Genomic DNA, 127,711 nt, shown 5'->3' with positions numbered 1-127,711 from the left:
AGGGCGATGCTTCCGAAAACTGATGGTTTTATCACAGAGTGGTTTGGGTTGGAAAGGACCTTAAAGCCCACCCAGTGCCAACCCCCCTGCCCCAGGCAGGGACACCTCCCACCAGAGCAGGTTGCTGGTCCACCGTCCAACCTGGCCTTGAACCCCTCCAGGGATGGGGCAGCCACAGCTTCTCTGGGCAACCTGGGCCAGGCTCTCACCACCCTCACAGCAAAGAATTTCTTCCTAATATCTCATCTAAATCTCCCCTTTTTCAGTTTAAAACCATCCCCCCTCATCCTATGGCTCCCCTCCCTGATCCAGAGTCCCTCCCCATCTCTCCTGGAGCCCCTTTAGGGACTGGAAGGGGCTCTAAGGTCTCCCCGGAGCCTTCTCTTCTCCAGGCTGAACCCCCCCAACTCTCTCAGCCTGTCCTCACAGCAGAGGGGCTCCAGCTCTCGCAGCATCTCCTTGGCTTCCTCGGAGCCCTTGTCGTCCCCCCCCCGCCCAGCACATCCGTCCAGCATTCTCAAGGACCAACAGATTATATGAAACAAGACTTCGCTCAAGTGTAAATTCTGCCTAAACAAAGTGCCTCCCGCAAAGCTGCTCTGGTTGCAGATCAGAATCGGGGTCTCCGCCGTCATCTAGTGCTGCAAAACCACAAAGAAAAAGGACATTCGAGAGGATTTCAATCAGCCACCGTGGCTGGGCTCTCACTCTGGCCAATGTTTGCCGATGGCGACGTCTCTCCCCACGCCAGATTCACCCGGAGAGCACCCTGGCTCCTGCGGCCGCTGGCTGAGGCACCCCCTGTGCCGTCCATCCCCCAGGGCTCCCACTCAAGAATGTTAATCAGACTGGGCTTTATCCCTAAACAAGATTTAATGACGAAATGCTAAGTTAAATTGAGAGACTAAAGACGAGGGTTCAGAGGTCTATTTGCTGTACAGACACAAAAGAGGACCGTAAGACAGGATAATGCAATTCTGGATTATACCTGTCAATCCACGGTCCCCTCGGCTCCTTTAGTGTCTCAGATAGATTAGGAGGACGGCAACCCAACCTTCCCACCCGGCGGGCATGTCCCCGGAGAGTTCCCAGCTGCACCCCCCAGTGCGACGGCCACATCCCTCCTCTGGGGGCTGCAGGATGGAGAGAGAAGTGAGAAATCCCATGTTCTCTTGCCTGTCCCTGGCCAGGCAGGGCTTTCCCACTCCCCGTTCCCCCCACGGCTGCAGCTGGGGGTCAGGCACCGGGACATCACCATGTTGGGGACATCTCAGCCATTTCCTCCTCCTCCCCAAAGTATTTGGAGTTATCTATTCTTTTGACGTGCGCTGGCTTTTTGACGAGCCACACCTCCCATAGCACCGTGTTTTCTGAAGTCCCTGTCTGTACAAATCCCTGGGGAGACCTGTCACCCTCCGCACATCGGGAGTGACACGCAGACACCAAACACAACATAAGAGCCCGTGAAGGCCCAATTAAGAGCGTTTGGCCGAGGAGACCCTTCCCACGACACCATCCGCTCTGGGACCCTCCTTTCCAGGACCAGCATTTTCCAAGGAGCCGGTGGGGATTTTGCACACTCCGTAAAAGCGCCTCAGTCCACATTCATCCAGCAGGAATGTAACTGAGCAGCTTCCATGCATGTGTGCAGCTTCTCTGGCACGTTATTATTAAAAGCTGCAGAAAATTTCCTACTGAATTAGCTTGTTTTGAGAGCACTGCTGCTGTAAGGGCAGCGACAGCTTTTGCTGGAACCTTTTATTTTAAACTTTCGCTGCCAAACAAAAGGCAAATCTTTTCCCCATCAATGGCCTCGATTTTCTTGGGTGTCAGAAGCGACAGCGTGATGCTGATGTCTTCAGCGGTCCCTTCCAACCTAGACGATTCTATGATTCTATGATTCATGTATCAGCTTTACATCAATTCATGAAAAATGTTGCGCAGAAGTGAATTGTTCCCATCACACTGGCTGCGGCGTGAGCATCTCGTAAAATAACCCCGAACTACAAACTAGAGTTTACAAACTAATTAAACCAGGCGGCTTGAAGAAAGGAAATAAGACCCTGAGAGATGTACGGCTTCTCCAAAACCTGCTCGGCAGGTTAACACAGAGCTGAGAGCTAAGGTTTGGGTGCCTGGGCCACCTCAAACCCAAACCCCCATCAGGAGGGTATTTGGAACCTCCTTCCTGGTATTTGCAAAGCGGATTTTGGGATGATGCGAGGAGATCTTTTGTGCTTTGGCTACGAAGTCAAACAGCAAACAATTCCAAAGCGTTTCTCTGCTGTGAGATCAAATACATGGCACCGCCGGGCTCTCGGTGGCGTGAAGGGTGATGCCCGGACACGTTCCTGTGCAACCTGCTCTGGGTGGACCTGCTCTGGCAGGGGGTTGGAGTAGATGATCTCCAAGAGGTCCCTTCCAACCCCGTATCATTCTGTGATTCTGTGATACAAACCAAGCAGCGACGAGACGCAGGAGGAATCGCTTTCTAGTTTCCCTCGGCGTACTGGTAAAGCTCTGCCAGCTGGGCCAGACTGGTAATTGTGGAGAGAATTACAGAGAGGACACTTGCAGGCCATGCGTGAATCACGGCTGCGGGCAGCCATCGCTCCGCAGGTGACACAGGCTGCCTCTCCCGCACCCACATTTACTCACCTCTTCACTCGGTGTTTTTCTACCATTCCAACCAGAAAACCTGCTCCTCGAGCGCAGAGGTTGCTCCGTGGCACATTCCTACGCTCATGAGGTAAGAGGAAAACCCTTCAGATGGAATAATTCTCCTTGTTCCTTATGTCCACCAGCACCAGCCAGGATAACATCAACAAAATGTCACAGAAAGTTTGGTTTAAGCCCTTAATATATGTCAGCTGTAGCTTGTAAAAGTTGGATGGGCTTTTTAAAGAAAAATAGCCCCAAGACAGGTTTTACTGTAATTGTATCTTCAAGAGTTGGACGTCAGGAGGCTTTTCCCTCAGAACGCCAAATGGGATCAGAAACAGCATCCGAGCAAAGGTGGGTCAGGAGGACGGCTGAGACCTCTTAGTCTGAGCCCTCCCTGGAGCAGGGGGGGCAGGTTTTGACAAGGGGGTTGGGAACCACTGGTGGCTCCATCCTCCAGAACGACCCACTGGCCTCCAGCTGGAGCCTGCATGTCTGCTTGGTGGGACACAGGTCTCCTCCATACCTGTGGCCACCTCGAGAGCAGGGCTCTCGCAAGGCTCGCTCTTGGCTCCTGCAATTTGTGTGATGTTCCACAAGCAGCAGATGTGGCAGGAGCACGTGTGTCGTGCCCCACTGATGAGGTCCACAGGGCAACAGGGGCTACATCGTGAAGAAACCAGCCAAGAAATGGGCGCAAAGAGAAATCCAAGACAGGGCTTGCTCCGTGCTGTTGCTGCCGAGCCCTTTAATCCTAACAGCTGCTGTCTTGCTGGCTGGTTAATCAATAAACTAATGGAGCTGCATCAATACGGTCCCTGGATCCTGTTTCTTGATGACTGATTTATTACAGAGCTGGCACTGGGAAGGTGCAGCTCCTGACAAGGGGTCCTGGTGGCACTTAGTGGAGCACCGCTGAGATGGGCTGGAGGGTGCCCAGCTCTGCAAAACACCCTTGTTAAAGCAGGACAGACAGCAGAGGACCCAGCACACCTTCAAGCCAAGATGATCAAACTCCCCAGCAGGGACAGAGGAAGAGTTGGGGCTGTGGGCTCACCTTGCTGGCATCCACCCCGGATGGCCCTTCCTGGGCCATGTGTCCTGCAGCTGCAGCCACGTGCTTTCCAGCATCTTCTCTGAGTCTTATGCAATTTAGCATCTCCCAATGCTGATCCTACCCTTTTGGCCTTCTGCTGAGTTTCACCTCATTGCTTTATCTCTTCCCAACTAGAAAATCCGCACATCCTTTTAGCACACGTTATTTTCCTGCCACTGAACAGGCCAGATCTGAAATGCTCAGCATCTTCTTTCTTTTTTTCTGAAGTATTAAGACTCGTGTGTTGGTGACAGGGCACACACAGCTTTTCAAACATCTGCAGGGGCCAGTCCTGCTGTGGCGATAGAGAGGAGCAGGGACCCAAAATCAAGCCAGGGTGCTCTTGGTCCCAATCCAGATAGGAAGCTGTTTTCCTGATGTGGTGGTTGTTCTGTTTGGAGAAAAGTCATTTACCATTTCATGATGGTAATTAAGTGCATGTTCATGGGAAAAGAAGGCATTCTGGCCAGAGAGGAGGTGACCAGCCAACACCACCTCCTTTTTGGGAACATACAGCACCTACCGCACTGAGATGTAGGGCTTTGGTTTGGGGCTTTTGCACTCTAACACGTGTCCTCCTCCGTACATATGTGTCTGTAATGGCTTTTTGTCTTTAACGGTCTTTTTGCAGTGCTCTGAGATGTTCCTCAGTCATGGGTCCAGCCCTTGCCCTCCCGTAGGGTCCCAGGAAGAGCGATCTTGTTCTACTTCTACCCTAAGAAGTCCTCAGTGCTGTCCCCTTTCTTCCTCTCTGCCACACGTGTCCTTCGCTGTGGGCTGGTGGCCCGTGGTTATTTCAGAGCAGAGGGGAGATGAGGATCGTCAATGTCTAAACTTTGTGAGTCAGTCAGCAGCCTCCGCTCCTCTGGAACCGCAGCAGCTCCATCACCGCTCACATCTGCTGGACTCCTACTGATGTCACGATAGCGAGGTAAAAGCTGGGGAAAGGGCCCGGGGCATTGGGGATTTTGTCCCGAAAAATGAATGTGTTGGTATTAACCTGCAGAGGCACAGCTTGTGGTGGGTCAGGATGGCTGGACCAGCAGTGGCCAAATGGTGGGGCTGGACCACCCTGGGGGTGACAAAGAGCAGGGTGACCACGTGTAGCATCACCAGGACTCAAATCAGGTCAGCCACTGGCAAGGAAAGTGCCCAGGGCTCCATGCCATCCTTCTGCACACAAGCCCAAGTGCCACGTGGTGCCCTCGCGCCTTCAGATGTGGCTTCGTAACCAGCACTTGGGGACACCCCAGGGACATCGTCGCCTCTCGCAGCAATTTGCTGCCGAGTCCCGGGCGCGCTCCCGCCGGGGCAGCACCGCTCTGCAGATGTAAGAGGAGATCTTATTTCTCTCAACCTGAAACCATTTCCTTTCCCCCACTGCCCTCCCCTCCCCTCGCCCCCTAATTCGTCCCCGGGGTTTTAATATCTATTTCTCCAAGAGCCACGGGCCAAATTTACTGCTCGCATAACTCCACCGACTTCAATGGAGAAGAGCGTTTAGGGTGCTCCAAGGAGGCGTAAGTAGGAGTGATGTGATGGAATTGAGTAAAGGAAAATATAGTCTGACTGTCAAGAAGAGTTTCCTACCAGGGAAATCTATAGACTGTGGAAGTTTCCCATGGGAACAAGCAGAAACCAAGTTGCTGAAGTCATTTTAAAACAGCACAAGAGAATAGGAAATCAGCCCAGCGACTGGCCAGAAGGAAAGGCGAGATGACATAATGCTACTTCTTCTTCTCTAATTTCTGCGGCTGCATTGCTTTGTCCATGGAATTATTTTCACGCGACTGGATTTCTCCTTGGTTTTTGAGGGATGCGACGGCCCTTGCTGCTTCTGAAGAGGTTTCAATTCCTCCACTAAATTCTGTCCTGGATTACAGCAATTCCCGCTGCAGCCCCCGTTCGTCCTCCTGTTACTCCCGCTGCTTGCAAACCTCTTCTGAGGTCTTTTCAAGCTTCTTCCCTGACTTACCTGAGTCTTTGGCTCCAGTTGTGTACTGATGGAGCTGTACGGAATGAGTCAGCTTGATTTGGGAACAGCAGCAGGGCTCATCCCGGCCAACACAGAGGCGCGATGGGCTACGGGAGCTCTCAGACATGGATCACCTTACTGGCAAGCAGGAGATGGAAATCTTCCTGTCTTCAGGGATCCTTCAGGTGGACTCCTGGTGGATCATCTGCCGGAAGATCATAAAGGCACTTAGCACATGGTGAAACACGTCTTGCCTCGGTGACCTTTGCTTCTGACAACGACGTCCTGCCTGTTCCGGGCTCGGTGTGTGACACCAGCTCTGCCCAGGCTGTGGGCTTGCCCGGCCACCACCGGTGCCTTGTGCAACCTCCTGCCCGTGGAACTTCCGAATGTGTTTATGAATGACTTAACATTCGCTCACCGTCTCAACGTTAGCGACTTAAAGCTCCACTGCTAGCAACCTCCTACCTCGCACAGTTCCCAGATAATTACAGATTAGAACCGGCTAATTTTTATTTTTGTAAAGCTGTCAGAGATCTATGTTTGTTATTATTGTCTCCTAGGTTTCCAGTTGCATAAATACATATGTAAAACCCCCTTTGATCTCTAAGTATAATGACACAGATTTATCAAATGTTTGCCTTTTTCTGTCTCTTTGAAAAGGCTGATTTATGGAGTGCAGTCCCTACCTCCCTTCCTCTCTTGAAATATGAAGTGTTTGTGAGCAGCCAAGGTAATATTTAATATCCTGCCAAGAATCCTTTGCACTTCCTAACAAATGAACTACAACCTAACCAAATGGTTCACATCTGTTTAGCCTCTTCTCCTTTTTAACTAAACAAATTAGCATTAGAATACCTGGGAGGCACACAAAGTCCCTTTCTAGATGACAGAACACAGACAATTATTAGCAAGGGGAGTAACTGTACTGAAAGGAGCAGGCATGGACCCAGCAGATGTTTTCGCATCTCCTGTAGTGTCCGTGAATGACCCGCACCGCAGCGGACACGCTGCCACGGCCTTTTGAAGTGGCCGAGGAGTCCATTCACAGTCCCCTTCCGAATGAAATTAAAGGCAGCGGCCTCAGCTAGCAAAATGTTTCATTTAAACCCCTTCCAGACAAGTTTGGCTGGGGTTTTTTGCTCCCCCCCCCCCATAAATGGCTAGAATAAAGAGCATCGTCCCACTCCTCCCCACGCTTGGAGATAGAGTTCTGCTCAGGAGGCAAGGGGCAGCTCTGGTTTTATTCCTGGTTTCAGCAGTGGGTTCTCACCCCAAGAGCATCAAACCACCCAGTCTCATCGCCCTTTCCCCCTGCGAAATGAGGTGTAACGGGTTATTTGGGGTTTAGGAGAATCACGAGGCACAAATGAACATCTGCGAAGTGTAGTTTGGATTATTACAGACGTCTACAGTCTACACACGGGCAATCACAGACTCACACCCCTCCAGCCACGCAGGGCCTTTCAAGCACCCCCCTGTTCCCGCTGGAGTCCCAAACACCTTTTAATCAGAGGTTCAGGTTTTGGGGCTGAGGCGGGACGGGACGGGGTGAGACGGGCTCTCTGCTGAGCACCCACTTAATTGGACTCATGGCTGGAGGAGGGAACCAAACGAACCACACGTTTTATTAGGGCTAACACTTTGCTTTTGTTGCAACTGTTTTGAAAAAAGAAAACACTCAAAAGCCTCACAGAGATACTGCTATTAATATATCATCCGAATAACAAGTGATTAAAACCAACAACAGCCACTACAGAAACGCGTCTTTGTAGCGCTGGACCGCATGGGACGCAGCAGGGAAAATCATTATGAACACACCAGCGGGGTGCAATTATAAATAAAAACAGCTCTGTAAAGGCTACAAAAGCAGCAATAATCAGTCGGGGCTGCGGTTTAGTACGAGCGAGAGACATTTACGGAAGGTGCTATTTATTACCAGAGACGGGGACGTCGCTGGATTAAGGGGTGCAACTTCAGGATAAGTCAACAGAGGGAGTTCAGTGCCATCGCGGCCGAGCGAGTCACAGCCTGCACATCCCTGACAGCGGCCCGGACCGCCGCCTGTCCGTCCATCTGTCCGTCCAGCATGGCCCTCCTGCAGTCCCCACTATAAGCAAGGCATAGGAAGGGCTGGTGGAGCTGGAGCAGGGTCGTTGGCTCTGAGCTGCGGCGTCAGACAGTGGCTTTGGGCTGTAAGGACAGTCCCCAGCAAGGCTGAGCCCGGCAGGTGATTCCTACAGTTCTGCTCCTTCCAGCGTGACGGATCCTCACCTCCTCACCCAGGGGCAGCTCGTGGATGTCCTCATGGAGCCATCCTCGCAGAAAGCCCAGCCAGGCTGCTCCTGAGAGGGGACCGTGGGATGCAGCACAAGATGCTGGGTGACGCCTGGGGACCAGAGACCTGCCGGGCAGCAGAGCAGCAGCACAGAGGACAGTCCCCTTCCCATCCCCAAATGGAAGCATTTGTCCCCTTCTCCTCTGCCCTGGTGAGACCACAGCTGGAGCAGCATGTCCAGTTCTGGGGTCCCCAGTTCAAGAAGGACAGGGAACTGCTGGAGAGGGTACAGCAAAGGCTACGAAGATGATCAAGGGACTGAAGCATCTCTCTGCTGAGGAAAGGCTGAGAGACCTGGGGCTGTTCAGCCTGGAGAAGAGCAGACTGAGAGGGGACCTCATCGATGCTGAGCAATATCTAAAGGGCGGGTAACAAGAAGATGGGGCCAGACTCTTCTCAGAGGTGCCCAGTGAGAGGACAAGGAGCAACGGGCACAAGCTGGAACAAGAGAAATTCCATCTCAACATGAGGAAAAACGTCTTACTCTCACCCCCAACATATCACCAGCTCCTGCCGGTCCCCATCTGAAAGCCAAGTGCAGGTGACAAGCAGACAGTGGCCCTAAACAGCACAGTAGGAGCATCAGACGGGGGAGAGGAGATGTAAACAATATTCCCCTTTCTGCCGCTGGGTAACTATGTGGCCCCAGCACCCTGCTTCCCCTCAGCGTGCCTCGGTTTCCCTCCTGTGCTGTATGGGAGGGGACAGCCAGGGACAGGGACAGCCAAGGGACAGCGTGTGGGTCACCCAGCCCTTCGGCTGCTCTGCGGCGCGAGCATCGGTACGAACCTCCGAGATCAGCTGATAAACCCAGGCTGTTCCCTTCCCCGGTTTGGACGCCGTCCAGCAGCTCCCCTGGAAGCACGGCGGAAACGCCTTAATCACCTCGTTTGCATCTCCGTTTCAAGTTTAATTTGATACAGTGCCTCCTCTCCCCGGCAAAAAAAAAAAAAAAAAAGAAAAAAAAGAAAACAATCCCAAACATCTCCCAGCTTTTCTCGGCGGCACCAATCTTCATCTTTCTCGTCGCTCAGAAAACAAAAGACAAGTCTCGGTGCCAGCGAACGAGCTTCGACTGCCCTGTGCCCATCGGCATCCGGGCAGCCCGTCCCCGTGCATCGGGAGGAGAGGGTTGGCAGAGCCCCTCCTGCCCGGCTGGGAGCTCCATCCTCCCCCAGCACCACGGTCTGGTCTCTACCCTGCAGGGATCCCTCCTTCCCTCTTCCCCCTTCTTGCTTTTCGGAGGAGGAAGATGGGCAAGATGTCCCTACTGGTCCCAGCCAGGGACAGTTTGGTCAGACTGGGAGATCGGAGCCCTTCTGTTTCCAATCACGCAGGGCAATTCCCCAAATCTGTGTTTCTGATTAAGAAAAGACAGTCCGGCTACAGCTGCAGTTTAGACGATACAAGCAGTGTATTTTATAGCACATACTTCAGAAAAAAAATGTATCAAAAGGAAGCTGTAGTTAGGATAGAAGGGGTTAAAAAGGGGAGCAGGGGACAGAAAGGACCTTGCCATGTGTCTCGGACAGCAAAACTAGGGGAAGAAGACCTCGACCACCAAACTGCCCCAGCCTCTGGGGCAACACACACTCTGAGACATGTGAAAACCTCCCCTTGGGCATCGCACGCTCATGGGCAGGACTGAAGCCGGGCTCCTAGAAAAACGGTCATACAGGTAAGAATCTAGGGCAACTTTTCCTTCCTTCCTCTTGTAGTGAGGGGCCCAGAACTCCCCAGGGAGGTGGTGGAGTCGCCATCCCTGGAGGTATTTAAGAAACGTGTAGACATGGCACTTCAGGGCATGCTCTAGTGCCCGAGATTGTTGGGGGGTTTTTTTGGTTTTTTTTTGGGGGGGTGTGTGTGTATGTATTGGACTTGATGATCTCAAAGGTCCCTTCCAATCATGAAGATTCCATGATTCTGTGATTCCAGCTCTAGGGGGGAGAGCGAGGCATCCTCCTTTCCAGGTACCTCTTTTTAGCCCTTATGCCCCCCTTTAGGGACCGTGGCAGCATCTCCCCAGTACGGTCTGTGCCTGCCACGCTCAGAGCATCTCTTCGGAGGTGTCAGCAGCGATGCTCAAACAAGAATGGGAAGCAGTAACCTTGCAGGGACTGGGAAAAACGCGCGGTACCTTCCCAGAGGGGATGAATGCACCAAGCTGAACCCGCGGGAGCCCACTGCCAAACCCTCCGTTCTCGCTCCAAGGCCTGGAGGTGCCAGGACTGGTTAGGGAGCGGTAGGAACAACGTCTCCGCTTTGTGGGAAAGCAGCTTGTTTTGCCAACCTTGCTCTGTGAAACAGTCAAACTGTGCCTTTTTGAAACACTGGAAACTAAACCCCAGCCCGAGGCACTGACCCGGGCTGGAAAATCTTCAGCATAAACGGTGAAAGTCTGGGAGCAGAAAAGCGGAGGTGACGGGAAGTGCACGAGGGAGAGCTGATGGGAGAGATTCCTGCTAGCTCCTTTAAACACATGGACTTCTGATGGCAGTCTAAACGGCTTTGGGACACACGCCGTGCTCCAAAGACCTCCTTTTCTTTGGGTTAAGGTGAATTTGACCCCTCTGGGCCTGATAACAGCCTTTCGGGGAAGTGGGTGTCCTTGCGACATGGGAATTCAGGGCAACGCAAGCTCTAACAGAGCACAGGAACCCTCTCATGTTCAGGAAACACTGCAAGCTCCATTGGCGGAAGGGTTCGGAAGGCAGCTCCAAACCTTGCTGAACTTTGTGTCGAAGCCCTAGAAGTCTGTAGTACCTTTATTTCCAAGTGGACTAAAAAGCATCGATGGAACCACCCATTAAGTCACAGCCTGAGGGACTCTCCCAGAGGAGGGTCCTCACCAATGGCACTTCTGACCTCAACTTGCCATCTTTGGCACCTGACCACAACTCACCGGTCATCTTTGTTGACTCCAAATTAACAACACGCCGTTTGGGAGATGATGAACATCGGAACCGAACTCTGACTTGCCTTTGGCAGGGCCAAAGGACACAGACCTAGGGGCGAGAAGCCCTGCCCTGCAGGACTGACCTTCTCCATGACTGGGAGGGGAAAGAGCAGCACCAAGAGGCAAACAACCGAGCCAAGGCCACCCCACCAGCGCGGTGGCATCCTGCATCCCTGGAGCCCTCGCTGGGGCCAGCTCTTTGCCTGATTAAGAAATACCACGACCAGAAATACCATCAGGGACAGCTTGCAACGGAGCTTCTAGTATTACCACCCCCAGCAGAGCTGCTTGGTAGGAAAAACAACGCTGATAATTCTGTTTTAACAGCAAAGTGTTCTGTAGACAGCCTGTATTTCCAAGGAAAGGGGAATATCTAATCACCTCTGGAGAGCAACCAGGACAACACGCTCTCTATCTGTAATGATAATGACTTCTAATAGTATCACTCTGTTTCCATTCCGACTCCCGTGGGATCGTCAGAGCTGAAAAGGACGTGTGTGTTTTGTGTAAGAAACACCGTGGCCCGGCGGAGTGGGAAACGCTGCTGGAGCCAGGAGAGTGTGAATGTGTGACTCTGCTGGGGCAGATTATATCCCAGATTGATACAGGAAGCAAGAAAAAAAACCCCACAACCCAGTGGGGGAAAGGAGAGGGGAAAGAGCCGTGTGGGAAGGGGCTGGGTTTCCTCCTTCACGCTGGGACACGGCGCACAGACCCACCGGCTGGTGGGCTTGGGGGGACGCCTGTCACGCCGAGGGACCGCAGGGGGGTTCATGCAGGACCCAGGGGCTTCTCACCAACACAAGAGCTCAGGGAGATTCCCAGTAGCTCAGCCGGGCAGGCATCCTGCGAGGAAAGCCTTGTGCCGAGATGAAACGATTCACTGAAGGTCAAAGAAAAGACGCAGGGTGGAACCTAATCGTTAGCCGTCGTTCTCTTTCCAAGGCCACACAGAATATCGGGTACGGGATTGACGAAAACACGAGCTGCTCACTCGTCCAACAAGGCGAAATATCATCATCCCCGTTTTACAGATGGAGTGCATTTCTGCAACGCAGATCTGGAAAGAATGAAGATCCCCTGAGCCTCAGGGCTACTGTTTTATCCACAAAACCACACAAAAGGTTTAAAGTCCAAACAGACTAAAACCAGCTTCATCCTTCTGAGACACTGGCTCCGATTCCTCTGTGAGCTTCAGCACAGGCTTCTGGTGGTGCCTAGTTGCCCACTGTAACAGCAACACTGAGATGGGACCCTCTCAGCTGCCAGCAGACTCAGGGGTGGGGGGACATGGCACGTTGCTGCTACTTTTTTCACTACCAAATAAATATCAGGTGTTCTCCAGGAGGGTCAGTTCATGGGGAGAACCAGAGTAACCAGGAAACCGGATAACAAGAGAGTTGGGGGGGGTTCAGTCTGGAGAAGAAAAGGCTCCAGGGAGACCTTAGAGCCCCTTCCACTCCCTAAAGGGGCTCCAGGAAAGATGGGGAGGGACTCTTGATCAGGGAGGGGAGCCATAGGATGAGGGGGAACAGTTTTAAACTGAAAGAGGGGAGATTGAGATGAGATCTCAGGAAGAAGTTCTTTGCTGTGAGGGTGGTGAGACCCTGGCCCAGGTTGCCCAGAGAAGCTGTGGCTGCCCCATCCCTGGAGGGGTCCAAGGCCCAGGTTGGACGGGGCTTGGAGCAACCTGGTCTGGTGGGAGGTGTCCCTGCCCAGGGCCAGGGGGGTTGGAACGAGATGATCTTCAAGGTCCCTTTCATCCCAAACCATTCTATGATTCCACGACAAACAAGCTATATCCAAATTTTCCAAATGGGACAAGGAAAAAAACATTGCAATTCTACACAGGAGCCACCGTTTCAGGTTGTAGGAGCCATCAGAGGCAAGGCCTGATGCTGGCACAGCCCAGGACTGAGATGCAGGAACTCCCGGCTCTGCCCCGGCCGTGCAAAGCAGACGCCGCCAGACACTCTGATGCACCCCCCCTGCCTCCTTCCCTGCAGAATTTAGGCAGCAATAAATACCAGCAGTGCTGGGGCAGGGATGGCTGACATTAACGCTCCATGTAGGGTCACAGGGACCACAAATACCTGCAGAGGAGGGCAGACGGTTCAGTATTTTTTTCATTTCCACAGTGGAACCAGAAATGTTGAAAAGGGCACCGGAGAGCACCCACTGTATTATCTGTCTGTAACCAAGATTGGCAATGTTTTTATTTTTAAAGCACATGCAACAGCAAAAATTCCTAAAGGCAGTAAAATGACAGTAGATGACTTCATCTGTACCTGATACACGGTAATTTTGGAGCACAACAGAGAACACCTTCTAGGTGAAAAAAAGATTTTTTTTTTTTTTTTTAATAAAAAAGTTATGGTATTTCTTACCTTTAAATCCCAGATCCACTCATTCTAAAACCATGCTCTCTCTCCCAGACCGACTGGGTGTGGAGATGTTGGCGCAACTCTCTGACCTGCATTTTACAGACACCCAGCGATGATTACAAAGCTCCCGTCTGGCCCGAAAACCCGTGGATGTTACACATTTTGGCCCCAGAAATGAAGACGACTGCTCTTCAGAACTGAACCACAGGCATCTCCTGGGGACCTTTAATCAACGCTGCGTTTGTCGGGACAGCACCCCGTACTTGTGGGCCATCCTGAAGCCTTCGGAGAAAACCACAACCCTCCCGCTTCAGCACCGCTTTCTGCCTCCGGGAGCAAAACCCGTGGTTTGTTGTGAGCCATCTGCTCTTTTCAGGTTCCTCTCCCAGCTAAAGGTTGACCAAATTCTTTACTTTTGCATAAACCCTTTCCGCTCACACGCAACTTACTCTCAGTGTGCTTTTTGCACAATAAACCCGTATTTCGTAAGCTGTCCTTGCTCTTGCAGGGACCAAGAAGAATATTGTTGCTGTGAGAAACGCAGCAAAATTATCACATACCTTTGCAATTCACTGAGCTGTGCCAGAGTTTCAATCCTAAGTGAATTGTTTCAAACAGATTTTGAGCCTTCATCACTTTTTTTTTGTACAGTATGCACTTTATTGCAGAGAAGACTGGGTGCATTTTTAAAACAAATTGAGGAGTTGCAGAGTTTCCAGACATTTCTACGCGGTGTTGCCCACAGAAACTTGAGTACAAGGGAGTCCGTCAGACAAAGAGTCAGAGGGAACTCAATCCTGTCATCTGCAATCACTTGAGAAGACCCAGAAAATCTTGCAACCCGTTATTTAAGAGCCGTGTAAAGCAGGTGGCTCTGCTCCGGCGAGCCCCTCCGCCCGCCGAACAGAGGTTAACCGTGTCCCTCCTGATTTACACCGGCGTAACCGAGACCAGAGGTTGGGTTTGTCTCATGAAAGCAGCCGGTGAAGATTTGATGTCAGCGCGATACGCACGTGGTGGCAGATTTGTGACGTTTCCTGAAAGGCTTTATCCGGGGTGGGAAGCAGAGACAGCGTCGCCCGTTTCAGGTGTGACCGTGTCTTTGGATTGTGCTGCCCAGTCCCTCTCCACGTGGGAAAGAAATCTCGGCGTGAGAACACATCAAGTCATAACAGGCACTAACTACCACAATAAACTGTAACACAGTCTTTGTCTGTCCTGGCTGCTGCCCTGTTGGGAAGCATCCCAGTGCGTCCCAGTCAGCCCCAGTTAGGCTGAGGGTCAGCCACAGCCCCGTGGTGGGATCACAAACACGTTAGACCGTGGCTAGAAATGTTCTTCATCACATCAGTGAACAGAGATAAAGCATTTTCCTAGTGAGACCATCCACAATAATTGCTCTTGAGAGACACTGGCTGCATCAGGAATTCGAATGATATAATATTAGATACCAATCCCAACCTTTTCTTTCTTCTGTAAAATGTGTTTCCTTACCAATAGCACAACCCCCAAAGTGAGACCTTCTCTCTGAGCCACCGCAGTGTGATATTAAATATTATTCAAACTCTTGATGCAAGACCAGAGCTCGTCCGAGGACACTGAGACTGATCGGGCCGGCACAAGACACATTAGCACAGAAAAGCCTTAAAACTACCAGACTCCGGGGTCTGGTTCTCACCTCCTACACCTTTTCCAAGCTTCGCTGACACTAACGGGAACAGCGATTTTTCCCAGCTGAAGCTCTGACACGCAGGGTTCAAACTCCAGTGACGTTCAAACCATGCGGGAGTCAGAAACTCTCCGTGAGGGACGTAGAGCGGAGCGTGTTCAAGGTGTACAGCACACAAGAGCTGGTCATCTGGAGGTTGTTTAAATGCTGATGCGTAGTGTGCTGAAAGACAGTTTGCTTTATTCCTTTAGCATTGTGCCAGCTGTATGAAAGCTAAAAAAAAAAAAATCTACCGAGGTGAATGGGAACCTTGGGAAAAGTATAACTGATTGAAAAAAGCCTCAGAAATTGAATGCTGCTGGGTAATAACAGAGCAGGGAGGGCACGGATCGAGATGAGAGTTCACCCAACCCACCGTGTGCCTCAAAGCTTAATTTGGAAAGGATGCTCGGGGAGCAGGGGTGATAGATCATTCATCTGTCGCTTCCCGACGCCTTGGCCAAGGCTGCCAGTGCCGGCGGTCGGTAAGTGTGCGCATGTGAACTGAAAACCTACCCACGAGGTGAGAGCCCATGACTCACGAAGACTTTAGAAGGCCACCCCAAAAGTGATGTGCTTCTGACAGGCTAAATTTAAATCCGTGATGAGCGAGCGAGCTGGAGGCCCACGGATGCTTTAAGCTCTCACATCTATTCCCTTTCAGAAGAAAATAGAAAATTATCGCATGAAGTGGTCGCTAGGCACAAATGATTCTTCTTCAAACACATCCCCACAGGTTTCCCCCTTGCGATTACTAAAATATACTACCTGATGTGTCACAAGGACGACCAGTAATTGACATTTAAGGCAATCTAATTTCCATAGCCCTCCCGTGATCTCCACCCAGCAGATCGCCTTTGTCTTCCTTCTCTAGGAACGATTTCTTGCACGTGAACATGACGAGCAGCAGCATCGGCAGATGCCACAGGCTGCAGAAGAAGAGCTTCCTGGAGCTGCTGCGGTCTGCGTCCCTGTAGAAGCGAAAGGCGAGGTAGGAGATGTAGAGGTTGAGAGGGAGCGAAATGACGGGGAACGTCCAGGTGGTGATGTCGAGAACAGGAGCCACCGTGGAGAGTCCGATTAAGGCCAAGCAGTGACGCAGGGCCACCCGCCGGCACAGCCCGGGGTGGGTGACGGACATCATGCAGTAGCCTCCTCGGGAGTAGTCCTCCCGCAGACCCCAGCTCAGGGCGTTGAAGTGAGGGAACTGCCAGGAATAGAGGATTCCTCCCAACAGTAACGCACCTGCAGCAGGAGAGAGAAGGAAACATGCATTAGAGGGGCCACCACAAGAAGTGCCACGTTAAGACCGCAGCAGATTCGGGCTGTATTTGCAAAAGAGCAGCGCTACGAACCTGTTCCACCGCACCACGCAGGAGCCAAGGCGTGCTCTGCAAGAGAAGGCACGCTCTTTGGGTCTTTTTAGTCTGGAGAAGAGAAGACTGAGGGGGGATCTCATCAATGCTTATCAATACTTAAAGGGTGGGTGTCAGGAGGATGGGGCCGGTCTTTTTTTCAGTGGTGCCCAGTGACAGGACAAGAAGTAACGGCTGCAAACTTGAACATGAAATTCCATCTAAACATGAGGAGGAACTTCTTTGCTGTGAGGGCGGCAGAGCCCTGGAAGAGGCTGCCCAGAGAGGTGGTGGAGTCTCCATTGCTGGAGACATTCAAAACCCTCCTGGACACGTTCCTGTGCAACCTGCTCTGGGTGACCCTGCTCTGGCAGGGGGTTGGACTGGATGATCTCCAGAGGTCCCTTCCAACCCCAAATCATTCTGTGATTCTCTGCTTTTAATGGCATCGACATGGGACTGCGCATGGTGGTTCTTCTGTTTTCCCAAGCACTTAATTTAAAAAACATTTCAAGTTGCTTCCTCCTAACGAACCATCGCTAATTGGTTTCTACACCACTTTCAGTCTCTACCTGAGGGAAGATTGATGGAAATGAAGCAAAGTTGGGCAAGAAGCTGTTTATCTGGGAACCTCTCATTTCTACTCCTGGGTTGGTACATCCAGAGAAGAAAAAAGCTGGTGGGCAGAGCAGTGTCATGCTGAGCAGGAACAGGGAGCCCCAGAAAAGGAGGAGAACCTCCTTCCTCCTGAGAACTGGGGAAATACCAGCACCCGGCAGCCTGGAGCACAGCTGAGCTTTCTGTTTGCCCACTGTGTGAGGGAAGGAACGGCTCCCGGTGCGGGAACCCCTCCATCACGGACCTCGGGTAAGCGGCAGAACCGGCAGAAGCTGCTAATGAGGTGACAGAAGATGGAGAACTTAATACTCCTTCAAATCAATTGTAGGAACTTCTAAGCAATTTGATCAAGTAACTCTATTCACACCAATTAGCTACTTTTACACTCAAAAAGGAGCTCTGGCAGCACCACATTTTTCACAGCTCTCCTCAGGACACAGTACAGGGCTTATCAAGGCACAAGCAGCTTCTATGCTGATTTCAGCCAGCTTCAAGGAGGCCCTCAGACTAAACTCCCTTCACTAATTTTGTCTGAAGACACAAAAAAATCCCCCAAGGCTGTTGCACATTATGAGCATTCCTGGATTTTCCTTTTGTTTCCCCAGCTCCCAAACACTCCGCTCTGGCATTAACACTTTCTTTGCATTTCCATGAGCTCATTCTCTATGGAAACTACTTCTCAAGCTGCGAGTCTATCATTTTCTTAACCACTTGATAGAAACAGAAGGAGTAATAAATCTGCATACACGTTAATATATTTAAATTCTTCCCCAAATGCTCCCTTTTGACTGCTTGAACTCTACCGAAAACCAAGTCACTCTCTCCAGATGGCTTCATGGTTCACGTCTTCTCTCCATCGTTCTGGTTGTATGTTCCTGGGGCTGTCCATGTCTAGTTCTTCTCTTAAACAACCACCAAACACTGGTGGTGTCATGCAAATAATAAGAAAAATAATCAAAGTTTGCAAAAGAGTCCTTTTTTTGCTCTACCTTATCAACCAGTGAAGGAACAGCCCATCAGACTTAATGTGGGTTTCCAGTTGCTTATAAGGTCCAGCGGTGGTATAAAAGACGCGTCTCACTGTTTTTTAAAATGAGTAACAAATAGCCCATTAGGTGAGTATGTGCCTCTGAAAGTTGATGACATTAAGGATGGAGATAGACATTCATCTATTGGACATGAAGCTTTCAGAACTACATTGCGGGCTACGAATTGCAGGTGTTTTCCTGGACTACGGCCCAAAACGCTTGCCAATCCTGCCATTCGATCCTCCTAAAATCGACTTTAAGGGTGCGGATGCTCAGCACCTTCTCCAAGTTGGAACCTTTTAAGACCATTGGAAATGGTGCACCCCCAAATTACCATTAATTTCAGAAAATCGTGACAACAAGAGTAATTTTGGCCCTAACAAAACAGGACTTGGTTCAGTTCTGCTGAAACCCAAGGGAGTAGCTCTACTGAAATAAACTGAAATAAAAGTTAATCAAGGAGCAGTACTCCCTGCACCAGGACAAACAATGGGGAAAATGCTTTTGTGATATGTCATTCTTTAGTTTTTTCCTATTCTTGTAAAACATATCACCGGAGGCAAGATCCTGGATGTGTTAAACCTCAGATAGGAATATTTTTCACGTTCCCCATCTGAAGCACTTTAGAGACAGGAGCTTGTCGTTTTTCGGAACTTAGGGGAAGGGAAGCTGCAATTATCCATCAGCGGAGGAGAGTGAAGGAGCTGGAGCCGGGGCCAGGACTCGGAGGCAGAGACTGTCCCTGCTTCCCATGGCTCTTCCTCCCGGTGTTTCGGCTCTAACACGGGCTTTGCTTATTCAATTGTTCAAACGTTGTGTGCAGCCGAGCTCAAAACACACCCTAAACCTCAAACACACACAAACCTTTAACAGTACTCTCTAACTATAACACCATTTAAAAACAAAACAAAAAAAAAGTCATCTGGAGAAACTTTTAAACACAAACAGACCAACTAAACTACTGGAGGCTGGATTCCCATTTACAAAGCTCCGGTTTTTACATGCAAGCCTTTGGAATTTAATTACTTTGATTGCATTACAACCATTGAGATAATTGATACTTTACAGACAAGCTGAACAGTAAAACAATTTAATAGCCCATTATGAGGATTTTAACCGACCCTATCTTTTTGTTAGTTTCCCATGTGCCTCGGACATCCCGTAATTTCCTCGGCTCGGGCTGAGACCGTCGGGTTGTCAGAGATTTTGAAGTGTCCCGTAAGACTGATGACTTGCAAAGCCCAGCCCATGGTACAGTACAATCCAGCATCAAATGAGCCCACAGTAGGAATCCTGTCAAGCCCAGAGCAGACACTGTAATACTCATTAATTACTAGATGAATGCTAACTATGTCATAAATAGGTCGGCAATGTTTTTAAGCAATATTACAGTGAGACTAACTCCGGAGAATTACCTGGTTCAAAATAGTGCAGAGTCTACTCTGCTGCTTCTCTGCAGTTCCCGACAGTTTGGGAACCCAGTTTAATCAATGCAAATCTCCTTTTTCTCCGCAGAGTTTATAATTGAGCAAAGACCAGGTGAGGTCGTTCACAACCGTAACGCGTGGAGCTGGCAGGGAGTCTGGAAAAGCCCAGGCTGTCGCCGGAGCAGAGCCCTGGTGGTGCCCTGGCAGCGGGGGACAGCCCCCAGGACACCCCAGCCCTTGGGATCCACCACTGCGTGGGGAAAACCCAAGCACAGGCAGCCCAATATGGAATCCATATCGGATCTCTCAGCTTTTCATAGAATCATAGAATGGTTTGGGTTGGAAGAGACCTTAAAAGATCACCCAGTTCCAACCCCTGCCCCAGGCAGCAACACCTCCCACCAGGCCAGGTTGCTCAAGGCCCCATCCAACCTGGTCTTGAACCCCTCCAGGGATGGGGCAGCCACAGCTCCTCTGGGCAACCTGAGTGTTCCACAAGCGTTTATACACTGCAAGACCACGAGCACCTGGGTCCTGGATATCCCAAACTCTTTGGATTATTTTGGGCCAAATTTAGCTGCAAGTTTAGCCCATTTGGGACCACTTCCAAACTCTTCACTTCTCCAAGGTAGAGCCTGGGACACCTGCGAACACACGCTTATAAATCCTGATAACTCGGCAGACGAGTCCTGTTTGATTTTGGAAAAATAATGACATCTATTTAGGCAAACAGCTCCCAGGTCCCCAATATTCTTTCACTCTTGTGTGTAAAATAGGTATAAAATGTTTTCTTTTTGAGTTCCCATTGTTCAACCACTTTGTACAAGCTTAAATCATCTCAAAAGTTACAGGATTGCAGAGAATCAGGTAGGTGTCCACACAGTTAGAGATAAATAACAGATTTTGCCATTCAGCATGAATTTTAAGGTTAAGCTATTATTTCTTTTTTAAAATTCTTTTAGAAGTATTTAAATAGTGATAATATATCTTCTTTTTAATAAACAAGAACAAGCTGAGATTTTTATTTTAATATCGAAGATAAAGTCAAAATGTCAACCGGCATTGAAGACGGTAGAAAACAGTTCTTTCTTTCTGTAAATATATTTTTATCTAGTGAGATACTGAAGCTTTATAAATTGCCCTTTCTAAAACAAACAAGACACTAAATTCCACAGTCATTCGGAAACTGCTTGGTAAGACATTTTAAGGTTCAAGAAATTTGGGCAAGACTTGGAAATACTGTGAGATGAGGCTTCCAAACCAACTAGTGACTCTGGGCTTGCAAACTGCAGTAGCTGACAGTCCAATTTTCAGAATTACAAGACCAAGAAGCATCCCCCCGTGAAGTTATGTTCTTCATGGCGTCAAGCAGTCCATGTGAGACCTCTGAACTTTGATTAAAATTTCATGCTTTATTCTTTTTAAAGCAATTTATGATGATCTCATTTGCTGGATGGTCCAAATCTCTGGCGAGGGAGCAATGTCAGCGCCTGAGCCCATTGAGTCCTTGGCCCCTCTGCTAAGAAGCACCTAAGAGCAGGGAAGCGGGAGATGGTTTTCAGAGAGCGAGCCCTTGCAGGGCATGAACTGGCCACTGGCCACCACAGGGAGAGCAGAGCAGTTGGGCAGCAACAGCTTCTTGTCCTGTCCACCCGGGGCTTGCACCAGGATCAGTGACCCAGGGGCTCCCTCGTGTGAGTCCCCAAAACTACTCATGTCCTGTAAAGGATACGGAGCCTGTTCAAGTCCATACATTGTCTACTCAAGGAAGAGTGGGTACATTCAGCCACTGAGCAGGGCCAACAGAAACTGGAACAGGTTGCCCAGAGAAGCTGTGGCTGCCCCATCCCTGGAGGAGTTCAAGGCCAGGTTGGATGGGGCTTTGAGCAACCTGGTCTGGTGGGAGGTGTTCCTGTCCACGGCAGGGCATTGGGACTGGATGGTCTTTAAGGTCCCTTCCAACCCAAACCATTCTCTGATTCTAAACCATGCCTTTGCATCATTCTGAGTAAACAGTTTCATTCACATAAAGCAACCTGAGGATTGCAAACCTATTTTCTCATTCACTAAAGGGCAGAAGTAATGTCTGGATCCTGCTGGACTGTCTCGTGCTGAGGATGCCACTCTCTTAAGCAGTGATTTGGAATATGCCTCTTTCATGCTGGCAATACCTTTCATCATCAAAGAGCTTTATACATCGTACAGTTGGTACATGGAGCCATGATTTCACCCGCAGCTCAATTATTTCAGCTGTCTGCCTTAAACAAGACACAAGGGCTTGGCATGATCCCATTGAAACTCTCCAAAATATTTTTGAAGACAAGTTCTTCCAGGGCAGAGAAGGACTTGAGCTACAAGAGGGCACAGGCTGGAGCACGGCAAGTGTCAGTGGGACCACCAGCAGAGTCACCCGGAGGCCCAGCAGGGTAGGCAGACGAGTGTGGGCCTGTCTGTACAAGTCAAGGCAAACATCTCCAAGGTTATCTCCAGACACTGCCGTGTCGACATTGTGTTCCTGAAAACACGCTGGAGATGAACTTCTTATTTCTTCTTATCCTTCTCATTGTTCTTTAGACAACACACAGTGCCTGCCCTCCACATAGTGTTCTGCAAACCTCTGGGATCACCTTCAAGGTCTAGATGGGACAATCACTATTTACTTAATCAATAAAACAAAAAAAAAAAAAAAAAGGAAGGGGGAGCTGATCTGTAGCATCTATTCAAGAACGGCGTCGCTCCTTCTATCATTGCTTTGGTGCTGCATATGTATGACTGGGAAGTGGCCGAGCAGGCATTAAAATAAACATGGAATGGTTAAAATATCAGCTCCAAAACAGATGTTGAAATCTTACTGCATTTCCCAAAGCTGGTGTTTACTGCCTTGGCAACCTCAGAACGCTGTTTTGCTTAAAGCACAATTTTAGTAATTCTTCTGCCTTGAATAATGTGAAGGAATTTTAAAATTATTTCCAGACCTTGGTAGCTCCCCGAGTTATTAGAGGAAAGCACCGGCCTTTTGTCTCAAGGAAACCGGCCTGGGTTTGGCTGCTGTCAGGAGGGAAGGCTTTGGTAGTCGACGCTCAGCCTGTTAATGGATCGGAGTCAGGAAACAACCACACACCGTTTTACTTGATAGCACACAACTGGCTCCCCTCCCTTCAAAGATGTTGAACAAATTACTCCTCTTTAATCCAGACAAGGTAGATTAGAGCTCAGAGACTTGACTCGGTCCAGCTGTATCCACCTGCTTGTGAGCAACCGCGCTGTCTCAGCCTGCTTTTTCACCTTTTCTACCGGAAATTTAACGTAACCGCTCCAAAACTCTTCGTTGTGGTCCTGTGTGATTTTTAGAGGACGTTGCGCTCGCAGGAAACGTACTGGATACATCCTCAAAGCTTTTATTTTCTCTCCTTTCTTTCCTGCTCATTCACAACAAGTTTAACGCAGTAGCCCTCCCCGGAGATTTCTAACGATGCAGTAATTACGGAGGTAAAGAAAGATTTTGAAGCCTCGTCAAAGCCTTGTTGCCCATTGCAGATTCAATGTAACATTAAATACCCAAGGAATATTTGGAGAGGTTGGTACAAATATTCAGAGTAGTCTGGAGTCACGTCCCTGACACAGCTGTACTGTCCTGGTTTATTAAGCTGGTGGTGGCATTCAGCACAGGAAGGACATGGACCTGTTGGAGCAGGGCCAGAGGAGGCCACAAAGATGCTGAAAGGGCTGGAGCCCCTCTGCTGTGAGGACAGGCTGAGAGAGCTGGGGGGGTTCAGCCTGGAGAAGAGAAGGCTCCGGGGAGACCTTAGAGCCCCTTCCAGTCCCTAAAGGGGCTCCAGGAGAGATGGGGAGGGACTCTTGATCAGGGAGGGGAGCCATAGGATGAGGGGTAATGGTTTTAAACTGAAAGAGGGGAGATTGAGATGAGATCTCAGGAAGAAATTCTTTGCTGTGAGGGTGGTGAGACCCTGGCCCAGGTTGCCCAGAGAAGCTGTGGCTGCCCCATCCCTGGAGGGGTTCAAGGCCAGGTTGGAGGGGGCTTTGAGCAATCTGGTCTGGTGGGAGGCCTCCCTGCCCAGGGCAAGGGGTGGGACTGGAAGGTCTTTGAGGTCCTTTCCAACCTGAACCATTCTATGATTCTATGATTCTATTTTCCATTTGTGAAGGTGAGTTGGAAGGTGCAGTAATTAATGCCTTTCCTTCAGCATGTGTTGGTGATGGAAAATGACTAGGATAAATCAATTGGCCTCCAATTATGGAATCACGGAATCACAGACTTCTCAGAGTTGGAAGGGACCTCTAGAGATCATCTAGCCCAACTCCTCTGCTAAAGCAGGATTGCCCAGAGCACATCACTCAGGACTGCACCAAGGCGGGTCTTGAAGATCTCCAGAGAAGGGGACTCCACGACCTTCCTAGGTAGCCTGTTCCAGGGCTCTGGCACCCTCACTGGAAAGAAGTTTCTCCTCATATTTAAATGGAACTTCCTATGTTCCAGCTTGTGCCCGTTGCCCCTCGTCCTATCGCTGGAAACCACTGAAAAGAGTCCAGCTCCATCATCCTCCAACCCACCCTTTAGGTACTTGTACCTAAACAAGTGTTTAAGATATTGCCCTGATACAATCGCTCCCAAGGAAAAACTGTTACCTACTATTTAATTTTTCCCATTGTCTTTGGGAGTAGAAAAGGGATTAACACCACAAAATTTACATCTCAATTTGTGATTATGAAGCCTCCTCCAACATAAAGGCTTTTGGGTATCATCTAGTCACGAGCCTTAACTGAACCGATGCAGCTCCCCCCTATTCTGCGGCGCTTCCTCTATTAGCACCACCGCCAAGACAACAACCGGCACTTCGGCTTCCACCGGGAAACAAAAGCAGATGCTGCTGCTTGTGTCGGATGCCGCGTGAGCAGCCTTGAGAAGGAAAAAAAAAAAGGAAAAATATCACTTCTAAAGCTGCGCACAAGGTCTGTCTCCGGGCTGCAAACAATGGTCCCGGCTGTCAGTGCGGGCACGTACAGCCCCACGCACAGCCCTAATTGTGAGCCTTCAAGGTTACACGGTCATGGAAAGGAAGGGTGAGGAGGAAAACACTGGAAGACTCAAAAGCTTCATGGTCATGGGTTTCAATAGCTGTTTCTTTTGAAGGATGGCACAAAAGGCTCGTGGGACAGGAGCGTCGCGGGGCCGCGATGGACTTCTCTGCGCCGCACACAAAGGGAAGGGGATGTTGGCCGTGTGTGTAGGGCTTGTCTGCAGGACAAAAGGAGGATCCTCGGTGTCCATCGCGATGGGAAATGGGAGTTGGCAGTGGGGTTTTGTGCCTTGAGGGAGCGTTCCCAGCCACTGGGATTACAGGAGGAAAGCAGATGTCCTCAGGTATGGTCCCCATGGGGAGAAAAGCTGCGTGCATATGGATACACATAGGTGTGCACAATTTTGCATGACACACAACAGGTCACTACAGCCGAAAGCCTCACAAAGAAACACCTTTTGTTATATAGGAAAGATTGAGAAAAACAACAGCGTGGTATATAATTCGGCTTAGCTAAACCTGGTAAAATATGCCATAAAAAAAGCATGTTGGGTAAGGTGAAAATACAGCCTTTGCACGGACCATTCGTTATGTGCAAATCTGTGCAGGAAGCATTTGCCAAAGGGCCAGACTCAGCAGAGGACTGAAACCCTGCAGAGCCACGAAGAGGGTACTCGTCATCCTGTGTCACACACCCAGGTCATCGGTGCTTCTCCTGCGGGTGTTGTGTCACACACCGGGACATCGGTGCTTCTCCTGCGGGTGTTATGTCACACATGGGGACGTTGGTGCTTCTCCTGCGGTGTTGTGTCACACACTGGGACATCGGAGCTTCTCCTACAGGCACTGTGTCACACACTGGGACAGCAGTGCTTCTCCTGTGGGTGTTGTGTCACACACTGGGACAGCAGTGCTTCTCCTGCGGGTGTTGTGTCACACACCAGGACATCGGTACCTCTCCCCGGGGCGCTGTGTCACACACCCGGGGCACGTCTCCTCCCCGTGCCCCAAGAGCCGTGTGTGGGACAGAGAACGGGCAAAGGGCCCGTCGCCTGTGAATTCGTGGGGTTGGTCCCCCAGGTGTTCCAGGGGTGGAACTGCCATTTCTTTTGTCTCTTGTGAAGATGGAAAAGGGGGAAAAAAAATAGCCCCCTGGCTTTTGTCCTAAATTCAGCCCAGCTGTTCTACTAGGATTGTCCCTCGGCCTCGGTTTTTACAGTTTTTACCCCCCCAAAGCACACTCCTGGGCCAATTCTCAGATGTCAGTGACATGAATACCTCTGTTTCCTCTGGAACAGACCACAGATTCTGTCGTCTTTCATCCAAGAAGTGAAAAGCATCTGAAAAGCTGAGTTTCCTCGTGAGAGCCCGTAGTCAGAGCCTCCTCTGCTCCCACGGCAGGACACGGAGCTGCTTCGGGGGGCACGGTGGCCCCCAGACCTGCTCACACATCACGGGGCCGTGAAAGCTCCAAGTGCTTCACTGGAAGGGACACAGAGATCTCCCAACTTGTTTTGCAGACAATTAAGCTGTTGCTTTGCTCTCCCTCCTCCTGGCAGACAAGTGCTACACCAGGGAAGGTACGAGAGACCCCAGCCACTGACAGGTTGGGGGCAGCCCCCCCTCGCCCCTCTATTCTCTTGGTTTTTTGTTGTTACTGAAACCATCCATCTGCCAAATGCCACTAGCTGATAAGAACTGCCCGTTTTTAAATCCCCATTTGTAAATAGATGTTGGGTGACATAATTAATGTCTACCATACAACACAATTTGAATTACAAAGTGAAGGCAATTTAAAAATCAACCTCCACATGATTACAATTGATACTCAGTCTATAAATTCCATAGCCCCAGGAATTATTTAAATTTTGGAAAATGAATGAAAATCAGTACAAGATGTCTTTCAGGAAAGCGAGACCAGAAGTGGAGCATCTGAGATAAACTAAATAGTCTCTTGAGATAAACATTCTTTGGTGCAGTAATACCTATGGCTCCAGGCCACCGCGGGTCTGTGCTGTCTGCTCCGCTGGCAGGGCTCTTATCAGCTCCGCCACCGCCACCTACTCCGAATAAATCCCCTTAACTGATAAGCACATTATGTTGAGGACCCCTGCTTGTCACTTCCATCTCACTGGGTGGTTTATACCAACGCCGCGGCACCGAATCGCTCGGCTCTAAGACACCGATCCCGCTCGTCGGCCGCCATCGAGCCTTCAGTGCAGAAATGCAAAATATATACGGCAAAATACGGGTTATGGCACTGGGAAATGTTTACCCCACTTCAGTTTCTCTGTTAACGAGAAATAACAAGTTTAAATGGACAACAAACACTTCTAACAACCAAGCTGTGGCATCAGCCTGGGGAGAAAGACCAACAACACAGGAGTAATGTAAAGCATGTATAAGGTCGTGCCTCTCGCACGCCAAAATAAATAGAATCATAGAATCATAGAATCGTCCAGGTTGGAAGAGACCCTTGGGATCATCGAGTCCAACCATCTACCCTACTCTACAAAGTTCTCCCCTACACCATATCCCCCAACACCACATCTAAACGGCTCTTAAACACATCCAGGGATGGTGACTCAACCCCCTCCCTGGGCAGCCTATTCCAATGCCCGACCACTCTTTCTGTGAAACATTCTTTCCTAATGTTCAGTCTAAACCTACCCTGTTGGAGCTTGAAGCCATTCCCTCTCGTTCTGTCATTACCTACCTGTGAGAAGAGACCAGCACCAACCTCTCTACAGTGTCCTTTCAAGTAGTTGTAGAGAGTGATGAGGTCTCCCCTCAGCCTCCTCTTCCTCAGACTAAACAGTCCCAGCTCCTTCAACCGCTCTTCATATGATTTGTTTTCCAACAAATTTTGGTTTTTTTGTTTTTCAAAAAAAAAAATAGCTCTGGTACTTCCTAAAGACGCCTGTACCCGGGCTCGGCACAGTCTGGGGGTGCCCACACGGGGACCCCGCGCAGGAGGAGGATCCCGCACACAACAGGACACTGCCGAGCTCTGCCTCCTTCTCCTGCCTTTCTGCTATTTAAGGCTTGAAGTGAATTTCATTATTTTCCTGCTAGTCCTTCCTTTGTAAAAGCGGAATAAATAATTTGAGAGCATCTAGGTTTACCAGAAAAACAAATCTCTTTGGAAGTAAACAGTACCACAAAGGAGCAATGGAATCTGCTTTCAAGGAAGCAAACGTGTTACTGCAAATCACAGGCTGGCAGTGAAGTTCTGCATAAATAGCCCAGATCCGTGGCGGTGATAGCCACGTGATAAATTACATTTATCACGCACCTTTGACCATCTCACCTGCACTCGGCTCCCCCAGCGAGGAAATGTTAACATTCCCCATCTTTCATCAGTTTCAAACAGCTGCCATTAAAAAAGAAAACACAACCCCCCCCCCCCCCAAACCCCACAACAAAGAATTCCACATCTTCCCAGAGATAACCTTATCTCTCTCTTTTGAAATGTGAGGTTTTCCCTAAATTACGTTGGCACAAAATCCAGGGTTGGGGGCAGGATGTTCAATTAAGAGCATAGAATTAAAGTTACTTAACAGGGGCAGAAATGGGAGGAGCATCGCTGGGTGTCACCGCAAGATCTGCAAAAGGTGTGTCGTGTCAGAAATACCAGCAAGTGTTTGCATCGCTGGCAATATAAGGGTGCCAGATTTTTATCTGCAAACACGCGGTATTCGTTCCTTGTGCGAGAAACGAGGTATTAAGCTTTGAAATAAGAAAGTTATAGATAAAATGAGGATAAATTAAAACAAGGCTGCTCCAATCTGAGATGCTTTGTTATTATCTCGTGCTTTGTTATGCGCTCGTGAGACCCCACCTGGAATACTGTGTCCAGCTTTGGAGTCCTCAACACAGGAAGGACATGGACCTGTTGGAACGGGTCCAGCGGAGGGCCACAAAGATGATCAGAGGGATGGAGCACCTCCCCTATGAAGACAGGCTGAGAGAGCTGGGGTTGTTCAGCCTGGAGAGGAGAAGGCTCCGGGGAGACCTCACAGCAGCCTTCCAATATCTGAAGGGAGCCTACAGGAGAGCCGGAGAGGGACTCTGTCAGGAGATGTAGTGACAAGACAAGGGGTAATGGTTTTAAACTGGAAGAGGGGAGATTTACATTAGATATTAGGAGGAAATTCTTTACTCTGAGGGTGGTGAGGCACTGGAACAGGTTGCCCAGGGAAGCTGTGGATGCCCCATCCCTGGAAGTGTTTAAGGCCGGGCTGGATGGGGCTTTGAGCAACCTGGTCTGGTGGAGGTGTCCCTTCCCATGGCAGGGGGGCTGGAACTAGACAATCTTTAAGGTCCCTTCCAACTCTAACCATTCTGTGATTCTATCTCAGGAATCGGAACATGGGAATCATCTCCAACCCTCTGGAATGACCAAGAGCATTGGTCACTGACCAGTGACCAATTGGCCATTGGTCAATGGCCACCAGTGGTGGTTCTGAGCCGGGCTAGTGATGCTGTTGCACTCTGGGCAAGGCAGACACGGGGTACCACGGGGTACCACCCCCTGCCGTGTGACGCTGGGTTGCCCCCCTCAAAGGCCAATGAAACAACACTTAAGTATTGTTTCCCCTACAACCAGCAACGTGTACAACAATGTGGCTGCTGTGAGAAGATTACAAGGAGAGAAAATCCACAGGAAAATGTAAAACTCAAAAGCCCAGCAGTTAAATGGTGAGAACCTTCCTTCTCATTAGTTTTTCTTACTCCCTTCCTTCACATTCCTCTTTGTTATTGAGTGGAATGATCTTTTTTTTTTTTTTTTAAATGAGGTGTAAATGCATTTTCACACCTCTACCTAAAACTAGGTTAAGTCTCCAAGCTAATTACACATTATTAATGAGTTCAACAACTGTGGGTAGGCTGGTTAGCGAAGGGGTGCAGGTCTGCATTATGTACACAGGCAGACGTACGCTTGTCCTACCATGGGTCTGATGCTGCCAGGTGTGGAACTCTCTTCTCCTTTGGAATAATAGGAAGTTTAACACTCAAAATTATAGTCTACAATGCAATTCTTTTCTTTTATTTCTCTCTTTTCTTTTTAAAGGTGTTTTGGGGTTATTTTTTTGGCTTTTTAATACTGAAATGCACTAAAATACTACTATTTTCAGGATTCTCCCTAGGTGTGCTGTATTACAAAGACCAGTATCAGCTCAGTAACGTTTCTTTCACTGTTAAACCACCTGCCCGGCGTCACCAAGACACACCAGGAGGTGACTGTAGAAAGTTTTAGCCACCCAGAACAAACAATACAACATCGGGTTACGCACCGGCGCAGATCATCCCGTGCTGGCCAAATCTGGATTTAAGTTATCATCTTCCACTGGTGACACCACTGCCAGAGAGTATCCCCTCCACAGCAGAGCTGGCAGAGGGACACGCAACACATCCCAGTCACAAATTAAAAGAGGAAGAGCTTATTTGGGACAAAGAGAGTGTTCTCTGCTGCCAGCCCTGCCTGCCGTACAGGGACAGCCTGGCTGTGAAATAGGTCTTGAAGAGCAAGTTGTAATTGATTGACAGAACGAGAGGGAATGGCTTCAAGCTCCAACAGGGTGGGTTTAGACTGAACATTAGGAAAGAATTTTTCACAGAAAGAGTGATTGGGCATTGGAACAGGCTGCCCAGGGAGGGGGTTGAGTCACCATCCCTGGATGTGTTTAAGAGATGTTTAGATGTGGTGTTGGGGGATATGGTGTAGGGGAGAGCTTTGTAGAGTAGGGTAGATGGTTGGACTCGATGATCCCAAGAGTCTCTTCCAACCTGGACGATTCTATCATTCTATGATGAAATAAAGATAATGAAAATCATTTCCAGTTTACTTTCATGTGCTGGGCTTTAGCTGAAGCAGTTTAGCTGCCATTTTAAAACCAGGGATGAAAATTTGAACCATGACAGCCTTTACAGCAAGGGCTTTTGGTGAGACGGGGCTCTTCATGCCAGCTCCTCCAGGCTGGGCTTTGCAGGTGAAGCATGGGCACATGAGAATCATCTTCTAGCATCAACTCTGCACAGAGATGCCAAAGCCAACACAGAAATCCCTAAACAACGTCAGATCCAGGATCTAGGCAGCTGCAGACAGAATGCCACAGTCCTTACAAATATACATTTTGTGTTTTTAATTCATTCTCTTCTCTTTAGAGAAGCTTCTAATGATGTCTGTTGTGCACTCCTTAACACGAGACACTACACATACACACGCAGATCATTTATAGGTCTAAATATAAAAAAAGCCTTTCAGAGATGTAAATATTTGTACAGAAGTACTACACGGGATTAAACGAAACAGCACAAACCCCTTGATCCTAGCTCTGGGTTAGATCTGTATCAGAACACGTAGACAAAGCCAATTCAGACTGACTTTTATAGGAAATGCACAGCAAAAATGCAGGATGGCGTGGATTTAGCACAGATTCTGATAATTTCTGCTTAAAAGCCTTGTTGTTGAAAGTACTATTCAAGCCTTAAATATGCCACGCTGTGAGATGAGTGTGCGCTGAAAACATTCTTAACAGACCTGTTAATTGCACTCCATGAGTTTCTTCAGAATATAACTATGTGGAGCCACTTTGATTCTTAAGTTTCTAACTGGCAGGAAAAACAAGCCCTGTTTGTGTCAGAGTTTAGCTGCTGAAGAGATCAGTGTTTTATGAGGGATGTAAAAACGGTTCACAGTTACTAAAATAGAAATCTTCGTTTGCTTTTCAAGGAGAGGGGGAAGGAACATTTATAACTTCGAGTTTAGAAGTGGGCAATTAAGAAATACACCAATAAATTAATTTTCCCGGGACATTTTCTGGCTTGTGGAAAGACAGTAATAAACACATCTGGGAATTTTCCAGCTGAAAGCTCCTGACTTGTAAGTCAGATCTTATTGGGTAGGGTTTGAATCCCTGAAATTATGTAATATTTTCTTCCATGTGAAGCACAAAAAGGCTCTTCTCCTTCTAGATTTTTTTTAAGATGGCCTAAACATATATTCCACAGGACGCGGTCTTTTATCAACTCATGTTTGCCTCTGAAATGCTCCTGTAAGGATGATACAACCACGTCTACTTCTTCAGTCCTTATGGTACCCCACTGTAACAGGCTTTGGCACCGCACACAGCAGAATATATCTGCTTTTGAAGCACTATCAGGTCAAAAAAGCATAAAGAATGAGGTTTGCTGCCTTTTGAGTAGTCTTTTTTGTTATCCCGAAGGCAATGCTGGCAACCGCTCGCCCGGATCCAAGGGTTTCATACTCACCAGCATCCAGAGTACCAGTAGCCGCCGTCCAGCCCATGACGGGGGGAATGGCTCCGACGACAGCCCCCACCCAGGTGTTGGCAATGCTCATCCTCTTCATGGGGGTGTAACAGCACGTGTAGAGGAAGATGTTGAAGGCTCCCAGTGCCCCGGTGAGAGGGTTCACCCCCAGCGTCAGCAGGGCGATTCCCGGGATGCCGCAGGAGGCGGCGAAGCAGACAGCGAGGAGAGGGCTGCGGGGAGAGCAGAGACACACACTGAGCAAAAGAGTCCGTCTTCAAGGATTCCCCCTCTCCTTTTGCCAACTCCCAAAAATGAAGATTGCATTTTTGTTATTTTTCACTCGCCCAGCCCAAACGTTCCCATTTGTCCCCCATCCTAAGACAAGCCTTTCTAAAAAGTTAAGCCAGTGTCACCGCAGATTTGCAATCAGTGATTCTCACTCTTGTCATCCCTGTGTCCATCAAATAAATTCAGCCTAGGCAGGGAAAGAGCCCTTATGGAGAACTGGTGCTTCCAGCCCATCACTCATTTTAATCGTAGCAAATTTTGACCTCTGGAAAAAGCGCTCAGGGTTTAGAGTAAATGAGAACAGTTGTAGCTCGTCAGATTTTTAACTGATTGCAATTATCCAAGAGGATCCTTTGGCTGAAATGCAACAGGGTTAGACACAAAATTAGGAAGCGTTTATGAGGAGAAGAGTACATCTTATCATTTTGAAATTACGTCAACAGCAATAAAGTATTTTTCAGCTTTACTGAAAAGAAGGCTGAATTTTCTACATTCCCATTTAGCTTATGCACTGTGCTAAGCAGGGGCAGCACGAAAGCAATTCTGGGCAACAGACTCAAAATCAAAACTTATTATCTTCTAAGTATGACTGGAATTAACTGAAGATATTTTAGGTTTGGCTGAAAACAGCAAACAATAAAGATGCAAATTATTTCTGTTGATTTCTAGCGCACATCAGGGAAGGCTGGAAATTCCTGTTAAAATCTGTAAGGAAGTGGCTGATGCCACATTCTGCTAATAAGTTCTATAATAAACACCCAAATAGGATGAACAAGGTTTTTTTGTTTGGCTACCAAACCCACACCTCAGAGGCAGCAGCGTGACGTACCCCTAAGGAAGCTTTAGTTGTGTTCCCTTGCACCAGAAAAACATAGAACCATAGAATCATTAAGGCTGGGAGGGACCTTTCAGATCATCAAGTCCAACCATCAACCCAACACTGCCAAAACCACCACTAACCCACGTCCCTCAGCACCACATCTGCCCGGCTTTTAAATACCTCCACGGATGGTGACTCCACCACTGCCCTGGGCAGCCTGTTCCATGGGTGTTGCTGGGGGAGGTCCCTTCCCACGCGCTTGTTGGAGGGTGTTTGATACGATGGGAAGAGAGAACTAAACGCCACTAAGAAATAACGTGGTGTGGGAGACCTCTGGAAGGGAGGGCAATGCCGTTAACTCCGTTGCATTTAATAACCTGTGTGGCTAAATACACACTTCTAGTCATCCCTGTAAGAGCAGAAAATATGAGTGCTTGCACCAAATGTCTCTGCATGAAGCTTAGCTCTACACGTTTTGTGTAACGGGAAACTATGCAGCCTTTGTGCGCTATGATCGCTCTGCCCTCTGGCCAAATCCTTACCCCTAAAATACGTGTTGCCAGCGCTTCTCCAAACCTCCTAAGAAAAATTTGCTGTTGAGGATGAATTTTATGGCAGTTTTATCAGAAAAAAAATATCCCACCATTCAAATTTTGATTGTTAAGACCTTTGTTGGGGCAATACGGAATGGAGATCCTAAATAACTGGAAGAAGTAAAACGAGCAAACCTCATGCTAAAGATCTGCCTTCAATTTAAATTAAATTGACTAAGTCATTTTATCCGGCTTCTCAAAACCATCAACAGATTTTAGGTTATTGAGCGTGCACAGAGCACATTTACGCTCTCCCATTCCGGGTCTCGGTGTTACTAATTTATCAGGAATAGAGGCAGGGTACGTCGGTGCCATCCACTGACAATGAGATATATAAAATTTAAGGCTGTTTTCAGGAGCCGCACTGCGAAAGGAGCCATACGGTGCTGTGCCCTCTGGTTTTGCAGCTCCCGGTGCTCTTTTGCAGCAAGGCAGGAAAACACAATCTGTGGCAATAAACCCTCTCAACGCCGACTACAAAACCCTGTAGACGTTGCCCCTCTGTAGTGAAAGCCTGAGTGGGTTTGGTTAAACAAATCCATCTTGACTGATTCCTGAATAAAATACGGTCAGATGGTAAACACCAGATTAACACAATACACACTCCGGAGGCGACAAAAGACCAGCTTGACCCTACAAGGCTGGGCTACCCCACGTTGGCTCCCGCGGGGCTCGCAGGCATAAATGAGGACACGGTTTGACCTAATGCAACCAGCACTTTTCTCACTAATCAGGAGCGAAGACTCATCTACACGTCTCCGATTCAAATGAATCAAAGACACCAGCCCTTCGTGCCTCTCGAAGGATGGGAAGGCCAAGGCTGGGAGGGCAAAGCCCTTCTCTCCATGGTTGGACCCAGCATCGCGTCTCTCCCACGTCGCCTCCCTGCAGGCGCCAGCCCCGACAGCAGCTCTGCGACGCCTTCATCCAACCCAGAGATCGGAAAAAAAAATTAAAAATGAGGTTTTCTTTAAAAAAAAAGAGGTTTTCTCTAAAGGGAAGGGCGAAGTTACCTGACCGAGACCTTCAAAAAAGTTGTTTTGTTCCTGGTGGATGAAAAAACAGTTTTGTTTCTCAGTTTCTTCCTTTTTGCCTCCTTAAAAGAAAGTTCCTGGAGGCAGTTTGTCTGTAATAGTCCTAACAATCTCAGGGGACAACATCCAGTCAATGAAGCAGTTGAACTATATTAGTTTTAGACACCCTGAAAGTATCGCATTTTCTTCTTCTCTCCAGTGTTTCCTTAACGATCAAGCAACTGTAAAAAATCTTCTAGAAGAGTAATTGTCTGACTTACAAGTGCCTGCCCCTAAAACTCCAACTGAGACCAGAAACTCCAACTGCGATCTGATGATTCACCTTTGTTGTTTCTGCCCCTTAAAATCCTATTTGGCACTGGAACCAGAAATTAGGACCTTCCTTTCTTGGCGAGACATGAGGTAGAGGAGAATTCAACTCATTCTCACGTAAATATGTCATGTTTATAAGGTCTAGGAGAAGTAAAAGCAACTCTTCTTTGGGAAAAAGAGGCTATTTGAGGAAAAGGCAGAGAGATTTCAGTCAATGGTGCAGGTTTTTTCTGCTTCAGCGACTCCCAGGATTTTAAGAAGAAAAGACTGACTCTCCGTTTAAATCGGAGCAGTTTAAGGGGTATTCTGATTTCCACTAGGTTATCGTCTTCTAGGGACCATTATGCATCTCCGTGCCCATATTAGGTCCATCAAAACTCAGGCATGTGTTGTGAGGCTCACTGATTTGATGCATGCTCCTTTGCTGGGAGAGACAGGAGACGAGGACCCCATCCTGGAGCAAGAGAAGGGCTGGGACACTGAGTTGTCACTGGATTTGCCCCATCACCTAACATCCACGCAGTTGCTCCCACTACAGCCTCGTGCCACCACAGGAGCATCAGTCTCGGGTAACCCAACACCGGGGAGTTATCATGTGGTGGTCAAAATTGGCTGCGGGGTGTTTGCTGGGTTCCTTCGTCCTTAAACCATCCCATGCAGTCAGTGCAGGCTGGTGACAGATGCTGGTACATAAGCCTCAACTCATTTGGGCGTTCACTTATGCTGAGGGAATCGCTCCCATGGGAAAAAAAGGCAATCTTCCGTTGGAAAACTGGCCAAGGAGCTAGCTCAGAAAGCAAACATACTGAGTAAGAAACTAGGTTTTATGATGGATTTTTGGGAGGAGTTGGTTTCAGTTATTTGGCTGATTAAAATCAGACTCCGGAAAAATACCACAAGTGCCAAATGAGTTCTCTTCAAGTTTCAACTCTAAAATAACCAGCCTGTCACCACCTAGGACACCTCCTAAAGGAAACCCCAAAACTGGTCGTTCTGCCTTGTCCCTCTTCTCTGCCTTATCAAGAGCACACCTGCCAAAGTCTGGCTAATAACACTGCTGAAAGACATTCACATTCAGCTACAAGCTTTTGAGAGAACTTCAGCTTGAAGAGTGAATGATCAAACCTTTCCTGATCCAAAGAAAATGTGCTGACACTTCTCTCCCCCGGAGTCCACCCAAGATGGATCTTCCCCAGACACACTCCACTGAGAGCATCCAAGAGGAGGAGGAGGAGGAGGAGGAGGAAGGGAGGCCAAGGTTTCTCATTCAACTCAAGCTTTTGCTGACACAGAGGTGTCTGGAGAGATGCTGTGGGTCCGGCTGGGCAGGATCGCTCAAGGACAGCCCAGAGCTGCTGGGAAGGAACAGGGATGCAGGAGGAATCCCATCTGGGTGATGTTCAGGCATCCCTTGCACACGCGACCGCAAGGACCCACGTGGACCCTCACTCACCGTCACAGCAACTTTGGACAACACAGGAGGTTATTTTAATTCATGGGCAACAGCATAATCTCCGATCTAGTTGCCACTTACATAATGATCTGACACACATGTGCATGAAATATATTTAATTAATAGGCTCCAGAGTCATGGATAATAGTACTTATTGACTCACAGCGTTACTTGGAAAAATTGAAAGGGCAAAACAAATTAAAGCATTTGCCCATCTATAAAATTAATGTACTATTTTACCTATTTCACAGCAGCATTAGCAAGCTTAATGTCTATAAAGATCAATAGCATCGCTACTACACATGCTTTTCTATGCTGTCTTTGGCAAAACATTTTGTGAAGACGACTGTCAGTTAGAACTACACTTTAAAAAAACAGCGGTAAAAAGAGGGAAAAAGTTTAAAGAAATTTTTGTTTGGAAGAAACAATCAAGAAGCCAGAGAATATTCCCTCTTAAAACCTATCAATATTTAGAAACATGGAAAATTCCTTTATCAGCATCTAAGGCTTTGACCTGTCGCTGGGAATATATTGACACATAGAAATACAACCACAAAGCCCATCTGAATCCTGAATAGGTGCATTCATGCGATTCACGTTCAGATGTTATGTAAATACATAAGAAACTTAATTTGTGACCTTGTGTTAATGGGAAACTGGGCACGTAAAACATATTTACATAAAAGCATAAGCCTGACTGTAAGTGGCCATTTAAGACTCCCCGCATATTTTTCAGGTGAAGCACAAGTGCTTGTATTTGAAAATTAGATTCAAAGCCTAATACAAAAGGTAATAAAACAAATTCTGTCTTCTCCCTCTCTGTCAAAAACCTTTTATAGAAACATCACGCACTTCTAAAAGGGCAAAGTAAAAAAAAACAACCTCAAACCAACAACGCGCTCTTGCTTTGCTGCAGCACGCCCAGAATACCTTAACGGATCGAAACATTTCAATTTCTGGTTGATTATTAGATCTTATTATTATTGACAACTGTCCCTCGAGGCCAGGGATCTGTTCCACCAAAGGCAGGACGATGATGTGAAATAAGCAGGACAGGGATGATGAAGGGCACTTATTTAGAGTCATTTCCACATCCAAACGGAGCCAGGATGCGCATCCACACTTTCCTCTGCGTGCGATTTTAATAACGGCAAATACTCTGCACAGACCATACCCTTAAACTGCAATTTTACTTATTTTTTGGGGGGAGTTAAAAAACTGGGTTTGGTTCTACCTGGTGAGTTTTCTGTTTCGCTCAAGACACAGGTTCATTAGGGCCACCACGGTTCCTCCCCTCCCTCTTCTGCTGCCGCTGCCTGCAGGAACGGCTCAAAATTATCCCTGACTTCAGCATCTTCCACGGCGGCGGGTAAATGATGCCGAGACAACAAAGGTGAGATTGACGGCTCAGATTAATCTCAATATTGCTACTCCGGGCGCAAATTCCATCTACATATAGTGTCAAAACAATTTGTCGGAATAAGAAGAGGAAGAGCCTGAACCAACCTCACGCACAGAGGGGCTGAAAACAGCGGGAGCTGGGAGGAAGGTTATTTGGCAGCCAAAGGATCCAAGCATGATATTCATCTCTGCAATTGCGTTTCGCCATCACGGGCTGAGATACGAGTCCAGCGCACGAGCGCTGTTCCAAAGCCATAATTAAAATCAGATTTCAGGAGTAAGCATCGTAAGTTGCTTATTATTTCTGGAATCTGTAGGCACTAAAAATGTCCCCAGACTCCTCACCAGTACAAGGCTGCCAGAGGAAGCCCCTTCCTCTTCCTAATTTTTTCCAGGTCAGCAGTAAGTTATTAAGGCTTCTGAAGCCACTTACAAACTCAGACAAAAGCATCAGCCTGAAGTTTTTACATTTTTCCGACAGCAGTGAGAGGTTACACAAACCGAAGTGCAAGTCACATCCCTCTGAAGGTTTCTGTGGCCTCAAAAGCCTCTGGTTGTGTCAAGAGGGGAGGATGGCCGTGGAGACCCTCAGCACAAACACACCCTGTGCAGAAAACCATCGTTCTCCCCAGCTGCTGATTGACAGTTCTGCTCATCTCCTGGCATGACTTCAACCAGGCCAAGTGCAAGGTCCCACACCTGGGCTGGGGCAATCCCAGGCAGAAATACAGGTTGGGCGCAGAATGGATTGAGAGCAGCCCTGAGGAGAAGGGCACAGGAAGGACATGGACCTGTTGGAGCAGGGCCAGAGGAGGCCACAAAGATGCTGAAAGGGCTGGAGCCCCTCTGCTGTGAGGACAGGCTGAGAGAGCTGGGGGAGTTCAGCCTGGAGAAGAGAAGGCTCCGGGGAGACCTTCTAATGGCCTTCCAGTCCCTAAAGGGACAGTCCCCCTAAAGGGGCTCCAGGAAAGCTGGGGAGGGACTCTTCATCAGGGAGGGGAGCCATAGGACAAGGGGGAACAGTTTTAAACTGAAAGAGGGGAGATTGAGATGAGATCTCAGGAAGAAATTCTTTGCTGTGAGGGTGGTGAGACCCTGGCCCAGGTTGCCCAGAGAAGCTGTGGCTGCCCCATCCCTGGAGGGGTCCAAGGCCAGGATGGAGGGGGCTTTGAGCAACCTGGTCTGTTGGGAGGTGTCCCTGCCCAGGGCAGGGGGTTGGAACTGGATGGTCTTTAAGGTCCCTTCCAACCTGAACCATTCTGTGATTCTATGATCTTCTCAATTCCTGAGGCCAGACAACACCAGTTGCCGAAACCCAGTCCCAGGGAGGAGCTGACCCTGTGATCGCCATGACTGTCATATGGTACTGACTTGGTCACCTCCCTCAGCTGGGGGATTTATTTAATTATTTTTTTTTTTAAAGAACAGCACCCAAGAACTGCCAAACCCTCCTCGGCAGCTTTTAAAGATCCACCGAGAAAACGAAAGAAGGCCACCAACCCCAGAACAGCCACTCCCACCCCACTTGGAAGAGACACAAGGAGCTGAGGACGTTACGCACCGCAACAAGACATGACTCTCTGGAACTTTTTCTCCTCCCATGACTTAGGTAATGGGAAGAAGGCCCTTCTCCTTCCAGCACACATCTGGATCTCATCTGCATCATTTCCAGCTCTGCTTCCCCAGATGGACAGATGCCCAAAACCAGCCATGGGGTTGTCTGCTGGCGCAAGTGCCGTAGAGTCAGCTGACGGTGAAAAAGGAGCCAAAAGGCTGTAAAAGGCACATTTTGCCCCTGAATAGCAACGGTAGCTTCCCTGGAATGATTTTTGATGGGAGGTTAAGAAAACCACTCGTACAACTTCTAAGCTGAAAGTAAGGCACAGAGCATTCAAAATCAATCAGCAATCACGGCAGACAACTGAATGATGGCAATCTACCAACAGTGAAATTAAATTTTAACTTTCCACACAAATCCTTTCAGGCTGCGTATTTATATATTTCGTAATAAAAACCATATTCATGACCATCGTCAGCTGTAAAAGTTCTATAGCAATAACAACACCGCTAATGGAAACTGAAACTGGAACAACATTGCCTGGATCAGTAGCTTCATCACTGTTGACTTTTCTAAAATCACTCTAATTTTTTTTGCAAAAGACATTAGATTTAACTGCAGAAGAGTCCTACGGACAGACTGGGGGTGTACCTGATAGAAAAACCAGCCACACTCAGATTTGAGGTTTTAAATCAAAGCGGTTACGTGATGATGCATTATGACCCCTCATTAGTTTTGAGGCAGCACAGCTTTTTTTTTTAAGAACGCAAAGCATGACCGACAAAACTACTTTTATATTCAACTACAACTTTCAATTACAGATTGGATTAGACTCAAGGAGAGATATTTCTTTCCAATTAAAAGGAAAAAACAGCTCTAACATTGGCAGAATGGACCTATCGCTAGAGCCCTTTCCTTCTCTCATGCAGGTCCGATTCTGCATCAGTCAGAAGCTTTAGTAAACACAAGGAATCCATGCTCTTACTTCTGATATCATCTTCCACAGGTACCTCATGAAAAGCTCAAGAACCTGCTGACTGAGGCTTAATCTTGCAAAGTAGCAGAATTATATTAAACTGAAAAATATCTATCAATGAGCTAAAATGGTACTATTTTAAGAGAAAAACTGCAGAGAAAGATCTTAATAGATACTCATTTATTCTCTCTCAATCATGCAAGAAAGTTCATGACTCATGACACGGGATGAAGGACGATGCATTTTAAAAGTAAAACGTGAAACTAAATTACACCTTTAATTGGGATTTCAATTTTTCCCCATCAACTCCAAATATCAGAGTACACACTTGTCTGTCATTTACCACTGAAGACTGAAAAGACATCTTTTAGGAGGTGAAACAAATGGGGAGCTTTGTGAAGTCTTTTCCTTTTTTTCTTAATTATTTAACTTTGTCTTCACAGGTCAAGAAATACTATCTACATTCTATCAGTGTCTGGTGTCTCATCCCCAAAAACGTGTTGCTCTGGCAGATCAGGCTCTACACGCACTACAAGTATTGGATTTTATATCAAATCCCCTGTAACTGGATCTAAAACCACCACAATTTTTACGATCACCAGAACACACTTGTTACAGTTCTGCCCGCTTATGTTTTTCTAACTGGCTTTCTGTGATTTGGTTTCTGGTAATAACTATGATAAAGATGTTGTTAATCTCAGATCAGACCGTACTTTACCTTAAATATAAAAAAAAATAGAGTGGAAAACAGTGGAAAAGTTCTAAAACCAACTTGTAACGAGCTAGGTTAACGGGTGGCATTTAAGCACACTTCAATCAGGAGCTCCACACTATAGCACTGTGTCTCCAGATGAAGAGTTTACAGACCTGAACCTCAAATAAACCTCTTTAAAATGCAAATGCCTCGAAAGGAATCACTTCTAATACCTTCCCTTTGTCCATAGGGCTCAGCCAGGCCCATCAGCACCAACCTGGATGGGGTCTTGAATGACAACTGGACCACCAGCAGGGAAATAGGGGCAGGATTCAGGGAGACAGGGCAGGATTCACTGAGTGACGTCTAAATCTCCCAAGGAATTTCATCCAGTGAGAACCTGGTCTACACAGAGCTCAGCAATGGATAAACACCCAGAGCTGGCCGGGTCCCAGCATGGAGTTGCCTCCTTAAGTGTTGGCACTAAATCACTATCCCAGCTCTGGCGTTGCCGTATACCGTATATATCTAAAATACTTGTTCAGAAGTGTCCTTAGTGTAAATAAATACAGACTAGGATAAATTATCCCGTGTCTGTGTCAATTGGTTTCTCTCCCCAGCGAAGAAACAACCCTTACACGGAGCCCGAGCTGCCCTGTCACAGCCATGTATCACTATTGTATAAAAGCGTCATCGACGCTGTAATTTAACCAAATTGGAGGCAATTAGTTCCTCTCGCTCCTTGAGAATCCAAGCTACAGATGTCCTGCCTCCCCCCAGCCAGAGCGAGGGACTTTAAAACTATCGTAAACAAACACGGGTAATTTAAAAGAATCATTTCATCTTGAAAGGGACACATCTCTCTTTTTTATGCCTGCATAAATCAAAAACCGGCTCGATCGATTTTGCGGAAAGTTTCCACAAAGACGAGACAAGAGGGATTTCAACTCAGCCAAAAAAGAGAGAACTTGAGAATCCCACCCTCAGCACGGAGCTTTCTCCTGAACGTTTCCTGCTCTTATTTTTACCAGTTTAACTCCACACAAGTAATGCCAGGATCCAGTATTTCATCATCCACACGTTCAGGAGTCCGCCTGGAGGACGGAAACCAAAGCAACCACCGGTTTGGGATGAGACTTGCAGTTTTCAAATGCCACGTTCAGAAAGAAATAAAACTTCTTACGCTGCCCCTTTGTTCTTAAGCAGAAGCTCCAATTGGGCCTCGTCACTTCACCCGAAGTAAAAAATTAAAAATGAAAAGGACCCCTACTTATAAAATGTTTACGCTCTTATTACATCTGCTATACACACCGGAACGCTAATCATAACAACTCCGAGCGACCCTGCAGAGCATTAACACGCTCCTTGTTATATGGCTGTGTCAGGTAGGAGTGAAAGGGTGAATAATAATATTCACAGCTTCGCTGCAGTCACGAAAATGTAAATATTTTTTTAAAGTGCTTACAAGACAAACCTACAGTAAATTTGAAAAATGTCCCCCATAATATTTAAACTAAATCCTCCTCTTTAACCTAACAAACCTAACCTTACAACATGGCAGTTAAGTGATCCATTCATTTTATTTCAAAATCTCAGTTCTCTCTTTGTTTAAGAGCCAGAGCCCAGCTGACAAACAGAACGGATAATACAGTTTCTCCTGAAACATTTTTCTGTGATTTAGAGTGATTAAACTGAACATACGCTTCTGCTGAGGCCTCTGCCAACATTCAGAAAACAGAGGGTAAAGGAGTCTCAGGCCAGTTCTCAACCCCATAAAGATGGAGAAAACTGAAGTTCTAGAGTATTTATCAACCTGTTCTTCAAAAATAGAGGAAAAGACAGCCCAGCTATTCCCACTACAGGATAACGGACACAAATACATTCCCAAGAACAATGAAAATGAAGGCAGTAAAGTTATTCATAGAATCATAGAATGGTTTGGGTAGGAAGGGACCTTAGAGATCATCCAGTCCCACCCCCTGCCCTGGGCAGGGACACCTCCCAACAGACCAGGTTGCTCAAAGCCCCCTCCAACCTGGCCTTGAACCCCTCCAGGGATGGGGCAGCCACAGCTTCTCTGGGCAACCTGGGCCAGGGTCTCACCACCCTCACAGCAAAGAAGTTCTTCCCCAGATCTCATCTCAATCTCCCCTCTTTCAGTTTAAAACCGTTCCCCCTCGTCCTATGGCTCCCCTCCCTGATCAAGAGTCCCTCCCCATCTCTCCTGGAGCCCCTTTAGGGACTGGAAGGGGCTCTAAGGTCTCCCTGGAGCCTTCTCTTCTCCAGGCTGAACAACCCCAACTCTCTCAGCCTGTCCTCACAGCAGAGGGGCTCCAGCCCTCCCAGCATCTCCGTGGCCTCCTCTGGCCCCGCTCCAACAGGTCCAACAGGTCCATGTCCTTCCTGTGCCGAGGACGGTCTGCAGTGGAAGGAGGATCGGGCTCTAGATACCCCTGAGTGGAAGAGCAACCAGGGAGATGAGCCTGTCAAAGTGCAATTTCAGTCAGATCCTTCCCATCTGCAGATTCCTCTGCAACACTGCAACACACACCTGATACTCATATCATTTCGTATCAATTGATATTCATATCATTTCATCGCTCTGTAACATGCTCTTAAGTAGCTGCTATGTTTCACCCAAGAGGTGAAGAGGATGAGGATGGTTGCATTCTGAGATTTCTGCATTATTAGTCTGGTAGTTTATCTACAGTTAGGATCTGGAGTTATATTTTACAAACTAGTGGAAAAAAAAAACAAAACAAAAACCCCCTTCATGCCCCATCAAAGTGCAGGAATACAACACAATTACTGTCACACAGGGGCAGCAATGCGAGTCACTGTGGCTCACGCTCCTTTACAGCATGATTTATAATGTAATATTCCTTGTGATTCTACATCTCTAGCAAAAAAAAAATTAAATAAAACATATCAAAGAGGTTCTCCACATATCTCAACCTCAGGAATGCAGCTCTTTAGTCATGAAGGCTGGAGAGCGAGCGTCTGCGTTAGCGCAGCTAATTAAAGTGTAAGAAAAACCTCTTTTACATCTGACTCGCAAAGTTGATAACGTGTAAGTTATAACTTGTATGAGACATGATAAACCTCTGCCCTCTGCAGAAAGAAACGCACTTCTAACATGACTTACCGTAAACAGATCTCAGGGTGGAGCAGCTCCTCATCAGAGGCGGCTCCCTAATGGACGTGTTGAGCGGTGACATTTCCTACAACCCTCCGCACTCGCCGAATAATGACGCTCTCGTGGTTCAGCCCGATAAGGTTCAATCCTCATAGCAGGAACCACGTGTGGGGATTTTGACTGCACTAAGCCACAATTTACAAACATGAAGCTGAAATGTTTGACAGACACGGGAGAAGAAGAGCCACCAGGAGAACGCTGTGCTGAGACGGGGAAAAGATCCTGGACTTCGAGCTTTATTTTCGCTTGTTTGGGCGGCGTAAGAGGGAAAACTGCCTTTACCAACACCTTCGGAGAAAACGACCCCTCACTAGTCAGTTAAAAAAAATAAGAAGTCGATGGTTACACTAGCGTCCAAGAGGCCCGTTCATCTGGGACACAAAGATGGAGGGATTAGTGTACAATGGCTCGGTTCCCTCCGGCTCACGGGGCTCTACCCCCCGCGAGGAGCTGACACGAGAGGAAAAGACAACTCCATTAGGAGCCCGGGTCACCCTCCGAGCACTTCCCACGAGCAGATGGAGCAGCCCCTTACCCAAACGCACCGTGACTCCTGCTTTACACACCAGCATCTGGGACGGTTCCAGAGGCGGGGCCAGGGACAACGTGCTCCGATTTATCAACGGACACAAATACATTCCCAAGAACAATGAAAATAAAGGCAGTAAAGTTATTCATAGAATCATAGAATGGTTTGGGTAGGAAGGGACCTTAGAGATCATCCAGTCCCACCCTTTGCTCTGGGCAGGGACACCTCCCACCAGATCAGGTTGGTGCAATTAAAGATTGGGATAAATAATTTGGGGGTAAAAGGCCCCCCCCCTTCTCTCCCGGCTGAACTGCAAAGCAGCAAAGCGTGAGGGGGCAAGTGTTTGACAGGGTTTGTATTTACCAGACAGAGCCGCCTGCAGAGGAATGTCTGCGCTGAGCCGCCGCAGAATTAGGTCCGGGCGGGAGGAGTGAGCTGAAAAACTAGCAATTCCTTCGTTTCAACTGAAACGAATTTGAACGTAATGTTAGAGTTATTAAAGCAACCCTCTTTATCGCCCTAAGAAACAAAATATATATGTAGTTAGAGCTATATAATTTCCTGCTAATACACATTTTGATCTGAGGATAATGTGCAGTATCACCATTTTTCTGCAAATTCTACAAAAGGACTCTTAATACCTTAGAACCATTTAATCAACATCCTATGCAGGCAGTGAATAGATAATTGAAATATAAGTACTGTCATCCATATCCCCTTTGGGAAAGTGACACAGTAAGCATTATATCATTCCATTAGTCCATCCTTTGATGTGGGTTTTATTCTCATTAAACTATGTTTTAGCCTCAAGGTTTCTTCCCCCGCCCCCCTCCATGACGTGGCCGTGCCAGAAAATAAAATAAAAAATACCCCGCTGTTCAAAAGGCAAGAGCTACATTTTTACAAGCAATTGCACACGTCAAAAATATAAAGTTGCCTTTTTAATTTCTTGTTTACCAAATACAGTCAATGACAGCTTCTGGAAAACACAGGGTGGAAAAAAAAAAATAAATAGAAGCCGGGAGGGTGGTGGTGGGGAAGGAATGCATTTACTTGTTTTCAAATAATAAAGCCTGAATACAAGCAGGATAAAAAAATGCATGAAAAGGCTGCCGTGGTGGTGTCTGCTTTGAATTGTGCCCTGTTTAAACAAGAGGAAAGCCTCCCACTGAAAAAAGAAACATTTTTATCATTCAAAAAGATCTCAGGGCAGTCCCTTGAAAATGAGGTATTTTCTAAACAAAATATTGGAATGTTTCCCTGCAGGGAACGAGCATCTGATCTCTTAAAAATGATTATTCTTGAAGAACCGTAGATTTATGGAGTTTTTGTTTTATTTGTTTTCACTTGAGTAGAAGGAAACCTGTCTGAAATGACCACCCAAGGGAGCAGCCCCATCAGCTAAGTACGGGCTGAGCTTTAAATGGGAACCAAAGTTGTTCTGAAACCCTTGGGGAGGTTTTAAACCTCCGGCTTAAAGCAGGGCTGGAGAAACGCTTAATGCAGGTCTCAGCGTAAGCCGAGGACATGGATTTCCTCTCTACTTACAGCACTGGAGTTCCACTGACATCAGTAGAAACCGTCCCGATTTACATCAGTGTTAGCAAGCAAAGAATCAAGCTAATTACACAGAGTTATCAACAGTGATTACAGGAGGATTTTTTTTTTTTTCTTTCTCTTTTTAAATGCACTCACGTTTTTTACAGCACAGACCGGTTTTGTTACACTCTGTGGTAGTAGGGCTACGACTGGACACTGGGTGGGAAACTCAGCTCTACATAGAGCTAGTCTGGAGTTTTAATGTATAAATAGGGAAAGTTATGTGTTGCAGTTTTCTATCAGTTTATGAATGTCCAATTTATATATTTGCAGTTGTAACCACAATTCATAAATACAAGCCATCAGTGAGACAAAGAGCTTAGGAGCTCTTCTTGGTGTGATCCTTCAAGAGTTTGGCTTATAGTTTAAACGGTTCAACGGCAACACTCCAATAGTAGGAAAAAAGTTGCTGTCTCCATTAATTGCAATAATCATCAACCGTGGCCATAAGAAGCTCATATACAGAACACAGCTCCTCGGGCATTGCTAAAAGAGGAGGTTAATGGGATCCTAGAAAAATATATTTATTTACCAAACAACACGAAGACTTACGTCTTTTGAAGCATCCAAGGCATTATCTGCTGTGCCACCTTCTGCCAAGTTAATAGACTTCAACTTCTCAAATGCAGAAGGAAAAGACCAAAGCCAAGGGACTGGGTAGAGAAAACAATTCCAAGTTGCAAGATACTGGGGAAAACAAAACTGAAAGGTGTCCACTCGGTCATGAATTAGTTATTTAGAACATGCTGTTCGATGATTTATTTTTTTTTTAAGAGGAAAAACCTATTCCTGTACAACTATTACCTTTTTTTATGAGTGCTTAGCACAGCAGACCCAGCAGCACTGTAAGTTCATAAAAGCAGCCACTTTTTAAGAAGAGTGTGTGCAGTTCTGTGTAGAAGGGTAATCAAAACTGTCACTTTGTACAACATAATGGAGCAGGACACTTGTCATCCTCAAGGCTAAGCTCACTCAGCTACTGCAGCTAATACTAGAGATTTATTTAAATTAATCCGCAGGAAAATTAAATCCATTACCTTGAAAAGCAAAGGAATAAATCAGACCCAACAGGAAACCAGGAAAAGCTGCTGCCATTTCAGTCGAAACTAAGGTTGTGAGAGTGCATGAAATTTTCCCTCCTCAGTGACACGAAACCAATTCATAGCAGGAAAAATCACATCAGCTGTTGTTATAATGCGCAAGGTAAATACGCTCAATGAGTTTAACACTGCAGCCCAAGTATGAAGAACATCTCAAGCTGTTTGTGTTTCCAAACAAGAGCTGAGGGGTCAGAGGACCTGTGGGCAGGCTGGAGTGATGGATGGCGGTCCCTGGCGTGCTGTGTTTGGGTCTCCTCTTGTTATTTTTGCAACAGGATGTCTCTGATTACTCCCCGAATCGAGAATAAGGACGGTTACGTCTCATTGCTCAAAGGGAACATTTTTTTCAGAGCCTTACAAATTAAATAGGACACTGTAAAGCAAGCAGTCAATGAACTATCAGGTGCTGTTTGTCACAAATCTAGCAACAGCAGCAGAAGATTCCCTGGGGGTATCAGCGGTGGGTTTGGGGCTGGTAAATAAGGTGTGTGTACTCTTGTCCCCGTGTACAGCAGATCCCAGCTCTGCAGAGTCCTCTTGCGTCACTGCCTGTATGGTTTGATAGGCCAAACGACATAAAATATATATAGCAGGGGCACACTGAGCCACTAAATAATGATTTCAGCCATAAAGTTGGCACAATATGGAGAGGACTTCACAAAGGATGGAGGACGATTGCTTTTGCAAATCCCAGCCTGCCAAAGATCTTTGCAGAACTGGTTCCTGGCTCACAGGGTGCTGCCTCGAGCGATGATCAGGTCAATGCTGCCTACCCCCTACACATCTTGAGTGTCACCAGTACCATAATGACACTGACCCCAGCCAGATCTCAGAGGCCATGATGGTGTTGACGTTCCACAGAGCAGCCCTGGCCACCGGGCCATTATTTGAAAGCTCCTGAGGTTCCTCACTGATGCCAAAGGAAACTGTAAGTCCTTGGCAACCTGTAGAAAAGGCTGAGCCGTGGGGACTCAGGAGTGACACGAACATGTATGCAGGGAAAGGACCGTACACAAGTGCTGCCAAGACGGGGGGGTTTGTGGTGTTTTCTCAAAGCGAAGGCTTCGTGCAGAAAGGAAGGGGAGAAATGTTGGAATCAAGGTCAGTTAGAATGGACAACTGATCTTAAACCTGAACAAACTTGGGGCTGAAGCTGGAAGTGGAGGCCACAAAGTGAAACACACAGGAATAATTTCTCTACAACAGCGTAATGTTTCCTAATGAGCCAGCTCCATCAATTAGCTGATCTAAAATAGAGACGCCAGCTCGGCCAGGGACAGGATGACTCAGTAATACCAAGGACCTCTCACTGGGGGTTACCAGTTTGATCCTGGACCAAGCTCAAAGCATCTAAGAATTGCCTTCGTGATGCCACAACCTCTATAAGAAATGTCACTGGTCTCAGTGCCGTGTCTCAGTGGGCTGAAGTTCACATCAAAGCCACCAGCGAGAGCCTTTCCAAGGAGGTGCAACGAGCCAACACGATGGAGAATTAACAACATTCTCACTCCTCAAAAGGGATCTCAAGCCATACAAAACCTGCTACTTACAGCTTTGTAAGAAGAACTACACAAAATAAATAAAAAGGAGGGAAAGAGGGAAAGAGGGAAAGAGGGAAAGAGGGAAAGAGGGAAAGAGGGAAAGAGGGAAAGAGGGAAAGAAAAAGAAGCCCCATTTGCACCGGGTACCACAGATGTTGCAACCCAGTAGAATTAAAAAAGTGGCAAATATTTCATGATATGATGCAGCTAAAGAGAAGAAAATGTCAAAACTCAAATGTCAAGACAAATTTTGGGTGAGAACTCTGTACATACCCCGAGCTCTCTGGATTCCTTCCCGGAGCCAAGACACCACTCTCTTACGTACAATTTATTCATCCCCGTCTCATCTGTTTTTGACTAGTTTTAGCATAACCACTTAAGGGTTTTATTTAATCAGCCAGGAAGGAAAGAGTTCGAGGAACACCAGGGAATATGTGGCAAAATATAACAAGGTTAGATCACTTGCACTGGGTTATTCTCCTCTGGCACAACGCAGAAGAAATAACCCCAGTCAAGGTCTGCACATTCAAGGGTCTACAGGGAACGAGAGCAGCATTATTCAAGGTAAGTGACACTTTAAAGAACTTTAAATTAGCTGTTGACAGTCAGGTAGATAGATTGATGAGTGATTACACGAAGTCCCCAACATTACCATTTTGTGGTGAAAGCAAATCTGAAGGGAGGGGGAAGTAAGAAAATCCGTTAAATCTGGTTTTGCCGATCTGCGGTGCATTCACGTGACAGTGAAGTTCGTTTAAGGACACGGGCAACTTCTAAAACAAACTGCTTTCTCTGAATCAAAAGTTGACAGAAAGTTTCCTAGCTGTATTCCTGACTCCAGAAACACTGCAAGCCTTGTCAGTAGACTATGATAAAAAAAAAAAAAATAATAAAGAAAATCCGCCCGTCATCTTTCTTTCTAACAAGTGTTCCTTCTCCCAGGGCTGAAGGCCCACATGAAGTGGAGCGAAAGAGCAGCTCCCTTGAACCGCACAATTAGGGCTGAGTGACTGTATGTACAACAGATGCCCTCACTGCAGTGGTCCCGAAAATATGTTTTTAAATAAAATTAACTCAACTCAGGAATCTGTAATTAGCACCGTCTTCGAGAACAAATCGAAACAAGTTTATTGAAGCGCTCTAACTATTTACGACGCGAGTGAATTTACCCCCGAGGTTCTCTTTACTATTTTGTCTCAATTTTCTTGTAATTTCATCCATCACATTTTTTTCAGTCCTCCAAAGGTGATGGATAAAACACAGAAATAAATAGGACCAACTGTTCGCAGAAGCCTAAGGGAAAACATAATTTTGTTATAAATAATCCTTGGCACAAATCATGGAAATGCAATACTAAAATTGTTTGTTGAATCATTTATGAATTGGGCCTTCAGTTTTAGTTTGCAAATGAGTTAGAGGTTTTTGTTGATGTTCTTTTTCACTTTGCTTTTTTTAGCGGGAAAACAGCCTCTGAGAAACTGCACTGATATATAATCCAGAAAACAGAGTGAATGAAGGATTTATTTTATTTTAAAGGGAATCCCTACGCTAACCCAGGGCTTTTCGAGGCCGGGAAGAAGGGATTTACTGATAGAATCATAGAATTGTCTAGGTTGGAATGGTCTTTTAGGATCATCTAAGATGTCCAACCATCAACTTAACTCTGATAAAAACTATCACTAACCCATGTCTCTAAGCACTATGTCTACCCATCCTTTAAATACCTCCGGGGATGGTGCCTCAACCGCCACCCTGATGGATGATGATAAACTAAATTATGACAAATTTTTACTTTATTTTCATAAGATTCCACCATTGTGAGTCTTCACCCCAGCTTTATCCTAGGCATGTAGAAGAGGTAAAGACAACACGGTGCCCTTCAAAAGCACTAAAAAAATGACTTGTAGATACCTCTGCCGGGAGATTCAAATGAATGTTCGTGATCTAACAGATAAATGTGACTCCTAAAAACAATATACACTTTTGTGTCTGTTCTTAGCTGTGAAATTTTGAAGATTTGTTGTTACAAAGTAATGCAAAAGTCCAGTGGAACAGATCCACGTGCTACCAGGCTGCACACGCAGTTATCACACGGGAAGAAATGCCCAACACGAGTGGAAATTCTGCTGTTTCGAGAAATTCAATATTTTAAAGGACAGGTGTGTCCTGGTTTGAGGTAAAACAGAACTCATTTTCTGTTCAGTAATTTCACTTTTTTAGCTTGGCCTCTTCTAACTAACTAAACTCTTAACAGCATATTGTGCAGAAACTGTTCACTCTCACAGTGATAAGACCATAAGATCATGCCAAGGAATGGCGTGCAGAGAGGCCCTTGCTTATACTTTTTGCTATAACAACCAAGATCAGCCAATTTCATTATTTGCCCCATTAGAGGGTCAGAAACAGAAAAAGCATAGAGGGGTCACACCTGTGGGGAGGAGCGGACAGGAGAGGTGACCCAAACCTGACCAACTGGGGTATTCCATCCCATCTGCCCCATGCTCAGTATAAAAGCTGAGGGATCTAAGGATCAACGCTCTTTCTTCAATGGCCGACGCCCGAAGAGGACTCTGGCTGTTCATCTGCCTTTGATCCCGATCCGTGTGTTCCGGACTCCAGAGCTCGAACCCAGTTCCCATACATCGCTGAGTCCAGTCTGGGACTTCCCCAGTGCCTGCCGGTGACGTCATCCTGAGAGCTTGATACGGTTTTGTATATATTGTATCTATTTCATTATTTTCTTTTTTTTAAAAATTTAAATATTAATACTTCATTAAAGTAGTTTAGTTCATTCTAAACTTCTAAATCTCCTTATCTCTTCCTCTCCTCTCTTTCTCTCAGAGGGGGGAGGGAGGGGGGGTATCTGCCATTCTGATTGCTCGATCCGGTCAAAACCACGACGAGGTGATTACCCAAACTCCTCACGTGGAAATTACAAACATGAAGAACTAGCGAAGAACAGAGAGGTGCATTTCATTCTTAAGTCTTTTGTCTGAAATTGCTATTTTTCCCTCATCTGAAGAGAGAGAGGAGGTTGGAGACAGATAAAAGCAACGCGAAGCCGCAATTTCTCATTAGCCGGCGCAGGTGTGCGCAGCCTTACCTGATCTGTCCTCGCACCAGTGGTCTGTTTTTTGTCCTGTTCATGTTTGAGTCAAACGGAACCTCAAAGAACTGTAATAAAAAAAAAGAAAAAAAAAAAAAAAAAAAGAAGAAGACAAAACACAAGAGGAAGAATCAAAATGAAAAGATGCCGGAAAGCATGCCATGCGTGGAATGTACTGTCTGCATCTGCAGGTGCTTTAATCTCTAGTTTTGAAGGTTCAGAAATACAAGGAAAATGGCAAACGCCTTTTAGGGAGCTTTGATAGTCTGCATTAATGCATTTGGCATCCCCTTAGAAAGAAAATCACCTGGAGGACAAAAATAGTTTGCGCGAGTCCCCAAAAGTGACTTATTTGAAGTAGTTTCATTCCACATTCTGTTCTCCACCGGATTGACACAGCTTTTCTACACACACAATCACACGCACGTACAGCCCTGCCCCCAGTTTTATATTAATACAAACAGCCCTTGCAAATGTTGTACTTCTGGTATTTAAAAGACAAACACTCAATTTTTTTTTTTTTTTTTTTTTTGCAAGATCATCCAACTTCTGAGAACCTATAACCCACCCCAAAATCAATCAACTCCTGTAAAACACTACCGGAACTGCACCAAGCACCCAGTTGTAGAGGCGGGGACCGCACACGCCATATGGCATTATTTAATGTCACGACCCAATTTGTGACATTTAACGCCGCCTCTGGGAAAATTCAGGCGGCACTATCTCCACGCTAGGAATTCCTGCAGCCTTCTACATGATCTATTTTATAAAGAATGTCCCTGGAAAAGCTGAAGGCACTTTGCCATCCAGCAAAATGAACAGCCAATTAGTTTGACGTGTGCAAAATAATAATAAAAATAATAAGGGTATATTTACTTATAGAAAAAGTGGGATGTATTTATAGAGAGAACATTTTCTACTGACGTTATGTCTGAGGTTTTGGGGTAGGATCCCAATTATGGTGAATATGTAGGAAAAGTACCATAACAAATCATAGTTTCAAACAATCAGACTGACGGGAAGCTCAGTGCAGTCAAACTGCAGAGGGATTTAAGGTGACTATATGATAAACGACTACCCGATAAAATCTATGTTATTCCAGCAAGCTGATGTAACCTTTTACACAACAAGAGACAAAAATGAACAAACAGCATTTTGACAGTGCCACGTTACTGGTCTTGCTACTTAATGGGGCTGCAATTTCCAAGGGAATGCCAGGGACAGGGACACCAGGACCCCATCGGAGCCCTACAGGTGACAATCAGGGGAAAGACGCTTCATTTATGGGTGCCGAGAGATCCCAGGAACCACCCTCCCCATCTATGACTTTGAAATAACGACTGTATAATAATTTGGGAACCTCTGCTATTGCTCCTACGTACTGCAAGCACGGCAGGGATACCCGTGGACCACCCTGCCTAATGCAGCCCGTGACATTTTCCATCCACGGGGACATTTTCAACCTCAGGTTGAACCACCTTCCAGATGGATTTAACCATTCCCAGGCATTAGGTTACAAGAAAGTCCAGCACAGGTACAAGTGAGTGCATGCATGTGCTTAAACAAAACTTGCTAACTATGTTCTAAAGCCAAAAAATTTGGCAGCGGGCATCATCTTCATGTTTCATCATGCTTCTGAAACTGTCCAAACATGGGAAAGAACAAGACCTGGGCAGGTTTTTACTCTTCTCCCAAGTAATAAGCAATTGGACAGGAGGAAATGGCCTCAAGTTGCACCAGGGGAGGTTTAGGATGGATATTAGGAAAAATTTCTTCACTGAAAGGGTTGTCAAGCCTTGGAACAGGCAGCCCAGGTCAGTGGTGGAGTCACCATCACTGGAGGTGTTTAAAAGCCAGGCAGACGTGGTGCTGAGGGACATGGGTTAGTGGTGGTCTTGGCAGTGGTAGGTTGATGGTTGGACTTTGATCTTAAAGGTCTCTTCCAACCTAGACAATTCTAAGATTCTATGATCTGCAGCATAAACAGTCACTCCCACATACAACCGAAGTCGGTGGAGACCCTGGTTTAGAAGAAGAGCCAAGAGGAGCCTGTGGGGTGACCACAAGTCCCCAGGCCCGGAGTCCAGCAGGTCCCTGCCGAGGACAGGTCGGGTCCACGTGGCTCCAGCGCTGCCCTTGAAGCGCCCGATGCTGCACAAAGAACCTCTATAGGAAACCGCAACCAGTACCTTCGGAGCAGGGGGAGCACCGCGGCTGGATCCGAGACCAGTGATTGCTTCTGACAGCTCAGCATTTTGCTAATGGTTTGTTTCACTGTTACATTTCAGAGACAATTATGTTAAATGAAGAAAAAATGTCATTTGACATCCGACTGGTAGAGCAATACAAGGGAAAAATTCTATACAGCTAAAGTCTTTCCTCCTGAAATTATTTTGAGCCCTGCTCAGTTTTGCTTTTTTTTAAAAATAAGCAATTTTCCCTTTATTTCTGTTTGCAAAGTCTGAGTGCCACGAGCTCACTTCCAGTTTAAACTTGTGCATGTGAGGAGATTCTGGCTCCTTTGACAGTATTTAAGCTTACGGATAAAGGTATTCCATGTGCGATGGATAAAAATCACAATAACGCACAAGTTCTAAACTCAGTGTGTCTCAAACACAAAATGGCTGAAATAAAGAACAGTTGGACACTAAACACTGTTGAAAATCAAACTTCTGCAGCTGAGTTATCAGTATAACCTGACAATACCATAAGGAGTAAATATAAGGAAATATATTTAATATTGTAGCTAACCCCCTGAATAGAGTATAAATTTTGAACAAGAAACTTCTCCGCTGAGTTAAGTAGTCAAAAAATGTCCATGTCTGTTGTATATAGACACGGCTGCTCCCGAAATTAAGATTACTGCATGACTGAAATCTGAATTTTTTCGCTTTTCTAAATCTGACAATCGGAATAATCTGTTACTGTCAACTGTCCGCACGAAACTACATATCCGATTGAACCACAGTTAAGAAAAAGCCTTTTATTAGCAATGCCCCGGATTCTTTCACTGAGCTCGTTGCCATTACATGTCAGCAAGATGCCATTTATCAAACTTCTCCCATTTTGCTCCCAGATGTTCAGCAAAATTCTCTCTCCACTTGAAATTATTTTCCCCTGATATTCTAGGAAAAAATGAAAAAAATGCGCATCTCAAATATCATTCCACAGGAGTGAAAAGAGTGAACTCAAACATATTATCTCATGCCAGGCCAACCCGGTGCTGCCTGTTTCAGCAAACAGTAAATTCAGTAAGATGAATCCTGGATAAATAAATATTTTAGAAGCACTCAAGAGGCTTTTTCCCCAGGAAGCTTGCCTGCATCGGTTCAGCCGGATGAGGCAGAATATTATCTGCCCTCGGTATTTGGGAAGCCAGCCACCGAAAGGACAGACAGAGGGTTAAATCTACAGCATCTAAAAATCCCTGAGTGACAAAACTTGGCACCAGCTTTCAAGACCCTCACCGAAATTTTAATCAGTATGCATGAACATTTCAAACATGATGATGGAAAAAAATAAATCAGGCCAGCCAGTACTTTGCGGTTTATTTCTCTGGCAGGCTCATCAGACTCTTTGTGTAGATCTCATCTAGTTAATATACGGTAATTATATCTTAAACATCTAACAATTCTTAGATTAGCTGTCACATTACTGCTTATAGCTGTTTACACTCATGGGGGGTTTTTTCCTTCAGCTTCTTCAGATTGGTTTCCACTTTGTTTTTAAGTGAAACGTTAAAGAACATTTAATTTCTTCAAGCTACCTCCTGGAAACAGCAGTGACTGCAGAGGGCAGCTAATCACTCAGACTTCCTAGGGGGCACAGAGATTAATAATTTCATTTAGATTAAGGCAGGATTCCCGCAGCATCACCTTGCAGATGGGGATGGCACCACGCTACGCTGGCACTTCAAGGACTAACAGGAGATGGACAGAGCGAGAGGGTGCCCCGGGCCTTTCCAGGGATGGGACATCCTCTCGCTCTTTCCATACCATCAGTTAAACACCGACACCACCTATTAACTTTTCGAAGATAGTGACCTGACTATTTGCAGCTAATTAACCCAGCGGAGTGGATGGAAAACCCTGAGCACGTGCTGCGTTTGCCATCCGTGGTCATTCCCGCGGGAGAGGTTTTAACCTCGGAATTACGACAGCTCAATACTTCTACTCCCGGCCACACAAAAACATAAATAGAGGGCATTAAGAGGAACAATATGTCATAGAGTTTATCAAACGGATCACCCACGCTTAGGCTAGGAAACGTCTCTCAGACAGGGCTTTGGATTTAGAGTGTATCCAGCACCAGCCTGGCCCCCGTCCAGGGCCAGCTCTAATCGGTGACACGTGGTGGAAACAGCAGCGGCTGAAATAGGCAACCGGTCTTCCATGTATTGACATAACATTTTACTCTAATGCTAAACACATATTTACATCAGAACTGATAATCCCATGAGCCTACAGACGGAGCTGAACCCTGCTATTAAAAGACAATTTAATTCAAGGCATCTCAGAGGTTTTCCTATTGCAAAACCACCCCTGTATCTGAGCAGCCTTCCATGTGCTCTTTGGCAGCAGAACTGCCCTCTGGATGTATGGATTTCTCTCCGAAGGGCAATCTATGGCACTCACAAGTGAAGGAGAAGATGAGACTGTTCCCACAGAGCAGTCGCCTCCTCCTGCACTGAAGTACTGCTGGTCTCCAAAATCCTCCATGCCTGGCATCACACTGAGGAGGTGGAGATGAGCTATGGAGATGAGTGTGGGTGGTGGACAAAGCGTCTCCTCAGCTAAAATCTCTTGCTGCAGAGCCGAGGAAACATTTTTAACACAATACAAATAACGAGCAGTACAACCGGACTCACCACTTAAGCACTTCCCTGAATGTCTACAACCAGGGGTGAAACTGGGCTGTAGAGGCCAAGTCTTGCAAATTTTGGTCTTGTCTAATTAGATGCTTCTGGGGTTCTTAGATTTGCCCTGAACTACAGTGAGCTCTGATCCTCTTTGGGTTTCTTTGGTATTGCCAAACAGCAAGCAGTCAACCAGAAACATCATTGAAACACATGATGGAAACCAAAAAGGCACATGAAGAAAGGAGGAACGGATGGACCAAAACCAAGTGGAGAGGACGGGGGCAGAACGGAGTCTGGATACCTGGACAAAAACCTGAGGTCTCCTGAGAAGGTGACACCCAGAAAGCTATTGCTCACAAGTGGCCATGAGGACTCTAAATTCATCAGGTTTTAGCACCTCACGTGAAGTGTCCTGGTTTTCCCAGAACATTCAAAGGGAAGGTGCTGTAACAGCACTGGAAGCCCATCAGACCACGAAGAGTCGAGTTCCTTCCTTAAGCGAGCGCTCCTCCCCTCCATATTACCTAATTATTTCTACTCCTTGTGTTTTCAGTGATTTATCTTACATCGTGATAAAGTAATATATAATTACATAAAAGAAGAAGAAAAACATAACATAATTTATGGTAAACAAGATCAAAGTCAAGATTATTATTATAGGTTTTCTTCTGGTTTCCTTTCAATCACTTTTATATGAAAACAACAAAGAATAACTAAAGTATATTACAAAGGTCTTTTTATTCAATTGTACACAGATGTGACTTAAGAAAAAAAACTGCGAAGGGAAGGATTTTCAGAAGCACTCGTGTACCGATCTAACACTGTTCTCACTGAAGTCGGTGGCAGTTGGACTTCAATGAGAGCGGAGACAGCCCCAGACGGAGTGATTCTGAAAATCCCACCCTAATTGTACAAACAAGGGGAGGCTTTAGAGATTGCTGGCTTGGAGATTGTATATTTGAGAATCATAAAGGGCACACAGCACCTGTTTGTCTTCAAGATATGAAAATAAAGCAAGGCAAATATTTTAAGGATTAGAAATGGCTTTTTTTTTTTTTTGCCTTTTTTTTTTTTTTTAAAGGCAGTACCTGAAAACCCTCTGGCTTTCAGTTCCCAGTCTAGCTATAGATCTGCTTTAATATTTTCCATTTCAAAGAGGATTCTAATTAAAAATGAGATTGATGCAAGCCTGAACAATGTTACTTACAGACAGAGAAGGGCAGCTAAACCCCAACCTGTCATGTCCCAGCGAACCCAGGAAAGGTCTGCCAGGTAAAGCAGCTGCCACACTTTTATTTATTATTTTTTTAAAAAAAGCTTCCACTACAGACACATTCTTCTCATTAGCTAGTGTTTAGAAGCCCATTGCTGCGCACAGGGAAGAGAACGGGAGACAACTGCAAAGAAAAATGTTGATACCTGTCATTTCAGAAACCCCGTTTTCATGATGGAGAATGCCAAGCCTCACAGACTCCAGTAAGTGCTGATTTGTCCCCTCAGATTAATGACCCACTGCGAAGTGCTCGAGATGATATGATGGCATTTCTTTGACCACCTACAAGCGTGTGACTTTCCTAAGGTTCCTCAGAGACATCCACTACCCCCAAAACTGAGATTTTTTTTTTTTTCCCCCAGGTGTTTCATTGCGCTGAGGTGCCCTCAGCTGGCAGGAGTGCCTAGAGTCCCTGGAACTATTTATTTTCCCCTCTCTGTTTATTTTCAGCTCCTCCAAAGCCTTTTAGTGGGTCTGACCAAGAAAATAGTCATTAAACTCTCACAGCTTTGTGGCCTCTTATTCAGCACTTTGCTCAAACACCACCCATTGACGATATCAGAAGTACCATCATGAGGAGCTTGGAAGTCGCAGGACACTGTTAGCACTCAGACTGTCAAAGCGACAAGGTCCTGATCTGCTGTTGCTCCATTCGTGGGTCCCGTCATGACAAGGAGGGGTTGCAATGAGGGTGGGGATGATGGACACATCCCAGAACACAGAATGATATGGGGTTGGAAGGGACCTCCGGAGATCATCCAGTCCAACCCCCTGCCAGAGCAGGGTCACCCAGAGCAGGTCGCACAGGAACGTGTCCAAGCAGGTTTTGAATGTCTCCAGAGAAGGAGACTCCACCACCTCCCTGAGCAGCCTCTTCCAGGGCTCTGCCACCCTTACAGGAAAGAAGTTCCTCCTCGTGTTTAGATGGAATTTCCCATGTTCTAGTTTGTGCCCGTTACCTCTTGTCCTGTCACTGGGCACCACTGAAAAAAGACTGGCCCCATCCTCCTGACACCCACCCTTTAAGTATTGATAAGCATTGATGAGATCCCCCCTCAGTCTTCTCCTCCAGACTAAAAAGACTCAAGTCCCTCAGCCTTTCCTCATAAGAGAGATGCTCCAGGCCCCTCATCATCTTTGTAGCCCTCTGCTGTACCCTCTCCAGCAGTTCCCTGTCCTTCTGGAACTGGGGAGCCCAGAACTGGACACAGGACTCCAGATGGGGCCTCCCCAGGGCAGAGCAGAGGGGGAGGATGACCTCCCTCGACCCTGCTGGTCACACTCTTCTTGATGTCCCCCAGGATGCTATTGGCCTTCTTGGCGACAAGGGCACATTGCTGGCTCATGGGCATCCTGTTGACACAGGATGTGACCGCTGAACACGAGGGCTGTGACCGTGGAAGCCCGGCCGGATGAACCGCTGTCACCGCAGCGGCTGTGGCGTTCACCGGGGTAAAGGCGGTGAGGGCGGAAGGAAAGACCCTTCAGACACATTTGTGTCCGAGCATGCTGCCGTAAGCAAGGCATTAATCAAGTATGAAAAGATAATTAAAGACTACATACGGCCTTCAGTTGTATGAAATACTTCAAATGAAAAAATGGGGCATTTGCACCAAACCACTTTAGCTCCTTTCCCCCTACATACAACAGTCTTCTTGTCTTCATCTTTGAATCAAATTTGCGAGCGCCGGTGCATGAAAAAAACCCCCATCTCGTTTCATCTCATTTTTTTCAACGTACCCGATGCCCAAGACTTGAAATGGGAGAAAAAAAATGTGAATCTCTTGTTTTGGTAAAGAGGAAACAGGTTGGGTGACCACCGATGAGCCCAGCTTTTCCCACTAAAATCGTATTTTCTAAGAAGTTACTGTAGCAAAAATGAAATACTAACAAAAATAAACCCAGCTTACTTTATAAGCTGTTCCATCTTGCAAACTGCTGGGGCTGTGAGCCACCAGAACAGTGTATTCCCGAGGCCTCGCGGAGTCAGTCACAGCCCCTGGGGAAACGCAGGCAGGATACTGCGAACGGACTTTCGCCTTACGTGATCCCACCTTGGAGAAACAGCTCCCGCGGGAAGAAACACCGGGTTCTGGCCAGCTGCCAAAGACTTCTACTAATATTAAATACGTACCATCAACAAGTCCTTTTTTATTTAGCACACAAACAAACCACAAACAAAGCTCCTTACTCCAAGCCTTCCTCCAGCCCCACTTCCCGGAGGGCAGGCACTTGCCCATCAATGTGTTCGGGCTTCTTGAACCAAAGGGAGCAATTTCCAAAGCACTGAATGTCTTCCCATCCTTTTCCTTTTGGGCATAGACTTTGTCACCATTAAGCTCTTCCTTTCATCTTAAAATGAAAATTGCTAAGAAACGTGTTTGAGGTCTGAGCGCCCAGTTAGATAAACACCTCGTGCCCTTCCCTTGTGCTGACCCAACCAACTGCACCCACAGAACAACCTGATCTGGCCAAAAAAGCCCAAATCACTAATTTTCCGTTGGATCCTTTAGGCGTTTGATCTGTGTCGCTGGATGAGGTCACCCAGGACATGAAAACAGGAGAGGGAAAGGGTGAAGCTGTGGCTCAGCCCCCACCGCTGGAGATGGTGCATCACATACCCCAGGACAGAAGCACAACACAACGGTGTCTCTCCCACACAGGGGTTAAACTCTTCTCTCCGTCCAGGCTCCTGGAGATAAGGCAATGAAGGAACATCCATCTCTACACATTGTGTTGCACTGGTATAATTAGGGAAAACTTTTTTTATTCCTACCCACGCACACTTCCCCACCGGACTGTGATCACCCCAAACCCATCACTGACCCGTGCAGGACATGTGCAATTTTTAGTGATGAATTATAAGCAGATGTCAGATGCAGAGGTACTTACTTTCTACTCTTCAGGAACTATTTTATTTCTATATATTTTAGGAACAATTACTAGAGCCGAAGAAAAAAAAAAACCTTTATGCCTACCCGAATACGCTCTGAATCACTTTGCAAAGCCATTTTCTTGAAGAGATTCCTTTGTATTAAATCATATTTGTCGCGACGCCAGCATGCCATGAGAGCAACGTGTAATTTAAAAGACAAACAAAACTTCAAATAACAATCTCTTCGCTGAAGATAGGAATTGCACAAGGTCAGTATCTGGTTTAAGTTACTATATGTCCTAAAATACACAAGGCCAGGTCCTCTGGACACAGTGCAGCTGCTTTGAGCAACACTGCAGATAAAATCCGATACTGAAGATGGCTTAGACAAATTCCTGTGGTGGAATAAAGCTGTTACTTGGGAACTCTTGGGGAAGTATTTCTGCTGCCCAACGCAAGTGCTTAAGTCAAGCAGGAGATCCAGAGTCAACCGGGAAATGCGCGTCTCCTCCAGATGGCAAGTGAGAGCAGAGAGAGGTGGGAGCCGGGCTAATTGAGATGCAAAGCCTTAATTGCTCTCTGGTAACTCCAGAGGGATAGATCCTGAGCTCTGAGCTCCAGCCGGGGCAGTTGCAGAAGGGGCAGGTAACTCCCAGCCCTCCAGACTATCAGTATCGGCTGCTTTTCAGTCCCCTGTGACTACTAGAGAGAGCTATAAAACAAAGCAGCCTCGCGGCTGCCCTGTTCTTGCCCAGGAGATTAGAGTAAGGAAGTGGAAAGGTGAGATTTAAATCACTTCCACACGTCTCCTGGCTCCATCCCATGTGTCCAGGATCCAGGTCATTTTAATCAGCTTTTTATAATTTGTCACTCCAATGATAAGAATACTAATCCACCGCAATGTGCTTCCTGCCAGGCACCCGAATATTAATCCATAAACTGCTCTCTTATATCACACGTAGACGTGTTTTCTTTAACTGCTTATGGCTGACACCTCCCGTTAGCGATGCTTTTTTTTCTTACAAGACAGACAAAAGTAGCACCGTACATAAAGCAGAAGGCTTGCCCGCTTTTGACTATGGAAAGGTTATTTATATAGTTGCATACCCATAATTATTATTCAAAATTATTCAAAACATCTTTTAGTTTTGGAAATAAATTAATTTTAGTACTTGAAGTTACCGGCACCTTTGAAAAATAATTTGCTTTGGTCCATCTGTGTTTGGGAAAAGAAAAACCTACAGCTCCTCCTGGCCAAAATATTATAAAAAACCCAACCAAAACCCAAACCCAAAAAACCCACAAGGAAGGAAACCTGGGAACAACATAATACAGCCAATAAAAAAGCCTAAATGTGAACAAGGGTGTAAAGTGGCATCAGTGTTTATGGACATGCCTCAAACACAATCCAATACCACTGGCCAGCCCTCGCAGAACTGATCTGCTGGACCTACCCACAGCTCAAACCTCTTAATATTAATAAATTCATTCCTCAAGAGTTATTCCCTTAAAGCATTTAAAGAGTTGATGTCAGGAAGAGTTTCAAGTCACATTTTTATATATGGCACATATTGAGAATCTACCGGGTCTATAGGAGAGAATTTACAAGTATCCCCTTTACAATAAAAGTGAAAACAACTTTTCCCTGTTGTTCAGATGTCTGAAAAAGGAGCAAGAAAACTCTGCGGGGGATTTCATGATTTACACTTCGCTGGCAAGAGAGCAGCCTCATTGCTTCACTCCACCATGTGCTCTCGGTGCCAAAAGGAGTCTAGTTTCTTGCGTTCTGCAGAGCTTTAAATGTTAAGAGATAATATCAAAGGCACCTTGTTGAGTGCAATGTTGTAACTTCATTTGTATAACACCGGGGCTGTTTTTTAAAATAGCTTGCCAATAAAGCAAATTAAGAAAAAAACACTCTGCTCTCTCCCATCCGCACAGAGCTTAACAGAAAGCTGTCAAAATCCTGATAATATGTATTTTTTTTTTCTTATTAATTTCACAGAGCACCAAGGAAAGCCATGTCTCTGCTGAGGAATGTAATAGTTACAAAACCTCCCCGAAGTCTCCAGCTGAAGATGGAGATGCAGTTCCGCGAACAGCGGGTTTCAACCCAAGGGTCCTCAGAGGTTTGGTAAAAACTATCGAGAAAATGAGACGCGGCAGCCACATCTGTGACATCTTCTCCTCCTCCTCAAGCTATCGCAGCTCTGCTCATCAAAAGACATGGAAGAGTCACTCACACAACTGTATGAAGTGTCTGGTCAAGCCTAAGGATTTTACCCATAGGAAGTTAGTTTTGGGAAGCGATCTTCCTTCATAACAAAATGATTTTATGGAGAATGCATAGATCTGCCCAATACAGTGAGGAGGTACAACAGAACAACAGATACCCAGGACGCATTTAACACTTAGCACCAGCTTTGCAGGTAAAATCCAGTAACCATTGACTTTTTTCTTTGTTAAAAGCATAACACACAAAGTGGGAGCGTTAACTGGGGATGGCCATCGTCATGCTCTTCTGCTGGATGACAAACCAGTACATTGAGAAGTCCAGTTACAAAGACGTCTCAAACCAATAACTAGGTCTCACCTTTCCCTCCCCTTCGTTAAGAATGAAAGTGAAGCGAGAGTCTCCCAATGACCCATCGGAAAGCACAAACACCCAAACCTGTTGCAGGGGCATCACATCATCCATCTTTCTAAAGCTGTCAAGAAATGTTTGTCATTCCAATACCGCTCGCATCTCCCAAATGCTAAGATAACACACCCATCAATCTCAGCTAGAGTTAAAAGAGGAGTTGAAAAATAAATAGTTCTGAGTCACGTTACTAAGAGGGATTCCACACACTATTAATTTTAGCTTGGAAACCAATTAAGCCACCAAATCAGCATTACCTCCCCCCCTTTTTAATGTATAATGACCTATTCGCTTGCTTTAAATTTATTTATTTTGCGACAGTGATCCTTTCAAATGCTTTCGATGTTTAAACAACAATAGTTTTAGTCCTGGCTTCTGGCAACAAGAAAATTTTAGCCAAACAGAGGTCAAAGATATGGACAAGGCAGTATGATTCGCTCTATTTTAGAAGGCAATTCTTAAAATAGAAGAAAAATAAGAAGAAACATAATGACATAAAAGCAAAAATTGGCCTAAGCATCCAACGGGCTGGAATAAATCGGTGCTTTCCACTCAAAACCTGGGGCACCCTCAGTTCCCTTCAACCCAACTGAGGATTCTTGCTCACGAGTGCCACCAGCTTCTGAACATCAAAGCAGTAAACGAGTGATGCCCGTGGGCAAAAATGCACCATCCTTCTCTAAAAAGGTTATTAAAGCAGGAGGTCCCTGCCCACCCCAAGGGCTCAACACTCCTGCCCGACTCCCGCAGCTCACACCATGGATATTGCCTCTACCCAGCACTGAACATGCAGCAGCTTTTCAATATTGACAAGGAAATGCCACTCTTCTCAGATTTGTCTTCCAGGTGCCTCAAATGTCACATTTGTTTGCTAAGTGCTAGTCCAATATGAAGTTTTCTGAGTATCTATAGGGAAAAAAAAAATAATAAAAATCAACCCTGCACCTCAGTGGCCTGATTTCCCCCGGGAGCCAGTATCCACCCGAGAGCTTTTTGGGGGACTATTCCAAACTCCTTTCTGTCTGTGATGGCACAGGGGATGGGAAGCTTTGATTACATAGACCTGACTAAATCATAGAATCACAGAATGGTTTGGGTTGGAAGGGACCTTAAAGCCCATCCAGTCCCACCACCCTGCCTTGGGCAGGGACACCTCCCACCAGATCAGGTTGCTTCAAGCCCCCTCCAACCTGGCCTTGAACCCCTCCAGGGATGGGGCAGCCACAGCTTCTCTGGGCAACCTGGGCCAGGGTCTCACCACCCTCACAGCAAAGAATTTCTTCCCAATATCTAACCCGGAGAGTTGGGACTGGTGTTTTATTCAACCACAAAGGAAAAAGAAAAAATCATCTGGATTTAACAGGAGAGTTGACTGAGGGACTTCATACAGGGGTTTAAGTCAGACTCCGCACATGGGAGTTTTTCACATTGAGTTCATTTTCCATGGATCTAAACCCAGAAAGAAGAAGAGTCTTTCTGTGATAATGGAAGTGCATTACAGTATCCAGTATTGGATCAAAAACTGAACGTCTTTATTCAGGAAAGTAGGAATATATCGTGAGAAGTCAAAAAGCCCAGCATCAAGGTCCCACTGATTAGAGCAGGCTGTCATTGCTGGCGAGTATAAGATAAAACAAGGAATTTAATTTGCTTGTTCCAGAGCCCAGATCAGTACGTGATGCCACCTGCCCCAGCTTATCTATGGACAAGAAGAAAAAAAATTAAAAAATTAAAAGCTATCCTTTCAAGAAAGGATTCTAAAAACCACATCAATTGCTCTCATGGAAACTCTTCAAATTATAATAATAAAAAAAAATCATTACGAACTGGAGCTAAAACGAACATTGTAGTATTTCTATGACAGAAAAATAATCTGCTGAAACATCTACTTTAGGGCCAGATTTCAAATTCTTCAGTGAGGAGTGTGCATACACCCGAGAAACACGCACTTTGCAATGCCAAAAAACAAGCTGGCAACAAAAACTTCTTATTCCAAAACAAAAGTATCCATAAAAGACATTCCTGAGGAAAAAAATTCTGCTCTAAAATTCACATCCTACTAAAATTCCAATGAATTTCCCTGGGTAGGCAAGTCCTTAAACATGTATCTCCATTTAATTACGCTGCAGTTCTTGTGTAGACAAGTCCCAAGATGCTCTTACGTGATAATCATTAAATACGAAGTGGTGAAATGAATTGCAACATTTAGCAGTGCTTCTTATGAACCAAGATTTATAGAGGAAGCATGAAATAATACTAAAAAAGCACATGGTTTTACGGTGTCTGAATGTTGTACTGAAAAATAAAAGATAGACATGAAAATAACCATTGAAAATTATGAATAATTGGGCACAGGCAGGTACCAAAACTGCTGCTGCAGAAGGTAAAGCTCAGCCCATCGACTTATGCAATCCACAGAATCAGAGTATTAAAATTAGAATGAAATCTAATTACATTTTACAAGTCACTTAAACACTGAACACATCATGAAAATAATTGGCAGAACCGTGCTATTTAGTAAATACAATTTTCTGCTTAGCTCTACACTTCAGCACTCGTTTAAAGCGAGCGGTGAAGAGTTCAGCTGTAACTCCCAGGTTCACTATATTAAAAAAAAAATAATAAAAAAAAAAATCTACTTTTGCAAAACAACCATCTGTTCGTGGCCGCAGAAATGACACAAGGGCAACGTATCTCAAATTGCGCAAAAAAATATAAAATAATAAAATAAATTCAACCAGGGAAAAGGACCTTAGAAGGCAAGTGCCTCGTTCCAGAGAAACGCCGCTGGGCATCCAACTCCTTGGCGATTTCTCTCCAAACATTCGCTCATACAAATAAAGGTTTCAAATATATTTTCTAGGCTAAAACGTACACAAAACAGGTTTGGAGGACTGCTCGCAGGGTTTCTAAGCACTTCATTTACACACAAGCATATGCATTTACTATATAAATATTTCTAGTTTGGCAGTTCCCTCTCCCAATCTGCACGGGTTTTCGCTGCTGGGTTTCCCAAGCGATATTTCCTCTGAATTTCCCCATTTCCAGATGCTTTGCTGGCCCGGCCTCACGGAGAACGCTTGTGACTATTAGCAGACAAGCTGCTGACAACTAAGCCGAGCTTCTAAAAGCTGGCAGAGAGATAATCTGGCACCGAGATCTGATAAGTTAAAGGAGAAGAGGCTCAGTGGCCTGAGAACTCGGAGGAAAAACTAGTCAAGCCCCGAGCCTTTCCTTAGGATGCGCCTCATCTCCTCCCAGAGCACTTCAGTCAAATCAAGGAAAAAAAAAATCTCGTCTCAGTCAACCATCCTGGCGCCCAGCGCCGCTCAGTTCTTAACCTTCTGCTAAAAAAAGGAAAGAAAATGGTGCTCCGCAAAGTTACTGCCTTCAAAAGAGATTCAGCTCTTAGCCTTCTGTTAAAAAAATGAAAGACAATGTTGCTCTATGAAGTTAATCTCCTAAAGAAACTATATTTACGGATATATTTAATACAGATATATTTTAAAAGGGCTGTTTCTCCTGGTTGTTGAAAAGACAATGAAGACATCCCAAACCCCCTGCTTTATTTTGCTGTAACCTCTTGCCTTTCCTTCCCCAAATAAGAAGTGATGTATAAACTTCTTCATTTTACAAAAGATACTATTTTGGGGGAGGGAAAAAAAGGCAAATGCATCTGGGGGTGCAGGAGATGCTTATTCACACCTTCTCTGAAGCTCTCTGAACACTGGTATTCCAGTTATCACCCAGCAGTGGGACTAAAGGACATGAGAACCAGTCAAAACAAGTATAAACCAGCAAGGCCAGCGCTGTGTCACCATCCCAACCCCTCGGCTTTCCATCTCCTTTCTTAAGATATTTTTTTTTTTATTTTATTTTTCTTAATCTCACGGTCATCTATTGGTTTTTCTCTCCCGATGAACGTGCTGGGGCAGGTCAGTGCGACCGGCGCAGCCCCAGCGGGAGCTCGTCCTGGTCCGGCCCCAGCAAGGACAAGTCCAGGCAACATCAGCTTAACCCATCCCCGCAGGAATGTCATCGCGACTTCCCCAAGGATGAGCCATCCCAGCGCTTCCCAGTGCTGCGCCAGACCAGACAGTGGTTTTACTCAGACAGTGATTTTCCTTTAGACAGCACTGGAACCCTTCCAGGGTAGATAAAATCTGAATTTTTCCATGCAAAGAACTAAAATACTCATCAAATGTATAAGACTTCATTTATATTCTTATACTCCTCCTCAGGCACTCGGTTTTGGCCACTGTTGAGAGACAGGATTTCTTTGTTTTGACCCCAAATGACTTTCCCAATGGATCTTGCAGGTGAAGGGGATTCCCTCCCTCTCCTGCTGCTGCCCTCCCACCCGCTCCTTAATTAAAGATGCTGAGGGGTAACGCAAGCCACGGTACAGATTAAAACCGGATGGTGATGCATGAAAAAGAAGTATCATTGGGGAAAACAGACCACTGGCAATTATTTTAGTGTTTATATACAATCTTTAAATTGTTTTAAAATAGATAGCAAGCAGGATTGTTGCAATTTAACAATAAAGAAGAGGGAAAAAAGCACAAAGAAACATATTCTTCACTTCTGCCAGGGACCAGAGATCTCTTTAGGAACGCAACTAATTAAAAAAATCTTTTCTAAAATACCACAGCAAATGGAAACGCTGTTTAACCAGAATTATCCGAGTTCAAAGACCCAAAAGAGCCGGGCCCGGCGCCCTCGTTTTGCCGGGGAGCGCTCAGGGCTGCGGCTCTCCCAGCCATCGCGGCATTCACCAGCCGCCTCCACCATTCATCCAAATACCTTTGCCATGAACTAATCAAACAGGCATTTATCAGCCGAAAGAGGAACACGCAAAGCGAAAGAGGTTTCACGTAGGAGTTTTTCCCCCTTCATAAAGAGTCCCGAAACTTTAAGGCCAGAAGGTCTTAGATTATCGGGCCGCAGCCAGACTCGTACAAAGCATCCTTGATGTCTAGACCAAATGAAAAGATTAGCAGGTCTGCCCCAGCGCTGATTACACCAGGCTCATGCTATTTTTCCAGCGGATGCTTTCATAATTAAATATCAAGTAACAGGAGGCACTTTCACATTTATGTCACCCTCACCTATGAAAATAATAAAGCGGGTTTTTTGTTGGTTTTTTTTTTTTTTTTTTTGCATTGAGAACTATAAAGTATTAAAAATCATTCCATGGCTGTAACAGCAACCTGTCAAGCTGTAAAGAGAAATCTAGATTTTAGTGAAGAGGGTCCCTCGGGAACGCTATATATCGGCAAAGCAGAACAGCAATCACATTATGCCTGTAACTAATATGGACAAAGTGGAATGAGTAATAAAAGCCCCCAAAAAACAACTTTCCCTCTGATTAGCGATCACAGACTAATAGGCTTCAATTGCAATTTAAAATTAGGTGGGACCATCAATCACTTGGGTCTCTCCAAGCAGCAGCCACTGCGCCTGCTAAGGAGGCATCAGGACCACCTTCGGAGAAGGGTTTCTACTCGGGGCTTTGCCAGGGTCTGAGGTTCCTCAAAAGCAAGGGCTGGATTGATGTGGAAGAAGTGGAAACCCCATTAACACCATCCTCACCATCCTGAGCACAACCAGAAAGGGCCTCAAAGGGCAGGTTCTCCAAAATCTCAACTTTTTAAATAACTCTTGGTACAGGAAGGTCTATCAGCTCTTTGGGATGAAGAAAGGAGACAGATTTTAGCTGGTTTGAAGAGCTACTGCTGTGCCTAATGCAAATATATCACATTTTAAATTCAGAAAGGACCACTCATAGGAAAAAAATCCCCAAATACAAGATATCCAAATGGAATGAATATTTATTAGAGGAATAAACAGACAAATAATGGATCTATTAAACAATCTTCACGCTTCCTTGGTAATTTCATCGAAATATAAGACAACACGGCAGGCTTTTATGGGGATTTTTTGTTTTAAACAGCTGGCTGTAAACCTTGAGCAAGTTACTCACCCCCCCTCCTGAACAACGTCCCCCCCCAGCGCTAAATAAAGCTGATGGGGCTGCGCTGCCTCTGAAACACAGGCATCTGTGCCATAGGAAAGGGTTTACCGTTTCATAAATTGCTAAAAAGTTTACGATAGTTGGAAACCTTCATCTAATTTCCAGTTTAAATTTACACATAGCTAATTTACGCCCATTTGTTCTTTTGCCAATGCTGCTCTATACCCTCAGCAGGTCCTTTTCCTCCCTGGTACTTACCCCTTGATATATTTATAGATTAATCTTGTCCACACCAGCTTCTGTCCTGCCCAGCCACGCAAACCCAGCTCTTCCAGCCACCACCTCTTGTAAATCTGGCCCCTCGTTACCCCCCAAACTCCAGAAAGTCCTTTTTAGCACCTGTTCCCCCTTCGAATTAATTTTTCTTGCGTACAGGAGACCAGAGCGGCGCAGTTTTCCAGATGCCTGTCTGCTAATGGCATTAATAGCTCCCTACCTCCATGGAAATGCCTTGCTTGAGAGAGTCAAGGTTGCATTTGCCTTTTTCACACTACTGCGCAGTCATACTCTAAAAAAAAAAGTAGGTTTTTTTAGGTCTTTTTTCAGTTCTTTCTGCCTGAGAAGGTTTGATCCAGGAGTAGATAATACTCGGAAACTAGAAAGCAAAAAAATTCCTGCCTTTTAACCTAGGTCAGGTAATAATAGCTCACAGAGGGGTCCTGATGAAGTCATTTTGTGTTCCTTTTTTTCATTCCCACGCTCACCTACTTAAATCCAGAACTCAGCAAGGACGAGAATCACTTCTTCATCCAAATCAACCGAGGACACTGTCTGTGGCTGGAAAAATCTCCGTGCCTCCCAGGTTGGAAAGTTTCATGAAACAGTCTAACTCAATTATTTTACTGGTTTGTCATGGTTTGGAAAGCCATATATATATATATATATGTATAAAAAATATATATATATAAAAAAATACACACACAAGTCTGTGTAAGATGGGGTGGTATCAGTAAATAAAAGGAGAGCTGCTAATGGTACAGTGAATCACAGCAAAATCCAAAGGCATTTCCAGGAACCTGCAAGTTTTCTATTATTTTTGCAAATGTTCCCATAAACGTCCATTACTGAGCGATCTTCGGGGAGACCGCAGCGGGTGTGAAATTTACTGAAAATGAGAAGAAAAGCTGGATTCGGGGAGACATAAATTCACTGGGCAATTTGCAAGCTCTGCCGTAAAACCGGCGCAGTTGGGGAGAGCGCCGGTTGGAATTACTCCGGGTTCTCAGCATGTCGTCCCTCTCGTAAAATTGAAATTGTGAACAGGAGATGAATCTTCTTGGATATATTTCAGAAGTTTTTATGAATTATACAAATTGACACTCAGGGTTAGGAATCCTCATAAGGAAATATGTTAAATTTGAAAAAAAACCCTCTTATCTAAGAATACACTCAGCAGAGGAAACCAGTCCTTCCAGCCTTGTCACAGGGCACATGAGATCTAAGCATCGTTATTAATATATCATCGAGCTTATCAAAGAGAAACCATACATTACCAATCAATACCCAGGCAGGAATTTAATGTCTCCCAGCAGAGTGCATCCCTACCACTGCTTGTACAAGTTTCAACTTATGTGCACACAAAAATATATACCAAAATTCAGACAACTGCAACCCAAACCAGATCCCCACCAAATGCAGCCACTAACATTTCTCATTAAAAATATAATTTTTATATATGTATAAGATGTATGGTCATATTAAATTATGGTGTTTAAAGTTCTAGGTACTCTTTTTTTTTTTTTTTTTTTTTTTTTTCATTTCAAGTCAATTAAAAACCCCACACCGGGTGGCAATAGCCAGGAAGGAGCTGTGGTGTTATCCAAGTTTTTGCAGCACCTGAGGATGAGCTCCCCCAAGGATCTGAGCTGGGAAAGCCCTTCCAGGTCACAGAGGTAGGCAGGAGGGCTTCCAAACGGCACATTAAACCCAGAACACCTGCTAAAATAACCCTTTTCTCTTCTGATAGGAGTAAAAAATTGATCCTGGGTGATGCTCCTGAAATGCTGGAATGCTTTCAGTGATGGCTCTGTGTGCTCAGCCTGCCCCGAACACACGCCAGGTGACTTTCTAGTGGCAAAATAAAGACATTTCAAAGCGGAAAGTTTTACTGGAGCCAAGGAAATGGCTGATCCTGGCCCTTCTCACTTATCGCTGCCACAAACCCCACATTTCACAGTCACGCTGTTACACTGCGTGTTACACACCCCAGTACGGTGCCTTTGTGAAAGGCCTATTTTATTTTAAAATACACTTTGGACTCCAGTTCTCTGCCTCGACAACGCATTTGCCTGAATTATTGCTAAAAAAAAAAAAAAAAAAAAGTTATTCGCCTCCCCACCACTTGTCTTTACGGCTCATCTCCTCCTGAGTATTTGTAAGCAAAGCAGCCACACTTATTCACAGCTATTAATTTAAATGCCTGTAGGAAAGAAAAGCCCGGCAAGAAAACAACACTGGGGAAATCACTGCAGTAAAGTCAGCAGGTACCGCCGATGGGATGACCCAAGCTCAGCCACCAAAAGCTTAGACGACCTATTTCTGGTGAAAGGTTAAGAATTAATTACGTTAAGGCTGATAGTTCAGCGGTTTGAGCATCAGCTCCCAAATAACTGGACTCGTTGGGAAGTCAGTGGTTGAATTCCAGCAGTGCCAGTTTAAGCCGTTCGTCCCAGTGAGGTAGACAAGCTGGGCTCCAGGAGGGTTATTGCCTGCGGGTCCTCTGGGCAACTATTTAAAACCCTAAATCTTACGTCTGAGTGTTCTCCTGCAAAGATTTCCCCTAAATCCAGGCGATATCGTGCAGCACAAGCCCCGTCCCTGGGGCGCAGTGACAGTACTGGTGCCTGAGGACACACCACCACTCGTACCCCATTAATTCCCATGACCCCACCACACAGCTCCCCTTCCTACAAGTAAAACACATGAATATTATAATTATTTCATAGAATCATAGAATGGTTAGAGTTGGAAGGGACCTTAAAGATCATCGAGTTCCAACCCCCCTGCCATGGGCAGGGACACCTCCACCAGACCAGGTTGCTCAAAGCCCCATCCAGCCTGGCCTTAAACACTTCCAGGGATGGGGCAGCCACAGCTTCCCTGGGCAACCTGTTCCAGTGCTTCACCACCCTCACAGTAAAGAATTTCCTCCTAATATCTAATCTCAATCTCCCCTCTTCCAATTTAAAACCATTACCCCTTGTCCTGTCACTACATCTCCTGACAGAGAGTCCCTCTCCGGCTCTCCTGTAGGCTCCCTTCAGATATTGGAATTATTGGAATTATTTTGGATAATACCCATATGTTACTGGCAAAACACACTGGGCAACAACCTCTGCCCATTTTTTATATTAATTGAAACCAAAAGGATTCTTCTAAACCAGGTCTGCTTGTCTGATCTGTGACTGTCATCTGGGTTTGCTGCGACGCAAAGTTTCACCCTTTTTCTCCAGGCACATCGAAACACGACAACCATTCACGCTCCACTGCGAATATCAGCAAGGCTTTAAGGAAATTATTTTTATTCCTCATTATAGAGAAGATTACCTGAGAGGTTGTTATTATTCTTATTAACGGCAATTAGCATCAGACAGCAATTTATAATTTCCAAAGCCAGATACAAACATTAGCAAAACATTTGCCAGCAGAAAGCCGTGTGTTATTCCCATTGCGTGGGAAACAAATTATAGGATTTGAGTGATTTGTGCCTTTACAACTGAATTGGGAAGCTCATACAAGAGTTATCATGCGAATAGTACATCGGGGATATTTTCAGTAGACTACAAATTATTCCGAGACTCCGACTCGCTCTCAAACAAAATATTCTTAGGCTGAACTCTCTTACAGGCAGACTTTACTATAAAGCAAGAAAAACTTAAGAAACCACACCGAAGAAAACAGTAATAAAATTTTATAAAGAAAAATCACTTGTAAAACCATCATTATTAAGAATTATATTTGGACTCCGGGCTGAGAACTCAGCTGATGTAAGTCTATCCTAATGCCATTTAATTGAGTTATATAGATGGAAACCGCAAAAGAATCCGCTCCCGAGCCTACCGGGAAAACAATCTCTGCTCACATTCTCTGCGAATGTTGGTCACTATAAATACATAATAAAAATGTAAGGATGAGCCACACACGCAGGGTTTCAGACGGAATATTACGTACTCCTAAACAACTTTAAAACACATATATAATGCTTGGAGCAAAGGATGCGTCTTTACATTATGGGAAAGCAAAGTTGCCTGAGAAAGTCACATTTCTAACCTCTCCGTGTGGCCGAGGTGAGAGGACGGGAGAGGAGAGATCAGGGTTTGGGAGCACTTCAGAGGTGGAAGAAAACAGTGATTCCCCCACCCCCCCCTGCGAGAAGCTGGGCTGGGGGTGAAGGTGAGTCCCCAAACCCCCCCAGCAGAGGCCGAGCAGACCCGTGGGGGCTCACACTCCTTGCTGGGAAGCTTGGAATCTCCAGCATCATCACGGACAAGCCACGTGTAGGTCCGGATTTGCCCCGTGCTCCGGGACTGATGGGCTCCGGCAGCACCCGCTTCACCCAGCGCCTTCTCCTATGCTGGAAAGCAAGAGGTTACTGGGGAGGTGGGGAAAAGGGGTGTTTTAACATTAATCTATCGTAATACTTCCAATAAGTGACAGCTTAAACAATACTTTCCAGACAGAAGCAAAACATCTGACACTTTGTCTCCTTGAATCACAGGCAAAAAGCGGAATTTGGGAGAACAGAAGAGGTACAAACCTAACAATTGAAGAACAATAAGGGAAAAGCATGTACCAAGGGATTTCTCAGCAGAAGAATGATATACTAGACAAAAATAAAAGGATATACCATATGTCGAGTAATAAAATTGGCAAACCTAGTAAGGTTCAAATACTGCTATTATACACATCTGGGCAAAACGAGGGGGGAGAAAAAAAAAATCATTAAGCAATCTGAGAACCCCCAAACAAAGAAACTGTAAAATTCTGAACTGTAAAGCAAAGGAAACACACTTAATCCCTCAGGAGTTTAAGTATGTATTTCAACTGGGTTATACCATCCCTCAGAAGGACGTGGAAGCACACAAAAACCTAGAGACACAATATAGCCACTGTGCGCCGGCCGGCAAGGAGCCAACTGGCTCCAGTACCCAACAGCCCGGGCACCTGTTGGGTTTATCATCGGGAAATGCGTTACCTCCTTGGGGCACACAGGGAAGGAAAAGAACTCGACAAAGCGCCCCCCTCCCCCGGGTTTTTTTGTGGTTTTTTTGTTGGTTTGTTTTTTTTTTTTTTCCAGCAAAAGCCCACGATTTGTGTGGACAGCGAGGATTTTAAAGTGGGATTTCCAGCTGCAAAACACGCCGCCCTCGACGCCGAAGGAGTCGGGAGTTTCGCGCGACGCAGAAATACGGAACCAAGAGGCAAATAATATAAACCCGTCCTCAGGAAACTCCGTTTCATCTCTAACCGCACATGTAACCTCTTCCCCGGCCTCCCCTGAGGCTAATTTATTTATGAATGTTCCTATTAAAAATAGGACTGCTCGCATAGTAGCTTACTTTCCAGGGGGAACGGGAGAGGCAGGATAAACGCAGTTTAATGAAGAAATGCCTCGTGACAAGACATGTCTTTTTATGGGTACGAATAGCGTTGGGTTCACCCCGTCGGATGGAAAACGCCGCGCCGTGGGGCTGCCCCGATATCGGACCCCTGCACGCAGGCGTAGCGTCCTGACCCATCCACTGGGTGGTTTGGGGTGGGTTTTTTCTGTTTTGCTTTTTTCATATGCAATTAAAAGTCCTGTGGCCGTATCAGAAGTTTAGAGGGAAACCACACACAGGTAACCAGCTACTATTGCCTTGAATTACAACATAAAAAAATAATATAAATCCCTCATACATTAACACAAATTGCCTTTTTTTTTTTCCTTCCCCTTTTTTGGGGGACAGAGTGGTTTATAAGTTAATATCAAGATTCTTGGCAACATGGAAAGGTTTGTTATTGCCATCACTCTCCTTGTTCTTAAAAGGGAGGAGGAGATGGCTTTGCCCTACCAGGGTAACAAATGGGACCCAAACGGGACCAGGGAAAGGGTGGGGGAAATCTTAGAGCTCACTCGAAATTGCACCGTGAGAAACGGGGTCTGGGGTTGTTTTGGGGGGAGATGAGGGAACGGAGAGGGAGCCTGGCCGGCCGATGGGATGGGGGAAACTTCCCAGAACATAAGGGATGACATGCAATAAATAATAAAAGAAGCAAAATGTGAGAGCACGATGTAAAGGGACCCGAGAAGGCGGCTTTGAACAATAGCGGGGCGCAAGGGGAGAGGGCGAAACAGAGATGCCTTTGACTGCCGAAGGCACAGGAGGGACAATCTCTGCCATGCTTTTCATCCCCACAAACAGTGACTTCTGTTCGGGGCTTCTGGAAAAAACACGTGGTGGATTTGGAAAAAGTCTCCAGCCATGGAGAAAAAGACCAGGATGGAAGATCTTCATTTAGGGGATGACCTGGCAAGATCCTGACAGCTTTCAGCAGCTGTACTCGGAGCCCGGCCGCCCGGCCGCCGCTGCGCCGGCGGCTGCCATGGCCCTCGCTCCCCTGCCTGTCATTCTCAGCCCATATCGAATGAAAGAGGGATGGGGCAACCTTGGCAGCCTGCGTGACAGACGGGCAGGAGTGGGACCACAGGAGGAGCTGCTGAAAGCTCGGGAATCGCTGATGCGTCCCCCAGCATGAAGGACACTTGCCATGCATAATGGATAGGATGCTGAGTATTTTTCCCAGTATCCCAGTGTACCACTTGCTGCCTGCTTCTCAAAAAAGAAGGGAGGGAGGGGCGGGGAAGAAAAAGAATAAACTCACTGTGAAATTTCGTGATGTGGTATCAGAACAGCTTCTGGGATTTGAAAGAGTCTGGGATTTGTTGCCACCTTCCAGAACAATGCAAAAACAAGCGGGGAGGGCAGGGGCAGGGTGGCGTTTCCAGCGGTACCTGCCCAAAGCCGGGGGATGCGGCCGGTCCTGATGCCACCCGGACCAGAGGCTGAGCTTCTCAGAGCTTGAAAATAAGGCATATGTGCTTTTTATTTAATACCGTGTGTAAGAATTAAAATAAAAAGTCTGCCTGAAACAACCAACAGAATTACCAGAAGCAGAAAACAGTTTACTGCTGGAAAACCAATATCCAAAACAACTTTAAAAACTCTTGAGTTTTCATGAACTCTGGGCATTACCTGAGCTACAGACTTCTCCGCTCGTTCAGGAGCTTAGCAAAGGCTGGAACAGCAATATAAAGCTTTTCTGGTACCCACAGTGGATTGGAAAAGAAAAAAAAAAAAAAAATAATAGAAACCGAATTCAGCTTTTCAAGGGGGGAGCTTGCATTTACACTTCCCTACCCAAGCCTCAAGCAGCCCTCTCCCCGCCATTCCCAAAGGAAAGCGAATCAAAGGCTGAAAACTTCAGGCACGGGTTTTCACATCCAAGATCCCAGATATTTGCTTTAAATAATATTTCAAATCATACTCGTAATGGCAAAGCCACTTTCACACATATCTCACAGCCTGGTTATACACTGTTGTGTATCTGCTTATAAACTCGCGTACGCTGGAGACAGTAAAAAACAGGGTAAAGGTTGAGTGGGATTTTGGAAAGTCTCATTGTACCCCTCGGTAGTTTGGACAAGGAGCAGAAACTGCGAAAAATTGATTTTCTTCAGCTTCCACAAGTGTGGAAACCAGGATTTTTTAAACCAAATTAAGCCCCCAAATGTAATTAAATCCATAAAAGCTATGAGGAAATTGAGTCCGTACCACATACTAACGCTTAAATTTATAAGCGGGGGGGAAAAAATCCACAGGAAAAAACACATTAAATTCTATAAATTAGTGTAACAAAATAAGGGAGGGAATTCTTTAATAAGTTATGCTTTTTATGTCATCCAATTACCCAAAGCAGTATTTAGGAGTCCAGTTTTTCAAACCCAAATCAATTTAAAAAGATTGCAAGAGCGAGGTTTTGGTTGGATCAGTGTCACGACGCAACGGAAGGAGAGTTGCTCGTGGAACAGCAGGAGAATAGAACACATCTTGAGAGTGTTAAAATAATAAAAATAAATGAGGATTATGTGGCACCACCACTCACAAGTTAGAAAATATAACTACGAAGAATAGTAAAACAGTATCAGACAAATATATGAGATTGTGGATCCTAATAAAAATGTTTCTTGATGATGCAGAAGGGGAAAAACTGACTGAATTCACAATTACTTTTTGGGAAAGCTCATTCCTTTATGAAAACATGGAATATGATGTTAATTTTTTTTTCCTTATTACAGACAAAATATTTCCTATATTCCAAAATGAAGTACTACACAGTCTCACTCGCACTCAGGCGCATGCGAAGTCATCTCAGTTTAAGGATGATGGATTTTTGTGTTCAACCATTTGTATTATATTTAAAGATATTTTAAGGAAAGTCTCGTCAATTGTTCAGCCATAACAAAGATTTCTTTTGCACTTATTTTCCTAAAAAGGCTTCACCCAAGCTGTTCGAGTCTGCATAATTTTATTGATCTCCCGAGGTTTTTCAAGAGATGACACTTTGTTCCCAGGGGTAATCTCCAAGTTGCACATCAAAGTTTATATTACTTTTCTTCCTATTTTTTTCCATTCTCTTTTTTCCCCTCTTTCTCATTTTGAAAGACTTTATCAAATGCAAAGATGATGCACATGATCTTAAGCAACACGAATCTTCGGAGGATTGCTAAAATATTTGATGATCGTGTCCAGAAGCTAAATAATGTAAAGGATTCCACTGCTGTAAATATTTCTAGCATATTATCTGCAAAAACTATATATAGAGAAAAGCACTATTATTTGATTCAAATGCTGAAGATGACTTAATGCAAAGCTCTCTAGGTGTATCATTAAAGACAATAATAAAAGACAACTATTATTGTGCTCGTCGGATTCCCAATTTTCAAGTGTAGGGAAAAAAGCCTCATAAATTTCCAATATCACATGCGACATACTAAAAAAAAAAAAAAGAAAAAAATCTCATCTATAAGGACAAACTCGTAGTGATTTTTTTTAATTCCATGAAGTTTTTTAAGGCTACTGCAGCCAGCTTTCTCCCACAGGCTCTTTGCAAAAGAGCGAGGCACAGGAAATAAAGATTTTAGGATAAAGAGGGAGCATGATCTCTAAACTGAATCCCCCCCCTCACTCCGGCGTCCCCCCCAAACAAGAAGCATGTGAAAACTGAAAGAGAATCCGACCAGTGGAAAAAGCAGAGTCGGGGAGCGCATTGTAAGAGCACAGAAGAACAAACACACGGTTATCTGATGGCTTCAGGAAAAGGAAAAGTGTAGGAGGAGGAAATAATATTAGTTCCCCTGCAAGTACCATTCGCAATTGGAGCAGCAGCGACTGTGAAAGGAAATATTGCAGCTCCACCGGCCCCCAAAGGACTATAAATCTTTTGACCCTTGGGAGCAGGTAAAAAAAAAAAAAAAAAGAAGTTTTTGAATCATTAAATAATAAAGAACAGTGCTGAAACCTTCCCGTGACAGCATGTGCAATCAGGTGTTGGCCAGACGGACGGAAAGTGATTTACGGCAATGGCTTTGGTGGGTAAGATTTCTCTTTGTAAATACAAAAAGGTGGATCTAATTTAGCAGTATTAAAAATCAACACGTAGATTTGGACGAATTCTCTAATCTCGCAATGAATTTTATCATTTCAGAGTTCTTGGCCAACTCTTTGTGGTTTCTTAAATAGTTTTATGAGGCAAGGGAAAAGGATGAATGAAATTTTTCCTTTGTAGGAACTGTAATAATTTTAAACCCTGGTTTCAAACTAAAAAGCAATTAGGTTAAACATGGAACACCCCAAAGAAAAACCTGATCATCGCAATAAATAATCTCTGAAAACCACAGCAGCTTCAACATTAAGAAGCTCTTTCTTTTAGTCAACTGGGAAACAGCTACAGGACTGCCAACGGAACGCTGTGGAATAAAAAGATTATCAATAATATATGATATTTTAGAAGAGAATTCAAAGCTATCAGGAGTCAATTAAAATATCACTTGAAAAGAAAATTAAAAGATGGCTACGGACACCTTTTGGATTGGGATTTATGCCCTACAACACCAGTACAGAATGTAGAAAACACCCCCCCTCCGCTTCCGCTCCACGTAGCACCTTCCCAGTATAATCCCCTGCATATAATCGTTACAGGGAAATAAAAATATACAGATATAATAAATTATTTATAACATAGCAGCACATGTGAAACGTTAAGTGGCAGATGTTAACAGGAACAGTAGATTTTCACATATTTTGGAGAAAGGCTGCAAGCTGCTGACAGAGAAGATACAGAACAAAATTATCCTGTGAGCTAATTGAATTCCCAGAGCTCCTTCTGAACAGAAAGGGGTTGGTTCAGTTAAAGAACCTTTAGTTAAAGAAAATCTTCATACGTGCACATACATTAATGCACCGACAATGAATTATCATTTGGACCAAATTATTTACAATTCTAATTAAATTACACTGCAATATAGGATTTTGGATATTGATTTAACTCATCTAAAGTTACATGACGGGTGATTAAAATGCAGGAAACAAGATTCTAGCCTTCATCACAAGAGGTTTTTTACATTGTAACGACCCGAGTCTTAAAATTAAACTTTGCTCCCAGTTTTTAATCACTGTTTAAAAGAGACAGTTGTGGTAATTTTCCCCCAGTAAAATAATTTTGCTTGTAATCTGATTATTTCTCTGGATTGAAATGCACTGATTTGTCAAGATTCGTTAACACAAGTCCAAACCACAGATTTTAAAAATATCCCTGATGCAGGGAAACACGTCTGCACACCCTCCCATCCACCCTTTCTTCCTGGAATTTCTAAAGCCGTGCCTCGAGAGAAAAGGGAGAAGTAGAAAAACAGATGAAGGGAAAAAGCATTGCTGAAGTTACGCCACTGGCTTTTTTTGCTCCAAGATACAAAAAACTATAGTTTTAAATTTTTATGTTAGTGAAAACTAATTGAAATCATTTCAAAATGATTTCAAAAAGCTGGATTGGCAAGGTATCAAGCCATTTTTTTTTCATCGTCTACTTTCTTACACAAGTTTTGGGTATCAAACCTGAGAAAACAACATTGGGCTTTCTAGGCGTTGATAAAGCATCAGAATGAACTACAGGGAGTAAAAGCTGACTGGGAAAAAACGATCACTGTGTTAAGAAGATGTAAAACCCATGTTGCCTCATGAGCTACACCATGCTCTGTGCCCATCAGGCTGTTCATCACTGCGCTCGTTTGTAGCCACGGAATTAAAGCCCAGAGTGATGCAAACGACGGGCTGCTGGTGCCATCCCAACATCCACTGTCTTCTATATGTCACAGCCAAGGTGAGATTTATTAAAGGATATGTTTTTTCCAATAAGCATTTGCTAAAGGAAATCTCATATATAAGAGCATGGTGTGAGCGTAACACACATTTCACTTTTCGATAAAAAACACCAAAAATGGATGGGATCTAAGCACGGCTTAAAGACATTAAATTTGTGGAGGGTGGATGCTGCAGGCACCCAGGTATGAGCCAGTAGATTCCTATTCTGGAGGCAGCAGGATTCCCATCTGCCATTCCCTGCCTGACAATCAAATACTCAGCATTTAAAAGACAGTGTCTTAAAACAGTACGTACGCTATGTATCGTACAAAAAAAAAAAAGAGAAAATTTTATATGTACGAAACTGCTGTGTTTCCATAAAATCTCCCATTAGATTTACTTCACTTTAAATAAAGCTTACTTGCAAAATGTTAATGCAGCCTCTCTCCGTATCAATTAGCACTATTACCGAGGGGGTGACCCCTCACCTTTGCGAGCAATGATTAAGGGCTGGAAATTGTATTGATTTTTCTGTTAGCTTGATTCCCTCCAGCCACTTCGCCATCTAGAATTCTGCTACTCGCCCTGATTACTGCCAAAGTTCCTTGTCCAGGAACACGGAGTGTTTCCACGAAGCAAAGCTCCGCTGCCATCGATTACTCGCAGAAATTCAGAAGTTAATTTATCCCATTCATTTAGCACCAGTTTATTAAAAAAAAAGGGGCACCAGCGCTGCCAGCAGCACACGGATGAGCAGGTCCAGGTTCTGCCCCTACAATCTCACCACCACAGGCAGGACAGGACCTTCACTGCCCTCCCCAGTAAAATTCCAGCCACGTTTCAGAATGGATTTTGAAGCTCAGTAGTTAAGTGTAAAAGCTTATTATTAAAACAGACATAAAAAGCAGGATTAAGTCATACTAACGCAGTGCTCAAAACACAGTAGGGATTTAATAAACAACAGCTTGTGTCCCATCCCCAAATATCTAGAGTCCAAACACCGGTTAATGCTATTAAGGACTGATTATTTTTTTTTCTAATATCTCCCATCCCAATTGAGATCAATTCTTCTAGTCACGTAGTGGGTTTAACTGGAAATATGGTGGTTTCAACTCTCCATAGGCAAATGCAGCTATGGCTGAAAAAGAGAGAAGGAGCTTACACGGCCACCACCTGGTTCCCAAAAATCTGGGGTCAAATCAGCAAAAAATGGACAAAGAAACTAGAAAAGTAACCACTGCGTTTTTGCCTACCAAGGTCAGCAGCGGGGGAAGGGACTAGCAACCAAAGGCATGGAACTAACTACATCAACGCCAACAATTAGAGCTACTATATTTTTTTTTAATAAATCCTACTGTACCTTGCCCAAAGAAAAGCAAGAGAAGGCAAAGAAAGAAAAGCAAAGAAAGCGAGAGAGAGAAAAATATGAAAAGTTGTGCCAGATTAATGAAAGTTTTAAGCAAAATGGAGAAAACTGACAATAAAGAGAAAGCTTGGCCTTAAACTACTCCATATTTATTTAAAAAAAATAAATATTTAAAACACTGGGCATTACTAAATGCACTTACTGACCCTCCACTCCCAGGGAGATATTTCTCCTTCTCTGTCAAGCTTCATTTTTCCTACTGAATCTAGATCCTGACTAAGCCAAATATTTTTTTGAAAGTTCTCTCTAGCTCACCTACATAAATACATTATATCTGAAAAGACCCCTAATGTTCTTACGAGGGCAAAGACGCTGAATAAACACCAGCTTGGTTTTTATTTACATTAATGTTTTAAATAGCTTTTAAAACATTCTAGGAGAGATGATTTTTATTTATAGCTTAGATTTTTGTGTGTCACATTTTTAAACAAAGGGGAAAGGGGGGCGAAGCTCTGCTGTGCACGTCAGACGCCGGGCAGACATCAGAAAGGTGTATAATTTCAGGGAGACCAAATTAGAAAAATAACATCGGATTTGCTTACGTTACTGACTTCTCCTCTCCCTATTACTAAAGCTGAAATTCTGTCTTGCGGCGCACAGTTTGTTTTTTTTTTTCCCGGAGCAACACCCAACACCGCCGAGAAATCCTGCCGAAACCTTCGCAGCATCGCGGCAGCTCGGAGAATAAGGAATTAGAAAACGTGACATTTGACAGGCAGCGGATAACAAGGTGCAAAAACTGCAAAGTTCCTGTAGGTAGAAAGAAAGCAAAGCAATGTAGTGGAAGAAAAAATTCCTGACAGCTCTGACACATGGGACCTATTTTTCTCCTCGATGCACATGTAGTTCTCCTACGAGTATAATGAGAGTTGTGCGCGTACGGGGAGGAGGAAAGGCTACTCCAGAGAGCAAGCTGCCCACCCCGCTCTCTTTAAAAATATTATGTCAAAGAAAGTATAAAGACGTTTTTGGTAATTCCTTGAAGCAACTAACCTGTTTGGCGAAGGCTTTAGGTCGCTTCAAAGTAGAAGGAAGAAAAGGCTAATGTTTATAACGTCTCAGTGAATGTCTAATGCCTAAAATCAATCACTTGTCTACTCAAAAGATAACTCCTGAGATTCCAGTCCCCAAAGTAACAGCTACATCAATCCAAGAGAAAGCAAGGGTAAGAGGATTGATTGCAAAAACTGAGATTTCCGTGATTAAAAAATATTGTTGAATAGCTGAATTACTCAAACGCCTCCATTTAATGTCATCAATGTGTTACACCGGGAATGGAGATAATAAAAACCCCCTTGTTACTTCAGCCCAGTAACAGGAGCTTCCGAGGAGAGTAACCGAAGCACGAGAGCAGATTAGCTGTGATTAAAATACTCGTACGGAAAATTTTGCGCAGGTTCAAGCACGGACGTGCGTTTCTCTAGCCATGAAGAATGTGTTTTCGCTGGCAAACCGGGGGCTGCCATTGCAGCTCTGGGATTCAATTGTTTTTCCTCTTTTATCCAGGTAGCAGCTACAGGGCTAAACTTTCGAATTATCAGATGCTACTCACTGGAGAGCATGTTTCTCTGGATTTCAGACACCCCTTTTCCCCTCAAATGATAAAAAAGCTCCTCTTCTCTTCCCTTTTGCAGCTCAGAGCAGGTCCCTCAGCACAACACAGTTCACACCCCAGGAACGCAAAACGACTCCTCCAGCCACCGGATTGTCACCGAGATCTTACTTCCCACTGGTTAAGTTGCAGGTTATTATTTTCAGTGGTGCTTTCCAGAGTATTTTTGTTGTTTTTCTTAAACCCACCCCTACGTACAGCACTAACGTGTTCCACAAAACCGGCCCAATGTCCTCCCAGGTGCTGCAGCACCCCTTTTCTGGAGGTGGACACACCTGTGGTGGCCACAAAGCAACACCAGCTCCCCGCAGAGCCCCACTGCGCTCGGAAACCGCCTCTGGCTTCTCATCTCCATCGCTGGAGAGTCGTGAAACTCTTCTTCGACACCCTCACCCTTTTCTGCCCATACACGGTGCCTCCGGGACAGGGCAGGACACAGGAGATGCTCTTCGAGCCACCGGAAGCCCAGCAGGATTTTCATCACTGATTTTTAATGGACCATAGGCTGAGTATTAAAAAGATTGATGGAGGTATCAAAGATGGACATCCAACTTCAAGCCAGCAAGTGAAAAACTCAGCTCAGAAGCAGTTCAACTGATTTCAAGAGTTTAACTGAACTCAGCACAACTGCTTGATCCAGGGAACAAAAAAGCCCTGCGGTTGTGTACCATGGAAGGACTGACTGTTCAAAGCAGAAGGACACCTTATGTTAAAATCTTAATTCTTATAAACCTTTAGGATGAAACTCATCCTTTAGGATAAGAAGGCTGCACCTCCCAGCCAACGGCTCCAGAAGAACAAAGTCCTTTCTCCAAATATACATTTATAAGGAATATAGCTGAGGTTGATTAAATGTGATTTCTGTTTATTTTAAAAGTTGTCAAAACCTGAAGTCTTCATACAGATTTCTAAGTTATAGGCTGCATCTTCTACATTAATTAAGTGTATCAATGTCATCCTCTTTAAAGAAGTAACTGATATTCACACATATTTACATTAATTCTCAGGGACATTTGTCAGCTCAAATGAAATTTCATCCTTAATAAAGGACCCTTACCAAATGAGGGGAAAAAATCACGAAGGGAAAAAAACCACCCTGTGATGAGCAACACAATCTAGATAATTGCCACCTTGCCAAGAACGTGTGAACTTAGTTCTTAAAGTTCTTTAAAATTTGAAGCAAATTCATTCTTAAAGTAATTATTAAAATGTGAACTAAATAAACATTAACTTCAGCATTCCCTACACGCCCTCCCTGCACAGCTTTCCTCTGAACACCTTGATTTTCTCACAAGAAATTACACCAAAGTAGACAAAGAGGTTTCACTGTCCACAACCCAAAGACATCAAGCCAAGGTGTGAAAGCAAGTGAAAAGAAAGGGAAGAAGCAAAAATGTAGTAGTAGCTACTTAAGACTGCAAAGTTTTCTGAAGGATTTGTTTTAAAATTGTCCGTGGCCGTTCTGGATTTCAGTGCTGAACCCCGCTCATGAAACTTAAAGGATGTTTTGAAAAGTTTGAAATAAAAATAAAGCTATTAAGTATTCTTGCTTTGTAAAATAGGCGGGTAGAGCTCATACCGTCACACCACGTGAGAAGTCAGGAGAGGCTCCAAACCTCGTCCAGCAGCAGACGTGCTCCCACCAGGGATGCGTCCACACGCTGACGGATCTCAGCTCCTGCAAACAAGACTTACTCTGCCTCCAGAGCCAAGAAGCCCTACCAGCTGAAATATTGTCCAAATGGGATTTATCTTCCCAGTCCAGACCATTGCTTAGAAGAACAGATATGAAAGAAAGAGGATGAACTGCCTGCAGCAGACAGAATCGTCTAGGTTGGAAGGGACCGTCTAGATTGGGAGACCATCGAGTCCAACCATCAACCCAACACTGCCAAAACCACCACTAACCCATGTCCCTCAGCACCACATCTGCCCAGCTTTGAAATATCTCCAGGGATGGTGACTCCACCACTGCCCCGGGCAACCTGTTCCAATGCTTGACCACCTTTTTGATGTTCACCCAACGCCCCGTATTGGGAACACGCTCTCATGTAGCACATTTATGAACTCGTAACAATACATACGGAAGGATTTACACGTGCACACACACATCCAACTTAAAATCCCCTTTAAACCATTATTTAGAATTCTTCCTTTCCTCATCCGTGATTAAAGGACTGAATTCCTAAATATTTGTAAATTAAAACTCACAAGGATTTAATAAACTAAATTGATATGAGAAAAGAGCTTCCTAAGGTTATAAACAAGGTGGTCTTTAATCCTACCCCATGGCTGTTGTGAAGAATCATGAATGGGTACCAAGCTCTCATCTAAAACTCAGTATTATTATTCCAGCGAACACACAGCGGAAGAAAAACCACACCAGCCTACACGATAAATATTTAGGTGCATCTTTTATGCATTACAACACTATCTCTCACGAAAGAAAATAAACTTTATGAATGAGTCAGAGCACAGATGAAGGAACTTCCTCTTCTGAAGTTGACAATTAATGCTGTTAATTTGAAGCCATGCACTTCCCTCTGTATGTAGTTACCTATTATTTAAGGTTTTGTTCTCAATCTGTCCCTCCCAGCAGAGTTGCAAACACATAATAAGATCATTCAAATTAACCGGTCAAAAAAATAGCCGAAGTCAGCGCAGAAACCCTGCTTAAATAGCTGGCTCGTATGAAAAGTACAGACTACTACGTAATATCCTGCATAATATAACAGTCAAAACTGTTATGTTACTGGAAAACGAGAAAATGTTACCATATGTGAAGATGAGCCCTTCTATAAATTAAATATAGAAAAATAAAGTCCTGCAAGCAATATATGCCAGTGTCATCTAAACATAACACTGCAAGTGTCACGCAGTAATGCTGCTAACTTGAATCAAAAGTTGACACCAACCAGGGCAAAGATAATTATCCAGAGACGGGTGCCTTGCTCCCATTTCACCCCAGTGCTGCCCAGGGCCAGCCGAGGTGCAGGATGCTGGCATGAGCCTGCAAGTCAACAGGCTTAAATATATATATATTAAAAAAAAAATAAAATATATAAAAATATATATAATATATATGTGAATGTATAAATCCATATAAACATATCTAAACATATAAGTGCAGCTCTGCAATAGCTTTCTCATAGGAGTCTTAACAAGTCACTGCATATGTGTAAAAAAGTACTTTTAAAATTAATTTACTAATAAAAAGAAATTGAATATTTAAAAAAAAAAATCTTCAGATGAGTTTTCTGAATACGTGTTATATGTCCCACGTGCCAAGTTCTCCTGCTCAGGTAACAGCTCCTACTCCTCTTTGCTGGAACACTGAAGTCACGCTGTTCCAGCATCCGGAGGGTTTCCGGCAGCACGGGATGAAGTTTAAGCAGTAGAAGTTCAGGCTTTCCCTGAGTCAGCAACTGTAGTCTTGAAATGTACCTTTAGTTTTAGAAATGCATTGAAAAAAAAGAAATTAAATACTCAGCAGACTGTTTCTGGCAGCTTGTGTGTGTGGTGTTTGGTATTTTTATGCAAACGTGGATCCCACTGCCATAAACACTGACTTTTCCCATTTGGAACTGTGGATCCAGGGCAGGTCCCCGGTTGGAGACAAGCACTAGCCCAGGTCCAGCTTCTTCAAGCCCAACACACTCATCCCCTGGTTGCAAAGGTGCAAAACCCATTGTAGGGACAGAACCAAAGCCCAAGCCCTGCACATGGGGAGCATATGGACTTCGGCAAACGTTTGCTAAACCTAATTTATAGGGACTACGAGAAAAAAAACCCCACACCACAGTGTCTTACAACATTTATTTAACCGAGATTTCCAAACTATTCAAGAAATCATTTCTCACTCCACCACACTCCACAACCTAGATTGTGATCCTAAGTTATTTTGACAGAATCCTTTTAAAGTTCTCCACAGCAGAGGAGGGGGGAGCCCAGGCAGCTTTACATCCAGGAACTGCAAAATCTGGGCTAGGGGCCTTTTTTTTTTTGGCTTTGCGGTTTGCTGCCATAATTTAAAAACCACACACAGCGCTGGAATCTTCGACCACTATTAGAAACGCGACTTTGGGATAAATTAAGAACACTCGTGGGAAGGGGAACCGAACTTTCATGTGGCTTCCTGGAGGCTGTTTTGGCACTGGAGAAAAATCAGACACTACACAGTAGTGGCTTTGGTAATAAACTAACCTATAGCGGGACTTAGAGCCACTGTCAGGGACACGGTGACGTGGACAGAAAACATATGTAGAATGAAATCCTGGTCCCGTGTCATTCCGGAGCGCAACAGGAATTTTTCAGTGTGGGCACAAATACACACACAACCATAGAGACGTGGTGGCCACATTACTGGGAATGAAAAATGTTAGAGCTTTAGAGAGGGTCTTTCATTTCCATCTTTCTTACTGCTATTATTTACGGCATTAAAGAAAACTGTTTATTTTACAGGACCCCATATTTACTAAAATAAATGTATCGTTATTCAAATAATAAATGCAGCACATACGCATAAAGCCAATCGTAAATTTGTGAGATAAAGCAGAACTCCAGGTTTCCAAAACGAGAAAGCGCTTGGTGTTTACTAGGCATAAAAACACATACACCACAAAATACTTTTTTTTTGTAATTAAAAGGTCTATTTCTGGCAATTACTGCTCTCAAGTTTTCCATCTTCTTGGACAGACAATGATTTAATTCATGTTTTAATTATGTTACAGAGAGATTATTATTCCGTAACAGATAAATAGCATTAAGTCAGTTAGAAGTTATTTCAGGCATTACAAAATCACTGAGACTCCCTGCTAATACGGTTCCTTTCTTTCCCAACGTCGCTCTGTCCCCTACTAATGTAAGAAAGATCTACACAATCAAATGGAAAATGCAGCTACATGCTTCTCAACGGGAAACCCAAATTGGCTACGCACCAAGCACATCAGTATTCAGAGATTAAAAAAAAAAAAAGAAAAAAAAAGGGGGGGGAAAAAAAAAATCAAATTAAGTTGACTGTCTCCTAGCACTTTTGATTCCTCCAATTATAAAATCAAAGACATTCCCATGTTAGCAGACGCCGATGGGTGGATGAATTAAATACGCTTTCACTACGAGATGTCTTCTTTTGAGGTTCACTGCCCTCCCGTTTTTTCTAGTAGCGTGTAACAATATTCATATTTAGCTCTGTAGGATAAATCCCACTCCTGTGAATGGCAGCTGAAAATCTACCAGAAATCTAATCGATTTCTGGCCGAGCAGAGAAAGAAAACGGGCTAAAGAAAACACAGCTACAGCGAACTACCACACTACCCCAGGCAAGGGAAGGGAGCATAGTACGGCACAAGGCACAAATAAACTTCAAACATGGAGAAATCAAATCATTTTCTCAGAACTTTTACCTGATAGAATCAAATATATAGTTTAACTTCTTAATTAAAATCTTATTTCGCTAATGAAAGTAGTTTCTTTTTCTTTCGTCCCTCTCCAAATCACTCCAAAGAGCATCTGGAAGCTCAGACATACACTATTAAATACCTTATTAAATAATAAATACAGACTAAATACCTAAAAGTCAATGCTAGAATTTACCTAACATTGTTTCTAAAATATTATCGTATTTGTTGGCGAAAAGCTGTTCAGGGCAGGGAGGCAATTAGTTCAGAGAGCACGCTTCGGAAAAGGCCGGAGAATCCCCCGAGAATACCAGGCAAAAATGCGAACGCTCAGGGCATGTTGTTCCATGCGAGACACCCCCCCAACAACCAAACACAGATGTACGATTAAAAGGCCAATTAAAGGAACATTAACCTTTAACCAAAAATATAACAGTAGTTTAAATTAGTCAAGAAAGTCAGAGCAGAATGTTATTTCAAACTCCTTTTCCGATGCAGACTTCTTTAAAGTGTTATCCATTCATTTTTGTTTTATGAGGGCAACGCTACCCATAAAACTAACATTTTTGAGGTTAACACATGGCTAACTTGGAGAAACAATGTTTTCACAAGAATGTAAAAAAAAAAAAATAAATATATATATACATGTGCAAAAAACCAGACTACACCACCTATCTGCGAAATACATTTTACACGTTTGGAAATTTAAGGCAGCGACGAAGGCTTCAACTTTTAATTGGAGTAGATTTATCAGTAGAGTTTATTTAGCATTTTTGCCACACGTTTCTAACGTTCAATCCTGTAACATTAAATTCTAACTTCAAAAAACAAAAGCATAAATGCTCAAGTGCAGGGGTCAGACTGAAGTTTACCGGCGAAACGGGAGCGCGATGATTTACTGCGCCGGGCGATGGAAAGGCGGATTGGCATAAAGGAAACTTGGGAATAACATCTAAAATAGAGATGAAATAGTAAAACGCACCCAAGTTAAGTTGCTTAAAATGAAAAACAAAGCGGTGAGAGATGCACAAAATACGGGGAGAGGGGAAAAAAAAAAAAAAAAAAAAGCCCTGGCCAGCAATGAATCAACACAAGTGCCTCTTCGGAACCGCAGCACCCTGGTACTGGCGTTTTTCTAATTGACACCAAATTAGCATTTCCTACCCCAGCGAGAGGCGAAGGCTTGAATGGAGCCTGTTTGACGGCTCGGCTCCTGCCGGGGGTGGAACCAACAAGATTTGGGGAGCGGAGGGCGAGCGGTGAGCACCCCCACCCTCCCACCCCTCCCCAGCCCGAGAGCTCCGCACCCGGCCCCGCACCCCAAAAAACAATGCCCGGATTCGGGATCCGCCGGGAGACGGGGCTTAACGTGATTAGTGCTGCTGTCTCCCCAACTTCAGCGCTGGCGGGGGGGGTTTAAACGCTGGAAGGGGTGGGGGGGCAGATGTCTTCTGCTAGCCAGAACATTAGATCTGAAGGCTTCTCAGAGGGCAGAGAATAAAGTTGAAATCTTTTCACAAGGGGCATAAAAGAAATGCCAACGCTCTCGCACGTACTCCCCGCTCGCACAGCTCTGCCTTGTTTTCTGGTGCGCTTTTTTGTTGGCTTTTTCAGTGGGTTTTTTTTTTTTTTTTCTTTACCATTACCAGCAACAACAAAAACTATTTTCCTGTAAATGTTTTTATCAAAAATATTTTATGGTTATGGGTCTCCTAATTTTACGGTTATGGGCCTCTTAGACTCTGCTTAACTCCCCAGTGTGGCATCTAGTGTATTTTCTCCAGCTTCCCAAGCTAGTTCTCTTAAAAACAATTTAATAACAGTAGTCACCATTTGTTTTTTATACTGTATTAGTGGGAGAAAGAACAAGTTATTAGATGAATGAAAAAATAAGTTATAAAAAGTAAATATTTAATTACTTGAAGGTATTTGCTTTAAGTAAAAGGCTAAAAATATGCACAAATTCTGCTCTGAAAATCACTTTGACAGTACTTTGGTATTTAATGATATACTGCCTACCATGGCTACTTTAAATACCTGTCAAAGGAACTTTTTACTTGTGTGCATTTCCTTGCCATTAATTGCCAAAGAGACTCTAAAGACAAAGCTAAATGTTAATTAAGGTTAGCTTTCAAAAAAACCAAATCCTACACATGTCTCGGGAGTAAATTTATCCTCTGATTTTTGAAGCCGTGAGCTGCAGAAATGTAGGCCACTAGCACAGCTGATGAACTTGAAATTAAACTTCAAAGGGAAAAACCCGACGTTCCGAATTGTTTTAAATACAACGAAAGAAAAAGACAGCTTCAAAAGTTCATTTTATTAATTGTAGACAGGATCCTTGAGCAGATCCTCAGCCGGCACGCTCTGCCCGGTGCTATCTTACAAGATAAATCTGTGCTGCTGAGCCCCGCGCTGACAAGATCCGCCGTGGGGACGCCGATCACGGCTCGGGGAGGACCACCCAGAAAGACAACCCCATGAAATACCTCTCCTCCGGCAGCATCAGCTCACGGGGCACGTATATGCCCAACACAGCGGCTGAAAAATGAAATACTCGCCAACAATTTAAAGTAAAAATCCACCTGCTACAAGATGACAAACCGCAATCACTTACTGCTCAGGAGACGGTCTCGGCGGTGTTTGATGCTCGAGCTACTCCAGTCCACCTCAAATCTGTTCCTGTCCTACTTCAAGTGGTCTTTGGTAAAACTAACATTCCAGAACAAGAAAGGAACTTGCCATTTATATGCATTAAGACAATTTTCACGCTTTTGATAGCAGTGAAGTTGCTTTCTCGTTGCTACGCATTTCCCAGTATTTTTGCATCGGCCGCCGCAGGAACGCCCTGTGAGGTGAGCGCTTCCAGCTCCCCGTGATTTTTATGCTTTGTGTTCACTGCATCTGTTTTAAAATATCAGAGGAGACCCAGTGTTGAAAGCTATCGACCAGACGAGCACCCTGTTCTCTCTGCATTCAAGCCTTGGTGGTGGTTCCACCACGGGCTGATGCCGAAGCACCTTTGATGGCCCTTCAGCCCCACAAACAGGTTATGCCACTTCTGCACTCTTCGGGGCATGGAATACAACCCTGCAACCTCCCAAACCGACCCGTATAGAAAAGTAAAAAACTCAAAACTGGCCCTGGTGACCTCACACAACCCACAGCTGTTACTTCGGAGCAGAAAGATTAACATTTCAAGCTTTTCTCCATCCCGCTGCTGGGTCCTGCAGGACACCGAGCCCCACGAGCACGGCCAATTGGAAAGCAGAGAGAAATAGCCCCGGACCCATATGGTTTGACTTAACATTAACTGATTAAAGGTATTTTGACTAGTTCTCCAGTTAAATTACATGCACCTGTTACACACATTAGTAGCACCTACACCCTACTGCAACCACGAGGACACTGGCCGGTGGATGTAAAACTCAAGAAGATTACGTTTCACATGTTTAGCACTGGAACAGAGTAGATTTATTTATCAATTTCACAGTTTCATTGAAATGAACCATTTGCATTAAAATAATTCCACCTAATATGTCATAAAAATAACATTTAAATACTCTAATTTATACCTTTTAATATAAAATGTACTTTAATTTTATGATGTGTGCAAAAATAATTTCTCAGCATCCAGTTCGCATTATGTATTTTCAGGTTTTCCAGGGCCATTCCTATGAATCACGAGAGAAAACATTCCTGCCCTTCTAATGGCTTAAATTTCAGTAATTAACCATAACAAACAAAGCCAGTCTATCTAATGTATAAACTTTTTTGATGCAATAATTATTTTTGCTCTGACAGCTGGTCACCAGCACACAGGCTGGTTTTCTGCCTAGGAAAAGGCTGGTTCTTTGGTTCACAATAGCCTGACACTGATTCAGCTTCAGGTTTGGGCTTGTTTTTGGTAAAACGGACAGATAAAGGGGTATTATGAACACAAACAATATATTGGGGGCACATCAGTACAGAAGACTACGCATTTCTAAAATTCTCTTTGCCTTTAGGTTGCTCTAGAATAGCAGACACCATTCGCTGGGAAACCGAAAATGTTTTAAGGGAGCAAATGATAGAGTTTGGGGGGAAGAAAAAAAAAACCCGAAAGGGACAAGTTTCTGAGCACACCAGTGATCCTCCAGATCTGAAACAGATGCAACAGCTCAGCTGAGCTGAGGCAGGGGAGGAGGGACTTTCTCTTTGGAGCTTAATGAGGAAAGTCAGCGAGAAAGATGGGGCGAGAGCAGTAGTTCTCTGGAAGGCGGCTAAAGCATATATGTGTTTCCTCCACCTCGATAAGAAACATCCCGGAACGGGCACTAACAACAAAAAAAGACTTGGGAGAAAGTCTGATTTTGGAAGCAGAAGCTCCAGACACACGGAGCAAGTTTTGGATCCCTGAGATGACGGGTTAACCTTGAAATCCCCACCCTAAAGTCTCCAGAGCCTCCCTCCATCCACACTGGAGCTGAACCTCTTCTGACTTCACAACGATGATTTAAAAAAAAACAATAAATCAATGTTCCCATGTGTCAGAACCAACACTTAAGTAATTTGAGCAGCAAAAGCACAGCAAAAGCACACTCCTTAGGGTAAGGCTGCTCAAAGTCATCTGTGTCTTCTGCAGCAGACTTGGGCTCCCACCTCCCTGCTCAGCTTAAGCTCAGCACAAACCAATGTAAATCAGACCTCTTATCGACATCCCTACATCGAGAACGTAGGCTAAGCATGTAACTCATATCTAACTTTATAATACATGGTTCCTAATGCAAAAACTACAGGTTTGCACAACCTTCCTAAATGTCTTTGCAATACATAAGAAATTCAGGTCCCTCCAAATGGGGTTCCCAACCTCTTACGAGCAAACCAACAGGAAGGGCTGAGAAGAGGGGCCTTGCTAGGATCATCTTCCCATTACGGACTGAAGGGTCGCACAGGATTACAAGGCACCACCTGCATCAAGCCGCTGACTGCAACCCCATCCTGGACAACATGTCACCCCCTTGCCAAAGACACTACTACTTTTTCTCTGCAGGAACAGGAGGCAGTGGTGGTTGCATCAACCCTCCCTTTGTAACAACAGCTGAACATTTCAAAACAGGGTAATTCCACCTGGGAAAGATGGTTAATGTACTTCACAATGATAAGAACTCAAGATCTTCTTTCACTCAAGAACAGGACGTGCTGAGATGGACAGACCACATGGCTTTCCTATCAAGCTGTTCAGACCTTTAAGGGTGGAAGCTGAGAGTGAAGAACTGCAGAAGTACCTTAAAATATCAGGTGAGCAGATACGGAATGAGAGGCAGAGGCCAGGATGTATGAATAAATGTAAATGTTATGTTACCTGTGGGAAAGAAACCCACCAGTTATTTTCCCTTAGAAAGGACACCACAGGGTAGGAACAGATAGGGCTATGAAAGAGTCAGTCGCTATTCAGAAATTATTTTAAAAAGAAAAACAAAAGCTACAGGCACCATAACAGAGAGAGTTGATTGCTGTGATTGATTACTGTCCCAAAAGGTCTTGTTTTAATTTTAATTAAGGATTTGATTAATTCAATTTGCTGTTCTCAGTTTTACTCACAAAGAGTGTATGTGTGTATAAACGCACGTGCCTGTTGAGGGAGGGATGCTGCCTTGCACATACATTGTCCCTGTATAAATCCCTTCTATATCCCTCTCTATATCCTCAGGGGATGCAGTTTGGGTCCCCGTTTCTCAAAGAGAAGCTCACAAACCCAGCAAAGAAAAGACAAAGGCAATCCCAGGCATAGAACAACTTCCATACAGGAGACCCAAGACAGAGGAGATTTCTTCAGCCTGGAAAAGTAAAAGCACAAGCAAAGGAGACCATGAGAGATGTCTATAAAATCATAAATGGCACAGAAAACCAACAGGGAGATGAGCAGCCATTGCCTCTCCCAGTGCTAAAAAGGGAAACTGGACAAATTCATGGAGGAAAGCTTTCACAGATACAAAGACACCATCATTTTTCCCAGGAGTCCCTGACACAAAACTTGCTGAAGAGTCTTCTGGAGGCTTCTCCCTTCATGCCTCTATGTGCTCATCTTAACCTTAAGTATCTTCCACCATATATTTCTGTTACTGATTTTCACCTACCAAAGCAAAATACCATTTTCCATCTCCACTCCAAACAAGTGTGGCAGGGAGAGCTCAAGGGACAATGAAAAGGAGAAGGAAACTCAACAGTGCAATAAATAGAGAAGAGCTAGAGGCCCTGACTAGCCTTCTCCAAGAGCTGCCACCGTCCCTGCAGGCACCCAGGGTGCTGCTGGGTGCTCTGCAGTCATGGTCCACGGAGGATGAGAAGAAGGTCTCAGCCCATGGGACCTCCCACGTCAGGCATCCTTCTCCAAATGCTGCCGATACCCAACAGGGCTGGGAAGAGATTAACGAGGAGGCCCCGCGACCCGATGGGTCTGAGACAGGAAGGGCATCAATGAAGAGGGATCCTTGCATCAGAAAGCCCTTTGATCTGACCCAGGATGGTCTCTCTTATGTGAAAAACTAAGAAAATAAAGCTTGCTTATGATTTACAACAAGCGGAGAAAGTTTTTTTCCAGTTTCTTATAGAAGTGCTGGTTTTGCTCAGCACCGCGAAAGCACTGAAAAATGGTGTTTTCCCACATTTTTCTTAGGGAAGGTTGAGCAAACGAGACCCACCGCTCCCCATGTCCCACGTGCAACAGATGCTCAGCTTCAGGGATGTTCTGTGGACCCTGCAGTTAATTCTAGTGACATCTCAAGCCATAAAAACAGACTTACAGACATCTACTGGAGCGCTCTGCATACTGCCAGAGCAACCCCTTTTGAACAACTCGGCAGCCTGGGATCTGTGAGCCTGCCCTCAAATGTAAAAACGTATTCATAAATAAGTCAGAACCCATCACATTTAAGCTACTTTCAGTATTCAAGATCATAATCAAAATCAAAGAGATGATTTACTCTGAAGATTTCAAGTGACATCTGCTGAAATAAAAATATAGTTCGGAAAAAGATCGTAAAAAGATGACTACGATATTAGCAATAACTTTTACATCTGTCATTAATTTTCACTTGGTTTTATCTGCTCTCCTAGTCTGCATCCAATTTCACATCGACTTGTGTTTTATTACAATCCCAATGCGGATCCCATCAACTGAAAAGACTAATAATTGCCTATGAAATGCCTATGAAATGCAGCAAATAGCGAGGATATTGTTTCCCTTTAGTTCTCAAACCATAGGGTCTTTAAGCAACCGGCAAAAGGGGAGTCTCGATAGCCTTTCAACTCCCTCTTTCCAGAATGCAAGAGGCAACGAATACATACCTATAAACCAGAATTTTCCCCTGAAACCTGGAAAGGGTTAATTAAGTTACACTTCTTGAACCAGTTAGTGAATGACGTTGAAATGGCACAGAAACATTCTCTGGCAGAGCGTGCCCGAGACAAACTTCCCCCAGTGACCAAAATTTAAGGCTACTTTTTAAAGAGCGTTTTAAAGCTCAGCCCTACAGAGAACTGCCGGGGCCTGTAATAGTATCTCCCTCGCCTTCCTCCCCTGGAAATACACCGAACTCCAAAGTATACATTTAACACCCAAGGGTCCTACCTGTCTTTAAGGAATTTTTAGAAAGTAGATGGCTACCTCGGGCTATTGAAGTACTTTGTACTAAGACATCAATGGCATGTACAGAGATATTCCTTTGATCATTACACCACTGGAAAAAAAATAAGAAAACAACCCCTAAATCTTCGCCGTATAAATTTACGCTTGGAACTCAGCGACGTAAGAACGAGCATCCTACAAAACCACAAATAGCATTCAATTTAGTCTCTCTGTTCTCGCTCATGTGATAGCCTTTGATATTCCCGAGGATGAAAAATGAATACATTTTACTACAAAGATGATTTGTGAACAAAGACCTTTTTAATTTTGGCTTTCTATTGAAGAAGAAGAAATCAAAAGTTAAAGGGGGAAATCAATAGCTGGGCCAATTATTAACCAAAGCCAACAATAAATGAATGAAATTGAGATTTTTCTCTTTTGTAATTTCTAACAGCACATTTGAAAACTTCTTTTACTATTCTGTTTTTCAGTTCAGAATTCAAATTACAATTAATACGAGGAAGAATTTAAACTGTTTTCATTTACATTGCCTGCACCGAGGATACAGTATCATTTTCCTTTAGCTGTATAATGAACAGCCTCAACAAAAAAACCACAGTTATAGGAGTTTTATTTTAAGGGCTGCTCTTGAAGAGCGAGAGGATGTGAACATCTGTGAAAAACAAGTGCAGAAAGAAGACTAAGATACGCAGATAAATCATTAGTTATATTAAGATATGAAACAGGCACCCAAAGAATGGCATAAAATGTAAATGAACTTTGGGATCTGGTCTCTTAATTTGACAGCTGTTTGACAACTGCAAAATGGAAAACTGACCTCAGACAACTGTGTATAAATGAGACTATTAAGCAGAAGAATTTCACATGGAATGATACAATATACACTGCAGTAACTCCTCACATGGGAATAGATAAATGCAGACTGGAATTTTTATTGTCTTTGAAGGTGGTGATGTTAAAAAGACTTGAATTTCACAAAGAGGAGCTGTACGCTACATTATCACAATTAATGCCACTTTCTGAAATACGACGACTGTCGCCTACGGAAGAGCGCTCACACACAACCCCCAGGCATTTAAAAAACGTCCCCGATGAAGCAGCTCTGGGGACACCAAAGAAAACGTCTTCTGCGTCGGGGCTGCAAATCTGAAGCCAGCAAAAGAACACAGGGACTAGGTCATGGGAGAACTTATTGGAGGGGGTTCTTTGGAAGTTAGGAGTAGTCACAATTAAGCATGGAAATACGCATGGAAATATATCTCACCAAAGCAGAACAGACGCTGCTCCGGGGAGACACCGGCTTAAGGAAATAGTCTGCAGTTTTGGCCCTTACGGAGAGACTTTCTTGGAAAGAGCGACAAGGCAGAGAGAGGAAAACTTCTACCGTGGCTGCCTGAAGCACGGTTTAAATCTGATACTCTCATCAGTAACAGAGAATTAAATAGAAAAGAGGGAGAAAGCCTACTTTTAGGTGTAACCAACCATTTTTACTCATAGTTCTGCTCCAGATCCCACTGAAAAGGGCAGATCTTCCAAGAGCATCCCCAAGCACTACTTCTTCGCATTCTCCAGCAATGCAAAGAGCCATTTGTGATAAATACATTTCATTCCAAAGCAGTTAAGCACTTGGCTGTTTCTTTTATTTCTCTCTCTGGGACAAATACTTAAAATCAGCCTTCCCTACTTTTGTTTTTAACCACAAAAAAAAAAACCCCACAGACGTTGCACAACCTGCAACAGAAGAGAAAAAAAAAACAAACCACCCAAGCACTTGCAGTGAAATTCAGACTTAAAAAGAAAGGTTACAGCTCTCCAAGCACAAAAGGTTAGCCACAACAGCAGCAGAAGCAAAGCAGCTTTTGGGGGTCAAGTGAAATCAAAGGGTAGATTTTCAGATAGAAAAGCAATTTTCTGTGCAGCTCCTTTAGTTTTCAGTAGCAGTTGGTTGGGGGAAAAAGGGGCTTGTTGGGTTTTTTGATTGTTCATTTTGGTGTTTGGTTTGGTTTTTTTTTTTAAATCTGGTGTTCAGTTGTATGTCTCAATGTCACTCAATTTGTTAGTAACTAAAATGAGACTGAAAAATAAACAAAGCAAACTCCAAAAATGTAAAGGGAGACATGAGCACCATCACCAAAACCTTTATCATCCAAACCACTTGTAGCAAGGAGTCCCACTGTGTGAAGAACAGACTCCTTTTGTCCATTTTTAACTTGCCTTTTGCTGAAAGCTCTCATTCTTGGTTTCAAGAGACAGTAAACAACCATTTCCTAAACATCTTCTCCCTGCCAGTCGTGTTTGCACAGACTTTCATCACACTCTGCCTCACTGTCACCTATTTAATGCTATTCGGGAACTAATTATGGCATTGTTTTAATACCACTGATTTATTCTTACACAATCCTGGCAGAAAAACAGCTCTCCGAGTCCAAGATGATCAGTCTCTAGGTATCACCAGTGTGATGGAACCACATCTGCATGACGACTTGAAGAAAGTTTGTGCTTTATAGGTTATCCATTTTCTCTGACTCTAGCAGTACTTCTAATGAAATATTTTAACTCTCCCTACAAAACCCGCCCCGCTCATAAGCCTCCACATCACCTCTTGGCCCCACTTCAAAAGAAACTTTAGAAACATCCAGATCAGGAGGGAGTTGAAGTCAACCGTCATCTTACAGAGGAGGCAGGAATGATTTCCACCAGGAGCGCTCCCGGCTCTGCAGACTTTAATCAAGGATGAGGAATGGAAATCCAACGCCCAGATCCCGGTTCAGCATTTACCCATTAAGGGTGAAGCTCTGCCAGGTGATATTCTGTATTCGTCCCCTCCAGTAACTGCCCTTCTACTTCTCCACAAACTTCTCGGGGACTTTCCTCAGAGTGAGAAGCCTTCTCTGAGCAGAGACAGCCCGATGGACCAGGGGCTCTCTGCCCCGCACCTCCTGCTGTTGGGAATCTGCCCAAAAGGACGGTACAAACACTTTAGGAACAGAACTGTGACCAACCCAGGCAGCAAATTAAACACGGCAGAGTCCTCCGCCTCACTCCAACTTTGTTTTCCATTTCCAATTCAGTTCCCTCCCTCTCTAAGGCCATTTCAGATAAACGTTTTTATAAAGGATGCCCTTCAAAGATAGTATTTTGCTTTTATTGCCCTTTAACAAACACAAGGCATTTTAAGTCTTAATGCATCTTGTAAAAGCTTATTATTTTTAAAAGTATCTAATTTCAGAACATAAAAATGAGTTTGATGCTGAACTATTCATCCTGCTTTCAAATGCCATCACCTTTATGATACTCTCTGAAGTTAAAACGGATTGTCACATCTCTGTTAGGAGCATCAACATAAATCCTGACTGTAATAAGAAACAAGTCTTAAAAGGAGGATTATGGGGACAGATTTTCATCTTCTAGAAGTCTGTTTTACTTCAAAAATTTACATAATCTATACAGATCCAGACAGAGTTAGCCTTTTGTGACCTGAAAATACCAAACCTCAGAGATTTGCAAACATGTTTGGTTTAAAGTCAAAGCTTATATTATAAAGCTGCTACAACCCTTACATTTCCATCCACGCGGCCCGTTGTATTTCTTGTCCTAGTTTAATGACACTTCCAACACGCCTCGTGCTTCTTAATCTGGATGATGCACCTCCTGATTTTGGTATTGAAAACTAACCTTCAGTTTCCATACAGATCTCATAAACCTCAGCAGAAATGGATTACTGCCCAGAGCTGTGGTTTACTCCTTCATTAAACAGCTTACACTTCGAATCCTCTTAAAAAGTCACTTAGTGGTAAATGGCTATTCGACACCACAAATAAAAAAAAATTTTAAAGAATTTACTGGAGCTTTCTATTCATACCACTGTTATAATCCCACTGGGGATACTGCTGAATTTTTGGTGCAATTTGGAATGCCGTTTCCCACCAGAATCCAAGGAATTGTGGAACAATATATATATATTGCTTCTTTACCTTCCCAAGGAATGTGTCAGATGCCCATCTACTTAAAGCATGACAAATTTTAAAACAAAAATCCAACTGTCAGCAACTGTGGGCAGAAGAGATCTTTTTAGGACAACTGATAGGTACCCCAAGGGTTGGCCACGTCGATGCTGTTCGTGCCATGTGTGCTCATCCTACCACAAATCAGGCAGGTGACCGATTGGAAAGCTCTCGCACAGCGTGGCCACGCTTCCGAGAATCAAGCCTAGAGTGACATCCAACCCCATCCCTGAGCAGAAATAGAGGGAAAAACCAAAAAGCATTTTATGAGTAAGAATTCTAATCGGCATAAATCAACTCCCAATGACTTTCTTGTTTCTTCTAGGATGTGACGTGTGTGGATTCTTGGTAAACTCCAGGCTGAGGCCAGTAAGTCGCCTTCCCAACAAACACAGGCTTGGGCAAATCTTAGTAATTCCTCCAGCACTTCCAAGGTTCCGTTCAGTCACGTCCAGAAAGATGACGGACGGTCCTTGAGTTCTAACATGCTTAATGCAGCTTGTTTCCATCCAAGACTACATCTCTCATGACAATAACTACCTTCTTTGATTTCTACAGACTAATCAACTCACTTCTCAGTCTTCCCTCTACGCTCCCCTGAAAAAGTATGCAACTCGGAGAAGTGGTTTGGGTTTTAAAGGCAAACCCTCATACTTTCACACTCTGTAACTTCCCAGATTGCAAACTCGGGAGGACACGGAAACATGGAATTGTCGGAGTTGGAAGGGACCTCTAGAGATCATCTAGTCCAACTCCCCTGCCAAAGCAGGATTGCCCAGAGCACATCACTCAGGACTGCATCCAGGCGGGACTTGAAAATCTCCAGAGAAGGGGACTCCACGACCTCCCTGGGCAGACTGTTCCAGGGCTCTGGCACCCTCACTGGAAAGAATTTTTTCCTCAGATTTGAATGGAATTTCCCATGTTCCAGCTTGTGCCCGTTGCCCCTCGTCCTGTCACTGGCAACCACTGGAAAGAGTCTGGCTCCATCATCCTTCAACCCACCCTTTAGGTACTTGGAGGTATTAATAAGGTCTCCCCTCAGCCTTTTCTTCTCCAGGCTAAAGAGTCCCAGCTCTCTCAGCCTTTCCTCATCAGGGAGATGCTCCAATCCCTCAATCATCTTAGTTGCCCTACGCTGGATTCTCTCCAGTAGTTCCCCGCCTCTCTTGAACTGGGGAGCCCAGAACTGGACACAATATTCCAGTTGTGGCCTCACCAGTGCAGAGTAGAGGGGGAGAATGACCTCCCTCGACCTACTGGCCACACTCTTCCCTACACAGCCCAGGATTGCATTGGCCCTCTTGGCAACAAGGCTCAATGACACACATCATTACCTCTTTACACTGGAAAATCACCAGACTCTGTTGCAATACAGATAGTAAGTGTTAAAATTCTGTGCTACTGCCACACATACAAAGGGAAGGATCCTCCATAACTTGTATCTGCCATGATCTGCAGACTCTACTTCAAAGACCTGTTATGGTGCCTTCAAAAATTTAATGTTTAAATGCCATAGCACTGACACAGGAGCAAATCACCGCTATTACATATGACGGGGAGTTTTCAAAACTGGAACCAAACCCACCTATTGGTGCATCACTTCTGTCAGAGCGTGCTTTATCACGCTCTTGGTGACCCGCTACCCTGACAATCCCAGAAGTGCTCTTCTCACAAACTATTTATGGAGTTTGAAGGAAAAATCAGAAGAATTATGTCACTGTGGTATCTGTGCCAAACTACCAGGACAGTTAAATTCTATATAAAGATAACAAAAAAGGATCAATGTGACCAAGGGAAAAAAAAAAGAAAAAAAGAGTTGAAATAATTAAGCACTTCATACTACACTGTCATCAGACTTTCTAGTATTAGTTATTGCATGGGCTACAGAGATATTCACCCAAATATGCACGTGTTTACATCAGACCCCAATTGAAACCTGAAATACAGTAAGTCAGCTTTCCCACATGAGAGTTTCACTGTTAATAAAATAGCTCATCTCTTCAGCCTCACAGTTGCAGCCACTGCTCAAGAAAGATCCTTTCTACCTTCAGTGGGGAACATCCATAGCAATTCCTGCTTCGCTCTTTCCTAGGAAAAGCTGTGCAAGGACCCTCCTCATCCCTCTCCTCGTAACCTCGAGGTATCTCCTCTTTCTTCTCCCTGCTCAGCTACAAGAGGAAGAGAAGATTCCCCTGGGACACCTGCCTGCCCAAAACCCACTACTGAGCTCTGGCAGATCAGGTCAGACTTTCCACTATGCTTTACTGCAAAATCTTGCAGCTTTGGATAAAAAAAAAATAAGTCAAAAGCCACATAAGGTAAATGGACATCTCGCAGTCCATACAAACAAGAATATTACAAGTGCTTACTCCAGGCTTGCTATCAAGCCCGGATTAGCCCTTTGCTAGCCAGGGCCACTCGTCATGGCCACTGCTGCTCATAACTGGAGCGTGTAACAAAGACAAAACAGAATAAAACTGTATTAACAGCAACGACAGTCACGCAAAATTAAAGAAAGAGGCCTTTTACTCCATTTTACTGCACATAAATCCTGTCCAACGTTACAAAGACAAAGTAGAATCTGAACTCATGGCATTTACACGGTATTTTTTAACAATGGAAATTTGAAGAGAAACCCCTAAAATAATTCCAAAGGAAAGAGATTGTTAGAATGCTCTGGGTTTGTGTTTCAGTGAGCTATTCCCCAAAGAAATGGTATTGGTGGGCTGTTTCAGGGAACCAGGAAATCATTTTCCTTAACCCTTGTGAGTCATACTTCACCCCACACTCGTTATTTTCCGTCCAGCAGAGTACACAAGGTACCGGATCGCCGTGTTTGAAACCGTGAGGAGTCTGACTCAAGGCAATAAACAGGATGAATATAACACCATTTAAATTACAAAAAGAAAATGACATTTCACTAATTAACTAATAAGATTAGAATTTAATACTCGCATTGCTGAAGAAATTCTCAGTCATTTGGAAAACATCAAAACACGTATTTAAAGACTGACAAAAAAAATATCGACTAGTTATTTTCACTTTTCCTCTTCTAAGCTTAGAAAGGCAATACCCCTGTGGATCAAAAGGCCAGATAAATCTTATTAAGTACTAGGTTCTCCCTTTTGTCTAGTGCTCTCTCCACATTCCATCATTTCAGTCCTTTGAAATTCCTTTGTTCTGCCTGTGATCAGGGTTTCCAGGGGAAATCTGGCATTGGATCTAAAGGGAACCCCACACCACTGAAGTATTCCCGACAATTAATCATGTGGTGAATTATTTCTTTCTTTTCCCCCTACCTCACTTGCCCCCGCTATTTCCAGAGAACCTTTTAGTGCGGTGCTAACGAGACAAAACTTCCTGTAGTATCAAAACGCATCGTCTTGAGGATTCATGTATGCACAGAAGTTACACGCTTTCTGCAGTTATAACCTGAAAGGTATTTCAGAATAAAATCAGGAGTTTTCTTCTATATTCACTCTATCACCAAAGCGTACGTGGATGAAAGGGCAGTTTCGGACGGGGAAAAAGAAAACACAGGTCTTTGCAGTGTCCTGGCAGCGTGAAGGAGGCTCCATCCCCACAAGCCACATCTTCTCCAGAAAATCCCCTTTCCCATCCTCCTGCTTTCTGGTGTTCATACAGGACACAAGCTGCTCACCAACAAACGCAACCCGGGAGAGAAATTCCACGCCCAATATTTATACTGATTGCCCCGTTAACTAAATAACAAACAATGGGACCTACTTATTGTCTGCATCTACAGAAAAAACGTCCTTATCAGATCAGGAACCATCGTGATCCATAACGAAGGGGAACAACATTAAACGTAACTTTTCATCCATTCTTTATGGGTTTTAATTTATACAAAATGTAACATAAAACAAAGAATCAAATCAATACATTTTCATTTAAACTCCTCTAAAATCTGAAGCTTTATGCTACTAATGAATGCCATGGACAGAGGCAAAGTAGTAAAAAAGGATGCCGGTTTATTTATTTTCATTGTTTTGCTGAACATCACACTTTGGTGACTGGGGTCTAAGTGTCCCCTCCCTCTAGGGCTATGGGAACCATCCACTTTCTTTTGAAGACTCTTCATGGCCAATACTCCCACAATACGCATATGAGGAAAAAGAATTTCCTCCAACAATGGTATACATTAATTTATAATATTTTTCCAAGATCCTTTATCAAGTTTCAGTTGTAGGTCAAATATTTACACCTTGCAAAGATAATCTCTGCATTTAAAATTTATCGGTCCTTCAGAGGTTGGTTCTCATTAGTGCTCATCATTTCCACTGCTCGTGAAATACATCTTCACAAGCTGTGCCATTCCTACTCGATATCAAGGATCCCTACACGCTAACTTGATCTAACTGTTGCAATTATGAATCATCCGATGGAGCCCGTAAGTTATGATCTTCAATGACCGCTAATGAAGGTTGCCTAGCAGTTAAAATATCAAAGCAGCATATATCAGCACACTTTAGAGCACAAGATAGACTTCCAGTGTTGCGCTTCTCTTATATTTATTATATACTGTAAATTACATCACAGGCTGCCTCCAACGCTGACAGTCCTGGACTCCAGAGTTAAACACCAGGTTTTAATAACCACTCCTGACAATCTTTTGATCGCCGGGGGGGGGTGGGGGGTGAAGGGGGGCAGATGAAAGGCCAGGCCGCCTGCTGCAGGCAATCTGCTCCCTCAAAGCAAAGGGGACTTCAGAAGGTGACAGAGATGCATCAGGTGTTAATCCCCAACTGAAGATCCAGGAGTGGAGGCTGACGGACGCACTCGCCGCTTCCAACCCGAAAAGGGGAAGTGCCGGTCGGGATGCAGGCAGGAAGGGAAAGGTGCTATTAGCCAGTCATGAAATATTTTCATTTGGAAACCCAAAATGTTGGAAAGTCATTTTAGGCTCTTTCTAAATCACTTTAATCACTCAACTATCTGATTTTTTCAAATACGGTGTATGGAGCGAATCTTGTTGGCATTTAAAGCAAGTTCTCTCATTCAAACCCGGCAGTGTAGTCATCTGCCAGGGGAAGAAGCAAAACCATAAAAATAATAAGTTTTCAGAGCTTTCAAAAAGTGGACAAGACAGAACTTTGAGGGGATTACTTGGGAAAAACCTGCATCAAGTGGAAGTGGGCTGGATGATCTGACAGGGTTCATCTCCTCCAACTTGGGTCTGAATTACAGCATATTAACACATTAGCGTCAGAATAAAAAGTCCCCACTACGTACCTTCAGACATCCAATAAAACACGTATTTAGCAAGAAAAGTTTAGGTGTGATGAGATAACACCAAAAAACCACTTGGTTTGGGGGAATATAAAAAGAACTGTTGCTGTTCTCTCTTCTGTGTTGGATTTCTTCACTGGGAAGTACAGAGAGAGGAGTCTGAGGGGACTACCAGACTCCTGCTATTTTTCTTTTCCACTTCTTCAATAATCCAAGTGGCCACCACTAACCATCACTTTCTGTGCATTAGTTTAACCCTTGCTTTATTTTTTTTTTTTCTATTGCTTCAATCCTTCTAAAAGATTTCTCTATAGATGTGCTCAGAAACCATAGCAGCACTCTCCGAAAGGAACACAATCACTAATGTCACATCACGTTACATTATTTTTCACAGCCACAGAAAGCAAACAGTTTCCTTGGGCTCTAATAGTCCAATATGAACCATTTTTACTTCTGCGATCAAAAAACCTGCATTAAACATCTCTCAGATGGGGAAACTGAGAAACAAGTTGTATTGCAGGGCCTCCAATCAGGCTAAAACCAGAATATTTAGAAAATGTGCAGAAACAAAAGAAGATACAAGCACAAAAACTCTGTGCTCACAAGATTGGTGGGACCAAACCACACACAAGCCTCCCAGGTTCCTTCTCACTCACAAAAGCCGTTTGATGGGGCAGGGGGGCAACAGAGGAAAGAGGAGTTAATACTTAAAAACCATTTCAGACGCTGCGTCTCATTCACATAAAATCCTCATCGTTACCGCGTGACAACTCTGAAAGAAAATGTGGAGTTGATAAGGAGAAGCCTCTGCTCCGCTATGGAAGCTGGCGGGACATCTCCCACCCGCCCTCCTCCTCCTCCCACGATGCAGGTGTTCACAGTAACTAATTCCTCATGTTCTGGGTTTTTTTCTTCCCCTCCTTGAAAAATGAATTACCATTTTTACTGGCCCAGCAAGCTAAACCAGTTACAGCCAATATATCTTGAGAGAGGAACAAGGTGTTGGACTTCTGACAATCAGCGCCACGCATTCTTTCAGAACATTTACTTCAAAATTTAAAAAAAAAACCCTTAAAACTTACTTTTCCCTACTCCTTTCATCCCCGTTACATGACCTCCAACATCAAGGTAGCTCAGAAAACTACAATTAGCCAACAAACATCAACTCATTACGATTGAGCACAGGAACACAACACTCCAACTGATGACATCGTTGCGTGGCCCTTGTGGTATTATTTGGTTTATCTGAATGGGACCAATTCGTCCAGTTTATTCCCTGAAGTCCAAATATTGCTGATTAACCCATATTTGCAAAAATAACTGTAAAAACATTGCCTGCAGCCCATCACTGCAGCAAAGCACAGCCTCATCTACAGGCAATGGAGGCGTGATGAGGATTTCAGAACATTACGGTATTCTTAAGATCCAGTTGGCCCTTCTCTGGAAGATGGGGCAATATTTGCCTAAGTAGACTTATTGCTTTTTTAATAAAGTAATTATTTAAGTTGTTTTGTGAATATTGGTCAATCAAGTCACAACAGAACAGCAAAACATCACAAAAAGTGAAGACTACACCTATCCTTCTGACAGCGTAGGATAGTAAGTGGATTAAAAACTGGAGGAGAGGCTGCTCTATAGAGCATAGAATAGAATGGTTACAGTTGGAAGAGACCTTAAACATCATTGAGTTCCAACCCCCCTGCCCTGGGCAGGGACACCTCCCACCAGACCAGGTGGCTCAAAACCCCCTCCAACCCGGCCTTGAACCCCTCCAGGGATGGGGCAGCCACAGCTTCTCTGGGCAACCTGGGCCAGGCTCTCACCACCCTCACAGCAAAGAATTTCTTCCCCAGATCTCATCGCAATCTCCCCTCTTTCAATTTAAAACCTTTACCCCTCGTCCTACCGCTACACTCCCTGATCAAGAGTCCCTCCCCATCTCTCCTGGAGCCCCTTTAGGTACTGGAAGGCCGTTATAAGGTCTCCCTGGAGCCTTCTCTTCTCCAGGCTGAACAACCCCAACTCTCTCAGCCTCTCCTCACAGCAGAGGGGCTCCAGCCCTCTGAGCATTTTCGTGGCCCTCCGCTGGACCTATTCCATTTTGACTTTATTTAGCCTGGTGCCCATCACCGCAGTATCCAAACGACCATCACAGTTTGTCCCAATACAAAAGATCACACTCGGGTCCCCAAGCTGGCAACTGAACTCACATCCTGAATTTCACTCCTTTAACACCAAACCCATCCTTCCCACCCGTTACAGCTACACTTCTGAGGCATCATTGCTGTCAAGAGAGGATGACACTGAGGGCAAAACACAGCCATCAGCTCAGAGCCTGGAGGGACAGGGATGCTCACTGGTCTTACTGGTTCTCTCATTCTGATTAACATATTTCCTATATTTCTTCTCTTCACCTCTCTAACATCAGCTAAGACACTCAGTCCAGTCTGCTTCCTTTTCCAGGTACCATCAGTCAAATCCAACCACATCATTTTATCTCTCGGTTACTAAATTCAACCCATTTTAAACATCCTGCTTTCATCTTTCCAGCTCGCTCCCACTTTTTAACCACGCTGCAGTAACAGAGGAATGTACTTGACATATAAAATGTGCACGCGATTCCTTTAACATTTTAATGCCGTGTATTGTGTTGTAAACATCTCTTCATGTTTTATCTCCTCCTCCATAAATCAGAGGCTCGTATCTTAGAAGTCTCAAAAATGACATGTTTTCTCCCTAATATAAATGTAAGGCTCTACTCCTTGAAACTTGAGTCAGCTTTCAAAAAAATCATCAAAACCCAGAGCTACAAAAAAAGCAAAAGATTAGTAACTAACTTAATATCATTTTCTCCCACTCCATTTCTACAACAGTATAGTACAGAAAAAAAAAAAAGTTACAAAATTGGGCTTCACCAATCGGAAAACCAATGTTTTTATTATCTTTTGCCACTTGTAAGAAACAACACTAAGGTAAAAATCCCTGCTTGTGTATCCATAGCAATAGACAAGACTGAAAGAGTCAGGAAAGCGGACAGTATGGAAAAGTGATACGCTAGGAATAATTACTTGTTTTATTCAAGATTAGCATGCAATGTTTACAAGATTAAACCCCAGAACATATTTCCATTTCCTTACCATAACTGCAATTAGTAAGACTGATGTCTTATAATGAGATTTTCCAGTGGTTTTGGCCAGCTTAGTAATGTTACAGTAAAAACGTGTCTCAGCCTATTCCTTGGTAAATGCATTAAGTGGTTTTTATTTTATTTTTAATTAAAAAACACTGTAAAATATTGATTATTTTGAAAAGACAGAACACCAATAAAGAACACCTGTCCAAAATAACTTTCAGTTACTTCAATGATGGAAAAAAAAGAGCAAGCGCCATTAGAAATAGAGGGGAAAAAAAAGAGGAAAAGCAGTTTTAGCAGGTGGGAGTGAAAAGTGGTGACATGTTGTAGTACAACACGGACGGGCTGAAGGACGTAACGCAGTGTTGCGTGATGTGGAAGAGAAGCAGGGAGCACTGGATGAACGCGCCACGAAAATGCTAGATGAAGTGTGAAGTACAAGCCTGAAGGATGGCGATAGGAAGGAGTGAGGCAGAGGCAGAACTGCTGGTAGAGGACAAGAGAAATAAAACGCTATTTTTCTTCGGCACCTCCCAGCAGGAGTTCGCTCCCTCCGAGCCCACAGACCCAACACGCTCCACGGGAAAACCCCAAGGACCCACCAATATTTATCCACATCCCCAGAATTCATAACATTTTCCACCAGCCCGAGAGATTCTGTTTCTATCACACTACCGTCCAACATCAATTACTCCAAGAGACTTCTCCTGACGTTTTCTACACAAATGTTTCTAGAATGACCTCACTGTAGACCAGGCACCACGTTTCCCCCTAACGCAAGCCCACGCTCAAGTAGTTCTTGTCTCTATTTTCCAGGATATTTTCAAACACAACTTCTTCACTGTCATTTTGAAAAAAAAAAAAAAAAATAAAGTCATTGGCTTCTTAAAAATAATCAAGCAGTTAGAATTGTCATTAAAAAAAATATATTATTTTTACATGCCTTGGAAAGTACAGCTAGAATTGAGAATTTAAAGGCTGTGAAACCTCTTTGGAAATACATGCCTTTGGTTGATAAATAGACTGTACTTCTATAAACAATGCAAAAATACAATGGAGCCAACTCCCATAATTTTTTTATTATTACTTTCTTGTTAAGGACAGTGAAAGCAGGGCAAGAACCTCCACTCTGGCAAATTTTTGTAACTTTCTAGCTCTTGTAGCTAAGAAAAAAAAAAAGCTGAAAGTATGACATACAGCTACCTGAAATCACGAGCGGAAGTGATAATTTAAAAGATTATTTTGGACCAACTTCGTGAAGGAAGCAAATGTGACTTCTTGGTCTCTGTGCGTTACTTAGCACAATTCTGGGTCTCTCCCCAGTAGTTAATTCAACTTAATTAAATGGGGGTAAACTGGCCTCAGCTCCTACCAGATTGCTAAAATGAAGTGGTTGAGAGAACGAAAAAAACCTCAAAAAACCCCAAACAACAGAATTTGAACTGTTAAAAGTTTGTATCAACACTTTGACAAATATTACGGAATCTCCATTACATTTTCACAGGACCAGGCTCCTCACATCCTGTCCTAAATCACGGGGAGGAATCTTACACAATCGACACTTTACCTTCCCACGACATAGTTGGGGACCGTAAATCACGAACACAGATTTAGCAGGGAAATGAGGGGTGGGAAAGACGAGTTGCCCTTAAAGATGTACAGATTTATAGCAATATGGGAAGCGGAAAGACGGTTATCGTATAAAAAGGTCCTTAAGGGATAGCAAGGAGCAACAGGGGAGACATGAGTCATGAGCTGCCAGAGAAGAGGATGCGTATGGGGAGCAATGGACAGAGTGAAGTAGCAATAAAGGAAGTTCCAAGTCAAATGCGCTCCTTCCCAAAGGTCGAGACAGATACCCAAGCGAACGATATTTATCGACAATTAAATTCCCAGCCAATTCAGACACTGCACCACCAGCACCACCGGGAAAAGGACACTCGTCGACTGAAAGGATCCATTGATAAACAAGGTCCCAGACCACAGCTCTGCTCTTCTGCTTTCTTACCAACCCTGCTTCTTTATTTTCTTTAATAAGAGTAGTTGCCTTGAAGGTCTGTCTGTCTGCACAGGCAAGTGGCTCAACAGGAACGAGTGGGCAAACTTAAAGCGTTCAGCTGAGACGGTGAAAGACAGTTTCACGCTCCGTGAGGCTGGAGTGAGCTGCTCTGTTTAGGGGCATATTAACAGCTGCTCCTAGGGTGAGACAGCAGTGAAGAAATAGTGATTTTCTGAGTCCAAGCACAAAGTTACTGCACTCCCGACTTCCCTTTCCCATTCCAGCCAGCATCAAAAGTGTCAAACTCCAAATTATGGTGCAGGATTCCTGGTACTCTCAAGTACCTCAAGATTTTAAAAAGTGACTTCCAAGAGTTTCAAAAGGGGCTACTTTTGAAACAAAATACAACACTGAGCAATACACGGAAGCTGAAGACAAACAGCTGTTTGTGCTTGAGCATCATCTCTAGGAAGATCTATCAAAATCTCAAGAAAGACAAGTTTCACAGGAGTCTCTAAACAAGAAGTAATTAATTCTCCTCTTAGTCCAGTAGTATCCGCATCAGAGGCGAAAGTAAATATGACAGTAAATATTTCGAAGTATTGACAAGCCACAAAATAAATTTTTAATATTAAAAAAACTGTTGTAAAAGAAAAAAGGGAGGGGAAAGAAAACATAGTTCTAAAATTGTGTCAAAACCAAGAAAGTGTCTCCTTGTTTATGGACAGCTTTTCTACCCAAATTTTATGTGAAAAATACGTACATTATAACCAAGCGTATACTTCAGAAAATAGCGTGACTTATTTAAAATTATTTTTCAAGGCCACCTAAGTGTTTTCAAGTTAGGAAGGCCACCTAAAAATCATGCAGCATCTTTCCTATTTTACAGAGAGAACAGACACAAAGTTAGCTGCTGTTGTGGTGTCATGTGCTGCCTACTCCAATTTTAAGCTCAGAGAAAACGAACAGTAAAACTTGTACGTCCTTCAGTCTGAGCAAGACACGTGCTGACCGGGGCAACCTCAACAAGCACATTGGGTTCCTACAGCTGAGGTGGCACAAGGTGTAAACATCAAAGAGCCCAACCCAATCAAGGTGACTCCAGGTTGCAGATCACAGGGAACCTCCACACCCTGTGACACTTGTGGGGTCCCAGAACTCACACACACACCCCCCTCTCAAATCTCCTGGGTGATTGCTGGAACTCTGAAGTGCTATCAAAGGTGGCATTGCCACTGCCACTACTTTTTCCAGATCGTATTTATAATTGGAAGTAACTGTGGCTACTGTTCTTTGTAACTCCATTCAACACCACGAGTGTTGTTCCCCATTTACTAGTTAGAGTCCCCTTTGGGACTTTGGAAGAGCCTAACCGCAACTGTGCTTCACAGGTGGATCACAGGAGAGCTGAGAGACCAGCACCAAGCTCCACGGGCACGTTCATCCATGCAAGGAAGCACCTAGAACATCTGTGGCATGAAAGAGCTACCACACAACAGAGACTTTCAGTACGTTTTGCAGATGCAGGGGATTCCCTGGTTCCAGCCTGAGCAGACGCACACAAACCCCACTGAAACCCCACCAAAGTCCTACTACAGATGTTCAGAAAGGTGCTCTTAGCCTTTCTTTAAACAGATATCACAAGGTCATACAATAACACAACCGAGGAACCAGGCTCATAAGGCTGGAGCCCCCGTGGCTATTCTTACACTCCAATTACACAGTTCTTCCTATGTCATTTTCAGTGACCCATGCTCGGTATTATCAAGATAAACATTATTATTGGGAGGCTTAAAACCTCATCAACTCAATTCTGAATAAACACGCTGTACCTAGCAACTATGCTTTAATTCCCAGCCTTTAATTCCTTCCGCGGTGTCAGTTTTAGGGGCTCAGAGCTGCCGCGGCAGCTGAAGGCACAGCATTCCCAGCCCTGGCAGCCTTTCAGAAGCCACGACACCCCCAGTTCACGGAACGGGCAAGGAGATGGACTGACCTGGTTGATGGAGTTGGCAGCACAGGAGGCCAGTCCGGTTCCGAGGGAGGCCAGCAGGAAACAGGTCAGGTCAAAAGGGACCGGGGCCATGGCAAAGCCAGCAGACGCTGTGCTTACAACCAGAGCTGCAACACAACCGAGAGCACAGGTCAGGCATCAACAAGAAACCAACTTCTTTCTACAGACCACTAGAGTTAAGGTTGCTAAACCCTGTAAGAACCCTTGTGCAGATTAGCTTTTTACTACTTTTATGGATCAAAGGAGCTCCAGGAACTGCATACAATTAATACTAATACTCTACATAAAGAAGTCAAAGATGAGAAGGAGAACGTAGAGCAGCCTTTAAGGTCTCTAAGGTCTAAGGGAGACCTTAGAGCCCCTTCCAGTCCCCAAAGGGGCTCCAGGAAAGCTGGGGAGGGACTCTTGATCAGGGAGGGGAGCCATAGGACAAGGGGGAACAGTTTTAAACTGAAAGAGGGGAGACTGAGATGAGATCTCGGGAAAAACTTCTTTGCTGTGAGGGTGGTGAGACCCTGGCCCAGGTTGCCCAGAGAAGCTGTGGCTGCCCCATCCCTGGAGGGGTTCAAGGCCAGGATGGACGGGGCTTGGAGCAAGCTGGTCTGGTGGGAGGTGTCCCTGCCCAGGGCGGGGGGGGGCACTGGATGGGCTTTAAGGCCCTTTCCAACCCACACCATTCTATGATTCTATGAACTGTCATGGATGAAATGAGAAACTCAGAAGCATCAGCACATTAGTAGATGAGGTGAGAATAAATCTTAGGCCTCTGTATTCCCTATTTTATGAACTCACTACAGGATCAAACTGCCTCACACAACATGTAGAGGAGATGCGTTTGTTCCAGTAACGCACATGCCATTGCAAAATCTAACATGGAAGAAAAACAGCAAGAAAAATCCCAAATTGAGAGGTATGCATTACATAGCAGGAACTTAAGCAATGCAGAAAGTCAAAAAGAGACTCGGGGCACGTAGGCTACATCTGGTGAAGTAACTTCACCATGCAAGTATCTGCTCACACTGGTCCCATTTCACATGCCCACTTCAGGCAGAAGTTAAAAATCAGATCATCACATGGACCCAGCAACTTTTAAAGGCCTCAAATTTTGAGTGGATTAATAAAAACCCATTTCAATTTTGTCATCCAAAATTATAGCTTCAGTACAGTACTGCAAGTCACATCCTTAAAATGAAAGTTACCCAAGTCTCGACCCCAGCATTGCAATTACCCAAATAATAGGTCTTAGGAACCTCACTTTTGGCAAGAAATAATACATGAAAAAATTCTTATACTGTAAATGTCAGCACATTTACTGAATATCTTTTTCATAGCCTCGAACTGTACAATCTAAAATTAATAGTTATTAAACAGAAAGTATTTAAATAATATTTCACATGTAATTACACGTTTCAGACCTCAGCTAGCTCCAATCAAAGAATCAAAATGTTCTTATCTTCCCATTTCCTACAGTCTCCTGCTTGCCTGAAGTTAAATGACAAATAAATAACCTTTGCTGGCTGAAAATACCTGGATTATCTCCTAAGCAGCGTTACTTGAGATGAAAACCTAAATGTCATGGCAGAGACCTGCCAGCGAGGATGCACATGCAAAGTGCTAATTTTAAGAATTGCGCCTGCCTAAGAACCTTAGGATTTAATCCTAAAAAGACAGGGAAGAAAACTTGCTGCTCATCAAAACTTTCCTCTAAGTATTAAAATCCATTGGCAGCTGAATGTTGGTATGATAATATACATAATATTATTATATACAGTAATTATTCAGCCCTGTTACGGATTTGCAGGCCGGCAGTGTGTGGTGTCAGGGTCCCTGCCCGGTACCGAGGGGAGTCCCTGGGCTTTGATTCCCCTGGCTCTCGATGCGACCCTTCAGAAACTGCTAAAATACAATCAAATCTGCAGTAAAGCCCTATAACCCACCCCCCACACACAAGTGCTGATCGTTTCTGAAAGACTGGACCCCATTTATTATATAAATACAACAGCAGCTTGGTTTCAAAACTCTGGGATCCTTCTTAGTAGAGCCCACAAGCAAACAGGAACTGCATTGGTTTACAACTGATAGAGTTAAAAAAAATACATTGAAAAGATGATGGTGAGAGAGGGGCGTTTGCATTTCTAAGAGTGATTACATTCATTTTTTTTTGCATAATAAATCACACGTGCACTTCTAGACAAGAATTTAATTAAAACTTCTCTTAGAGAGCACTTTACACCAATTTATTATGGGAAAACACCAGCTCATTTGCAGAAGAAAGGTGGAGCAGGCTGGCAAACAGTCAGTGTAACATCACCCTTACCCTGACCTCAAAGAAATCCTAATACTGTACGGCTACAGCACTAATTAAAGTCCCCATTGATTTCTCCAGATTAATTTCAGCCAGTCATTTCGGTGTGACTTATCAGGCTCTCATTAAAAAAGATTGCAGTCCATCCTCTCACTTATCCCATCGGAACGGGTATTGGAGCTGTTTGGGCAGCTCCGGACACCGGGCATTCCCCGCCTCCCTCATCGCCCAGAAATTCAAACGCAGCACGTCGAGAGTAAATAAGAAAAGGTTCCCTTTGGATCTGAAAGTTTATTTTCTTTTACTGTGGAAGCAATCATTTCTTCTGCTGCTTTCCTCATGGAGGAAAAGTATATTTAATTGAGATCACATCAAGGGAATGAGGTCATTGACTCTGTTTGTTTTTTAATCTCTGTTAGTTTAGTGCTTTAGGGGCCAATTTAACTTCACCTTATTGCATAGAAGATGGAATTGATCCTTTCAAGATTTGTTGATGAGAGTTGGCATTATATACGCTCTTCAAAAAGAAGCCAGGATTTAAACTTGTGATCTCAGCCTAAACCTAATTTTTGGTCTTTTAAACATCTTTAGCTTTAACAAAAATCAACAAGGGGCATTTATCTCCAATTTCAATGTAAATGAAAAAGAAAATGCTAATGGATTGGTGACAAGAAGAGTGAATTATGATGTTTCTAGCAGAAAAACACGTTCAAAAAGTCTACAGTGTACAGCATTCTCTATATTCCCCTCCAGCTTCATTGTAACATGATCTGCCTTTATAAATCCCTGTAATTGTATTTATAGCATGTGAATCACTGCCATATTTTGTTTACCTCCTATTAAAAAGTAGCCAAGCCAAAATAAAAGCGTAGAAAGCCAAAGCAAACCAATCCAGCTTTTGATTGCCTTTCTACTCCTGTACTGAGGATGTATCAGTACATATGGAAAGACAAAAGCAAACACATTTTGACATTAATTTAAGAAATAATTTCACCGTTTTACTGCTAATGTTTTGATACTCCTTAAAGCAGGGCAGTTGCTTTAAGAGTAACCTCCTTTAGTAGGGGAGTTGGACTAGATGATCTCTAGAGGTCCCTTCCAGCTCCAACAATTCCATCCGAAAGGCAAGCAGCATTCCAAAACCTGATGGCATTTTCCTTCCAGAATTTTCATACTTCGGTTTCTGGAAAGCTCAATGTGGCATCTGCATTAGTGCTATTCAACTGACCAAGGTTCCCTTTACAAACTTAGATTTGTTTGAGGTAGGCACATCTAACTTTTGCTTCTGATTATAACCTGCACACTAAAGAAGGCCAAACTCCCAAAGCAAACTTGGGACAATAATTTGAAACAAGTCTTTGCATTGTATCATGTAAAATTCAAGTGCAATATTACAAACAGAGCACATGATAATCTTTTTTTACCATCAAACAATTTTAAAAATGCTTTGCAAAAAATAAAAATAAACTATTATTACAGTTTGATTAGTTTTCCTCGTAGCACAGAAAACAAATTGCAGAAAGCTACATTAAGCTTTGTTTCTTTGATAGGATAATAGTTACTGTTTTAATAATCACAAAATGAGAACTACTTTGACAGGCGTATGAAATATATTTAGAACTGAGAATAAATGTAGCCTAGTAATAATCTAAACAATACATACCAATATATCTTTGTCAAAGTTTCTGGCTATATTAAAGCTATCATTTAAATAAATGCTGTTATTCCAGGATAAAATGGAAACATAGTAGAACTCCACTAAAGGAGCGTGGATTCTGTTAGACGCACACTGCCACAGGCTGCCCAGGGAAACTAGGAAGTTTTAGGAACCGAGTTCCTAAAGTTCCTGAGTTCCTAAGAGTTTAGGAACCAGCTTAGCTGGTTGGTTTTAGGAGCAGACAAAAGAACATCAAGTCAGGAATGATACACGTAAAGGTGACCCTGATTTGAGGGAAAACAGATTAGGTTAGAAGTGTCCCCGTGATTCCGCCCAGATACCGCACACGCTGAACCAAAGAAAGACACCAAGTGCAGAAGTTGCTCCGGTGAGATCTGAAACAAAGTCTTCAGACAAATCAGAAGAGAACAGCAACATTCATCACGATTTAATGGATTGACTATTAAAACGTACTTTGAAGAAAATACTTCCAAAACTCTAAAACACCTTCTAAGAGTTGGAACGTAAAAGTGCCTTGCAATGAGATGCCGTAAAAGAAAACAAAGCCTTTGGGGGAGAGACTGCGACTTTGCGCAGGATCTCTGGGCAAACAACAACCAGTTAATACACAACTGTGAACGAAAAAGAATCTTTAGACAAATAAATATGCTTGTGAACACAAATAAAAATGTTAACTGTAGTATATTAAAACACAGGATAAAGGAAAGGTAGATAAATGTTTGAAACACATGGGTTCTAGTCTGACTTTTAAAGGAGACGCATGTTACGGTAGCCTAGAGTCAGGACTTGGCACTTCCAGGCACGGCAGAGACAGAGATACACTAAAGACACAGCCCGTTTCTCAATGAGCTTGTAAATTAGATTAAAAATTCTGCAGCTGCTTAGAAATCAGCAGTTAACTTTGCATCTGACCCACGTTGCTACACCCACTTGTCAGACAGGTGGTGCATCAGGTGCTACACATCTATAGCAGGTTGTCCTCACCAGAAGACCAACGTGAAGACATCCTTTACTACAGCAGCAACAACGAGGAAATGTTCAGAAACCACAGAGAAATATCTAACGAAAATACTCAGCATTTGTCATATCGTGCCTTCAACAATTTTCCCCCAAATTAAAAACTGAAGTTTAAATTTCCAGTGTTTTTGCACATACTCATCCTAGTTTTCATCTGTGACCACTAAGGAAAACATCACTTACATGTAAACTTGAAATTAAATTTAAGATGAGACAACCCAAAATTCTTATTGTGTTCACATTATAAATTATTGTAATTTCCCCCTATTACCATACCCTCACGTCTCTCTCTCCTATTTTCAGCTACACATGAACTTTAGGATAAAGTTGAAGAAAATGACACTTATAATTCTGAAAACTTATCCGACAGATGCGTTCTCTTGCCAAGTGCCTGGATGGTAAAGCCCAGCTGTTCAGAGAGCGGCCAGAGAACACCATAGAGAAAAGAAAAGGATGGAAATTGAACCCCAAAAAGGTAGGTTATGCGACAAGCAATTAAAGAGTTCCCTAATTGTTTTCTATGACAAAAGAATATAAACAAAACCCTTTTCCTGTTGGTAAGGCAGAGCCTCTAATGGCAGAGTCACAAGAGCGGGAGTTTACACGAAGCAGGAGGGTTATGGTAATCGCTAAACTCATTTCCTTTCAAAGGTGAATTACAGTTCAGAATACAAACAAACATTCTCTTTACTTCAGCAGCAGGGAAAGAGGAGGGCATAAGGAAGTCCCATTTTAGCATAATGCAGAGTTTGTTTTTTTGTTATTTCATACTCTAAAAAGTATAAATAAAGAGTCTGCCAAGAAAAACACACAGGATATGAGATCTATCAGAACTTCATGGGTGAAGGGAATGGAGTTGTGTGTCATTTGTAACTTAAAAACTGACCTCTGAGAATTTATTTTTCTTTAAAAAAAAATAAAATCAAAGAACTCCACCACCATATTCTTTACAGAATATGTAAATTGTCTAAACGATTACAGAAGTTGGAGGAAAGCTCATTCTATTTCCTTGCTCTGCACATTACACCCGATATTTTTTCTGCTCTTCTCCTACACTGTCCTCTGAGCAATAAAGACCAACAACAGAACTCCCCTCCTACAAACCCCTTGCTGCCACACAGCAAGACCTGGACAGGCTGCAGAGCTGGGCAGAGAGGAACCTGATGAAATTCAACAAGGGCAAGTGTAGGGTGCTGCACTTGGGGAGAAATAACCCCCTGCACCAGGACAGGTTGGGGGCTGACCTGCTGGAGAGCAGCTCTGAGGAAAAAGATCTGGGAGCCCTGGTGGACAACAGGATGACCATGAGCCAGCAATGTGCCCTTGTGGCCAAGAAGGCCAATGACATCCTGGGGTGCATCAAGGAGAGTGTAGCCAGCAGGTCAAGGGAGGTCATCCTCCCCCTCTGCTCTGCCCTGGGGAGGCCCCATCTGGAGTACTGGGAACTGCTGGAGAGGGTACAGCAAAGGGCTACAAAGATGATGAGGGGACTAGAACATCTCTCTGATGAGAAAAGGCTGAGGGACTTGGGTCTTTTTAGTCTGGAGAAGACTGAGAGGGGATCTCATCAATGCCTATAAACACTTAAAGGGTGGGTGTCAGGAGGATGGGGCCAGTCTTTTTTCAGTGGTGCCCAGGGACAGGACAAGAGGCAATGGCACAAACTTGAATATAAGAAGTTCCACCTAAACACGAGGAGGAACTTCTTTACTTTGGGGGTGGCAGAGCCCTGGAAGAGGCTGCCCAGAGAGGTGGTGGAGTCTCCATCTTTGGAGACATTCAAAACCCATCTGGACATGTTCCTGTGCAACCTGCTCTGGGTGACCCTGCTCTGGCAGGGGGTTGGACTGGGTGATCTCCAGAGGTCCCTTCCAACCCCATATCTTTCTGTGATTCTTGGCCCTAATACAGACAAGATAGAAGGCTTTGGTCAGAACATTACATTCCTTAGATGTTAAAGTATATATAGCACTACCTATTGGCAAAGAAGTAATTTATAGTTGTTAAATATTACTATTAGAATAAGGGAAAATGTAGTTAGGCAAACCGCTGGATTGAAGATACAATCATGGACTAAAAAAGTAAATTATACCTTATTTTAGAAAATTTAATAGGTCACACTCAAACATTTTCCTTTACAAGATAAGAAATTATTCAGATTATCTTTTATTGGTACTCTTAATACCAATTTCACAATAAGCCCTACTAAAGTGAAAGGTAAGTAAATAAGCCAGAACCTTGGTAAACTTAAGCAAGACTACTTTAAATACTATTACTTAACAACGCTTGTAAATTCACTTCCTAATCCAGTTTCACTGTATTTTTCGGTACTAACACTTGCTTATGATTCCCAGAAGCTAGCTGACAATACGATGCAAACTCCTCCTCACTGTTTTTCATCAAATTCAATGGGAAACCTATTAAATGCTTCCATAAAACCAATTTTCCCTGCACACATTTGATGGAATTTCCCTAGGTACTCGGCATCAGTCAAGTGGGAATTATCACACAAAAGCCTACAAAAACACTAAGGAATTCTGATATCAAACAGGATGCACAGAGTGAAAGAAACACCCAGCGGTACCTGTAAGCTTAATTTTAGACAAGCGTGCCAAAATTCCTGGCAAATCTTCCAGCTGGAGCTTCATTTCTTTCCATTGTCTGTCGTCTTTGGATTCTGCTCTTACTGGTGTGACTGAGCCTTCAGCTTCTGCAGCCAACTTCACTTCTCTCAGCTCATTTCTGCTCGATGTCTTAGACAAAGGCTGATGAACAGGTGAAATTGGTCTAATCTTGTATATAACCTTTTTCTCTTGATCCAACTGCTGAAGCTCACGAAAAGGAGATGCAACTGAATCTGACTTAGGTTTGGCTCGTTGGCTGAGGTCTTTGTTGTATTGCGTTACATACTGGATAGAAAGAGAAATGTTAATATGAATAGTTAAGAAGATGTTTCTGTCCATTTCAGGTTATTAATGACATCAATTATATTGCTACATTGCTCTTATTGTTAGGAGAATTACTTCCTATGATGACATGACTGAGTTGGCCTGAGTTTCAAACACTTATTTCACATGCAAAAAAGTTTCTGAAGTTGGACAAGGTATTACAAAGGCGGCTTTTAATTTCACAGCTACATCAGTAATGTTTACTTCAGCTTGAGGAGTTGCTTCTGCATAAAACTATTTCCTCCCTTGTAGTTTTAACAGCAAACTCTACTTTATTCATATTTAAAAGTACCAGATATTATTATTTGATTTACAGCCGATCAATTCACCTTTAAACAGAGGTACACACATGCCCATAACAATTCCAGTCTCTAAATATAAGCACAGAATTTTTTGTAGCTTTAAGATAAAAAAAAAATCAGAAAAATGCCAGAAAATACAATCTACCTCCTATAATATAAAATCACCTCCCACATTAAGCTATTACTACTTAACCCAAACTTTATGCTAATTTACTAGACTTCACAATTTTCAACAGAAGTTCAAATGAACATATATTGAAAGGAAAGTTAGGAGACACTTGTCTCCTCTCTTTTAGAACTCTTATAGAATAAAACACAGAGTAAGAAAAAGAACATTTAGCTATTTCCATCTTCCTATTTTCTTTCTCAAAATATTTTGTATATTTCAAGCAAAAGAGGCATAAAAAGACCGAGCTTTCATTTATTATAATAAATCATAATTATTCAATTATAATGACGAACAGGGATACAAAACTCTGAATGAGTGATGTGAATGCAGATCAAATCAATAGCAAGGAAAAAGGATTTGAGAGGTGCTGGTGATCCCCAGAAGAGAGGAAGAGAGCCCCATCTCTTGCTTCATACAGGACTGAAGCTCAAAAAACACCAGCAGATGTACATGCTCCTTGTGGTCACAGCAGTCATTAGCTGCAAGACTTAGTCTCATCCATATGTCATGGATATAGCTCCAAAGTATACAAGAACAGGACACAACTCAGGGAAGAGCAAAATTTGTCTTTTAGTACCATACCCTTATATGCAATACAACTGTGCAAAGAAGATACAAATTTCAGGGGTTTAAATGATAATTATAGCTCTTTTAATACTGAAAATTAACAACAGGCTATAGAACGTACCCATAAAATTAATGAGTTCAGGATTTTTCATTCAAATTAACTGATTAACTCTTCAGTCAGAACACACTACCTCCACAGGTGATTTCCATCTATCACGTGTACAAACACTAGCCAAGATTTGATCTGTATATTGGCATTTTAGCAAATAATAACTTTGAAAATAATTCCATTTCACATTTCTCAACACGAGACGACTGCTCCACTTCAAAGGCACAGAAAGCCCCCGGTCAGGTAGGGGACACAATGCGGCCACATTGTCCTTGCCACAGCAGGTCTCCTCTAATCTCCAATGTTTTAAGTCCCAAGTGCTTAACTTTGCTGCAAAGCAGAAAAGGAGATGCTGGGAATTGCCTGAGCTTGGTCGTTACACTAATCCCCATTTTGACTCATCACTTGGAACAAAACGAATTAAAGGAGAAATGTGGGACAAATACACTCCCTGACTTACCATTCGTTTGAGAAAGTTGAAGTACTGAAATGTAACCAATCTGTCATTGGCTACACGGCAGAGATGCACGAAGTGGCATGGTACCTGCCGGATTCCAGTGCTCTTCAGATGCCAGATAAATAATCCTATTTAAAGAAAAAATTAGAACATTAAATTCCAGTTCCCTCTCTGCCACTGAGTTTGCTTCTAATTCACACTGCAATGTCTGTCACCAGCTGTGACACAAGACATCCCCCAAACGGGAACCAGGGCTGCTCGGGTGGGGAGAAACATGTTTGCAGGCTCCAGGGAACAGAAGTGGAAAGTGGGATGTTGCCCTGATGGTTTGGGGGGGTTCTTCCAAATCTCCCACCTCCCCAGAGATGCATCCTTAGTTTCTTCTTCCATGACTGTCTCTACATGCTATAAATAAAATTATCTTGGCAAAACGGCACAAGCACTGAAAGGAAGCAGCTGAGATAGGGCAGCACCAAAGTCAAATGCATCAAGAGGAAACCCCTGTGCGACACGACACCTGTAGCCCTATATAGAAGGATATATACAGAAATATACATGCTCTATATATTAGTACATAGAGCAGCCCCAGGGACTACTCCCAGTCCAGGGGTCGCCCCGGCCCTGCCCGCCCCACCGGCCGCCCCACAGCGCAAGCCGCGGCCCCCCTCCACCCCCAGATCCCTCCAGGGCCTCGCTGCGCCGCGGACAGCGGTACCTGCCATCGCCCGGGGTGGGCTGCAGCGGCGGGCAGCGCTCATGGCCACAGCGCTGCTCCCGCCGCCCTCTCCCCTCACCGCCTGGGCGCCGCCATCTTGCCCGGCATGACCTCTAAACGACTTCCGGGTCGGCACTTCCGGTGGCAGGGCGGGGGCTGTGGGTCGCCGGGAGTGGCGGGAGCCGTAGCCGGGAGCCGTAGCCGGGGGGGGCCGTCCCGTCCCGTCCTGTCCTCACAGGCCGCAGCCCGGGCGATCGGGCCCCGTCAGGCTGCGGGGAGGCGCCTTTGGCCCCGCCGTTCCCCGCAGAGGCCCAGCCCGCCGCATCCTGCTCCCCGTGGGGGAGAAGCGCCTCACGGGCCCGGGCGGCTGGATTGTGTGTGGAGACACAACGCGGTGGGGGATGCGGGTGTGGGTTGCTCCTGCTAGACAAGTGTCGGAGCAGCTTCCCATCCAGTGTCACCCGTAAACCCAGAAATGCCTCCCGAGGGGGAGAATTGCTCGGTGAATTTCGGGGTTCGGGGTATAATAACAGATTAGGGCGTTCAGACAGGAGCTGGAGCCGGGCTGGAGGCTCCAGATGCCATTCCCACGAAGAGGTGGCCCCGAGCCCCGCCTGGGGCATCCTTACAGCCTGGCGCTGGTTGGAATTCCCGCGTCTGCATCCCTGGGCTCGTTTTCAGTGAACAGTTACAGACTGGATGCGGTGGCTGTGACAGAGAGCAAGAGGGTGCCCTGGAATTCGTGGGGAGCTGGCATTACGCTTGTAAAAGAACCCAGAGAGCTCTGATAAAAAAATTCATTCTTGAGGACAGGGAGTCTCATTCCGCAAAGGATCTGAGCTTTAAAGAGCTAAAGGCTTGGTAAAAAACGATAAAGTGAAATCTGTATTAAATTCCTAAAGTAATTTTGGGAAATGAAAGTTTGATTTCTGTACGCTTTGGGTGAAGTTATGCGTTGGAGGAGGTCAGATGGAAGAGCTGACCCTGCTGTCATCTCCCCTCCTTCTGGGGGTGGCTGCATCCTTTCCTAAGCTGCCCCTACTTGCTAACCTGAAGGGAAAAAAATGCTTTTTTTGTTGATTTAAGTATTTGACCTCACCCTGCGCGGGGTCTGATTGGTTGAAAGCTGGTGCACAGCACAGAGGAAGGGGCCTCAATTGGACTCTGAACAGAGAGGGAAGGGAATGGTTAGGACTGCTCAAGCTGTAAAGCGTAATTGCACCCCCAGGCACCTTTAAAATGTTTTCTCTTAAGAGTTTAAGTTCAGGAGATGTAGGCTATAAGTCACTTAAATGCTTTTGAAAATCATTCTCAGTATTTTAACATGGAAATCTTCCTCAGAACCATCTTCCTCCCAGGCTTTCATTTCTTTATAGTGCTTAAATTCATGCAAAAGTCATCTTAAATCATTACGAGGAAGATAAAATGAAAACACTCACTCTAATTCACCAAGAATATCCTACTTGGAAGCATTTATTTCCACTCTCTTTCTATTTGGGGAGCAGGGGAGAAATTAGGACTTCACATTTCTTACAATTAATACCCTGTTTCACTCCGAGTTCTCATCACTCAGCGTATATCACTTCGCGGTTCCTCTTTGCATCTCGCGTTTTCGTAACTTCCACAGGCTTGGCCTCAACTTAAATTTACACCTGCAAAAATAAAATAACCATCCCGTGGCAAACACACACAATAGTTACACAGAGGGCTGGAAAAGTTGGTTGGGTTTGGTTTTAGGGCGGTTTGGGTCAGAGAGGAAAAGGTTGAGGTAGCCCCACGTTCTGCGGCGGGGCTGAGATCTAAGATTTAATGGTTTTCATTGCCTTTCACTTGGGCAATAAATTGCCCCCCTGGAGAGAGGGGGTAAAACACTACATTTCTAATTAAGGAAAATGTTATCCACAGGCATCAAGAGAGAGCAATGCCTCCTTGTGAAACAATAATGACGGTTTAGGGGGCACAGAACGTCACGTGCCCGTTTGGGTTTAACCACTAAAGCTAAAAACAACTTAGGGTTTGTAGTGGACACAAGTATCCAAATGTCAGAGTTGTATTTCAGTCTGAAATGGCTCCACAGGCTTCAGATCTCGTTACCAAAGGTATGGGTCTGCAAAGCACTGGTTCTGCAGAAACTGGTTCCATGAAATACTGGAGGCTCTAGAAAGCACCCAGGCGGGGGATTACAGAATCGGGGGTATGGCCCTTCCGGGGGGCTCTCAGCACGTTCCCCACTCCGCTCCCACAACCTGGTTCATAAAACCCAGGTACAATGTCCCAGTACCACGTGGAGGGTGGCAGGAGAAGACCCCTCTCCTGTCCCAGGGCTCCAAGGCCAAGCACGGTTGTGGGGCAGCAATTCCTGAAGCACCTCTTAACTTCTTTGCTAATTACCAGGATGGGCAATTGCTCCGTATCTGTTGCTGCTTCCCTAAAGTTATAAAGTAAATACTGCACCTACAGGTGCGTTTTCAGGGTGATACAAGGGGCATTTAACCACACGACTCCCATTAATGTTAATTACAGAGCACATATTAACAGCATTATACGATCCTTTTACCTATTAGCACCATCGTAAATCTCATTGGTGGGGCTTAATTAGATCTCAGCAGCAGAATGCAACAGTTTGATCCACGAAGGGGCAAATTTGTGGAGCCGGCAAACTATTATTACACTTTAATCTCAAAATCTCTCCTTCTCTGACTCGTAACGCCAACAAGGCTTCTTGTAAGATTGATTTGTTGTCAGAAAATGATTTAAAGACCGACTGTAAAAATATTATATTTTCCTTGCTTCGGAGAATGTGGCATTGATGTTAGAGCTCCACGGAGACTTGATGTGCTTTCAGATAGGGGACTCTCAAATCCAAGCACAAAATAAATAAGGTGGCATCCCGCTGTTATTGTGGTAACCTCTGCAGATCATTTCAGAGCTGGGGCTGTTGTGGATTTTAGGAATACACTACGGAGGGAGGTGGAGCTTTGTGCAGTTCTACCCCGGTCAGCTGAAGCCCAAGTGTATTTGCTTTTTGGGAGCCCAGTTATAGCGTGTAACAGAAGAAATTACCTGGGCATTGGAGTAGGCTGCCCAGGGAGGTGGTTGAGTCACCATCCCTGGATGTGTTTAAGAGACCTTTAGATGTGGTGTTGGGGGATATGATATAGGGGAGAGCTTTGTAGTGTAGGGTAGATGGTTGGACTCGATGATCCCAAGGGTCTCTTCCAACCTGGATGATTCTATGATTCTAAATGATGTCCAAAGTGAAGGGCACTAGGAGATATCAGAAACATGAAATAACAGATAAGAAGAAGTAAGGCAGTATTAAAGGCCGAGCCAGGCTGTAGAGATAGAAAGTTGATTGCTTAAGGCATCTAGACTGAGCAGAAGGTATCTGGGCACCACCAGTGACATCCCTGCTGAAACCTCCTTGAGGTAAATTAGCTTCAATGGCTGAGAAACTCCCGCTGACCCTGATGACCCATTAGGTAGTTCCTTGAGTCACCTGTAATGACGTGGGTTTGGGGGTTTCTGTGATTTTCTACACATCAGCATTTGTGACGCACAAGCTTCATATCAATGCAAGATTCAAGCATAGATATATTTTAGTCTTAAGTAAAGAAACTCAACAACCAGAAGAAAAATGTGCTGGTACCGACTGAGAGCCTGAAACTTCCCAATTCCATGCTATTAAAGACTCGCCCTCAGCAAATAACTCCAAGTGGAAAGTAATAGGTAAAAAAAAAAAAACCACATCAAAACACTCAAACCCTTCCCACCATCCCGATTCCAGGGTTTCAGAGTAGTTAAAGCTTCCAAGAATAAGTGAAATAGTAG

General features: G+C 44.5%; 1 protein-coding gene across 2 annotated transcripts; it reads right to left on the bottom strand.

Moving 5' to 3' along the window:
• Positions 1-13,387: 13,387 nt before the first annotated feature.
• On the bottom strand, positions 13,388-124,005 carry COX10 (cytochrome c oxidase assembly factor heme A:farnesyltransferase COX10). Of its 2 annotated transcripts, XM_074160148.1 has the most exons (7): positions 123,881-124,005; positions 123,169-123,293; positions 121,198-121,522; positions 113,596-113,720; positions 52,061-52,131; positions 31,861-32,093; positions 13,388-16,363 (listed from the first exon to the last, which is right to left on the bottom strand). In XM_074160148.1, the coding sequence occupies exons 1-7, from the start codon at positions 123,921-123,923 to the stop codon at positions 15,921-15,923; spliced, it is 1,365 nt and encodes a 454-aa protein (XP_074016249.1). In that variant the 5' UTR covers positions 123,924-124,005; the 3' UTR covers positions 13,388-15,920. The 2 variants fall into 2 exon arrangements, with proteins under 2 accessions (XP_074016249.1, XP_074016250.1); XM_074160149.1 differs by lacking the exon at positions 52,061-52,131 and having other exon boundaries at positions 14,056-16,363.
• Positions 124,006-127,711: the final 3,706 nt, after the last annotated feature.

Source organism: Numenius arquata, chromosome 17 (genome assembly GCF_964106895.1).
Source record: "Numenius arquata chromosome 17, bNumArq3.hap1.1, whole genome shotgun sequence".
NCBI classification, from domain to species: Eukaryota; Metazoa; Chordata; class Aves; order Charadriiformes; family Scolopacidae; genus Numenius; species Numenius arquata.
Note: the sequence above shows the minus strand (reverse complement) of the source record. Positions and strands in the feature narration are given on the sequence as shown.

What these genes read in the sequence shown, in the direction of transcription:
- COX10 (XM_074160148.1), bottom strand. Translation starts at nt 123,923, where the DNA reads ATGAGCGCTGCCCGCCGCTGCAGCCCACCCCGGGCGATGGCAG. An exon ending in TCAACTTTCTCAAACGAATG is followed by an intron (nt 121,523 to 123,168) that starts GTAAGTCAGGGA and finishes CTTTCTATCCAG; the next exon opens with TATGTAACGCAATACAACAA. An exon ending in TACTGGTACTCTGGATGCTG is followed by an intron (nt 16,364 to 31,860) that starts GTGAGTATGAAA and finishes CTCCTGCTGCAG; the next exon opens with GTGCGTTACTGTTGGGAGGA.